We start from the raw sequence: 138,331 nt of genomic DNA, 5'->3' as shown, positions 1-138,331 counted from the left end.
AGAAATGAGGGAGAATTCCTGCTGTTCTGTATACTCACGGGAGATTGGTATTTGGGATTTTAGCCATTCTAATCTGTGTGCAGTATTATCTTGTTGCTTTCATTTGCAATTCTTTAATAACATATGAGGTTTAGCATCTTTTCTTTTTCACATGTTTATTTGCCAGCTGTACATCTTTGGGAGGTGTCTGTTCAGATCTTTTTGCCCATTGGGCGGCCCATTTTTTAAATCAAATTGCCTATTTTCATATTGTTGAGCTTCAACAGTTCTTTGTAAGTTTTTAACATGCATTCTTTATTAGATTTGTGTCTTGCCAGTATTTTTTTCAGTTGTGGCTTGTCCTCATTCTTTTAACGATGTCTTTCACAGAGCAGAAATTTTTCAATTTAATGGGAATCTCATTTGTCAATTTTTTTTTCTTTCACAAACACTACTTTCGCTGTTGTATTTAAAAAGTCATTGCCAAGTTCATGGTCTCCTAGATTTTTTTTCCCATACTATCTTCTAGTACTTTTATAGTTTTGCATTTTACATTTAGGTCTATTACCCATTTTGAGTTAATTTTTGTGAAACGTATAAGGTCTATTCTAGTCTCTCTCTTTCTTTGTAATATTTTTATTTATTTGTCAGAGAGAGAGAGCACAAGCAGGGGGAGCAGCAAGCAGAGGCAGGGAGAGAAGGAGGCTCCATACTGAGCAGGTAGCCTGATGCGGGACTTGATCCCAGGACCTTGGGATCACAACCGAAACCAAACTCAAAACAAACCAAAGATGTGCAGCCAACTGAGACACCCAGGCATCCCTATTCTAGTCTCTTTTTTTGTATGTCCTAGCACCATTTGTTGAAAAAACTATCTTTTCTCCATTGATTGCCTTTAGTCCCTTGCCAAAAATCAGTTGATTATATTTCTCTGTATCTATTTCTAGGCTTTCTATTTGGTTCCATTTATCTATTCATTTATTCTTTTTGCCCATCCTATACTATTTTTTTAAGATTTTATTTATTTCTTTGACAGAGATCACAAGTAGGCAGACAGGCAGGCAGAGAGGGGGGTGGGGAAGTAGTCTCCCTGCTGAGCAGAGAACCCAATGTGGCGCTCAATCCCAGGACCCTGAGATCATGACCTGAGCCGAAAGCAGAGGCTTTAACCCACTGAGCCACCCAGACTCCCCACCATCTTATACTATCTTAATTACAAAAGCTTTATAGTATGACTTGAAGCAGGTAGTGTGTCTTCTTCTGACTTTATCCTTCTCCTTCAATACTGAATTAGCTACTCTGAGTCTTTCTCTCTCTCTTTTTTAAGATTTTATTTATTTATATGAGAGAGCGAAAGCGAGAGAGATCACAGAAAGAGAGGAAAAGAGAGAAGCAGACTCCCAGCTAAGCTGAGAGCCCAACATGGGGCTTGATCCCGGGATTCCAGGATCATGACCTGAGCTGAAGGCAGACGCTTAACCAACTGAGCCATGCAGAAGCTCCCTCTTTTTTTTTTTTTTAAAGTAATTTCTACACCCAATGTAAGGCTCAAACTCACAACCCTGAGATCAAGAACCTCAAGCTCTTCCGATTGAGCCAGACAGGCACACCTTGGATCTTTTTTAACTTTCTATTGGTTTGTCAATATACACAAAACAACCTGCTGGGATTTTGGTCGGGATTGTGTCAAATCTATGGATAAGGTTGAGAAGAACTACTATTGAACAATATTGAGTGGAGGGTTTTGGGGTTTTGTTTTGTTTTGTTTTGTTTTGTTTTGTTTTTAAGATGAGGAGAAGCTCGAGCATATTTAAAAGTTCTGGGGAAGGAGCCAGTAGAGAAGAGATTGAAACCTCAAAAGGCAGAGAATCATCAATATGAGATTACTGAGAAGGCTGCAAGAAGTGGGGCTCTGGGGCACCTGGGTGGCTCAGTGGGTTAAAGCCTCTGCCTTCGGCTCAGGTCATGATCCCAGGGTTCTGGGATCGAGCCCCGCATCGGGCTCTCTGCTCAGCGGGGAGCCAGCTTCTCTTTCTCTCTCTCTCTGCCTGCCTCTCTGCCTACTTGTGATCTCTTTCTCTGTCAAATAAATAAACAAAATCTTAAAAAAAAAAGTGGGGTTCTGGGTGCATGTGGAGGAATTGGTAGGAGAAGGGACCTTTGTCCATTATAAAGGAGGACAGGGAGTGAGGACATGTGTAAATGCAGGTGTATTTGTAAATTTGGTGGTGGTTGGTTCTTGGTAAAGATGGATGCCAAGTCAGCTGTTGAGAGCAAGAGGATGAGATAGGACTTGGAAGTTTGAATGGAGGAAGTATGAGCAGTCATCACACAGAAGGAAAGAATATATTCACCAGAGGGATGGGGCAGGATCACCAGGTAGTGTTGAAGGCTCTCTTGGTGACCATAAACTTGAAACCAGGCAGACCTGTGAGACCACCCAGTGTACTCAGACACCCAGTTGTGTGCACAGAGAAGGAAATTGTTCATCCATCCGGGATCAGGCTGCTTCCACAAAGGTGAGATTAAAGGTCAGGGGCACAGAGGATTTTATAATAGCAACAAGAGAGTGATGAAAAGTAGTGGTGGGCTGTCAGATCTAAGAGGGACAGGGAAGTGAAAATGGAAGGAGCTAATGGCTGAAAATCAAGTGGAGAGGCAGGGGACTGGCGGCTGGAGGGAAGACCAGGTGCAGTGGGCGTGGTTGAGCAAGAACAGGAGGTTGTAGTCAAAGAGTTTCCATCTCTGTAAAGTCAGGACATGGGAGTTGCAGTGATAATCAAACATGACAGAACGTGTGCTCTGTAAACAGTGAAACACCCATGTTTGTTTGTTTTTTCACTAGATGTAAACTTGAAGACAGGAACCATGTCTCAGACATTCCTCCTGCTAGCCTAGCACTTCATGTCGAATCCATGGTAATGAATCTGAGTGTTAGAAAGAGGAGCCAGTGAGCTGATTTCCCTTGAAGATTGAGGCTCGGCCAGAATTTTGGACTTTCCAGTCCTGAAAACAGCTGATCCTTCCACATTCTTGTAGGCAGACCAGCTGACGTCTGACAATGAGGTTATATATAGATCAGACTGTTCTGATAAAGGCAGGGCAGCTTGTATTGAATACAGTAGTCCCCTCTTATCCGTGGTCTCATTTGCTGTGGTTTCAGTTACCACTGGCCAACCACAGGCTGGAAATAGATGATCCTTCCTCTCATGCAGCCTGAGAAGGTAGCCTAACACCGTATCACAGCGCCTACCTCATTGACTTTGTGTTATCTCATCACAGAGGCATTTTGTTATCTCACAGTATCGCAAGAAGTGTGAGAAGAGTACAAAAAGATGTGTTGTGTGTGTGTGTACATGTGAGACCACATCACATAACTTACAGCATGTTGTTATCATTGCTCTATTATTTTATTATCAGTTGTTATTAACCTCTGTGCTTAATTTATGAATTAAACTTTATTATAGGTCTCTCTATATAGGAAAACACATAGTATATATAGGTTCAGTACTATCTGTGTTCTTAGGTATCCCCCACAGATAAGGGGGGCGGACTACTGTATATATTTATAAACTCTCAATAAAATATTAAAAAGCAATTATTTTAAGACATTGGGGAATTACCTAAAGGGCAGAAAATGAAAGAGATTTAGTGCTTTAAAAAAAAAGAAAAGAAAAACATACTGATTGAGAGCCATATTACCTGGCTTTTATAGGTTTTCATGATGTACATGGGGGAGGGGTGGATAGAGCCAAAGAAGAAACTGGCACTCTTGCTAATGTGTCCAAGTTTGGTATTGTCAGCTCAGCTGGAAACTGAAGGGTATTCTCAGAAAAGAAGGAACAAGAGGAGAGCCCCCAAATCAGCGAACTCCTTCAAATCCTTAACTGACTCCTGAACTATGGAGCAATACTCCAAGGAGCCAATCACAAGAATGTCCATTCCTCATCAGGCATGGTTTAATAACCCAGCATTGGGGTGCCTAGGTGGTTAATCGGTTAACCGTCTGACTCTTCATTTTGGTTCCAGTCATGATCTCAGGGTCCTGGGATTGATCCCTGCATCAGGCTCTGCACTCAGTGGGGAGTCTGCTTAAGGATTCTCTTCCACTCCCTCTGCCCCTCCCCTGGCTCTCTCTCTCACTCTCAAATAAATAAACAAAATCTCTTAAAAAGTGTAACTGAAAGTGGATAAAATACCCAATACCTAAATGCAAAAGATAAAGCTATAAAACTCTTAGAAGGAATATGGGTATAATCTGTTTTACCCCAATTAGGCAATGGTTTTGGTTTTTTTTTTTTAATATGACAATAAAAGCACAAGCAACAAAGGAAAAAAGCATAAATTGGACTTGATCAAAATTAAAATTTTTTGTACTTCAAAGGATACCATCAAGAAAGTGAAAAGACAATGCACAGAATGGGAGAATGTATTTGAAAATCATACATCTGATGAGGAACTTGTACCTAAAATATATAAAGAATTCCTATGACACAAGTATTAAAAAGGACAAACAACCCAATTCAAAAATGGGTAAAGAACTGGGGTGCCTGACTGGTTCAGATGGTGGAGCATGTGACTCTCAGGGTTGTGAGTTTGAGCCCCATGTTGGAATGTAGAGATTACTCTTAAAAAAACTTTTTTTTTAACGGGTAAAGGACTTGAATAGATACTTCTCCAAAGAAGATGTATAAATGGCTAACAAGCCATGGAAAGGTGTTCAACATCATTAGAGCTTAGAGAAATGCATGTAAAAACCACAATGAGATACCACTGACTAAGATGATTACAATTTTAAAAAGACAGATAGTAACTAGTGTTGGTGACAATGTCGAGAAACTAGAAACTTCATACGCTGCTAGTGACAATGTCAAATGCTGCAGTCACTTTGGAAAATAGTCTAGAGGCTCTTAAAGAGGTTAAACATAAAATTACCACATGACCGGGGCACCTGGGTGGCTCAGTGGGTTAAAGCCTCTGCTTTCAGCTCAGGTCATGATCCCAGGGTCCTGGGATCGAGCCCCACATCAGGCTCTCTGCAAGCAGAGAGCCTGCTTCCTTGTCTCTCTCTCTGCCTGCCTTTCTTGCCTACTTGTAATCTCTGTCTGTCAAATAAATAAATAAAATCTTAAAAAAAAAATTACCACGTGACCCAACAATCCTGCTCCTAGGTATACACCTGAAAGAAATAAAGACATGTCCACACACAAAACAGCTGTACAATTGTACACAAATGTTGATGACACCATTACGCATAACAGCTCAAAACATGAAACAATGTAAATGTCCATCAACTGAGAAATAGGTCAATAAAATGTGGTATATCTATGCAATGAAGTATTACTCAGTGACAGAAAGGAAGTACAACATGGGTAAAGCAAGAAAACATGATGCTAAGTCAAAGAAATCAATCACAGAGGACTATATATTGTAAGATTTCATCTATATGAAATGTTGGGAATAAGTAAATCCATAGAAATAGGAAGTAGATTGGCTATTGTTTAGGGCCGGAAGGGTTTGAGGGAAAATGAGTGCTGATGGCTCAGGAGTGTGGACATTCTTTTTGGGGAAATAATGAAAATGTTCTAAAACTGACAGTGGTGATGGGTGCATATTCTTCAGGAATGACAAGAAGGGCACTGGGTGGCTCAGTCAGTTAAGTGTCCAACTCTCGCTTTGGCCTCAGATCCAATCTCAAGGTCGTGAGATTGATCTCTATGTGAGGTCCATGCTCAGTGTGGAGTCTACTTGGGATTTTCTCTCTCCTCTGCCCCTCCCATTTCTGCTCTCTCTCTCTGAAATAAATAAATAAATCTTTAAAAAAAAATTTACATGGTATAGTAATGGGATATTATTTGGCAAAGAAAAGGAATGAAGTACAAATATATGGTACAACATAGATAAACCTCAGAAGCATTACATTAAGTGAAAGAAGCCAATCATAAAAGAGCACATATCATATGATTCCACTTATAGGAAATATGCACAATAGGCAAACCCATAGAAACAGAAAGTAGGTTAATGGTGGCCTAGGGCTGCCTTAATGAGGGAAATAGGGAGTGACTGCTAATGGCCACATGGTTTCTTTTGGGGCTGATGAAAGTGCTCTAAAATTGTAGGGATGGCTGCATAATTCTGCGAATACTCTAAACACTATCGACTTGTACACTTCAAATAGGTGAACTGTATGACTGTATGATTCAGATATAACTGAATTATATCTCAAAACTGGTTAAAAAAAAAAAAAGACTGAGCCAAAAGCACACATTTCTACATCAGCTGCAGCCAAGGGAGGACTCGGAGTTCAGAACCTGCAAAGGGGTTGGGGTGACTGCCTTTGGAGTGTGGGGGGATGACATAGGGTAGGATGTCTGCTCATCCTCTCCCCTTTTGAGCACTACAGAATAGAGGCAACACCATGGTAGTAACATGAACAGAGGAGAGCCCACTCACAGACCCACACATATGACTCAAGCCCAAGGGTTGGCAATGGCCACGTTAATATCCCAGGGCTCTGAGGTGTCCAACTTGAGAGACACCCCGAACCAGTGTATCAACACCATTCTGGTGGCAGGGATCTGCCAGGTCTGGTCCCGAGGCACCCTGCCAGTCTCACTGGTCCAAGGCACTGGAGGGAGACTTACAACTCCAAAGCACAAGGGCCCCTGAGGTGTGGGAACCTGGACAGTCTTTCTTCTGTCTAAGGGCAGTACTGCAGAGGGCACATACAAAAATCAAATAAGATGGTGAACTTAAACCCAACCATATTGACAAGTGCATTAAATGTAAATGGATTAAACACTCTATGTAAAAGATTATCAGACTGGATTCTTAAAAACCAAGGCCCAATTGTATGCTTTTTATAAGAGACACACTCAAAATAGAGGCAGATGGGTTAACAATAAAGGATGGAAAGTATATATATACCATGTACACAATAAATTTAAGACAGCTAGTTGTTGTTGTTTTTTTAACATTTTTATGTATTTATTTGACAGAGAAAGAGAGGGCACACAAGCAGGGGGAGCAGCAAGCAGGAGAAGAGAATCAGACTTCCCACTGAGCAGGAAGCCTGATAGGGTTTGATACCAGGACCCTGGGATTATGACGTAAGCTGATGGCAAATGCTTAACCAACTGAGACACTCAGATGCTCCAGGTAGTTTCAATATACGTATTACAGAGATTTTTTTAAAGCTCATTTTATAATGATAAAAAAGTCAATTCACTAAAAAGAATTACTTATGAACAATTAAGAATTAATAAAGCTAAGTGCATAATAATCTTAAAACAGAACTTTAAAATAAATGAAACAAAAAATATTACATGAAGAAATAGACAATAATAGTTGAAGATTTAAAAATTCTTCTCTTGGGGCACCTGGGTGACTCAGTCTTTAAGATTCTGCCTTCGGCTCAGGTAATGATCCCAGGGTCCTGGAATCCAGCCCCACATCAGGCTCCCTGCTCAGTGAGGAGCCTGCTTCTCTTTCTCCCTCTGCTCCACCCCCTGTTCCTGCTCTCTCTTTCTCTCTCTCTCTCTCTCTCTCTCTCTCTCTCTGCGTTAAATAAATAAATAAATAAAATCCTTAAAAAATAAAAAAATAATAGAAATTCCTCTCTCAGTAACTGATAGACCACATAGACAAAAAAAAAAAAAAAGAAAGAAAGAAAAAGAAAATCAGGAAAGATGTAGAAGACTTGAATGGTAGCAATGGATCTAACCTAACATAAATTCATAGCATACTCCACCCAACAACAGCAAAATATGCATTCTTTTCAAGTGCACATAGAACCTTCACTAAAATATATCATAGGCTGGTCTTTAAGAAAATCTCACCCATTTGAAAGGACTGAATTTAAAAGATTATGTTTCAAGGCACCTGGGTGGCTCAGTCAGTTAAGAGTATAACTCGTGATTTCAGCTCAGGTCATGATCTCATGGGTTGTGGGATCAAGCAGGGTGTCTGCTTGAGATTCTCTCTCTCCCTCTCCCTCTGCACTTCCTGCCCAGCCTCCACGCTCTCTCTCTCTAAAGTAAATAAATAAATCTTTAAAAGAAATAAAAATAAAAGATTATGTTCTCTGACTTAACAGAATTAAATTAGAAGTAATATCAAAAAATCCCCCCAATAATTGAAAGTTGAGTGAAACACTTCTAAATAATCCAAAGGTATTATGAGATACCATTATACACTTACCAGTGTGTAGCATTGTGGAGGTTTTTTTTTTAATGCTTTCTGTGGGTTTTCTCATTCACATATTTATTCCACAATCAAAATAAGTCATAAATTAAAGCCATAACATTTTTAAAAGGTAAAGGAGAATTTGTGTCACTGCTGCATTAATAAAATGCAAAGCTAATGAAAGATCTTGGCTAAAATTTTAAAAGCTGACAACCACAGATCATAGTACATAGGCAGAACTGGAATGCTCCTGAATTGCTAGTGCAAGTCTGAAATATTGAAGCTACTTAGGATAACTCTTTGGAGTTTCTTTTTTTTGTTAAGATTTTATTTATTTACTTGACAGAGAGAGGGAACACAAGCAGGGGAAATAAGAGAGGGAGAAGCGGGCTCTCTGCTGAGCTGGGAGCCCAATGCAGGGCCCCTCTTTGGGAGTTTCTTAGAAGGCTAACTATATACCTATCTATGACCAAGAAATTCCACTCCTAAATATATGTTTAAGAAAAATACCATATATCTGGGCGCCTGGGTGGCTCAGTGGGTTAAAGCCTCTGCCTTCAGCTCAGGTCATGATCCCAGGGTCCTAGAATCAGAGCCCCACATTGGGCTCTCTGCTCAGCAGGGAGTCTGCTTCCTCCTCTCTGCCTGTCTCTCCACCTACTTGTGATCTCTGTCTGTCAAATAAATAAATAAATAAATCTTTTTAAAAAAAAGAAAAAGAAAAATACCATATATTCAAAACACTTTTATTAGAATATTCACAGCAGTTTCAACACTGGAAACAACCCACATTTTCACCAAGAAGTGAGTGGATAAGCAAATTGTCATGTATTCACGTGATGGAATACACTCAACAGTAAAAAGAAACTACAGATACAGGCAGCAACACAGATAAGTCTCAGAAACATTATGTTGGGCAGGGGTACCTGGGAGGCTCAATGGGTTAAAGCCTCTGCCTTCAGCTCAGGTCATGATCTCAGGGTCCTGGGATTGAGGCCCACATCGGGTTCTCTGCTCAGTGGGGAGCTTGTTTCCTCTTCTCTCTCTCTCTCTACCTGCCTCTCTGCTTACTTGTTATCTCTCTCTGTCAAATAAATAAAATCTTTAAAAATTTTTTTTAATTAAAAAGAACATTAAGTTGGGCAAAAGAAGCTAGACAAAAACAATGATTCCATTTATAACACATTCTAGAACAGGTAGAACTAATCTGTGATGATAAAAATTAGAACGACCGTTGTATTTGGTGGGGTGGGGGAGACATCCGTTGGAAATGGGGACACAGGAACCTCCCAGAGTGATGGAAATATTCCATAGCTCAATTAGAATGGTGTAACATGTGCAGATGCAATTGTCCAGATTCATCAAAAACCTAATATCATGTGTTGTATTGCACATAAATTACACTTCGAAGCAAATGCCAGCTTCTTTAAAGCAAAAAAATCAAGCTCTTTTCAGGTGCCTCTGCACCCTGCCCCACTGCATGTCTTCTCAGAAAATGCTACCAGAGATGAAGAATGTACAATCAATCATCTATTGTTGGGGCATTAAGAGTTAGAGATCCTACTGTTAAATCAATTAAACAGCCAGAAGTGGTTGGATTTAGCTTCCATAGCCTAAGATGCTAGGGGGGTGGTCCAATACCTCATAGTGGGAGGCAGTTTTTGAAGAGGAAGGTATTCCAGAAAGCACCACCAACTGTTGCAGACTTGGGAAGTGGTGAGAAGATTGGATAAGGTTTGGGGCACATGGGTGGCTCAGTTGGTGGAGCGTCTACCTTCCTCTCAGGTCATGATCCCAGAGTCCTGAGATCAGTCCTGCAACAGGTTCCCTGCTTGGTGGGGAGTCTGCTTCTCCCTCTCCCTCTGCTTCCCCTGCCACCTCCACTCATGTTCATTCTCACTCGGTCTCAAATAAATAAATAAAATCTTAAGAAAAAAAAGAAAGATTAGATAAGGTCTGGCTTTGGAAAGAGAACTCCTAGCTGGGTAAGAACTTGGAGGGAGGTGGTACAAAGGACAAGGGGGATATGTTTCGGTGGGCAAGATCTCCACTGGGATGGACTCAAGAAAGGAGGAGCAGGATTCTCAGTGGATCTGGGTTTAGATGGAACATGGACCAAAGCAAGAGTGACTGGGCCTTCATGGCAATCACAGGCTTAGTGAGAGTCTCTGAGGAGTCCTCAGCCTCTGCAGCCCCCCCTCCCACATCCAGGCCCTCCCCTGGCACCTGCAGCTCCAACCCAGCACCTTGGCACTGAACCCGACATCTCCAAGGTCAGGAGCTGGCCTGAGAACTGAGTCTCTGCCCTATTTTCTAATCTCTAACTCTGCCTCACATCCAAAACAAAACCTCTGATTGGTGTGTGTCCTGAAAACCAGAATCACAGCTCCAGACTGTTCTTTCTAGTCCTGGCCCTGATCCAGAGCCAGTAACAATGGTGATAGTGATAGCCTAGTAGTGTTGTTGCAATAAGACTAGTAAGTAGAGTAACCGTGGTAATTAATGCTGCAGTGGTTACTATAATAGCATTGGTAGCTAACATTTAATGATGCTTAACTATATGCCAAGCCCCGTGCTGAATGTTTAAATGCTTTATCTTATTTAATCCTAACAGATGCCCCCAGCTTATCAGAGAGGAGATAGAAACTCTTTGCACAATACTCTTGTTGTTGTTGCATAAATAAGACCTACTCATTATAGGAAAAATTGGAAGATGCAGGTGAGCAAAAACATAGAAAATAAAAGTCACCCATCATCACATTCCTTTCAGTTAATCACTATTGTGCCCTACTACGTATATGTTCTTCAATATCTTTATAAAAACAGTATTTTGCAGTATGTAGTTTAATCGACTCATTTCATTAAATAATGTATTGAACCTTTCCCCTTTTGATAAATAAATATACTTTTAAAACACCATTTTACGGGCACCTGGGTGGCATAGTCGGTTTAGTCTGACTCTTGATTTCGGCTCAGGTCATGATCTCAGGGTCCTGGGATCAAGTCCTGCACCTGGCTCTGTGCTCAGTGTGGAGTCTGCTTGAGATTCTCTTCTCCATCTGCCCCTCCCCGCACCTACTCTCCCTCTATAACCCTCTCTAAAATAAATAAATAAAATCCTTTAAAAAAATAAAATGTCTTTTTAATACCTACTTTATATTCCATCAATTTTGATAAAATACACTTACCCAATCTCTTATTGTTGGACATTTAGATTATTTCCTTTTTTCCCCAATGTTTAGTGTTTTGCTTTGTTTTGTTTTTAAGTTACTTCTTTTGTTTGTAATGTTTTTTAATGTTTTAGTTTTTTAAATGTTTTAATGTTACAGAAATTGGTTAACAGACTGTCCTTATAGCTTTGAATACACCTTCGTTTACTTCCTTTGGACTGGTTCCTACCAGAGATGTTGCTGAGTTAGAGTGTGGGCATTATTAAGGCTTTGAAGTCAGGCAGCCCTGACCTTGAATCCTGCTCAGGTGGCCGGGCCCCTGGCCTGAGGCAAAGTGCTTCTGGGGACCGAGTTTGTGCCCTGTGCTCCTTCTCCTCCTGTTTGCTCCCTATCACAGTTCACTCTTCTTAGCCTCCATCTGTAGGTCTTGTGTTCAGCCCTGACTACAGACCCTGCCCCCCAGGCCTGTGCATTTTCCTCACTGTGTGCTCTCCGGCACCCGGGACAGAGCTCAGTGTCTCCTCAGACGCAATTTGGTGCCGCAGAAAGGTCATGGTCGGGAAGGAAGGTACCCAGGTCCCATTCCCAACATGACCACCACTAGCTCTGGTGACAGACAAAGCCCTTCCTCACCGGGCCTCACTCAGCTGTCGGGACTCATCACCTCCCACTCACTTTTGTGCTAGCAGCTCTGAGCTAACTCTCCTCAGGGCTGATAGTTCTCAGAACATACCTTATTCTTCTACAAGTCTCTGCCTTTGCCCACATCTCAGGGCTGGAGACCCACACAGTGCCTTTGTGCAAAATAGGGAAAGGTACCTCTTCCTCCCAGCAGAGTGCAGGCTGGATTTCATGCCCCACTCATCCCTTGGCCCCGTGCCATACTGTATTGACCAACCTGGATAGCATTTCTGAAGCGTGGAACAAACACAGCTAGCCCTCCTAGCAAACCTCCATTCATCTGTCAAGTTGCAAGCCCAAGTGCTACTTCCTCTGTAAAGTCATCTCACTAAAGCAGATATAACTGGTTTGTTTGCTAAGCTGCCTCTGCTTTTTGAAGAGCCTCCATTAAAATAATTAACTTTAATGAATTACTAAATACCTCTCTATCCCATTAGATTCTCAGTTTTTCCTCTTTTATTCCTCCTACAAGGTCCAGTTCCTGACACAGAGGAAGTGACTGCTAAGCTTGAACGATGAATAAATGAATGAGTGACCTTTTACCCCTCTGGTCCTCATGTTGCTTGTCCGAGAATAAAGGAATCTGAGTAACATGCCTGAAGTTTCTGCCAACTCCAAACTTTTCCTTCCCAGTATGCATTAAGTAAATATCTGTTGGGCAAATGAATAGCACAAATAGCACAAATAGCAAATGAATAGCACAAACCAAAAGAAAATCCCTTTAAAGATGTGCCTTAAGGGGCGCCTGGGTGGCTCAGTAGGTTAAGCCTCTGCCTTCGGCTCAGGTCATGATCCCAGGGTCCTGGGATCGAGACCTGTGTTGGGCTCTCTGCTCAGCAGGGAGCCTGCTTCCCCCTCTCTCTCTGCCTGCCTCTCTGCCTCTCTGCCTACTTGTAATTTCTGTCTGTCAAATAAATAAATAAAATCTTTTTTTTTTTTTTTAAAGATGTGGGGCGCCTGGGTGGCTCAGTGGGTTAAGCCGCTGCCTTCTGCTCAGGTCATGATCTCAGGGTCCTGGGATCGAGTCCCGCATCGGGCTCTCTGCTCGGCAGGGGGCCTGCTTCCTCCTCTCTCTCTCTGCCTGCCTCTCTGCCTGCTTGTAATCTTTCTCTGTCAAATAAATAAATAAAATCTTAAAAAAAAAAAAAAGATGTGCCTTAAAGGATCATGGATCAGTATGTTAAGTTTTATTCTAGAAGCAGGCCAGTGTGAGTTTCTGAATCTCTTAATTATTTTGCCTTGCCTCCGGAAGTCCTTCAGAGACATTTCAAACTGTCTGAAATAGAGTCTAAGGCTGCTTGAGGATACCTTTCCAAAGAATGACTTGCTTTCCGCCTTATCACGTGAGTCACCTATTTTTATTATTTGTCTTTCTCAGACACTTTCACAAAAGGAACATCTGTTTCTCAACACAAGGCAGCTCCTTATACATCTTGAAGCTAATGATGCTACTTCTCTCACAAGAAGAAGTTTTACCATGTCCTTTCTCCTTCTCCAGATGTCTCGTCTTTATGTGGACACTGCCAATCTCCTCAGAGGGACAGCTAACCTATGTGAGGGCATCAAGCCTCTGAAACACTAACAGAAGCAGGAATCTAGGGTAGGGGCTTTTACAAACTATAGGCATCCCTGGATCCCCGAAGAGTTCACTAACTCCCTGAAATTCTACTCACAATATTGTATACTTGTGCATTTTCCAGAGGAAAATCCACATCTTTCTTTGGAACCTCAGGGGAGCCCCTTGACGTGAAAAGAGCTAAGTAAGAGCCACTGGTCTACAGCCTGGGCTAAAATAAGCTGGAAAGTACAGGGGCTTTTAAGATCAGATAATGTTCTGGCACATTCTTTGGAGTTATATTAAAGACAGAATCCTCAACAGCTACAGACTGGAGTCTTTGGGACTAAGTCCCTCCCTAATATCAGTTGACTTCACTTGGGGGCTTCCCCAAATCCCTAGGACTCGCTGAAACCCAGCCTGCTCCTCAGACACAGAAAAGCTTTGAGAAGAGGTCAGGTGACTGGCACCTCTGCCCTTATGTTTTAGCAGTAATGGCCTTCCAGCCAGAAGATCGGTTTCCTGTGAGGGCATGGGACTCTCCGAAGCCCAGGATCATTACTCCACCACAAGGTGGCACCCAAAGCCCAGACAGACAGAAAAACAAACATCCTGCCTCTGCTCAAATCTGAGCATAGGACTCAAGAGCAGAGTCCCCCAGGCACTAAGCGATTAAATTCCTGGTTATACAACTGGTCCACAAAGTCTTTTCACCCATGCCCAGTGTCCCACAGAGGGCCTCACTGCTCTTTCTGAAAAGTTTGCATATGCTTGTTGATGGCTTCAGCCCTTTTCCTAGAGGTGGCCTTGAACCCTACATTCCTCCCTGGCTCTACCCTGGATGTGTAATATGAATTATGATGATCCTGATCCTGGGTATACATAGTGCACACACTTCTCTCCACGCCTTGGAGTCACTCCTGGGATTTTGCATGGTCCTTACCCAGTGTTCGGATTCCTCAGTATGATTTCCAGGTTGGGAGCACAATGACATAGGATGTCATTGGAACATCTCTATAGTCGTGACCCACTCAGACAAGAATAAGGAAAGGATCAACAGTCATTAGGCCAAAGGCAAGAGTTACCAAGAGTAGCTGCAGCTTGAGTGGGGATCCCAGACTGCCATGTGTTCTATAGTGAGGCTGCAATTTGGATACAGAAGGCAGGCTCAAATCTAAACCCATCAGAAGAGTATTAACTTAGATAAAATCAAAATATTAAATCTATAACCGGAGTTTAAAACACTTAAGGGAACTTAGCGCACTCCGTTAAGGAGACCCACTTAGACAGATGTTTGTGGGTACAGGTGGGGCATCCTAACCTCAAATCTCAGGCAAATAGACAACTTCAGCCTTCTTGAGATGGTAATTACAGATCATGATCATACACTGTCCACACGAGCTAGGAAAACTGCTCCCTGAAGCAGAGAGATGTCCTTTTAACTACAAGAAGGTTTGGAATTAACAGGGTGGCTTGGTACTACGTCAGCTTTGCGGAGATGAAGCCACAGTTTTCAAACAGTTCAAGGTTAAGATTGGCCACAAGAAAGATGTATGAGATTGGAAAGGGAGAAAGGCAGAATCAAGGCAGCAGCCATGATGCTGTTAAGGTCAGCTTGGGGTGCTAGGACAACTGCCCTTCCCCCACTCTTCATTTATTTACTCTTTCCCCTTCAGGAGCCAGACAATAACAAATAGGACATTCAAAAGCAACTGCATATATGGGGAAAACTAGAAAGTGACAATGTATGCCCAGGAAAGACCCAGAAAAGACCTGAGAAAACTTCTAAATTTATACTTCAGGCTGATATTCAGTGTGGAGAGAACAACGAAAACAAAACAAAACAAAACAAAAAAACAGGAAAAAAAAAAAAAGTCGCCTGGGTGGCTCAGTGGGTTAAAGCCTCTGCCTTCAGCTCAGGTCATGATCCCAGGGTCCTGGAATTGAGCCCCACATGGGCTTTCTGCTCAGCAGGAAGCCTGCTTCCCCCTCCCCCGCCCCCTCTCTCTGCCTACTTGTGATCTCTGTCTGTCAAATAAGTAAGTAAAATCTTAAAAAATAATAATAATAACCAAAAAAAATAACAATAACAAAACAAACAGACCCTAAGGAAGGGGTAAGATCTGATCTCCACAGTTACCACATTATTAGATTCAAATGTCCAGTGTTCAACAAAAAAATCACAAGGATGTAAGAAAATATACCCCATTCAAAGGAAATAAACACATCAACAGAAACTGTCCCTGAAACAATCCTAAGAGCACATACATTAGACAGAGACTTTAAAACAGTCTGTCTTAAAAATGATCAAAGAATTAAAGGAAGATGTGGAGAAAGGCAAGAAAATATGGTGTTGAGGGGCACCTGGGTGGCTCAGTCAGTTAAGCATCTGCCTTTGGCTCAGGTTCTGGGATTGAGCACCACATCAGGAGAAGCCTGCTTCTCCCTCTCCCTCTGCTCCTCCCCACTACTCATGGGCTTTCTCTGGTGCATGCTCTCTCTCTCTAATAAAATATATCTTAAAAAAAGAAAATATGGGACACCTGGGTGGTTCAGTTGGTTAAGAATCTGCCTTCAGCTCCAGTCATGATCCCAAAGTCCTGAGATTGATTCCCACATCAGGCTCCCTGCTCAACAGAAAGCCTGCTCTTCCCTCTGCCCCTCATCCTGATTGTGCTCTCTTGCTCTCTCTATCTTGCTCTCTCAAATAAATAAAATCTTAAAAAATAAAAGAAAATATGGTGTTGAATAAAATGGAAATGTCAACAAAGACATAGAAAACCTGGAAAGAAACCAAAAAGAAACTCTGGAACTGAAAAGTATAATAACTGAAATGAGAATTTCACTAGAGGGATTCAAGGCATATGTGAGCAGGCAGAAAAAAGAATCAGTGAACTTGAAGATAAAATGATGAAAATTATCAAGTCTGAGGAATAGGAAAAAAGAAATAAGAAAAGTAAACAGGGCCAATGGGACCCGTGGGACACCATCAAGAGGATCAACATATGCATTAAGGGGGTCCAGAAGGCTGAGGGGAGAGAGAAAGGGGCAGAGAAAATATTTGAAGAAATAATGGCTGAAAACTTCCCAAATTTGATGAAAGACATCAAAGAAGCTCAGCGAACTCCAAGTAAGATAAATTCAAAGAGAATCATACCAGGACACATATCATTAAACTTTCAAAGGGCAAAAAATGAAGAGAATCTTGAATGCAGCAAGAGAGAAGGGAATCATCCCATACAGGGGATGCTCAATGAAATTATTAGCAGATTTCTCATCAGAAACTTTGGAGGTCAGAAGGCAGTGGGCCAATACATTCCAAGAGCTAAAAGAAAAAAAAAATCGACTAAGAATACTATATTAAGCAAAACTATCCTTCAAACATGAGAGACAAATTAAGACATGCTTAGGTAAACAAAAGCTGAGGGGGTTCAAGATCACTAGACCTGCCCTTAAAGACAGGGAGTCCAGCAAGGTGAAATGAAAGGACACTAGACAGTAACTCAAAGCTGTATGGAAAATAAAGATCTCAATAAAGGTAAATACATGGCCAATTATAAAAGCTAGCATAATCATGAGAGTGGTTTGTAGCTTCACTTTTTGTTTTCTATATGATTTAAGAGATTAATATATTTAAAGAAAAAAATTATTAGTAGAAAAGCAGGTATCACTCTAACTTATGGTTTGTGACTCCAAATCTTGTTTTCTCCATAATATAAGAAAGTAATGCATGTAAAAGAATTATTAGTTTATGTTTTGGGGCACACAATGTATAAAATGTAATTCTGTGACATCAAAAATTAAAAGGGGATGGAGATGAACTATAAAAGAGCAGAGTGTTTGTGTATCATTTAAGCCAGTATAGGTTCAAATGAAAGTATTATAACTTCAGGATCTTAAATGTATGCCCCAAATGTCACTGTAGTATTTCATTATTTCCCTAAATATTTCACTACAAAGAATAAATTAAGTACAAAAGAAGATAGAAATGCATGAATTGAGGGACAAAAAAATCTACAACACATATAAAAAATATATAGCACAATGACAAAAGTACACCCTTCTTATCAGTAATTACTTTAAAAAGTAAATGGAGGGGCACCTGGGTGGCTCAGTTGGTTGGTTGAGCGACTGCCTTCTTTGGCTCAGGTCATGATCCCGGACTTCCAGGATCAAGCCCCACATCAGGCTCCCAGCTCCTTGGGGAGTGGGCTTCTCCCTCTCACCTTCTCCTCTCTCATGCTCTCTCCCTCTCATTCTCTCTCAAATAAATAAATAAAATCTTAAAAAAAAAAAAAAAGTAAATGGAGGGGCACCTGGGTGGCTCAGTGGGTTAAAGCCTCTGCCTTCGGCTCAGGTCATGATCCCAGGGTCCTGGGATTGAGCCCCACGTTGGGCTCTCTGCTCAGCAGGGGGCCTGCTTCCCTCTCTCTCTCTCTCTCTGCCTGCCTCTCTGCCTAGTTGTGATCTCTGTCAAATAAATAAATAAAATCGTTAAAAAAAAAAAAAGTAAATGGATTGGGTGCCTGGGTGGCTCAGTGGTTTAAGCCTCTGCCTTCGGCTCAGGTCGTGATCTCAGGGTCCTGAGATTGAGGCCCACATCGGGCTCTCTGCTCAGCGGAGAGCCTGCTTCCCCCACTCTTTCTTCCTGCCTCTCTGCCTACTTGTCACCTCTCTCTCTCTCAAATAAATAAAAATTTAAAAATCTTAAAAAAAATAAGTGGATTAAAGTCACTAAACACAAAACAGAGATTGGTAGAATGGCTAAAAACACATGATTCAACTCTATGCTGTCTAAAACAGAATCACTTGATATCCAAAGACAGAAACAGATAGAAAGTAAAAGAACAGAAAAAGAAATTCCATGCAAATAGTAACCAAAAGAGAGCTAGGATGGCTACACTAATATCAGACAAAACAGACTTTAAATCAAATAAGTTTACAAAAGATAAAGGACACTATATATTAATAAAAAGTTCAATACCACAAGAAAATGAAATAAATGCCTTGATGACTCAGTCAGTTGAACATCCAACTCTTGATCTCAGCTCAGGTCTCAATCTCAGGTCTCAATCTCTCTCTCTCTCTCTCTCTCTATATATATATATATATATATATATATATATAAGTAGGCTCCATGGAGCCTAATATGGGGCTTGAACCATATATATATATGGTTCAATATATATATGTTACTGGCAGAACTGAAGGGAGAAATAGATAGTTCTATGATGATAGCTGGAGATTTCAATATCCCACTCACAATAATGGGTAGAAAAAATAGACAGAAAAGTAAAGAAATAGAGGACTTACACAACACAATAAACCAACTAGAACTAACAGACATGTACAAAACACCCTTCCTAACAAAAGCAGCATACATATTCTCAAGTGTACATGGAACATTTTCCAGGATAGAACATATGTTAGGCTGAAGACTAAGTCTCAATTGATTTTAAAAGGTAAATATCATACTGGGGTGCCTGTGCGACCCACTCAGTTAAGCAACTGACTCCTGTTTTCAGCTCAAGTTGCGATCTCAAGGTCATGAGATCCAGCCCTATGTTGGGCTCCACACGAAGCATGGAGTCTGTTTAGGACTCTCTCTCTCTCTCCCTTTATCCCATTCCACCACTCACTCTCTCCCCCTCTAAAATAAATAAATAAATCTTAAGAAAAATGGTAGATATTATACAAATTATCTTCTCTGACTATAATAGGATGAAGTTAAAAATTAATTTAAAAAGGAAAACTGGAAAATTCACAAAATTATGGAAATTAAATAATACATTATTAAACAACAAATAGACCAAAGAAGAAATCACAAGGGCAATTAGAAAATACTTAGAGGGGCATCTGGGTGGCTCAGTTGGTTAACTGTCAACTCTTGGTTTCAGTTCAGGTCATGATCTCAGGGTCCTAGGATGGAGCCCCCACACAGGGCTCTGTGCTCATGCGGAATCTGCTTGAGGCTTACTCTCCCTCTGCCCCTGCCCCTGCTTGTTCTCTCTCTCTCTCTCTAAAATAAATATAGATCTTTTTTTGGTAAATTTTATTTTACTTTTTTTCAGTGTTCCAAAATTCATTGTTTATGTATCACACCCAGTGCTCCATGCAGCACATGCCCTCCATAAGAGACTGTAGACTCTAAGAAATATAAATCTTTTTAAAAAGGAAAATACTTAGAGACAAATGTGAATAAAAACACAACATACCAAACTTTTTTGTTGTTGTTTTTTGCTTTAACTATTTCTTTAGGGGAGGGAACATCACACTTCTAGAAATATTTTTAGAGTCTAAAGGTTTCTGGGTTTGGGGTTTTGGGTTTTTTTTTTTTTTTTAGACTTACATGTCATGAATTCATAGGGTATAGGCTCCAACTGCTCAGGCTCCTTTCCCTTGGTTCTCACAAAGTGTGATTCTCTGGGTGGAGCAGGCTAATACTTCAGTTAAACCCAAGTAACTTTCTCTTTGACTTCCTTCTTTTTCTGATCATTTTCCTTCACATGCTTCAGGAAGCTATCTTGGCTTTTAGAGTGCTTAATATGCTCAACTTGTACATTAATTTGCATGGCAAGAATCATACCCTTAATGTGTTTGTTTACAGCAATACCAATAGCATGCTAGGCAGTCCTGCAGATTCTTCTAGTTTCGCCATAGTAACATTTGTGGGGCAGTACTTTTGGAACACTGCCTATTTCCTTGATGTCTGTAATAGCACCTTTCTTGAAGATTCATATGTATGTGGCCAAAGGAACAACTCCATGTTTTCTAAATGGCCTAGAGAACAGATAGCGGTTGCCTCTCCTCTTTCCCTTTGTATTGGTCATTCTAGCAAACTACTGGAAGATGGTGGTTCTAGCCAAAAGGCTCACACCAAAACTCTTGGGATGCAATGAATGTGGTAATAAGGGGTAAATTCATAGCTGTAAATACTCACATTAAAAAGAAAATAAGAGGAACCGCTGGATGGCTCAATCAGTTAGGCAACTGCCTTCCACTCAGGTTGTGATGGGGTACTGGGACCAAGCCCCACTTGGCTTCCCTGCCCTCCAAGGAGCCTGCTTCTCCTTCTCCCTCTGCCTGCCACTCCCCCTGCTTGTGCTTGCTCTCTTTCTCTCTCTCTCTCAATCTCTCTCAAATAAATAAAATCTTTAAAAAAAAATAAGAAAAATCTCAAATCAACAACCTAATTTTACAACTTAAGTAACTAGAAAAAGAACAAAATAAACCCAAAGCTAGCAAAGGGGAGGAAATGACAAAGATTAGAGCAGAGATAAACTAAACAGAAAATAGAAAAATAATAGAGAAAATCAATGAAACCAAAACTTGCTTCTTCAAAAAGACCAAAAAAAAGCGGACAAACCTTTTAGTTAGATGGACTAAGAGAAAAAGAGAATAAACTCAGAAATGAATGTGGAGTATTTGTGGGCCTATTTGACCAAAATAAAAAAGAATTATAAGAGAATACTATGAACAATTATAACTAAAAAATTGGATTACCTAGATGAAAGAAACAAACCCTTAGAAACACAAAACCTACCAAAACTAAATCATGGAGAACTAGAATATCTGAAGAGGCCTATAACCAGTAAGAAAATTGAATCTCTAATCCAAAATGCCCCCCACACCAAAATCTCCCAACAAAGAAATGCCCTTGACCTGATGGCTTCACTGATGAATTTTACCAAACATTACAAAATAATACCAATCCTTCTCAAAATTTGTTTTAAAACACTTCTTAACTCATTCTATAAGGCCAAGATTACCCTGACACCAAAGCAGACAAAGACATTATAAGAAAAAATAACAAACAATATCCCTTATGAACATTGATGCAAAGAAATCCTCAACAAATAAAATTCGTCAGCGTATTAAAAGGATTATACACCATAACCTGGTGGGATTTATTCCTGAAATGCAAAGATCATGCAGCATATGAAAATCAATCAATGTAACATGCCATGTCAACAGAATAAAGGGAAAAAAACACATGATCATCCCAATTGATGCAGAAGAAGTGTTTGACAAAAATCAACACCATTTCATGATAAAAACCTCCAAAAACTAGGAATAGAAGGTAACTACCTGCACATAATAAAATCCATATATGAAAAACCCACACAAATAAAGTATTCAATGGTGAAAGACTGAAAGTTTTTCTTCCAAAATGAGGAATTACCTTAATAATGCCCACTTTTACCACTTCTCTTCAACACAGTACTGGAAATTTTAGCCAGAGCAATTAGACAAGAGAAAGAAATAAAAGGCAGCCAGATTGGGAAAAAAAGATGTAAAATTTTCTCTCTGACATGATCTTATATGTAGACAACCCTAAAAATTACACACACATAAAACTGTTAGAACTAATGAATTCAGTAAAGTAGTAGGATATAAAGTCAACACATAAAAGTCACCTGCATTTATATACACAAACAATGAACAATCTGGAAAACAAAGTTCCAAATCAATTTCATATACAGTAGTTTCAAAAAAAAAATACTTAGGAATTAACTTAACCAAGGAGGTAAAAGAATTGTAGGATGAAAACTACAAAACATTGCTGAAAGAAATTATAGATATAAATAAATGAAAACACATTTCTATTTTTGGATTGGAAGACATAATATTGTTAAAATGTCAATACTACCCAAAGTGATCTACAGATTTGATGCAATCCCTATCAAAATCCCAGTATTTTTTGCAGAAATAGAAAAATCCATACTAAAATATATATGGAATCTCAAGAGACCCCAAATGGCAAAAACAATCTTAAAAAAGAACAAACTGGAGAACTAACACTTGCTGATTTCAAAACTTACTACAAAGCTACAGTTAATAAAATAGTGAGGTATCAATATGAACACAAACATACAGACCAATGGAACAGAATAGGTAGTCTGGAAATAAACGTGTGTGTGTGTGTGTGTGTGTGTGAGAGAGAGAGAGAGAGAGAGAGAGAGAAATGATTTTGACAAGGGTGTCAAGACTATTCAATGGGGAAAGAACAGTCTTTTCTACAAATGGTGCTGGGATAAATGGATGCAAAAGACATGCAAAAGAATAGTTATCTATTAACTTAAATGGGTAAATGACCTAAATGTAAGACCTAAAACATAAAACTTTTAGAAGAAAACACAGGAAGAAAGCTTCACAACATTGGCTTGGCAAGATTTCTTAGATATGACATCAAAGGCACAGGTAATAAAAGAAAAAATAAACACATTGAATTTCATACGGTCACAAAAAGACAAATACCATATGATTCCACTTACATGAGGTACTTAGAATGGTCAAAATCACAAATACAAAAAGGAGAATGGTGGTTGCCAGGGGTTGAAAGTTGGGGGAAGGGGAGATGGAGAGCTTTTTTTTTTTTTTTTTTTTTTTAAGGGATACAGCGTTTCAGTTTTACCAGATGAAAAATCTTATAAGAATAGATAATGGGGGGTCCTGAGGGGCTCGGTCAGTTGAGCATCTGCCTTCGGCTCAGGTCATGGTCCCAGGGTCCTGGGATCAAGCCCCGTGTCAGGCACCCTGCTTAGCAGAGAGCCTGCTTCTCCCTCTTCCTCTGCTGCCTCTCTTCCTACTTGTGTTTTCTCTATCTCTCTGAAATAAACAAAATCTTAGGGGGGAAAAAAGGTTGGATAATGGAGGGTAACAGTTGCACAACCATGTGAATGTCTTTGATACCACTGAACCGCATACTTAATGGTTAGGATGGTAAATTTTGTTAGGTGTACTTTACCACAATAAAAAACATGCTCCCCAAAAGAGAAGATCATTGTCTTTGTTTTTACTATATTATAAATAATCAAACAAAATCTATAGGCTGAAATTAAAGAAAAGCAATAAGTAGGATTTTCAAATTTATTAGATTCAGAATACAACAACAAAAGTTGAAATTTAAACTTAAAAAGATGAGAAAAATTAGATTTTGAAGCTGATTGCTTTAATAAACTAATATTTAAAATTCTTGTAACTATGAATAGCCTTTTGTGTGTGTGTGCCCCAAATATAAAAAGATACAAACTTGCATTAACCTACTTCTTATAACTGTCCCTAGCCAGCCTGTCTCATTTCTCTGGCGTAAAATGTAATGGGGTCTCCTCATTGTCCATGTTAAAGCTCCCATTGCTACCTCTGAACTCTAGTAAAGGAGAGATTTGTCCCAGATACTTTCCATATACCTCTCCTGAAGGATTTCTGTCCCCTTTCCCTTCCATTATGAGCTCTGTGACACTCAACCCCAAGAAAGAAAGGACCTTGAGGATCAGCTCATATTCCAAGGAACATTTACTAACACCTTCTGCATCAAGCCCTGTGTGGAGTGTGTCCCCACGTTACCACACTTAGCTGTTCACATCTACCCTGTGAAGTGAACGTCCGCACCTTCACGTTACAGTGGAAACAGACTCATAGTTTAAGTAACTGGCCCAGCTAGCAAGCGGTCAAGCAGAAAGATGGGCTTGGACATGACCTAGGCATCACAGATCTATCTTGTCTGGTCCTCTGCTTCTCAGGTTTTCACCATCTGGTTGATCCTCATACTCCCTCCCCAGAAGATTCCTCTGACCGCTTCCCCTGCCACAAGACTCCAGGACTCTGCCAGTGCCTGTCACCCTCATCATTCCTCTATGGCCAGAATGCTCACCAAAGGAGGGAAGATTCGGGCCCAATTTGCAGGTAAGAGAGAAGGTTACCACAATCCTTGCTCTTCAAGAATAACTGCAGTGGGGGCCCTAAAAACAATGAAGGAGAGAAGGGTCAGGAGAAGCAACTGTGAGAGAGCCCCTGCCACTGACCCACCCTCTTCCTCTCCCAGTCGAGGAAGCCTTCAGAACCAAAGGGGGTATGGGAAAGATGAGTCAGATATGTTTCCCTTTGCGTCACAGAATCTAACTCTCCATCTGTGACTTCAGATAAGTTCCAAATAACCCCCAAGCAGTGGCCCACAGGGTGTGATAGCAACACACCTACACCACAAGGTATCCCTTTCCAACTCTGTGGGAAAACAACTGCCTCTTTCAACAGTCAACACATTACCTGAACAATGAACAATTCAAAAATGAAACTAAGAAAACTATTTCATTTACAATAGTACAAAAGAGAATAAAATATTTAGGAATAAATTTAATGAAGAAAGGGTAAGACTTGTACATGGAAAACTACAAAATATTGAAAGATATTAAAGGAGACCTAAATAAATGGAAAGATATCCTATGTTTATGGATTGGAAGACTTACTATTATTAAGATGACAGTACTCTCCCAAATTCACATACAGGTGCAACACAATCCCAATCAGAATTCCAACTGCCTCGTTTTTCAGAAACAGACAAGCTAATTCTAAAATTCCTATGGAAATGCAAGAGACATAGAAGAGCCAAAATCATCTCGAAGAAGAAGAAAAAGTTGGAGGACTCACACTTCCTGATTTCAAAACTTAGTACAAAGCTACAGTAGTTAAAACAATGTGGTACTGACATAAAGATAGACATATAGATCAATGGAATAAATCCAAGAGTCCAGAAACCAACCCATGTATCTATAGTCAATGGTTTTTAACAAAGATGCCAAGGCCATTCAATGTGGAAAGAATAGTCTTTTCAACAAATGGTGCTGGAATGAAGCTGGACCCCTATCTCAAATCATACACAAAAATTAACTCAAAATCGATTAAAAAAATAATAAATGTAAGAGCTAAAATCATAAATATATTAAAAATAGATAAAAATCTGTGTGACCTTGGAATAGACAACAAATTTCATATGACACCAAAATCAAAAGAAAAAAAATGGCAACAAAAGATATTGGACTCCATCAAAATTTAAAACTTTTTTTTTTAAAGATTTTATTTATTTTATTTGACAGAGATTACAAGTAGGCAGAGAGGCAGGCAGAGAGAGAGAGGAGGAAGCAGGCTCCCCGCTGAGCAGAGAGCCCAACGCGGGGCTCAATCCCAGGACCCTGGGATCATGACCTGAGCCGAAGGCAGAGGCCTCAACCCACTGAGCCATCCAGGCGCCCCAAAATTTAAAACTTTTATGTATCAAGGATACTGTCAAGAAAGTAAAAAAAAACAACCCATAGAATGGAGAAAATATTTGCCAATCATATATCCGATAAGGGTCTAGTATCCAGAATATATATCCAGAATATATAAAGAACTCTTACAACTTGGGGTGGCTCAATCAGTTGAGCAGTTGAGTGATTGGGTGACTGACTCTTGGTTTCCACTCAGGTGAAGATCTCAGGGTCACTGTATCAAGTCCCAGCCCAGCCTCAGTCTCCGTGCTCAGCAGGGAGTCTGCTGGAGATTATAGCTCCCTTTGCCCCTCCCCCAACTGGCATGTAGGCTGTCTCTCGAATAAATAAATCAATCTTTTTTCTTAATATTTTATTTATTTATTTGACAGAGATGCAGCAAGACTGAGAACACAAGCAAGGGGAGTGGAAGAGGGAGAAGAAAGCTCCCCACCAAGCAGGGAGCGCAATGCGGGGTTCCATCCCAGGACTCCAGGACCATGACCTGAGCCAACAGCAGACACTTAACAACTGAGCCACCCAGGCGCCCCTAAATAAATAAACCTTAAAAAAATAAAGAACTCTTACAACTCAACCAAAAAAGACAAATAATCCAATTTAAACATGGACAAAGAAATAAATGTTTCTCAAAGAAGACATAAAAATGGCCAGTAGGCACATGAGAAAATGTTCAGCACCATTAGTCTTAGAGAAATGCATCTCAAAACCATAATGAGATACCCCTAACTAAGATGGTTATAATTTTTTAAAGGAATTTAACATGTGTTGGTAACTACGCAGTTCTCTGGGATATTCATGTACCATTGATAGGAATGTAAAACAGTTCAGTTGCTATGGAAAACAGTTTGTCAGTTCCTCAAGAAGTTAAATATAGAGTTACCATATGACCCAGCAATTCCTCTCATAGGTGTATACCCAACATATGTTCACACAAAACTTGACATGAATGTTGATAGCAGCATTATTCATAATAGTCCGAAAGAGGAAACAACCCAACCGCCCATCAACGGATAAATGGTGTATCCATCAGTGGATCATTCATCCATAAAAAGAAACAAAGTACTGATGACATAAGGTGCACATGGATAAACCTTGAAGATATTATGCTACAATGAAAGAAGCCAGATACAAATGGCCACTTATTATACGGCTCCATTTACCTGAAGTGTTCAGAATAGGCAGTAAGGGAGAGTGGAAGAGGGTAGAAAAGGGAGGGGGGCAGCGGCAAGGCGCCGAGGGCAGATGCGGAAGGAAAAAATGGGACTAAATGTAATGGGTGGGGTGTGAGGTTTCTTTTAGGAGAGGTGGGAATGTTCTCAAATTAGATAGTGGTGATATTTGCCCAACTTTGTGAAAATGCTGAAAACCACTGAATTGTACATTATAAAATGATTAACGTGTTCAATTTATTTCAACTTTAAAAGAGTCAATGTGCAGGGACATCTGGGTGGTTCAGTCAGTTAAGCATCTGCCCTCAGCTCAGGTCATGATCCCAGCCTGAGATCAAGTCCCACATCAGGCTCCTTGCTCAGCAAGGAGTCTGCTTCTCTCTCTGCCTGCTGCTCCCTGTACTTATGGGCACTCACTCGCTCTCTTGCTCTCTCTCTCTGACAAATAAATAAATAAAATCTTTAAAAAAAAAGAAAAAAGTCAACATGCACCAAGGAGCCCTTCAGTGTGGGCTCAGGACCTCTGTAGTCCTTAGGGAGGCTTGTGGTACTAAAGCAACAGAGTCTAAGGGTCAGCCATGTCCCAACTTCCATCTCCCAAATGAGCTCAGGGATACTCTGAGCAGGTCTGCAGTCTCCTAAGCAGGAATGACCTCCCTTGCTATTGGGAGGATTTTCTCAGCCCCTTAGGGCAGAAGGCAAACATCTGAAGGGATCCACGGGATTGGCAGAGGCCCTGCAGGTTGGGTCACAGAGGATTTGGGAGAGAAGAGCCAGAATTGGACTTTAGAACACTGGTGGTGACACGAGGATAAAGACGTCACAAAAGAGGAGATCCAAGTCACGAAGGATGGCGGAAGATGCTCAGCCTCACTGGCAATCAAAGGAACACACACTGGAACAACAATGAGACAGCATTTTCCCCCAATTAGATTGCAAAAATGGTTTGCTAATATGAAATCTGGCAGGATGTGAGGAAGTATGTGTCCTCATTCCACTGCTGGTGGGCGTGTGAGTTGGTAGAGCTCCTTTGGAGGGCAACTTGCCAGGATCTATTAAAGTGAACAGTATGCATACCCTATGACTCAGCGGTCCCAGTGTCCAGGATTTATTCTAAAGACACACTCCCACATGCACGGGGAGATATGAGATGTTTATGCGACACCATTTGTGATAATGAAATGTTGGGGGGCAGAAAACTGAAGTATTCATGAACAGGGGAAAGGCTAAAAAGCCTAGGTACATCCACTGTCTATTTAACAAAATGAGAAGTTCCAGAAATATAACATAAAATGATATCCAAGGTATGTTATTGGATTTAAAAAGCAGAGAGCAAATTCTAGAAGGATTTTTATCATTTATGAAAAAATGAAACAGGGGCGCCTGGGTGGCTCAGCCTCTCTGCCTAGAAATAAATAATCTTTTTTAAAAAATGAAACAAAACTTAAAACACAATTGTGCTGAGGTTCTTGAAGACTTCTGAGAGGCAGGCTGAAATGCCAGGCCAAGTAAGAACCCTTTCTTTAGCTGGACAAAGATGGACCTAAAAAAGTAATGCAAGAAGAACATGGAATTGCCAGGCTTGGGGATGTTTGACTTCCAAGAGATATAGTTTTTTAAGATTTTGTTTATTTATTTATGTGAGAGAGTGATTACAAGTTGAGGGAGGGGCAGAGAGGCAGAGGGAGAAGCAGGCAATGCAGGCTCCATCTCAGGAGCCTGGGATCATGACCAGAAGGGAAATGCCTAACCGACTAAGCCACCCGGGTGCCCCTAAGAGATAATTTTCTAAGGAATGGACAGAACAAATGCATGATTTGTTCTTTGGGCTTTATTTCTTGTTCTGTGTTAGGAGAATTACTATAGGCCTGTGTAATATTTCTTTTAGAGAACAGAGGTAACCTACCATGCTCCAGATGAGAAAGGAAAGGTTGAAATTAGGTGTCCTCATTGTCAGTGATCTCAGGTATAGAAGAAGGAGATAAGCCTTTGCCAGAGAGAAGTCATGATCTCATGCTGTACGTGAGGCTTTCACCCATCTCCCAGGCGGACAAGGAGTCTTCCCTCCTCTGACAAATTCAAGCAGAGGGTTCTCAGTAGAGGAGGGGTTGAGATCAGAGTAAGAAATAATTGATTATGGCTTAAGAATATTTTAAGTAGAAAATAAAAGGGACTTTTTAAAAAAAAAGGAGAGAAAAAAGATTTTGTTGGAAAGATCCACCTAATTCTTTGCTGATAGATGTCTGTAAGCAGAGGTTTTGCTCTTCCATTCTCTGCTGTATAAGAAGAACCTGGTTATCACCATACAGACTAACAAAGGAAAAGGATCGTCCCTCATTTTTGGCCATGAACATTCCTAAACTAATAACACATACACACGTATAAATTTATTTGTATGTTTTAAAAAAGTTCTGGAAGGGGCGCCTGGGTGGCTCTGTTGGTTAAGCGGCAGCCTTCACCTCAGGTCATGATCTCAACAGGGAGCCTGCTTCCTCTCTCTGCTCTGCTGTTCCCATGGCTTGTGACCTCTCACTCACAGTTCTCTCTTTCTCTCTCAAACAAATAAAATCTGAAAGAAAGAAAGAAAGAGAGGGAGGGAGGGAGGGGGAGGGAGAGAGGGAGAGAGGAAGGAAGGAAGGAAGGAAGGAAGGAAGGGAAAGTTCTGGAAGAATAGTCACTAATCTGAAACAGGGATTACCTCTGAGGAGGCAGGGAGAAGATAAGGGCTGCGGGAGAAGACTGATCAAGATGACTTTGAGTCTTATCTAGAATTGTTAAATTTTTTTTCCATGTTCACTTTCATTTTTTTTAAATAAAAAAGAAAGAGATAAATTTGGGGAAAACAATATTTAAAGATAATGTTATTTTTACATATTTACAACATAAAATCTTTTTTGCTCCCACTTAAATATTAATATACAACAAATTTTTAAACAACATAACAATATTTAGTAATAACATATTTCACAAAATCTTGCTTCAGCATACCCAAAACAGTTCTTAGAGGGAAATCTATAGCCCTAAATCAATACATTATAAAAGGAAAATTTAAATGAATGAACTAAGTGTCCAATTTAAGAAGTTGGAAAAGAGGGTGCCTGGCTGGCTCAGTTGGGAGAGCAAACAACTCTTGATGTTGGGGTTGTAAGTTTGAGCCCCACATTGGGTATGCAGATTATTTAAATAAATAAAACTTTTTTTAAAAAGGAAGTTAGAAGGGCAGAATAAACCCAAAGAAAGTAAAAGGAAGGAAATAATTTAAAAATTACACCAGAGAATAAAATGAAACAGACAAAGAAATAATAGAAAAACAGAATGAGATCAAAAAGTGGTTTTTTGAAGCAATTGATACTTACCTATATTTCTTGCAAATATATCAAGAAAAAATGAGGAAATTATAAATAAACAATATTAGGAATGAAAAAGAGAAAATAACTAGAGATCTAGTGGTGATTTAAACATTTACACCCATAAATCTGAAACAGGTTAAGTCATCTCCCAAAAAAATAAAACCTTCCAAACTGACTCTAGAAGAAACTGAAAACCTGAATTAAATCGCAATAAAAAGCCTACACTTAAAATACGCACACACACACACACACACACACACATTCCAACAAGACTTCAAGGAACAGATTATCCCTATTTTCTGTCATCTGTATATAAAAAAAACTATTACGGCTCAAGAAAAGTGGCCAAAGGAAACAAAAAAAAAAAAAAAAAAAAAAAAGAGGGTGGTGTCTAGAAACCTAAACCAAAGGAAAAGACAATTCTGAAGAAGGTGGAGGGAGAATTGTCGGATCCCACACAGCTCAGCAAAACTTCCTGGCTGAACACTCCTCACCCCTGAGGGGACAGGTACCTGCATTATACCCAGTCCCTGCCTTCCATGGTGCTGCAGTAATGACCATTACTAATAACTTTATGTGTGTCTTTAAGATGATTTGATCAATTTCTGATTCACTGATGTGTTGATTCCATGAGGGAAGAAACCACAAGCTTATTTTTTTTTCATCTTTGTAAATAATGCATTACTTAGCTGGTACCTGGCACAGACTGGACGGGCAACAGATTCTTGTTGAATGAGGAGTGGAATTTAGGAGGTCAATGTGGCCTTGGACCCCCTGCAATTTTAACCTTACAATTATGGATAGAGCCATTAAGGAATAAGACTGAGGGTAGACTACCTGATACTCAGTGAGTACCTTAAGTGCTAGACAATACTAGAAGCTGGTGTTGAGATCCTGAAAAGTTGTCAGAGTTTGGAAGAAATGCCCACAAATGCTCAGTCCCCTGGGAGATCCAGACAGAAATCCCACAAATGCAAATTAAGGAACTGGGAAGTGAGTTCACCCCACTGTCCTGCCCACTTGGTCTCTTAAAGACTCACTGGGAAGGAGGGAGGTAGGAAAGGAAGACTCACTTAAAGCAGGGAGGGGTAGGGGTAAGGGAGGTGTCACCAAAGAAAGTAGGAGTGGAAGGGGTGCCTGGCTGGCTCAGTTGGTTAAGTGTCTGGTTCAGCTCAGGTCCTGATCCCGGGGTCCTGGGATGGAGCCCCCATGGGTTCTGTGCTCACTGGGGAGTCTGCTTCTCCCTCTTGCTCTGCCTGCCGCTCCCTGGCTTACTCGCTCTCCCTCTCTCTCTCTGTCGAATGAATACGTAAAATCTTTAAAAAAAAAAAAAAAGTAGGAGTGAAGGATGAAGGAATGGAGTGGAGGGACAAAGAAGCCTAGGAAAACTAAGGGGTTTGGTTGATACGGATCAGGAATAGTGATTTCTGACATCTATATAATGTTAACAGAACTTCCTTTTAAGAAAAAATCTTGGAGAAAGCTTTGTTCCACTGAGTATTTTGACTGGTTATAGATTTATAAAGGGCCAAGACATGGGCGCCTGGGTGGCTCAGTTGTTAAACATCTGCCTTCCCTCAGGTCGTGATCCCAGGGTCCTGGGATGGAGCCCCACATCAGGCTCCTTGCTCCACAGGAAGCCTGTTTCTCCCTCTCCCACTCCCCCTGCTTGTGTTCCCTCGCTCGCTGTGTGTCTCTCTGTCAAATAAATAAATTAAGTCTTTAAAAATAAATAAATTAAATAAAAGGCCAAGACTGATTTGGGGATTAAGAGCTGAAGACAGATGGGCTATGTTGCCTGACAGAACACATCTGAAAGGCAGTCTGTACGTGGTGGGGGATGGTGTCAGCAAAATGGCTAGTGCCTTTACTGCCTTGTAAGGTAGCCAGACTACTGATAAATCTCTGCAGTGGGAAGGATCATTGAGAACAAGCACATCCAAAATGCAATTTTAATTTGTAACCCTATGATACATAAACCTTCAGCAAAATTTTCACCACACCAAACAGCCTTTTGTTTACAGTTGGTTTGGAGGAAAATTCTAGAAAGTTCTGTGTCCCAAATTTGGAACCTGTGGCAGGGCAGAGGTAAGGGATAAGCCAGGAGCACAGAGGCAGAAACAGGACTTTAGCCAAGTGGGAACGAGGGGTGACCACAACAGCAGACCCACTGGAATTGGGGCCAGGTGACAGTTCTGCCTCTTCCTCACTCTGTCCAGGACCTACCCTGCCTTGAAGGCGAGGAGTGTGTCACCTTAATAGCAAGGAGCAGGGTGGCCCCGGATGACCTGCTGGCTATGGTCATTGCTCCAGACAGAGAGGTTATTCAGGCCCTCAAAAATAATGAAAATCATCAAAAGAGAAGGGCTTCTGTGGACCGATCTCTGGAGACGCAAGCAGAGGAGGGAGCTGTTGAGAAGATGTGTCTCTGTGCCGGCAGGTATGGAGAGAAGCTGCACTCCAGGAGAGAATGTGGTAGTGGAAGATTCCCAGAGAGAGATCAGCAGGCTGCACTCGCAGGGCCTGTAGACAAGAGGAAGAAACTACCCAGGGAGCCAGTCTAGGACAGGCCAAGACTCACCAGAAATTGATGTAAACACAGAAGGCAGAAGATGAGGTCATTCCATTTGCCCAGAGGAAAGTGAGGTCCAGAAAGCTGGCTCTCCTTCTCCTGCCCAGGGTACTCCAGGAGAGCCAGGAAGATGCTGCTCCTGTCCTTTCCCCCATGGAGAGGAAATGATGGGCCATAGCACAGACCTCCAAAGCTTCCCTTGCATGGGTGAGCAGCTCACAGCCCGTCAAAGTTGTCAGTCCTCTCAGGGTCCTCCAGTTCCCCCTCCCACAACGTTCTCTCTAAAGGTCCCATCTCCTCATTGTTCTTGCGTGGTGTTATCCATCCCCACACCCCGCCTCACCATGCCTGCCCAGGGTTCAAGATTCACAGAGGAGGTCTACGGCCATACCACCCTGAACGCGCCCGATCTCGTCTGATCTCGGAAGCTAAGCAGGGTCGGGCCTGGTTAGTACTTGGATGGAAGATTCACAGAGGAGGTGTCCCTGGGTGGCTCAGTCAGTTAAACATCCAATCCTAAGGTGTTTTTGGTTTTTTTTTTTTTAAGATTTTATTTATTCATTTGACAGAGAGAGATCACAAGTAGGCAGGGAGGTAGGCAGAGAGAGAGGAGGTCGCAGGGTCCCTGCTAAGGAGAGCCTGATACTCAGCTCGATCCCAGGACCCTGGGATCATGACCCGAGCCGAAGGCAGAGGCTTAACCCACTGAGCCACCCAGGTGCCCTCAATCCTAAGGTTTTGGCTCAGGTCATGATCTCATGGGTGGTGGGATAGAGCTCCTCATGGGGAGTCTGCTTGAAGATTCTCTCCCTCTGCCTCTCTCCCCCACAATCTATTTATCTCTCTCTCTCTATCTATCTCAAATAAATAAATAAATCTTAAAAAAAAAGATTCATAGTGAAAATAGTGACCATCATTTGGGGATGGGGCTGGACCATTCGTGATAGCACAGTCCTCAGATGCCAAGCTTATCACTCTGAGGTGGAATTCAGGCGTGCTGTCAGACAGTGAAAAGGATGGTTGTGTAGAAGTAATTCTTCAGATCACACTCATTTGTGGCTTCCCACGGTGAGGACCCTCTTAAAGAGAAGAGGGGGCTGGAGAAAGACAAGAGGATGGAAAATATGAAGAGAAAGGAAACCAGAGTGAGAGAGAAAACAGAGCTAACAGGTGAGGTCACAGGAGTGTGACATTTTATGAGCACTCTGGAAACAATAGCAAAGCCCTTGAATGAAGAGTGGCCTGGAGAAATAAGCCATGTGTTCCCAGGACTCAGAGAGAGAAAAGTCCAGCAAGTTCCAATGTCCCCACATCAGCTTTCCCAGGAGAACAGCGGAAACAGGGGAGAGATGACCCAGGGAATCTAATCCCAAGCGCCAAGTCTGGGGGGTAGGATGAAGATGACAATGAGGTGCTCACTTCAGCAGCACATATTCTAAAATTGGAAGATGACAGTGAGGTGACAAGGGCAGGCTAGATGGACAGGAGTGACACGCATCCCACAGGCTGGCAGGAGGATGAAAAGAGGTCACACATGATCTCTTAGCAGAGTTCAACAGAGAGGAGAGCACAAGTTTAAGTCCCTTATTGACAACTCTGAACAATTCTGTAGCAAAGTCTTTTGGCCATAAAACCAGACCTCAGTGGATGCAAGGGTTAATTATGGTCATCATTCACCCCACTTAGTTTAAATAGTCAATTCTTTAAAAAAAAAAAAGGATTTTATTTACTTATTTGAGAGAGAGGAGAGAACATGAGCTGTGGGGAGGGGCACAGGCAGAGGGAGAGGGAGAAGCACACTCCCTGCTGAGCAGAGAACCCAATGCAGGGCTCAAGCCCAGGACCCTGAGATCAAGACCTGAGCCGAAGGCAGATGCTTAACCGACTGAGCCACCCAGGTGCCCCAGTATTCAATTTTTTTGCTGCAGAAATGTGCTTGATTGAGTGCTACTCTGGCCTCATGAGGACGCCTGGTAGGGTTAGTTACTCCCTAAAATCTGAAAAATTCTGCATTCTAAAACTTACCTGACCCCAACAGTTTCAGCTAAAAGTCTGTGGACCTATACTCGATTCAGGTTCCCCCTCCCTCTCTACACCGTTATTAGCTTGTAAGCTGTGAACAGGGGGCAACGAGGGCATCTTTGTGTCTGAGCGCGTGAACAGGAGAGGTGGTAACCGAGCGTCCAACATTCTGTAAAAGAGGCACGGGCAGGTTCCGATCTCAGCGGCCAGGAGATGCGGGCGTCTTGTGGGGGATGGAGGTCTCTGAAGAGCAGCAGGTCTTCTGCCAGCACTTGCCCTTTAATACTCTCCCTGGTACCCAGCACCCAGCACCCAGCACACGGAAAAGGGGGAGGGGGTGGAAGTCACGGCTCTGCGGAAAAAAACGAGCCACAACAGAGCTGCAGCTGCCATCAAAGGTCGGCTGCCACCTGAAGCCAGCCGCTCGAAGAGGGCCTGCAGCTGCTGCCCAGGAGGTACTGAGAGTAGGGCCCCAGCACCCCACTGGAGGGGCCAGCTCCACGGAGGCCAGGCATCAGCAACTGGAACGTAGAAAGGGCTCCTGGGCAAGAGCCATGGCCCAGGCACCTCCCTGCTGGCTGTGGATTCTAGGGACCCTGGCGGGGCTCTCAGCGACCCCAGCCCCCAAGCCCTGCCCGGAGAAGCACTACCTGGTCCAGGGAGAGCTGTGCTGCCAGATGTGCAAGCCAGGTGAGAGGGGAGGGCTCGCTGGGAGCTTGGGGGTAAGGGCAGCGGAGAGTGCGTCTGAGCTCAAAGAGAGGAATCCTGTACCAGCCTTGAGGACGGCAGAGAAGCGGCCTTCCTTGGGCCTTGACCCTGGACCTCTGCTTGCAGGGACTTTCCTCATGAAGGACTGTGACAAGCATGGTGAGTCTGCTCAGTGTGACCCGTGCATCCAGGGGGCCTCCTTCTCACCAGACCACCATTCCCGGCGCCACTGTGAGAGCTGTCGGCATTGTAACTCTGGTGAGATGGGCAAGCCTCTGGGGGCCAAGGTGGCAGAGGTGGGTGTGGGGAAGCAAGGAGGAGGGGGCCAGAGCTTGTCACTTTGAGGCTACTGCAAGGGGAGTCAATGTGGGAAAGTGGGGGGCCCTGAGCAGGACACGTACAGGTGTGAGAACTCTGGTGTTACAAGGAAGGGGTAAGCAGAATGTGGGGGGCGGCTGAGAATGGGTGTACCACTCAGATCACCACAAGAAAAAGGAGTAAGTGAGGAAAAGGAAGCAGAAGTGGCCCTAGGTTCCTACATTTCAGATGAGTGACCCCCCCATGGGTGAACTGGCTTGGTCTAGAAGCATGCATTTGTTTGGAACTTGGAGAACATCTTTCTTAGGATTTAATAATACCAGCCAGTGGGGAACATTCTTCTCCTTCTTCTCCTCCTTCTCCTTCTTCTTCTTCTCCTTCTTCTTTTTCTTCTTCTTCTTCTTCTTGGCATAAAAGTCAATTTAGGAAAAGGAATATGTATGCGGCCCATGTTTTTCTTGTTTGTTTTGTAATTTTATCTTTTTTAAATGAAGAAGTGTAATGTCTGCAGCTGTGTTATGAATTCTTATTATTCCTCCAGCTTAGCTAGAATTTCAGAAACTGTATGCCAGCCGGGATAGAGGCACAGACTTTAAAGTGGGCCCTTTGAACAAACATTCCCTCTCAGGACCCTTCTGAGGGCTCTGGAACTGAACCACTACCCTGCTTGTCTATAAAATATGCTTGGGCTCAGTAGGCCTCTTAGACTGTCATATTCAAAAATGAACTAAATAAAAGGTTTTGCCATTGCAAATCAGTCAAAAAACAATAGCTTACATACATAAGTATTCCTCAGTCCACTTAACTCAGAAATCTGTTACTGGATTTTTCTCTTCTTGGCAGCAACCCCAGCAGGGTTAGAATATTGTAGTCAGAGTCTCCCCACTCACTGTAGGCCCCGCCAGGGGGCCTTTTCCCAGCACTGAGCCAGCCTCCCCCTCCCGATGCTGGGCTCCAGACCAGGCAAGCCATGATACTTCTCTGTAAGACTCAGCCCATGGGCCTCCATAGCACCCACATAGCTGCAGGACACCAGGGGGAAGGTGGCCAGGGGGAGGCTGAATAAGCGTGGCCCCTCTGGACCTCAGTGTTCCCCTGAGTAAAATGGAGAAGCGCCAGACATCAGCCTGGAATTGGGGGCACAGGTTATACATGGTGAAGAGAACTCCCAAGTCTCTGGATACTCATCTCTGAAAACGATGGCACTCCCATGCAGAACCAAGCCCAGGCCTCTCTTTAACCCTTCTTCCCCTCAGGCAGATACCCTCCTGACCACCACCTCTGGCGTCTGAGGTGATCTTCCTCGCCTTTGCTTACCTCTTCACCTCTCCCCAGTCCCTGTCACCTCCCCCATCACTGTTCTCCTCCTGTGGACCCTTGTCCAGGCTGGCTCATGATTCCTGGTAAGCCACAAAGAAACGAAATTCTGGTAGCAGCTACTGGTCAGAATTCTGAAAGAAGTGGAATAAGGATGGGAAGAAGGAATCTGTGTCCCTCTCCCTTTCCTGGCAAAAGGCATCTGCTAAAGGAATTGTTAGAGCACTGGTCGTTGTCTTTGGCATCCTCCAAGCCTTCCTTTCTGCACCCCACTTGCCCCGTCAGGGCTCTTCTCCCTGGGTCCCCACGAGGGCACTGTCCCAGGGCCCCACCACGCTGGGCTCAAGCCTGCCCACATCCGGGTGCTGGTGCCTTCCCCAGAATCACTCTCCTATTTTTAACCCTAACCACCTGTGAGCACAAACCCACCCAGTGCCCCTCACATCCTCCTCCCCTAGTACAGTTTTTTGGCAATCAGTCTGCCCCTGACCTCTACACTTGAATAAAATTTACACTGTAAAGCCAAAGTATGTTACTAATCAAGTAACTTTCCAGTAAAGTTTAAAAACCCATCAGGGACCATAGCAGCACTATTGCTGATTGCTTAAAAACTGGAAAATACCCAAATGCCCGTTAACAGAATAGACACATGAATCACGGTATATTCATACAGTGAAATGCTATACCGCATGCGAACGAGTGGTCCGCAGTTACAATATGGATGAATTTCACAAGGGATTGAGGAAGAGGGTCAGACACAAGTGAGTACACATGCATGACTAGACAAATACAGTACAAAAATAAGCAAAGTGACTCGCGGCGTTAGGAAGTCAGGCTGGTGGCTATCTGTGGGTGGGAGGAGGTAGTGACTAGAAAGGGACACTGCTGCTCTTGTTCGTGGCTCCCATCTGAAGCCATTCTCAAGCTTTACACTTGTGACCTGTGTACGTCTTTGTCTGTCTCTTGTACTTCAACGAGAAGTTATCAAACTGCCAGGGAATAGGAGAGAAAATCCTGCAAGCTGTTTCTACTTTTTACAGTTGGCATTTTCTGAACCATGAGTAAAGGGAAAAAACCCAAGTGTTTCCCTTTAATGACACTAGTAATAAAGGCAGAGGCCCTGGGTGACAGGGAGAGAGGGGCAGCCTTTGCCTGATTGGGGCAGGAGTCCCTGCAGCTGGGCCTGGGATGGGAGCTTAGGACAGAACTTAGCAAGCACACCTGGCAGGTCTCTGAGGCCTGAGCTTCTTCCTTTTCTGTCCCCAGGTCTTCTCATTCGAAACTGCACCCTCACTGCAAATGCACAGTGTGCCTGCCCCAAGGGCTGGCAGTGCAGGGACAAGGAGTGTACAGAGTGTGACCCTCCTTCAAACCCTTTGCTGACACTGCCTCGACCGTCTTGGGCCCCGGACCCACACCCACACCCACAACCCACCCACTTACCTTACGCCAAAAGTAAGTTCCGGCCAATGCTTTGTCCAGCCAAGGGGATAAGGGATGCACCCCAAACATCACCCTCCCCACATCAGCTGCCTGGCCAGCTGGTCAGCCTTCCCATCTCCCTGGGCCTCTTAGGGCAGCTGTAAGGCCTTGGGCCTCCCAGGCTTGTGCCCTGGGAGGTTCCCTGCTGCTACCCACCCTGTCTCTTTCTGCAGGGATGCAGGAGGCCAGTACAGTTCCGCAGGTGCAGACGCTGGCTGACTTCAGGTGGCTGCCTGCCACAGCCCTCTCAACCCATTGGCCAGAATGGGGAGTCTTCTCCCCATTCTCTACCCCCCAGGGAGACTGCATACTGGAAAGGGAAGCCAGCCAGAAAGCTCCTAGGAGTAGGGGGAAGAAGGGGAAGAAGCAGAGTCTAGGGATTAGGAAAGAATTTAGTCAAATGGTAGCCGTGGGGGAGGGGTGAGAGAGAGATGGGAGGAGGGGTGACAGGTGGTCTGGGCTGAGGGGAGTCAAGGCTGAGGCCATCTCCAAAAACCCTTGCGTGGTCCTTGCCTATCACAGCCCAAAGGCCCCTGTGCAGCTCAGATTGCATCCGCGTCTTTGTCATTCTCTCTGGGATGTTTCTTGCTTTCACCGTGATGGGACCCCTGTTCTTCCATCAACAAAGAAAATGCAGACTAAGTAAGAGACAAAATACTGGTCTCCAGTCCTGTCCCTGCACCCTACCCTACCACCCCAGCCCCGCTGTCCATGCCTCGAACCTCACCAAAGGCTTGTTCAATGCATATTTACCAATCCTGGCTCCCCCCTCCTCTTCCTTTTCTCTCAGCTAGCAACCCCCTGACAGCCCTCCCCGAGCCTGAACCTCCTTGGCTTATCTCCACTCCATTCACCACGTCCCACCCCCAATGCCCCCCAAGGTTCATCCCATTCTCCTCCCGCAGACAAAGAAGAAAGCCCAGTGGTGCCGGCTGAGCCTTGCCCGTACAGCTGCCCCAGGGAGGAAGAGGGCGGCGCCATCCCCATTCAGGAAGATTACCGAAAACCAGAACCTGCTTCCTACTCCTGAGCTTGCGCACCAAGAAGGCTGGGTGGGCGGGTCATCACTACAATAATTCTCCGCCTCCATCCCACCCCAGCGGCCATCCGCCGGGGCACCGAGACCTGGCATACACACACCCCCACACCCCGACCCCCACCTGCGCCCCCAAGCCGGGGTTTCAGTACCATCCTGTCATCAGGACTCTTTCCTGTGCGCAGACTTGAGAAAGTGCCTTTTGGAGACTGGCACCGACAAGGACGCATGGGGGTGAGATGGAGGGTGGGAAGTGGGCCCCACCCCCACTCCAGTGTGTCCTGGCCCAGCCACCTTCACCCCTGCACTGCATTGGAAGGGTGGGGCCTTAGGTGGAGAACACACTTTCCCCTAGAACCACCACGTGCTCTATCACCAACCTAAAAATTTGACACAATAAAGTGACAGCCAACCACACACCGAAGCTCTCTCCGCGGGCTCAATCTCTCAAGTCTCTCTTTCTCTCAAATTCCAATCTCACGGTGCAGGCCACACCCAGCCTCCTCTCCCAGATCGGGGATCTGAGGGAGGAGCTCTCTCCAGGGCGGACTAGAGTTGGGGCCCCGCCCAAGTCGGGGAGTGGGGATCGCGAGTGGGTGTGGCACCCACAGAGAACGAAGAAAGTTCCCCCAGTAGCCCCTCAGTCTCGCCCTCTCCCCCCACCCCGCTTTTTTCAGCTCCACTTTCTTGGTTGGGGAGCCAAAAGCGTGCATGCAGTCAAGTCAGATCTTGAGATAACCTGAGGATTTGGCGGGGTGCCATGGCGGGGGAGAAAAAGGAGAACAAGGAACAGGACTCTGGCAGGAGCACCTGGTGGCTTCACTCTCAAGCAAAGTCAGCCGCGGTGACAGTCGAAGTGAAAGCGAAAGAGAAGTAGGCCAAGGACTGAAGAGAAAGCAACAGGCTGGCAAGGGTGGTTTGGAGAGGCCCCTCTTCTCCACCCGGGCGGTGCCTGCGGGAAGCCGTGAAGAGGGGCGGTGGGGGATTGGGGGGCTGGGGTACGAGGGGGGCGGGAGCGCTGCCCCCATGGGCACGGAGGAGAAATGGTGCCTGCTGCTGTGCTTGGCTCTGTCCCGGGTGGCGGCAGACCCAGGTGAGTGGGGAGCGCTGGCTGGGGGTGGGAGGGATGGGGGAGGGCACCAGGGAGCCACCACCGCGGTGTGATTCCGGAAGAGGAAAGAGTTGGGGGGAAGGGCCCGGGATGACCTCCTAAGCCCAACAGGAAAAGGCCCGCAAAGTAAGATACCAAAGGTGTTGGGGAGAGGGTAGAAGACTGTGGGAAAAGCCAAATGAAGAGAAGAGGGGCCTCCTGGGTGGATGTGGTGGGGGCCTACCGGAGAGGGCACTGTCTGGGAGCAGAACCTGAAGGGGAAGGGTTCCCCAGCTAGGAAATCCGAGCAGGAGGTGATCCCCGGAGATTTGCGGAGAGGAAGGCCACCGGTAATGGCAGAAAGCACAGCAGACCCAGTGGGCGGGCTGGGAAATCGAGAAGATGGTTGCCACTCAAGTGTCCAGTCTCCTCTTCCGGTGGCAACTTGGCTCATTTATTTGCTTTAGCTGAGAATTCCCTTGACTGAAGAGAGTATTTGGTGCCAGTTGTAGTAATAAACTCTTCCAAGTAAGGCAAATCCAGGATTTTAAATAATTCCTACCAAGTATGTACCTGGAGTTAGCAGGTGCTTCCCAGAAAGGCTGGTGTGGGGTGACAAAAGAGGGACACAGACACAGCTAGGACCCTGCAAGACTTTTACTCCTTCCTTGATGACTCCACAGCTGGGGTAGGTAAGCTGGCACAGAAGCAACTCTCTGGGAAGAGGGTGCTCACCCTGTCTTTAACCTGCAGCAGAAAGGCAGTTGCGGGCAGTGGATGTGGTCCTAGACTGCTTCCTGGTGGAGGAAGGTAGGCACCTTGGAGGTTTTGCCAGCAGTAGGAACATGGTGAAGGCCTTGCTCGTGCTGAGGCAGGTACCAGTGCTGGATGACGGCTCCCTAGAAGGCCTTACCGACTTCCAAGGGGACACGCTGGCTGAAGACAACCCACCTGTTACCTTCGAGGCCTCAGGTAAGAGCCCTGCACTCTGTGTCCTGATCTTTCTGGGCTCCCTCTGCTGAGACAGCCTGGTGCCTAAGTACACCCACTGCGCTGGCTTCCCATGGGCCAGGTGTCCTCCAACCAACCAGACCTCTGTGCTGCCCTTCTCCCCGCAGTGAACTTGGTACAGATTCCCCAGGCCGAGACCTTGCTCCACGCTGACTGCAATGGGAAGGAGGTGACTTGTGAGATCTCCCACTATTTTCTCCAGGCCACTGAGAACGCAGCTTGGTTCATCACCAACGTGCAGGTATCTGGAGGAGGACCTAGTGTCTCCATGGTGATGAAGACTCCCAGGGATGTGGAGAATGGGGCTGTCTTGCACCCCACACTGAACCTGCCCTTGAGCTCCCAGGGGATGATACAAACTGCAGGTGAGAAATTTAAAAGTAGCAATAAGAAAGGTTTTGGGTGTTGTTTTTTTTTCTCAGGTTGTCAGTTATTGCAGAATAGAAGGAGAAGGAACAAGCCCACCTTCATCTACATGAGTCATCTCAAGGTGTCCCCTAGCCTCAGTCCTTTCTCCCAAGACCCAAATAATTGGATTGGGATCATTTTCACCTCCCTAATCTGAGGAAGTGACATGTGATGCTCTATTCGCATATGCTGTCCCTAGCAGTCTTTTTTTTTTAAAGATTTTACTTTTTATTTGACAGAGGGAGAGTTCACAAGTAGGCAGAGAAGCAGGCAGAGAGAGTGAGGGAAGCAGGCTCCCTGCTGAGCAGAGAGTCCAATGTGGGGCTCGATCCCCGGACCCCAAGATCATGACCTGAACTGAAAGAAGAGGTTTAACCCACTGAGCCACCCAGGAACCCCTGTCCCTAGCAGTCTTATTAAGCCAAATACCAGTTGTATCCCAGCGAAAGCCAGCCTGGTCTTGTGCTTCAAGATGATTAAAGCAATGACAGGGATGCAAATTCATTCATTATCTCTTATCAGTAAAACCTGGTCCTTGCCCTCTCCCACCCACATCCCAGCAGGTACAGGATATTGAGAACATCACAATAGATTTCTCTAGAGTTCATCAAACCCAGTATTTGGCCTTGAAAAAGACCCAACCAAGTCTAGAGATTAGGGGGCTACCCTCTATCCTTAGAAAGCCCCAGAACACTTAAAGTTTTCTGTGGTGCAACCTAAATTTATCCTGCCACGTCAGAAAAGAGAGGTTCTCATGTCAGTGTCAACCATAGTCAGCTAGATATCACCCCTTTTATCTTAGGATATTTCAAACCTACAAAAAAGGTGAAAGAATAATGGGGAGTAAATTGGGTAATGAATACCCAATTATTAATATTTTGCCACATTCTCTCTCTTTATAAATGAGAGAATAGATAACTGCCAAACTAAGTAAGTTGCCCATATCTCAACACTTCACCCCAAAAGTTTCCATGCAGAGCATGTATTCCTTTAGAACACAAACTTTATAACCAAAAACAAGGATATTCTCCTTCATAATCACAAAACCGTCACCCCAACAGCAAACCAAGGTGGGGAGCAGTCTACAGTGGTGCAGGCAATCTGGGGGTACAGTGTGCAAAGAGTTCAGCATATTCTCACCATTATGCCATCACCATATTGGCAATCTTGAACACTATCAGTGATAAAATACTCCCTCTTTGCCAGAGCAGTCTGTTCCCATCACCCCCATCACTGCTTGGTACGCCACTGAGCATCAGACCTAAGAAACTGTAAAACTGATATAGTAGTCCTTTCAGTACAGAGTCCAAATTCAAACTTCTCCAGCTGCCCCAATAATGTTCTGCATAGCTTTCTGGTTTGATTTTGGGTTTGTTTATTTGTTTTTTTTTTTTAAGGCCAGGATTCAAACAATGATCGTGCATTGTGTTTAGTTGTCCTGTACCTTTAGCTTCCTTTCTTCTTTTTTTTTTTAATATTTTATTTATTTATCAGATAGAGAGTGAGAGTGAGCGAGCACAAACAAGGGAGCAGCAGGCAGAGGGAGAAGCAAGCTCCTTGACAAGCAGGGAGCCGGATGCGGGACTCGATCCCAGGATCCTGGGATCATGACCTGAGCAGAAGGCAGATGCTTAACTGACTGAGCCACCTAGGCGTCCCTCTTCTTTTTTTTTAAGATTTTATTTATTCACCTGACAGAGAGTGAACACAAGCAGGGGGAGCGGGAGAGGGAGGAAGAAGGCTCACTGATCAGCAGAGAGCCCAACATGGGGCCTGATCCCAGGACCCTGAGATCATGACCAGAGCCAAAGGCAGACGCTCAACCAACCAAGCCACCCAGGGCCCTAAGCTCTTAGCTTCCTTAAGTCTAGAACATTCTTCTCCCAGCACTGATATTTGGAGAGTCCAGGCCCACTGTCTCAAAGAGCATCCCACCATTTGGATGTGTCTGATTGTTCCTCATTAGATTCAGGTTTAGCACACTTGGCACAAATACTACCACTGTGTGCTTTTTAAATCTCTTGCTCCTGGGGCATCTGGGTGGCTCAGTGGGTTAAAGCCCCTGCCTTAGGCTCAGGTCATGATCTCAGGGTCCTAGGATGGAGCCTGGCTCTCTGCTCAGTGGGAAGCCTGCTTCTTCCTCTCTCTGCCTGCTTCTCTGCCTACTTGTGATCTCTGTCTGTCAAATTAATAAAGAAAATCTTTTAATAAATAAATAAATAAATCTCTTACTCCTATGTTGTCTTCACAGCATCCTTGCCTTAAGCAGATGGCCTTGGCAACCCTCAGTGACTTGCCCAAGGTCACAAAGCTAGTAAGTGGAAAGAGCAGGGTTCCAAAGCTTTTTCTGCTATTCCAGTGGCCTGACCTGAAGGTCAATGGTAACCCCTAATTTTGGCTATGGACTTGTCTGGTGAGAAGTCCATAGCTTTTGTTAGATTGTCTGGGGGTAAGTGACTCCAAAATAGTTAGGTTTACCATGTGTGCCAGGCTGCCTTTCCAGAGCACCATTTCTCTGTGGTTCCAACTAGTGGGAAATGAGCTCAACTGACCTCATTGTCCAGAGGAGGGGGCAGGGGCAGGCGTGTGCCCAGAGCTAGAAATCGAGTGGGCTGAAGGAGGAAGCAGCCCACAATCACCCTTCTTTTTCTCACTGCAGTGGAGCTCCAAGTGACAACACAGACCCCATCCCTGAATGTCCTGCTGGGGTCCTCAGCCTCCCTGCCCTGTGGCTTCTCCATGGCACCGGGCTTGGACCTGACCCGTGTGGAGTGGCGGCTGCACCATAAGGGCAACGGCGAGCTGATATACAGCTGGACCAGGGGGCGGCGGCAGGCCAAGCGCAAGGGCGCTGCGCTACAGCCTGAGCAGCTACTTGTGGCTGGGGACGCCTCCCTTGCCCTGCCTAGCCTCACCCTGAAGGACGAGGGGACCTACATTTGTCAGATCACCACCTCTCTGTACCAAGCTCAACAAATCATCCAGGTCCATGTCCAAGGTGAGGCCATACTTGGGTCTCCGAGGGAGAGTGGAAGGGATACGTACGCTATGGGAGCGTTTTCCAGGACAGAATCCAACACAAGGGCAAGTCCCCAAGAGGCAGATGGTCACATTGCCATGACCTAACTGCCATCACCATCCTAGAGGCACAGACCATTCCCTGTCAGACTCCAGGAGAATTCCACCAGGCAGTTTCCCAGCCCGGATCCCACCGCCCTATCCTGGCTGGCTGTCTCCCAAGTACCCCAGTCCTTGGGACCATATCCTGAGAAGGAGCAGCAGCAAACTGAGGAGGGGCCGTGGGCGCTGTCTGACTGGCAGGAGTACTTCATCACTGATGTCCTTGAAAACCAGCAGCCTATAGTGATGGGAAGAAGTCAACCTTTACTTGGTTTTACTACTATTTTTCAACTGCCTATGAAAGACGTGCTCCCTTCTGGCCTGCACCCAGGGTGGACTCCTTACACCCACCTTGGGCCCTCCACTGGGGGTTAATTCCATCAGCTCCCACAATCTACTTTCACTCCCAGCAGGAAGAGAAAGGAAGCTTTGGGAGATTAAGCCATCAGGTTGGGGCCCTCTGGCATCTTCTTCCTCATTCTTTCTTCCAGCTTCCCCCAAAGTACGACTCAGCTTGGAGAACAAAACTCTGCCAGCCACCCTCATCTGCAGCATCACTGGCTATTATCCTTTGGACATGACCGTGACGTGGAGCCGAGAGGAGCCAGGCGGAGCCCCGGTCCCAGTCTCTGGCGCCTCCTTCTCCAGCCTCCGGCAAAGCGCAGCGGGCACCTACAGCATTTCCTCCTTCCTGACCGTAGAACCTGGCCCTGCAGGCATCACTTACACCTGCCAGGTCGCCCACAGCTCCCTGAAGCAGCCCCTGGGGGCCAGCACCCAGATCCTCCCACCAGGTACTAGGACTGCCCTCCTTTCTCCTACCTCCATACTTGGGCTCATGGCTCTCCTGCCCCCAGCTCAGTTTCTGGCCTTGTTCTGCTTCCCACAGCACTTTGTTCAACCTCTGCCTCTTGGTTCCCAAAGTGGCAGCCCCCCATCCTAGCTGCCCCCACATCCCAAGACTCCACCAAACCCCAGGTTCCAGGGCCTCAGGCAGTATACTGAGAGCTGGAGACCAAGGGTTCCTGCCCTCAAGGAGTTAGTCAGTTTGTAGGGACTGACACCACGGACGCCAGCTGAGGGAGCTAGCTCAGTGGGGGAGACAACAGCCAAGATGGAAAGATCAGCATATGTGAAGGTCAGATTATAAACAGTCCCAAGAGAACTTGGGGAACTGCACAGCTAGAGCCAAGGGTGTGTGGGAAAAGGAAGAAGTGGCCCTGGAGCTTGAAAGTAATTACATCTAGGGCGCCTGGGTGGCTCAGTGGGTTAAGCCGCTGCCTTCGGCTCAGGTCATGATCTCAGGGTCCTGGGATCGAGCCCCGCATCAGGCTCTCTGCTCAGCAGGGAGCCTGCTTCCCTCTCTCTCTCTCTGCCTGCCTCTCCATCTACTTGTGATCTCTCTCTGTCAAATAAATAAATAAAATCTTTAAAAAAAAAAAAAAAAGAAAGTAATTACATCTATTGAGCATTTACATGAATCAAGCTCTGTACTAAGCAGTTAGCTATATGATCACATGTATTATCATGACTCTCATTTTACTGATGAGCAAACTAGCTCTTACAGATGTCAGGGAATTTGCCCAAGACCACCTACCTAGTAAAAAAGAAAATATGAAAAATGGGCACTAACTGCCCTCCAGCTTTAAACCCTCTACGCTATTAGAGGGCAGATCACAATGGGCTTTCAGGCTGCAATTTCATCCTAAAGTCACAGAATGTCATTGAGAGGTTTTCAACAAGAAATGCAAACACCCAGGAACCATTTGGTGGCTCACCAGACTGCAAGCTTCCCCATAACTGGGGTTTTGTCTCAGCTTACTTCGTTTCCCCAGCTAGTCGCAAAATTTCAGTTTACCTGTCAACAACTTATCTAACTTAAATCTCTCTAAATGTCCCAAGGTGGAAAGGGGTAGGAAAACACATGGACATCCCACAGCCTTCAACAAGTACGAATACTACAGTGTGCCCAGTTCCTAGGTGAAAGCAGAACACTTGCCAAGAGCTCCTTAACCAGGGATGGGGGTGCAAGCGCAGACATGCTCTCTCTCCCCTCCCTTTCTCTCCCTGTTTTGTCCCTCTTGCTGGGGCAGGTGTAGCCTCAAAAATTATTCCAACCTACTGATTCCTGCCTGTACTGTTTTCAACCTACAGAGCAGAAAACAGCCTTTGGAGTCCTTTTGGCCAGCAGCCTCTTCCTTCTTGCACTGCTGTTCCTGGGGCTTCAGAGACGGCAAGGTAAGTCCTGCCCTGCCCCTCCTTACCTGTAGATCAGCCGGCTCCAGCCACCTCCCCACCCAGCCCAGGGATGAAGCCCAAGTGTCCTGAGTTCCAGCCAGTCCCCATACCACAGACCCTGGCTTTTGGGGTTACCTCAATTGAAAACATCCTCCTTCCTTCTTGTTTTCTCCTAGCTACCTCACCAAGATCTGCCAAGACTCTGAGGCCCTCTGGATAACCACCCTCCTGCCTCAGAGCAAAAGGGAACAGTAGTCACATTGTCCCAGAAGGACTCCAGCCGAGTCTCAGAGCTCAAAAAGACCCCAAGAAAGGCATGAAGAAGGCACAGATCCTGGGGACCCTGGCTCTGTGTGGCTCTCTGCCTTCCTTCCTTGTGTCCCTGGGCTGAACACCAAGGGAGAAAACGTGAAGAGGTGAGAGGGTGGTAGAAAGCAGAATGTCTGGGTAGGAGGTTACAAAATGAGCCTATGGTAGAAAAGAAAAAGGGAAAACACTAAGAAAGGAGTAAGTGGGCAAGTCATGACTTCATGGTTCATGAGATGGAGACCTGCATGGGGCTCCATGCTCAGTGGGGGTCTGCTTGAAGGTTCTCTCCCTCTGCCCCTTCCCCCAACTCATGCTCTCATTCCCTCTCTAAAATAAATAAATCTTTTTTAAAAAAAGGAGTGAGTGGAGGGGCAGTGGGACAAAGGGGTGTGGCAGTTGGGCCACAACACACAAGCATTTGAACTCTGTCCAAATAAAAGCCTCTTGTGTCCTTAGAAACAAAGCTCTTCCACTTTCCTGTATTTCCCCACACCAGACCCAACTGAGCCCTGTCCTCAAGCCTTGCCACACCCACTGGCAGAGTGTTCAGGGTATGAAACGAAGACCCTCAGAAGCGGCCCAGGGGCGCCATGTCAGGTTGCTCTGTTTGGAACCCTGAGCCACAATTAAGGTCCTGCTCTTTTGGACAGAGCCTCCCTCATTCAACTGCCAGGGAGAGATTTCTCCTTCCATCCAACTCTAAGATGTGTCTGGTGAGGAGAGCGGAACTCAGCAGAAGAAAACTGGACGTGAGGCTGCTGGGGAACAGGGTGTGTCCACAGAGGCCTCACGTGGGCGCCCCCTCGGACAGGCTGGGCAGCACAAGGACATAGGAAGGAGGCAGAGGGGAGGAGTCAGAGAAAACCTGCAGTGGTTTCTGATGTGATATGTGAGATGCCCACTCGACTTCCTGTCACCACTTCCTCTCACTAGCACCTGGAAGAGTTGGTTCGCGCCAGGTACAGACGCAGAGCAGAGACCACTTCCTCTGCCAACACATGGATCTTTTATCTCGAGAGTGCCACACGGCACCTGTAAGCCAGCCTTCCGGCCTCACGCAACAACACACCGTAAAAAGGAAAAGAACCCCTCCCCCGCCCCTCCTCAGTTACTCCAACCCAAACAACAACCAAGTCAGTTTAGTGGTAGGAATTTATATATATATATTTTTTGCCTTTGTTCAGAATACATGAAATCGGTAAATATGTCACATGCCTTGAGTGGAAGTACAACAGTTATTATTCTGTACAAGTATGAGGTTGGGGGTAGGAAAAAAGACAGAAGTGATGACAGACACACAGTGGAAACCCCACATCGCCTCATGGCAAACCAAGGAAGAAGGGGATGTGGGAAGCTCGGCTTCATTTGACTGCAAAGTCCCAGGGTTTGGTTGCATATTTGCTCATGCACATGGGTGGTGGGAGGGAAGAGGGACAGCAAAGACACAGAAGAGGGTACAGGGTGGGGTGAGAAAGAAAGGAGAAGGCCAAACATCCCCAAAAGAACAAAGCCAACTACATCTGGTGAGCCTCAGAGGGACAGAAACCCAGGAAAGAATTCCTGTGACAGGGCTGGGTGGGCCAAGAGGGCGAATTTGCTCCAGGCTCAGGACACATCGAGGACAGTGGCAGTTCTTCTCCAGCGGTGACCCCCCTGCATTAGGCAAGGAGGAGCCCAGAGGAGATTGGAGACCTTCGAGGGGGCCGTTGGGAGGGTACACTGACTGCTTTCTTCCAGCTCTTCAGTCCTGCCCTGGGGCAGGACGAAGGGAATGTGGGAAACAGGGGCAAAAGGAGAGGAAGGATGGTTTTGTGCAATGAAATGCTGCTGCATGGAAAGGAAGCACCCAGACCCAGCCCGGCCTGGCCTGGTCTGGCCTGGCCTCAGCCTCTTCCTGCTTGTGGGCTGGAGGACGGGAGGAATAAGGGGTCATGGGTGTTCCCCCTTGCTGCTCCCAGCCTTCCTCCTTCCTTCATGCCTGGGTCTGTCCCACTCCATAAGCTATCCTGAAGCCCAGCTGTGGCCTCCCACCCTCAGGTTCCACTGTCTCCCCCATAAACCATGCAGAGAGGAAAGGGAAAGAGGCAAAGTGGAATTCAGAAGGGTACAGGTGGTTCAGAAGGGGAACACAGCACAGGAAGAACAGACAGGTGGCTCTAGATAAGAGGGCCCATAATGGCACAGCAGTGCACATGCGCACCTGTCCACAAACGGTCCCCCCTCCCACCCAAGACCGGTCGGGGGGGTATACTGGACTTCTCAGAATACTCAGAAATCTGCCAGCTTCAGGAAGGACCTCCAGCCTCATCCTTATCTTTGGAAGTACATGGGAAGGGTGTAGAGGAAAGCAGTCCTGGAGAGCCCAGGTATCCTCATTTCTAACACCTCACGCTTTATCAAGGGGAAGGGAGAAGTGGGACCCTCCCCAATGAGCTGGCAACAAGTGGCTTCTTCCAAGCTTGTTATTTTCAGATTAGGCCCTTGACTTGTTGTCTCTCTATAATTAATACTTGTTCTCTCCAACAATTAAAACTAACTCAGAATCCCCAGCTTTGGCTCTATGAAATTATTTGGTGCTCTCATAAATGATACAGAATCCTGCAGAAAATGTGGACGAGAGACAACCCCTTGTAGTTATGAGCTTAGAGGGCTGCTTCTAGGATGGGAATGAAGCTGGTCCTTTTGCAATTAAGATGCCTTCTGTAGGTCTCCAGAAAACAAAGCAAAAGGCTGTACAATCCCTGATGACAGAAAGTCTCGGACAGATCAGAAATAAATACAAAAACAGATTTGACTTTCCAAAAGGGCACTACCCCAGAACCAAGTTGGACTTCGGGCCCACCCCAGGCTCCTTTTCAGGTCTGGCCTAAGAGAAGAGCCCCTAGTGATCAGTGCAGTCCTGAGTGAGCTGCCCTTCTCCCTGCTGTTCTCAGCCCCCTCCCGCCAGTGACCTGGCCTTTCCTGGTGACACCATGGGAACCAACACCCTTCTCCTTCCCCAATCTGAACAGCTTCTTGGGCACGTCACCTGGGCTACACCCCTTCCTCTTCTCTTGGCCTCCAATTCTTTTTGGCTTTGGGGGAACTTGAGAGCACATAAGAAGGGGGTAGGGAGGTGCCAGCTGTGGCTCTTCAGGGAGTTACTTCGAGACTGTGCCACGAGCAGCAGTTCTAGTGTTGAGGGACACAGTGCAAATGAGAGCAACAGAAAAGGAGGAATGGGCGATGGAGAAGCCAGGACCGGATGGAGGAAGGTAGATGGGGACGTTCGTTGAGAGAGCAAACAGAGGGAGAGGGATGTGAGTTTGGATGGCAATGGAGAACAGGGAGGGGTGGCACATTCTCAAGTAAAAAAGTAGACTGGACACAGGAATCAGGAAGTCCCAGATGGAAAAGAAAAAGAGACAGGAGAAAACAAGAGGGCAAATTACATCAAGTTACTAGACATTCAGGCCTTTCAGTCACAGGTGTCCCAATCCCATGGTCTCCCTCTGACCCAAGCCAGTGACAAACAGCACAGCCCCACTTCCTCAGAATAGGAAGGACCATCTTCCCATGAGATCTTGCAGAGGGAAGGCTTGTCCATCAAGGAAGTCCCTTGTCTTTGCCCTTCCTCCCTCCCAAACCAGTTGACAATCCCACAGCAGTGATCTCCATACCTCAGTGAGAGCTGCCCCACTCCCCAGGCAGGCAGGCAGGCAGGGCTGGGAGAAGACTCCAGGACCTTCCCACCTCTTCACCCCACCAGCAATCTCAGCGATACTTACTTACAATAACTACCACGATGATGGCACAGATAGCTCCCAGCATGATCATCATCTGAGGAAACAGTGACATAAAAATGGGTCCTTGGATTTGGGGAAGAGGAAAGAGGATGTTCCCACTAGAGACGTGGGAAAAGAACTTCCTGCATCCTGGGGACAGTGGAAGAAACCACTCATCCCCCAGGAAATAGGCGGGCCCAACCCTCCAGTTCCCCATGAGACAACCACCCCTGCACCACAGCTGAGGCTTCCCAGAAACATCTGAGCATCTATGGCTCACTCCATCTCGCTTAGCTCCTTTTGCCTAAAGCTTTGGATCTCAGATACTGGATCTTTAGTCAGTTGGTTCATTTTCCATTGTGAAGTATTCACCTTATTCCTAAAAGCTGCAGGTATTTAAATATAGACCTATCCTAGCCACCGAGTTAATGTTGGCTGTGTGTGGGGAAGGATGAGGCAACATTTTCCCAGGCGTCTTTGAGGGAAAAGCAGCCCAACTGACCACTTCCCAACTCCTCAGGGTATGGCTGGCACCCAGTTAGTGGTTCTGAGCACTCTAGCCTACCCTGGTGGCCAATTCTGGGTACTGCATCTCAAGGAGGCTTTCCGATTTCCTCCCCTCAAGGTTCCTCAGTGCCCCAGGAGGTGAGGAAGGTAGAACTTGAGCATTTTCTTTTCTTCCGGGAGTTGAGGCCAGGAAGAGAAGGCAGAGAGGACAAGAAAACTCACCTTGCAGTCTTTCCACCAATACTTCCTCTTTAGCTTGGCAGCGCTGGTCTCAAATCGTGACGCTCCCACTTGCAAGGCGTCAGCTCGGTCATCTAGCTGTGACAGTATCTCATCTCTCTTCAGGACCTTGTCCACATTCACACGCATGATGTCCACCACCTGAAGGGGTGCAGAAACAAAGCTAGTAAGCTTCCCTGCTAGAGACGGGTGAAAAACAACAGAATCTCAAGTCTGGTCCTGTGTAACTCAGGGATGACTTGCTTCCAAGAGCTTTTAGGCACCCCTTTATTTTAAAAAAAAAAAAAAAAAAAAAAAAAGGTTCTAAACTTCCATCATCTGGAAACTCTCAGAGAAAAAGCTTTCCACTTACTTCCTCCACTTGTGCCTGGGTTTGCTGTAGTCGTCTGTTACTGGTCGTATTAGGAGGAGGGCCAGGGGGCCCCCCTCCTGGGGCAGTCCCTTCTGCCCCTTCAGTGGGAGGCTGAGCTGGAGCAGACCTGTGGAGGGGAAGGGGACCGAGTACACAAAGTAACTGAGACAAGAAAGGAATCACATGCTTTCTGGCCCCATATGACAAACGCTATGGTGATGAGGCTCCATGCAACCAGAAGGGATTCTAACTTCTTGGCAACACCAAGGAGGGAGATGCAGCATAGAGGAAGAAGCAAAAGATGAAAGATCCTGTAACAACATTTAGGAGGGGTTCAGGGACATTCAGGGTGGCATCAAGAGATCTTCTTTGGGGAAAAAAAAAAAAAAAAAGAGATCTTCTTTGGGGCTATCCTTTGCCCTAAATTCAAACATCCTCTGGCACAATGGCTACAGGGAAAAAGGTGCCAGCCTTGAACTAAATGGCACTTCCCTGACTGTGAGAAAGAAGCCTTTTGGGGCCCCTGGGTGGCTCAGTCATTGAGTGTCTTCCTTCGGCTCAGGTCATGATCCCAGGGTCCTAGGATTGAGTCCCTCATCAGGCTCCCTGCTCTGCAAGAAGCCTCCTTCTTCCTCTCTGACTCCCCCTGCTTGTATTCCCTCTCTCACTGTGTCTCTCTCTGTCAAATAAATACATAAAATCTTAAAAAAAAAAAAAAAAAGAAGAAGAAGAAAAGGGAAAAAAGAAGACTTTCACATGAAGTCAAACTGGAAAATTCCTATTCAGGTTAAGAGAAATTCATACAAAAAACTAACACTTACAGACCAAACAGCTCTTTTATGCAAACCCTAAAGAACACAAGCAAGTTGACAGACTCTGCTTAGGGGAATTGAGCTGCTGTTTCACACAATGATTAGTATATAGGAGCAGCTGTAAGGAAATCTTGGAGAATCACCAAAGGCAAGGCTTCTGTAGGTAGATTTAAGTCAGGACTGTTCACTTGCTTTGTTTTTGGCAGAGAAGATGGGTGTTTCACTTAGATAAACCTGGGGTGCCAGGCAATGGTCTTAGTTATGAAACTGTTCCAAGAGCACAGACAGGAATCAAGAATATGGGTAATGGTCTTTGACATACATGCATCATAGAGCGTGTCCCTTCCTTTTCTAGATTTGTCATCAAGTGTCAGGAAGCTCCCCTAGTTCTTCATGTCCCAAAGAGAAATCTTGGTTAGGGTCTTTCTTTCCCTTAGCCTTAGAAAGAATGAATCTAGTGGAGGTCTTCAAGATAAAATCCTTTCCATGTCCCAACACATGGAGACTAAATTCACCTTCTGAAGAATTCCCAGAAATCTAACCTAAGGCATGAGATTTTTCTCTCCCAAGAAAGAATATACCAACAGAGGGAGAGGCTCTCAAACTTGATGGAGAATAGAATCTCACAAAGCATACCTCACAGGAGCAGTCTAAGAGTAAATGCATTAAGAATTAAATCATCACAAAAAGGAAATGCCTGACTACTCACAACAGAACCGATACCCAGAAAATTCTTCCTAAGTGATTTTTTTTTTTTTTTGGACTAAAAAGATTAGAGAATAACTCTTCACAGAGGCTTTACTAGCAGACTATACCCAACTCAACCCCATTAAAGAAATCACTTTCTCATCTCCCTCTAAAGCACAAAGAAAGAAAAAAGATACAAAGTCATGGAAGGCAGAAGACTCTTGTGTTACTACTGAGCTAAGCAATCTAGTTCTCTGAAAAGTGGAAAACTCAGTGAGTAGGTAGCAGACAGTATTTGGTCTTGGAAGCAGTCCAGGATGGTCGCACCAATGACAATTTTAAGGTCAGAGACCTCGTGATGCCTTGCTTGTCACCATGCTTTCCCCATTTCCTTCAGCTCATCCCACATGTGTGCTGTTGGGAACCAGTACATCCCCCTCCTCCCCAGTGTGTGGGAGGAAAAAATGGAATTTTAGGGCTTGGCCAAAAGGCACAGAAAATCACATACAGTTAAAACCGCAGAAATCAGAACTGAGCTACTCTGGGAGGCCTGGGTATCTCAGTCGGTAGAGCATCAGACTTTTATCTGAGGGTCCAGGGTTCAAGTCCGGTTCAGGCGGTAATCAGTACTTTGGGGTGACTGGGTGGCTCAGTGGGTTAAAGCTTCTGCCTTCAACTCAGGTCATGGTCCCAGGGTCCTGGGATCGAGCCCTCCATCGGGCTCTCTGCTGAGCAGAGAGCCTGCTTCTCCCTCTCTGCCTGCCTCTCTGCTTACTTGCGATCTCTGTCTGTCAAATAAATAAATAAACTCTTCAAAAAAAAATGCAGAAATCAAATAGAGAAAAAGCAAAATGGTTATAAAGCATTTGAAGGGACAATTTCACTTACTATTTGTTGGGAGTTGGGAACACTCAGCAATAAAACATCCAGGGGTAGTCATAACTCATACGTCACATTAATAAATCTTTTCCCCTTTTTGTCACTAAGAGAAGCAACACAAATATATCTAAGAGAAGCCAGGACTCCAGACAATAATAAGAAAGAAAAGTCTCTATTAAATATATGGTGATCCTGAGAGGGATATACTTCATTCGTCTTGCCACAGTTCTCCCTCAGGATCTTGGGACGCTGGTTGTGTTGAAGATGGTCAGACACTAAATTGAATTGTTGGAGGAAGTCAGGGATCCTCAGTTCTATTTCTCTTCCAATTTGGCCTGGTCCGGATGACGGGAAAACACCTCCTATACAGGTGGCCTTGAGATGAATGGCTGCTTGGAACCACATGCCACGGCCCCCTGAGTCTTTCTGAGCTGCTCACCTGGCGCCAAAGAACTGTCGGATAAGTTCTGGATCCTTGCTCACTGCTAAGAGGGGGTGGGCGAATAGGGTAACACGGCACGGATGGGTCGAGGGGCATACATAAATCCAGAGATCGCAGAGCAACTCAAGTTACTAACTGGCGGGTGGACTCTTTACTGTTTCCAGAGGCCCTAAGTACAGATTCGATCAGACAACAAGAAAGGATCTTGAACCCCCCCCCCCCCAATGTCTCTCCATGCCCCACCTTCGTCCGGTCCCGGGCTTCACTGTTACCGAGACTTGAACAGGGCGCCCCGCAAGCCAGAGGAGAGAGTGCCATGAAAGTGGGACCCCCGCGCCCCTACCCGCGCCCGTGGGGTGCTGGCTGTGGCTGCTGCAGGAATGGGGTGCTGCCCTTCCTCCCTAGGGGCGGCCAGGTCTGGGGGCGGCGCGCGGTGGTGGTTCCCCGCGTCGCAAGCAGCTGCTGCAATGCGCCATTTTCCGTCCCGCAGAGTCCGGCCTGGGGGTGGGAGTTAGCAAGGAGGTGTCGAGCCCCCCACACCAGGGGCAACTCACATTTCTGTGGCTGTTGAGGGATCCATCTTGTCTCCTGAGGCTGCGGCCAGATACCTGGCCGGGGAAACGCTGCGGCTGAAGTCTACGGAGCCGCCAAACTCCGCCTCCACCTAAACACCACAGCTCCAGTTGCGGTACAACTTACCGCAGCTACCGCGCGGGTCCCACACTTTATTAGCGTCGGCCACGCCTCCCAGTAACATCGACAACGCCGCGGCCCAATCAACGCGCAGGACAGGCGTCAGTCCAGAAGCCAAGCCCGACTACGGCCGAGCCCCCGCAGCCCCAGCAAGTTGGCCAATCCCAGCTCTCCTCTCACAGCCCGACTCCGGGAAGGAGCGGTGGCCGAGGGGATCGTTCACTGACCACTACGACTATAGTTTTGCTTACCAGTCTAAGGGCTGAGTGGAAACAGGTTCCTGCTCTCTGGAAGGGTGGTGCCAATAGTTTGATTTAGGGCTCTTGGGCCCCTGCCAGCCAATCGCGGAGCCGTTCCTAAAGTCCGCCCACGGCCCCTAGCTCCAGCCAATCAGAGGCGCGGGCGGGCCCCACCAGGCTGTCGCCCAACCTGAGAGTGCTAGGTAAGAAGGCGGTACCGCGGGGCGCGCAGACCCTACCTTCCCACCCCCTCACAAACAGCTCAGAGGTGTAGAATTCATGGAGGCAGAGCCGCGGATCGCGTCACCCAGTTCCCCGCGCGGAGACTTCATTCATCTTTTTCCTTCAGCATAGCCAGCAAGCTCCTCACGCGGTGTCTCCTAAAACGAACAACCCGTGCACGCCCTCTCCCCCTCTCCCTCCCACGCAGGTCTTCACATCGACTCCGTCGCCCAAACCACCTGGAAACCACCCTAGATTTCCTTACCCGTTCACCGAGGTCGATTTTCATTCTTAGGATTCGCTCCCCTCGTATCACCGTCCTGCTCTCACTTTATTATTATTATTTTTTTTACAAAGATTTTATTTGAGAGAGAGAGAGCGCGCGAGTGAGTGCGCACGTGCAGGGGGAGCAGCAGGCAGAGTTGGAGAGAGAAGCAGGCTCCCTGCCGAGCAAGGAGCCTGATGCGGGACTCGATTCTGGAATTCTGGGATCATGACCTGAGCTGAAGGCAGCCGCTTAACCGACTGAGCCACCCGGGCGTCCCCCTGCTCTCACTTTAGACTATTACCCTTGCCTGGACCCACTGAGTTGTAAAACTGAACCGTTATTGTAGCTCCCGCTAAGGATAAAAAAGGTGGCAAATGAACTGATGCCACGCTTTCTTATAACTTTGATTTTTTATTTTATATTTATTCAAAGTGTAGACTTATATAGATACAGGTTTTTGTAATAGCTCACTCTAGTGCGTACATAATAAGGAAATTTAAAAAGAGTAACATGGTAACGGTATTCCCAAAACTTCATATTCAGAGCCTCACGCCTATGATTCCTTTTTTTTTTTTTTTTTTTAATACTCAGCCTTAGATGTCCATGATTGTTCACACAATGTAGTCCTCTGTGCATGCCATCAAGGGCTTTGGTGATGTAGCATTTCTTAAGAGTGTTCCTCTTCTGTCTCTAAAATTTTCTTCCAAGCCTCAGACACCCGTTTTGCACTTTTTGATTCTTCTGAGTAGGTGTGACAGTCTGGCTGATAGTTGTAATGAAATATCCCAATTTCCCAATTTAGATGTTAAAGTATAAACAAAATGCCTCCTAGAATCCAGGAAATGTATCTTTCTGATTCTAGTCTTGCCCTCCCTCATATACATCTTCTAAGAAACCACCAGGAAGATCTATCCAAATGTCACAATCCTTAAACTCTTAAACCCCACCCAGTCTCCCTTGAAGGGGCTCCTGGGTGGCTCAGTGGGTTAAGCTTTTGCCTTTGGCTCAGGTGGTCTGCTCAGGGTCCTGGGATGGAGCCCCACATACTCTGCACAGCAGGGAGCCTGCTTCCACTTCCTCCTCTCTCTCTGCCTGCCTCTCTGCCTACTTGTGATCTCTGTCTGTCAAATAAATAAATAAAATCTTAAAAAAAAAAAAGATATTTATTTATTTATTTGGCAGGGTGATAGAGAGTACAAGTACGCAGAGAGGCAGGCAGAGGGAGAGGAAGAAGCAGACTCTCTGCAGAGCAGGGAGCCCAATGTGGGGCTTGATCTCAGGACTCTGGGATCATGACCCGAGCCGAAGGCAGACCCTTAACCAATTGAGCCACCCAGGTGCCCCAAAATTAAGATGTTTTTAAACTTGTTGAAAAATAATTGTAGATTCACATAAGATGGCCTCCATCTCCCTTCACCTAGTTCCCCACAGTGGTAACAGTACAGTATTTAAACCAGGAAATTAACATTGGTACAATCCACAGAGTTTATTCATATTTCACCAGTCTTACTTACACGCATTTGTTTGTGTTTTTATGTAATATGTGTGTAGATTCCCGTAACCACCACAATCACCATATAGAACTATGACATTACAATCAGGCTCCCTTGTGCTATCCTTTTATAGCCATATCTACTCCCATCCCTAACGCTTATCAGCCACTAATTTGTTCTCCATCTTTATAACTTTATTTCAAGAATGTTACATAAATGGGATCATACAGTATGAGACCTTTTAAGATTGGCTTTTTTCCTATTTTTGCCTATGGATGTCCAATTGCTCCAGGACCACTTGTTGAAAAAGTACCCCTTCCTTCATGATGCCTTTGAAGTCCATCCAACTTATCTATCAATAGTTTTCTTGCTGAGTAGTATTCTGTGGAATGAGTGTGCCATAATTTAACTATCTACCTCACTAAAGGACAAGTGCAATTATTGGGTAGGAAAGTAATGACATGTTTAGTTTTAGAAGAATCTGCCAAACTGCTTTCCACAGTCACTTTATCAATTACCAGCAATGTATAGGGGACCCAGTTTCCCCCCATTTTCACCAACATTTGGTGTTGTCAGTAGTTTCTTTATTCTTGCCATTTTGGTAGGTCTGTAGTGATATATCATTGTAGTTTTAATTCTCATTTCTCTAGTAGATGATGATGTTGCACATGTTTTAATGTGTTTTTTGCCATCCATTTATCCTCCTTGGTGAAGGGTCTGTTCATGCCTTTTGCCCATTTTCTAATTGGGCTACCCCCTCCCTTTTTTTTTTTTTTTAAATAACTATTGAGTTTTGGAACTTCTTTATGTATTCTAGATAAAGTACTTTGTCTGATAAGTGCTTTCTCCAGGTCTGTCATTTGTCTTTTTATCCTCTTAAAGGGATCTTTTCATAGAGCAAAGGTTTTTGGTTCTGTTAGGATATAATTTATTAACTTCTCCTTCTATGGATTATCCTTTTGATGTAAAGTCTAAGAAGCTTTGCCTAGCCCTACACCCTGATGATTTTTTTCTTATTTTATTTTCTTTAAGTTGTATATTTCTATGTTTCACATGTAAGTCTGTGATCTATTTTGAGTTCATTGTTGTATAAGGTGTAAAGTTTAGGTCAGGGTTCATTTTATTGCCTATGGATGTCCACCTGGTCCAGGACGATTTGTTGAGAAAGCAAACCTTTCTCCATTGAATTGCTTTTGCACCTTTGTCAAAAACCAGTTTGGCAACAAAACCTAACAGCACACCTAAAGGAGCTGGAAAAGGAACAAAAAAGAACTTATCAAACTCAACACCCCCAAAATAAATAATCCAGTTAAGAAATAGGCCAAAGACATGAACAGACATCTCTCCAAAGAAGACGTATGAATGGCTAACAGGGGGCGCCTGGGTGGCTCAGTGGGTTAAGCCGCTGCCTTCAGCTCAGGTCATGATCCCAGAGTCCTGGGATCGAGTCCCCCATCGGGCTCTCCGCTCAGCAGGGAGCCTGCTTCCCTCTCTCTCTCTGCCTGCCTCTCCATCTACTTGTGATTTCTCTCTGTCAAATAAATAAATAAAATCTTTAAAAAAAAATAAAAAAAAATAAATGGCTAACAGATGCATGAAAAAATGCTCAACATCATTCATTATCAAAGAAATACAAATCAAAACCACAATGAGATACCACCTCACAATGATCAGAATAGCTAAAATTAACCACTCGGGGAAAAAACACAGACGTTGGGGAAGATGCAGAGAAAGGGGAAACCTCTGAAACCACTGTTGGGAATGCAAACTGGTGCAGCCTCTCTGGAAAACAGTATAGAGGTTCCTCAAGAAGTTAAAATAGAACTATCCTATAACCCAGCAATTGCACTAAGTATCCAAAGGATACAAAAATACTGATTCAAAGGGGCATGTGCACCACAATGTTTACAGCACTGCTATCAATAAGAACCAAATTATGGAAAGAGCCCAAATGATGATGTCTATCAACTGATGAATGGATAAATAAGTGGTGATACACACACACACACACACACACACACACACACACACAGAGGAATATTACTCAGCCATCAAAAAGAATGAAATCCTGCTGTTTGCAACAATATGGATGGAACTAGAGTATATTATTTTATGTGAAATAAGTCAGAGAGAGAAAAATACCATTTGATTTCACTCATATGTGGAATTTAAGAAACAAAACAGAAGAACATAGGGGAAGAGAAGGAAAAATAAAATAAGACAAAAACAGAGGGAGGAAAACAGTAAGAGACTCTGAACTATAGAGAACAAATTGAGGGTTGCTGGAAGGAAGGTGAGGGGGAATGGGCTAAATGGGCGATGGGCATTAAGGAATGCACTTGTTGGGCATCAGCTGCTTCTTTCAGCTCAGGTCACGATATCAGGGTCCAGGGATTGAGCCCCACATGAGACTCCCTGCTCAACGGGAAGTCTGCTTCTCCCTTTCCCTCTGCCCCCACCCCTGGTTCATGATCTCTCTCCTCTCCTTACTCTAATAAATAAATAAAATATTTTTAAAAAATAAGAGGAGGGCATTTAGGATGAGCACTGAATATTATATGTAAGTAAGGAATCAGTGAATTTTACTCCTGAAACCAATACTGCATTATATGTTAACCAACTTGAATTTAAATAAAAACTTGAGGGGAGCCTGGGTGGCTCAACGGGTTAAGTGTCTGCCTTCAGCTCAGGTCATGATCTCTGGGGGTCTGCAGTAGAGCCCTGCATCAGGCTCCATGCTCAGCTGGGAGTCTGTTTCTCTGTCTTCTTCTCCCTCAGTCCTTCCCCCGCAACTCATGCTTGCAAATAAATAAATAAATAATTTTTTTTCAATTTTTTAAAATAAATAGGGCGCCCGGGTGGCTCAGTGGGCTAAGCCTCTGCCTTCGGCTCAGGTCGTGATCTTGGTGTCCTAGGATCCAGCCACATAGGGCTCTGCTCAGCAGGGAGCTGCTTCCCCCTTCTCTCTGCCTGCCTCTCTACTTGTGATCTCTCTCTCTCTGTCATATAAATAAAATCTTTAAAATTCTTTAAAATAAATAAAGACTTGGAAGAAAAACATAAAAAGGTATTATTATTATTTCCCTTTAAAAAATCAGTTTGGCATATTTGTGAAAGTCTAATTCTGGGTTCTCTATTCAGTTCCACTGATCTGTGCTTCTTTTTCCTTCTGCCAATAACACACTGCCTTAATTACTATAGGTACATAGTAAGCCTTAACATCATATAGAATTATTTCTACCACTTTACTGTTCTTTTTCAGATTGTTTTAGCTATTCTAGATTTTTTGCCTTAAAAGGTTATTTTTAAATGCTTTTATGAGCTGATAAGAAAATATAGATTGTGTGACCAAAACGTAAGTTAAAGCTGGTACTCAGAGAGATATGCTAAGCACTGTAAGCTAGTTTTGCCTTATGGACTTTGCTCAAAAGTTGAATTTAGGTATGTTGATGGCCTCACTGGATGCCACTGTGGCAGAGGAGACAGAGCTCAGGGCTTTTCTAGGGTTAGAAATCTAACAGAAGTTCCCCACCATAAAGTCAGAACCCCTATATTGTCATGGAAGAGTGGATTTAAAGTATACTCACACCCACACTGCCTTAGGGAACGCCATAGAAAATTGCTTGTCTGGAACCTAGGTGCCTAGTGGAGATCTTTTACCTTTTTTTTCTTTTAAGTACTAGCAAAGAATTTATAATGCCAAGCATCGCTTTTCTGCCAAATGTTTTGTTGATCTTAAAAACAAAATGGCAAGAATTTAAATTAGTTTTAGGTTAATAGTGCCACCAAGCACCAGGCGGGAAGCAATGCATTTCTCTCCAGATGAGCTCATCATCAATCCAGGCCCTGGGGAATTTCCACAGATACAGTTCCAAGAAATGCAAATGGTGATCAAAAATTGCAAACAAATAAGGAACAAGGTTCTAAGAGCAAGAGCCAGCAGAGATAGAAATAGGAAATAAGAAAGAGTTGGAAAATGAAGCCAAATTGTCCCATGTCTGACTAATACGAGTTCAAAAAAAGAGAAAACGGGATATGAGATAAAATGAGAAAACGGGATTATAAGAGAAATACAAGAAAATTTTCCTGAATTGAACAAATCCTTCTGGATTAAATAATGTGCTGTGTGCCCAACACAAAGTAAATAGAAGCATATCAAGACACATTTTTATGAAATCAGAATGTTAGGGAAAAAGAGAAGATCCTAAAAGAATTCAAAAAAGGGTGGAAAAGGGAACAGGAATCAGAATGGCATCTCAATACAGTATTAGAAGACAGAAGACAATGTGGCAGTGCCTTTAAAATTCTGAAGAAAAATTACCATTAATCTAGAATTCCATACCAACCAAACTATCAATATAGGATAATATAAAAATAAAATAAATAAATATCAAAAAGTAGAATATAGATTTCTTTCAGCATCAAATTCTTACCTCTCTTTTCAAGTAGGTTACTAGACTATGTGCTTTGGCAAACAAGAAAGAGAAAGGCCATAGATTTAGGGAGTGGAATGCTGGATCCACACACAAAACAGATGAAAGAAAATCCTTGGAATGGTAGCTGTGCCACAGACCCAGAAACAACATGTCCTAAATAAGAATATAGAAAAAACTGCAAGAAAGTCTCCAGAGAAAAAAACTGTTAAAGTATCTGACATGTTAAATATTTGAAAAATAATATGAACAAGTATTTTTGTAGGTCTGATGATACATATGGGAAAAAAATTAGAGCTAGATACATAGAAAATTATATAAAAGAAAAAAAGGCAATTATTAATTCAAGGAAAAATAAAAAGTTAAATAAGAAATAGAAGTTACTTCACATTTATGTCAATTGATTTTCAACAAGGGTGCCAAGACTATTTAACGGAGATGGAATAATCTTTTCAACAAATGTTGCTGATACAACTGGATGTCAACATGCAAAAGAATGGATTTGTATGCCTACCTCTCACCATACACAAACATTAAATCAAAATGTATCAAAAACTTATGTTATGCCTGAGTTTTCACATCTGAGAGATCATTGAGGAGACAACACAGATGTAATCACACGAGGGTTTATTTGACAAGCTTAAGCTTTGGCCCAAGTATACCCGACACAGTGGAGTAAGGACTTGGACCCCGAACCAGATTACAGCCAAAGTTTTTAAAGGCAGAGTAGGGGTGGACTCAGCGGTGGGTGAGGACAAAGGGGGTGTTCAGAAGGGCTATCAGGGTAAAGAAGACTGTCAGGATATTGGAGGCCTGGTTATTATCAAGCCAAGGCCATTTTTCCCTCTAATGAGGCACTAATATGAAGACAGTTGGGAGTTTCCTGGTGGAATGTCACATTCCTTCTATCAAGCATCCTTGTTAGTGAGATTTAGGTTTAGAAGAAATTTAATTTTCTTTGTTGTAAATCTCTAGGACATTTGTAAACTGAGGGAGACTCCTGTCTTGCAGGATTGTGATCTCTGCAAGTTAACTATTTGTTCACATAAACTACTGAGGGGAGGGGAGCGGGTGGAGAGGGGGTGCAAGGTGCCAGCTTTTGCTTTGTCAAGATGGCTGTACTTATGTCAGGGCTAGACTCGAAGTGGGTACAGTTTTGTTTTTCTTGGCCTCCGCACTTAAATGTAAGAGCTAAAACTATAAAAGTCTTAAAAAAAACCGTAGTTATATGTCTCAAAAGTAGATATGAAAATGTTCAGTAAGCACAAGAAAAATGCTTTACATCATCACCCATCAGGGAAATGCAAATCAAAGCCAAAGTGAGATACTGCTTTATGCCCACCAGGATAACTATAGTGGAAAAAAAACAAAAACAAAAACAGATAATACCAACTGTTGCCAAGCATGTGGAGAAATTAAACCCTTATACACTGCAGGTAGAGAGGCAAAATAATGCAGCCAATTTGGGAAATAGCTGGCAATTCCTCAAACAGTTAAACAGAGTTACCATGTGACCCAGAAATTCCGCTTCTAGGTATATACATAAGAGAAATGAAAATGCCCACACAGGGGTGCCTGGGTGGCTCAGTGGGTTGAGCCTCTGCCTTTGGCTCGTGTCATGATCTCAGGGTCCTGGGATCGAGCCCCACATCGGGCTCTCTGCTCAGTAGGGAGCCTGCTTCCCCCCACCTCTCTCTCTCTGCCTGCCTCTGTGCCTACTTATGATCTCTTGATCTCTCTCTGCCAAATAAATAAATAAAATCTTTTTTTTAAATGTCCACACAAAACCTTGTCATGAATGTTCATAGGTCACATTATTCAGAATAGCCAAAAAGTTAAACAAACAAACAAAAAAAAAATCCAAATGTCCACCCACTAATAAATGGATAAATATGGTATGGTATACCCATACAATGGAATGTTATTCAGCAATAAAAAGGAATGAAGTCCTGATACATTCTACAACATGAATGAACCTTGAAAGTACTATGCTAAGTTTAAAAAACCAGTCACAAAAGATTAAATATGGTGTGATTCCATTTAGATGAAATATCCCAAATAGGCAAGAATCTATAGGGACAGAAAGTGGGTTAATGGCTGTCTGGAGCTGGGAGGGAGGGGAATTGAGGATAGCAACTAAGGAATATAGGGTTTCATTTTGGAGCAATGATGAAAATGTTCAAAAATTAAATGCGATGATGGATGTACAACCCAGCAAATATACTAAAAGCCATTGAATTGGGAAAATTATATCTCAATAAGGATACAGAGTTTTTAAATAAGAAACACAAGTTATTCCACTGTACACTAAGTAGCAAGCAATATTGATGTGGTCCTGGTAATGTAGACCTACTGATTTAAGCCAAAATCCTGAGATAACTTTGATGAAGAGGAGTGGGGGTGGGGAGACCGTAAGGAGGGAGGGGATTGAGAAGTGTAAATCTAGATTCCTGACAAGATAACTTATAGAGGCCACTGGCTTCCTTTTCCAAAATCCAATCTGGAAAATTTGTTGAAGCTATAAGGAATCATGAATTTCAAGAACTAACAACAAAAGCAGAGGAATGTGGTATGTATACTAGTAGATATATATATATACCAGTGGGATATATATATATCTAGGAGACTGAAGACTCTTGTTAGGAGTTGAATCGTGTCCTTCAAAAAATTTTAAGTTAAAGTCCCAGGGCACCAGGCTGGCTCTGTTTTTGGAGCATGTGACTCTCACTCTTGGAGTTAGGAGTTTGAGCCCCATATTCAGTGTAGAGATTACTTAAAAATAAAATCTTTTAAACAATTTTTTGTTGTTGTTGAAGTCCTAACCCTCAGTACCTCAGAATGTGATCTTATTTGGAAATAGGATTGTTGCAGATGTAATTATTAGAGATGAGGTCATATTGAAGTAGAGTGGGCCCCACTCTGGTATGACTAGTATCTTTATAAAATGGGAAAATCTGGAGACACACACACAGGGAGAATGTCATTGTAACATGAAGGCAGAGATCAAGCTCATACATTTACAAAACAAGGAACACCAAAGATTGCCCGCAAACCAGCAGAAGCTAGGAGAGAATCATCAAATAGATTTTTCCCTCATAGCCCTGAGAAGAACCAATCCTGCTGACATCTTGATCTCAGACTGCTAAGCCTCTAGAAGTGTGGAACAGTAAATTACTGTTGTTTAAGCCACCAAAGTTGTAATATTTTGTTATGGCTGCCCCAGAAAACTAATATGTACAGCTATCTTGAAGTACCTTATGTTATATACCCCAAATCAGCAACAAACATACATATATTGTACATGTATGTTACACATGATTGTGTAATAGGTGGTGAGAATATCAAAAGGTACTTGAGGGTGTGTAAAGTTTGACCTGTTAAAATAAACACTGATAAGTTTAAGAAACCAACAGGATGAAATAAATGTTTCTTAGAATATAAATCACCCTAAAAACAAAAATAGAACATTATTTTTCTGAGAGACCACATGATCTTTACTTATCCATCAAAAGATGTTTCATTTTTTAAAATTTATTTTTCCTTTACCTCCCCTCCATAGCCATAGACTTTATAAATTGTTTGATAGGAGGCCTGTGTTGCTCAGTGGGTTGGGCCTCTGTCTTGGGTTCAGGTCTCCATCTCCTTATCTGGGTGCTGGGATTGAGCCCTGCCTCAGGCTCTCTGCTCAGCAGGGAGCCTGCTTCCCCCTCTCTCTGCCTGCCTCTCTGCCAGCTTGTTATCTCTCTGTCTCTGTCAAATAAATAAATAAAAGTCTTTTAAAAAATCAAATAAATTGTTTCATATAATTCTGTGTTTTTGCAAAATATGTTATTTTTTGTTCATGTACTTTTAATTACATACATGATGTTTTAAATCTCATTGCTTCGTTTTCTCACTTAGATTTAAGTTTTAAAGATTCCTGTTTTAGACAACAAAAATCATATAATTTGTAAATGACCACAATTTGATCTCTTTTCTTTCAGTCCTCATATCCATTCTCTCTTTTCCATCCTCCCTCGATTCCTTCCTTCCTTCCTCCCTCACATCCTTCCTCGTCACTCCCTCCCTCTCTTCCTTCCATGACACTGACTAGGACCTTCAGTACTAACTTAAAGTGCAGCAGTAATAGCAGGCATCCTTGTCTTGTTGCTGATTTTTTTTGGGGGGGGGTGTGGGATGAGAGGGCAGAGGTAGAGGGAGAGAATCTTTATTTTTTTTTTAAGATTTTATTTATTTATTTGACAGACAGAGATCACAAGCATGCAGAGAGGCAGGCAGAGAGAGAGGAGGAAGCAAGCTCCGCTCTGAGCAGAGAGCCTGATGTGGGGCTCGATCCCAGGACCCTGAGATCATGATCTGAGCTAAAGGCAGAGGATTTAACCCACTGAGCCACCCAGGCGCCCAGAGAGAGAGAATCTTAAGCAGGCTCCGTGTCCAGCATGGAGGCTGAGATGAGCCTCCATCTCACGACCCTGAGATCATGACCTAAGCCAAAATCAAGAGTCAGACACTTAACTGCTGAGCCACCCAGGTGCCCCTTGTTGCTGATCTTAAAGTGAATACTTGTCCATTAAATATTTGTTGCTGATCTCTGTATATAATCTTTGCCAAGTTAAGTTCTGTTTCTAGTTTACAGGCTTTTTAAAATATGAGTTGAATCTTTAAACTCCCTTTTCTGTATCAACTAAGATAATCATGGAGGGCTAAAGCTTCATCTTTCATAACAGGAGCTAATAAAGTCTAAAGCTGGTAAATCATAAAGAGCAGTAGGGCATATTATTTCAAGTTATGATAATAAATACCAGAATAATTCAAAGAAGTGAAAGCCCTTGGGTTAACTGGATGATGAACATTAGCGAGGGCACATGATGTAATGAGCACTGGGTATTATTTAACACTGATGAATCACTGAATTCTACCTCTGAAACTAATAATATACTATACATTAATTAATTGAATTTAAATTTTTAAAAAAGTGAAAGCATTTCATTTGAGAAAGGTAGTTTGGAGGGTAGATGGGTGAAGTAGGGGACTGATGTTTTTGTCCATTTCCCCCCCTCCCTTTTTAAGTAGGCTCCATGCAGGGCTTGAACTCACTACCTTGAGAATCAGACAAGAGTTGAGATCAAGTGTCAGACACATAACCAACTGAGCCATCCAGATGCCCCATTTTCCCTTCTTTTTGATTAACTATATGCATGTATTACCTTTATTTTAAAGATAAAGCTTAATTTAGGAATAAATCAAGTCTCCTACCCCATCTTAAAAATTGAGATATAATTCGTATCCCATATAATCCACTCATTTGGTATACAGTGATTTTAAGTGTATTCACAAGGTTGTGCAACCATTACTGCTAACTCCAGAACATTTTTATCATCCCAAAAAAGACCTTATACCTGTCAGCAGTCATCTCTCATTCATCATCCCTTACCCTGTCCCTTGGCAACAACTATTCTACTTTCTGTCTCTGTGGATTTGCCTATTCTGGACATTTCATATAGTCTTTTATGACTGCCTTCTTTGATCTCCCATAGTGTTTTCAGGGTTCATCCATGTTGTTGTATGTATCAATAACTCATTCTTTTTTATGGCTGAATGATACTCCATTGTGTGGATATACATTTTAAAAAAGATTTTATTTATCTGAGAGAGAGACAAGCAGAATGAGAGGCATAGGGAGAGAAAGAAGCAGACTCCTCGATGAGTGTGGGACCCAACATAGGGCTCCACCCCAGGATCTTGAGATCATGACCTGAGCTGAAGTCAGACTCCCAACCAACTGAGCCACCTACATATCCACCCCCCATTTTCTTTATTCATCAGTTGATAGAAATTTGGGTTCTTTCTTTTTTGGCTGTTTTGAATAACAATGCTATGAACATTTGTGTACCAGTTTTTGTATGAACATGTTTTCATTTCTGTTGTGTATATACCCAACAGGTGTGGAATTGCTGGGTCATATGCACCATTGAGCATTCTTCTTTTTCCTGCTTGAAACTCTCTACCACTTCTTCCACTTCTTTCTCCCCTTACTGAAACCCTGTCCTCTTCTAGGAAACCTCTCCTGATTAGGCCAAATACAATCTCTTATCTAGCTCATTGATCTCCATGTCAGAAGTTTCCAAACATGGCTAATGAAAATTACCTGAGGGATTTCAATCAGAATTATTGAAAACGAGAGGAGTAATACTTTGAATAAGTAAATAACTGGAAACAATCTAACTAGCTATCAAAATGGAACTACTAATACATTATGGTATAAATGTGAGGATATAAAACAATATCCAAGTTATACTAAGTAAATAAGAAAGGTACAGAATAGTAGTATGGAATGTTACTCTTCTCAAAGGACTTATATAGTTAATATAAGCTTGAACATGCACGCTGTATGTCCAAAGGACTAAAAAGAATCTTTTAAGAATGGTTGCCTCTGGGAAAAAAGAGTAGTCACCTCCGTGAAGGAGCACAAAAACAGTCTGTGAGAAACTTTTCACTTGATTACACTTCAGTAATTCTAAATTTTACATCATATATAGGATACATTTTTAAAATGTGTCTTAAAAAAACAACACATAGGGACGCCTGGGTGGCTGTTGGTTGAGCAGCTGCCTTCAGCTCAGGTCATGATCCCGGCGTCCTGGGATCGAGTCCCACATCGGGTTCCTTGCTTGGCAGGGAGCCTGCTTCTCCCTCTGCCTCTTCCTGCCACTCTGTCTGCCTGTGCTCACTCTCACTCCTCTCTCTCTGACAAATAAATAAAATCTTAAAAAAAAGAAAAAAAAACAACACATAGATGTGCAAGACTCAGCTCAACTCTACAGATCACAAATCTTTGGAGGCAGGGACCAGGCTTTTGAAATTGTGAAACTACCAAGATGATTCTGACGATCAGTCAGGCTTAGGATGTAAACCATTTATATGGTACTTAATGCCTCAGAATGAAGTGTACATGTGAGAATAAATCTTTTTTTTTTTTTAAGATTTTATTTATTTATTTGGCAGAGAGAGATTATAAGTAGGCAGAGAGGCAGGCAGAGAGAGAGAGGAGGAAGCAGGCTCCCTGCTGAGCAGAGAGCCCGATGTGGGACTCGATCCCAGGACCCTGAGATCATGACCTGAGCCGAAGGCAGCGGCTTAACCCACTGAGCCACCCAGGCGCCCCTGTGAGAATAAATCTTTATTCCCTAACTAGAAAAGCTATTTTCTATTTACAAAATATTTTACAAAAGCTATATTCTATTTACTATTTATTTTCTGTTTAATATTATCTATTACATTTTGTTCTTCCTATAGAAGAGGTACCCAATATTTTTGATGAGAATAATGCAGAAGCATAATCCCATCTGTTACATTCCCACCAGTGTGAAAGTGTTTTTAAAAACACATTTAAGGGACGCCTGGGTGGCGCAGTTGGTTGGACGACTGCCTCCGGCTCAGGGCGTGATCCTGGAGTCCCGGGATCGAGTCCCACATCGGGCTCCCAGCTCCATGGGGAGTCTGCTTCGCTCTCTGACCTTCTCCTCGCTCATGCTCTCTCTCACTGTCTCTCTCTCTCAAATAAATAAAATAAATCTTAAAAAAAAAAAAATTTATAAAAATAAAAAAATAAAAATACATTTAACATAACAGAATTATGAGGTAATCAAAAGTTACCATTTTCAGTACATGAAGGGCTAAATGTCAAAAAGTGCCAACAATAATTTTTTTTTTTAAAGATTTTATTTATTTATTTGACAGAGAGAGATCACAAGTAGACAGAGCGGCAGGCAGAGAGAGAGAGAGAGAGAGAGGGAAGCAGGCTCCCTGCTGAGCAGAGAGCCCGATGCGGGACTCGATCCCAGGACCCTGAGATCATGACCTGAGCCGAAGGCAGTGGCTTAACCCACCGAGCCACCCAGGCGCCCCCAACAATAATTTTTATTTTTGGGGGCGCCTGGGTGGCTCAGTGGGTTAAGCCTCTGCCTTTGGCTCAGGTCATGATCTCAGGGTCCTGGAATCGAGTCCCACATCGGGTTCTCTGCTCGGCGGGAAGCCTGCTTCCTCCTCTATCTCTCTCTCTCTCTGCTTGCCTCTCTGCCTACTTGTGATCTATCTCTGTCAAATAAATTTTAAAAATCTTTAAAAATAATAATAATAATTTTTATTTTTTAAAAGCTATAGGTATGGCTAGTCTGCAGAGGGCAGGTGGTTAAGTCCAAACCTAAGACTATAAGACTTATGGATGAGTCAGACTTCATAGTCTACATGAATGAGTAAAAGTTCAACTAGAGTAAAATAAAGTATGAGGATAACAGATTCCAAAGAAGCCCCATTTTATTACAGAGAGCATACAAATTCCTTTCCTTATAAGGAAAAGTACTGTTCCCCTTCTCTGTGTTACAGATGTGCCTCTTACACAGTTCCCAGGTTTCTCTTCTACCGATACTTTCCATGCCGATTAAAGTGTTTGTAGAGGTAACTGATGCGCTTATTAAGGTTGTGCAGGTCATCAAGGAACATCCTGTTTCCAACCATTCTCTTCTTTCGGATACAACGTTGTAATTCGTTCCCCTTCCAGCCTCGAAGCCATCTGGGGCCCTTGATCAGTTCTTTGGGGTGCCTTTCAAAGTCTCCTGTGTAATATGAGAGAGGGTATTAGTTCCAAGACAAGAGGGAAGCCAGCCTCCACCCACTAAGCCTTCAGCACAGAGTTGCCATTTCCCTGACCTACACCTATAGACAAGACACATTCCACCATATGATCAAGAGCATAGCGCTGGGCGCCTGGGTGGCTCAGTGGGTTAATAAGCCTCTGCCTTCCGCTCAGGTCATGGTCTCAGGGTCCTGGCATCCAGCCCCCCATCGCATAGCACTCTCTGCTCAGCAGGGAGCCTGCTCCCCACGCCACCTTCACCCCGCCACTCTCTCTCTCTCTGCCTGCCTCTCTGTCTGCTTGTGATCTCTCTGTCAAATAAATAAGTGAAATCTTAATTAAAAAAAAAAAATGGGGCGCCTGGGTGGCTCAGTGGTTAAGCCGCTGCCTTCGGCTCAGGTCATGATCTCAGAGTCCTGGGATCGAGTTCCGCATCAGGCTCTCTGCTCAGCAGGGAGCCTGCTTCCCTCTCTCTCTCTGCCTGCCTCTCTGCCTACTTGTGATCTCTGTCTGTCAAATAAATAAATAAAATCTTTAAAAAAAAAAAAAAAGGCACAGTCTCTGGAGCCAGTCTGTTCAGGTTGCTGGGGGTTCAAATTTTGCCATTTACTAGCTTTGGGAAAATCACACACTGTCTCTGTGCCTCAGGTTCCTTGCTGTAAAGTGAAAAAGTTATTCTAAGAAGTAACAGCACCGTACACAATGTAAATAGACACGCACGTGTCTACTCTTACTATTGAGCATGGTACCGTTCCTACACTGGTCCAAAAAAAGTCTTTAAGGTACAACTGCCATTCTGAGATTCTATGCCGCAGAGTCACGTCTTACCCAGAATCCCGATGTTGTCATACACCCCGAACATGGCCCTTTTCTCGTTCCAACGATCAACCACTTTGGGAGGAGGAAGGGTGAGCCTTACATGGAACATTCTAGGAATACCTAGGGATGGGGAAGAAACGGAATGAATATGAGCTGCTTACAAAACAAGCAGTTCTCGGGCATTTTTCTGTATGAGTCACTTACCCAGAGAGAAGCTTCTGCAGGCCAAGGGCACCCGGCCCCATAGGACCCTTCCTGCCCCCAAAGAGAGGCTCCCTGCCATTGCTCTCGTCTCTCCCCGACAACAGCGCAGCGTCGCACGTGGCCTTCAAAGAGATGACAGGGACCTTCCCCACTAGCGTCAGAGGGCACTAGACGGAGGGAGCCATCTTGGGCCTCACCCCGCCTCGGCCCCTCCTTCCCCAGCCATAGGCCCCGCCCTCCTGGTTCCGAAGTACAAACCTGGACAGTTTAAACTCCCGCCCCGCCCCTCCCCAGTGCTTCCGGTTCGCCCGCAGAAGTCTGGGAGCGTCAGAACCACGGAGCCGCTCGTCTCGTGGTTGCCTGGGAGACCCCCGAACCGAATTTCAAGAAAATTCTCCCTGTCCAGGGTCGTCCCTCAACTGTGAGGGAGATGAAGGTGCAGACCCTGGAACCCCGAGCTTCCTTTTTCTGTGCCTCACAGCAGTTTTGGGCTGTAGCTGTTTTTATTACCCCTTTTCTACTGGAGAGGAAATGTAAGGCTCAGAGAGTGAAGTGACCTGCTGGACGTCACACAGCGGAGGCGATGGCGGAACGTGGACTATTGCCTAAGCCTTCTAAACTCCCGGCTTGGACTTGCCTTCTGTCCTGGGGGGGATGACTGAGTGAGCCCTAGCCCAGGGACGCTACCAATTCCCGGTTAGAAGCGGAGGAGAACCTGGCAGCCGCCAGGCGAGGGGAACGGACGCTGGATCCAGACCCCGCCCCTCCGTCCGCAACGCGGTCCGGCTTCCCGCCTCCTGCGGAGTGATTGGCCGGTTTCTGCAGTGAGTGTTGCGATTGGCCTCCTAACGGCAGTTGAGATTTGAACTCCACGTTTGTGGCTTTGCCCGCGCGGCGCCTGGCTCTGAGGCGGGTTTTTGCCTCCTGCTACCGGGGATTGGCCGGTTTCTCTGCCCGCTCGAGAGCTGCGGTACCGATTGGTGCGTATTGTGCACTCCGTCTTTTTCCCTTCGTTTCGCCTCGCGACCTGAGTCGGAGGAGCGACGGCTGAGTTCTGAGGTGTGGTATTAATGGGCGGCGGGGAATGAGAGACTGGGCATGTTGGGCTCGGGGCAGTATGACGCGGTATTAGACCGGGTAGGAGAGGCGGGAAGTTCCGTGCGTATATCCTTGGGGTAAGATGTAGTAGAAACAGTACGTTTTACAGATCCGCTACGGAATATGGGCAAATCGCCTAGCTTTCTAAGCTTCAATTTCCTCATCTGTAAATTGGGCTATATTACTATGCATTCCTTGATATTAGTATTTGGAGAACTAGATCAGGTATGATGTATTCAAATAGCCCACCAAGTAGGTGACACATTGTAAACAAATATGTATTAAATGTTAATACTCCTATTCTGGGGCGAGGGCACCCACTAACCCATGCTGGCCCACTGTCCTGGCCTCGGGTGAGACGGTCTTTGTGTTAAACTTTGTCCATAACAACGGAAATAATAATGCTTGATGCATTGATACACCACTTTACAGCTCTGTAAACATTTTCATAGCCCTTGACTCATTTGATCCTCAGAGCAACTTTGTAAAATAATCAGAGATAAGTAACTCCATTTTGCAGATGCGGTTCACCGAGTTATGTGACATGACCAAGTGGCAGAGTCACAACTAGAATTAGATTCTAGTCCAGGGTTGATCTCACATCTTCTGAAGTAATGTTACCAGCTTGATAGAAGTTTGATATAAGCATCATATATTGAAGGGGCAGGAATAACAGAACCAGATAAAAAGACAGGTCTTAGATATAAACCCTAACCTATTTGCTGTTTGGGTTACAGCCCTGTGAGCCAGTGGGAGAAAGATGTCTCCCCAACTGTGTGAGTTCCGTCTGCCTCTATCCCCCGAGGAGTTGTTGAAAAGTGGAGGGGTGAATCAGTATGTTGTGCAAGAGATATTGTCCATCAGAAATCTTCCATCGCAGCTTAGAGGTAAGACCCCATGCTGCTACTGTGCCTAGCACTTCAAAACAACCATCCCACATGTAATTATATTGTCTGTCTGCTCCACTAAGCTCCATGTGACAAAGAACATGTCTTTCCTAGTCACTGTTTTTTCCTAGCATTGTTTGGGATGTATAATTACATGAAGAATGTACACATTGACTTCCTTTTCTCAATTATTCAATAAACAGTCTGGGTGTATGTGGCTACTCTTTGGACAAAAACTTATTTTTAATCTTTATCTCTTATCATACGCCAAAATTAAGTTTGGGTGGATTTAAAGGTTATAGGAGAAGGTAGCTTTCTCAGAATGAGTGGGACTTGATCTGACCTGTTTTAGGTAAAAAATTTTTAAAGTCTAGACCTCTTGTTTCCAAGAGTGTAGTAATGGGGGAAAACAAACACATACAGCTGCAACACCGAACAGTATATGTACAATGCAGTTATCCATTGAAGCCTAGAGCTGAACAAGGCGATTTATATGTTATCAGTGAGCCTATTAGCGAGTTATCAGGACCCTGGGATCTGACCTGAGCCAGAAGCCAACTGAGCCACCCAGGTGTCCCAGTGCATCATTTTTTAAATAGATAATCACTATTAGAGTTTTGTTGTTGTTGTTTTTATAACAGTTCCATTGCTTTTGGTGTCTAGAACCCTAACTATAAGTTATACAAGAACAAATTGTTTAATTTGTTGAACAGGTATTTACTGATGATGCACTGTGTGCCAGGCAGGCACTTTTCTGGGTACTGGAGATACAAGAGTGAACAAAACATACAAGTTGAAAAGTTCTTTCTCTCAATGTTCTCAACAAGGAATAAATAAGTATGGGATTTGTCAGATGGTTGAAAGTGCCAGGGAGAAATATAAGCAAGATAAACAAGACATGATGTGACACCAGGGGAATCGGTAGCTCAGTTGTTAAGCATCTGCTTTTGGTTAAGGTCATGATCCCAGGGTCCTGGGATCAAGTCCTGCATCAAGCTCCTTGCTTGATGGGGAGCCTGCGTCTCCCTCTCTCTCTGCTGCTTCCCCTGTTTGTACGCTCTCTCACTCTCTCTGTCAAATAAATAAATAAAATCTTAAAAAAAAAAAAAAAGGGTGTGGCAGAGTAGGAACTGCATTTTATGTTGGATGATCAGAGAAGGATTTCTGATAGGTGACATTCAAGCAGAGGCCTTAAAAGTGAAGAAGTAGGGGTGCCTGGGTGGCTCAGTGGGTTAAAGCCTCTGCCTTCGGCTCAGGTCATGATCTCAGGGTCCTGGGATTGGGCCCCGCATCGGGCTCTCTGCTCAGAGGGGAGCCTGCTTCCCTCCTCTCTCTCTGCCTGCCTCTCTGCCTATTTGTGATCTTTGTCTGTCAAATAAATAAATAAAATCTTTAAAAAAAAAAAAAAAAGTGAAGCAGTGAACTATGCCAATTCTCACAGGCATTCTAAGCAGAGACAAAAGCCAGTGCTGGGGATCTGAGGTGGGAAAATGGCAATCTGGTTGGAGTGGAATAAGCTAGGGCAAAAGAGGTCAGGTGAGAAGTGATCCAGATTCCTCTATAGTCATGCTCCTCCAAGTGTGGTCTTCAGACTCGCAACATTAGAATCATGATTTAGGAACTTATCAGAAATCCAAGCTCTAACTCAGAACTGCTGAATCAGAAAATCAATTTTTTTTTTTTTTTAAAGATTTTATTTATTTATTTGACAGAGCGAGATCACAAGCAGGCAGAGAGGCAGGCAGAGAGAGAGGAGGAAGCAGGCTCCCTGCTGAGCAGAGAGCCCGATGTGGGCCTCGATCCCAGGACCCTGAGATCATGACCTGAGCCGAAGGCAGCGGCTTAACCACTGAGCCACCCAGGCGCCCAGAAAATCAATTTTTTAAGATACCTACGTAATTCAGATGCACATTTAAGTTGGAGAAGTACTAATCTAGAGTCTTACAGGTCGTGTTAAGGATTTAGCTTCACTGTGAATGAGTTTGAAAGCCATTGGGTTTTGAGCAGAAGAGTGACATGGTCTGACATTTTAAAAATATCACTGTTGGGGGACGCCTGAGTCTCGGTTAAGCAGCTGCCTTCGGCTCGGGTCATGATCCCAGCGTCCTGGGATCACGTCCCACATCGGGCTCCTTGCTCAGCGGGGAGCCTGCTTCTCCCTCTGCCTCTGCCTGCCATTCTGTCTGCCTGTGCTTTCTCTCTCCCCCTCTCTCTCTCTGATAAATAAATAAAATCTTAAAAAAAAAAAAAAATCACTGTTGGAGTGCCTGGGTGGCTCAGTGGGTTAAAGCCTCTGCCTTTGACTCAGGTCATGATCTCAAGGTCCTGGGATCGAGCCCCTGCATTGGGCTCCCTGCTCAGCAGGGAGCCTGCTTCCCCCATCCCCCGCCTGCCTCTCTGCCTACTTTTGATCTCTGTCAAATAAATTAAGTAAATAAAAGTTTTTTAAAAGAATATCACTGTTGTTTTGAATAGAGAGTGTGAGTGGTAAGGGAAGAAGGGGGGAAACTGATTGCAAGACTAATACAGTAGTACCAGGTTGCTTGCCTGGGTGATAGCAGTGGAGGTGATTATAAAAAATTAGGTACTGGGGCGCCTGGGTGGCTCAGTGGGTTAAGCCGCTGCCTTCGGCTCAGGTCATGATCTCAGGGTCCTGGGATCGAGTCCTGCATCGGGCTCTCTGCTCAGCAGGGAGCCTGCTTCCTCCTCTCTCTCTCTCTCTGCCTGCCTCTCTGCCTACTTGTGATCTCTCTCTCTGTCAAGTAAATAAATAAAATCTTTAAAAAAAAAAAAATTAGGTACTGAACAGATGTTGAAAGTCGAGCAAACAAGACTATTAATGGATTGGCTTGAATTTATAGGGTTAGAAAAAGAAGAATCTAGCATGACAGGGCTTTTGGAAGAATGGCGATGCTATTTACTGAAATGGAGAAGAATATAAGAGGAACAGGTTTATTTACTTTTTTTAAAGATTCTTATTTATTTGAGAGACAGAGAGAACAAGTGGGAGGAGGAGCAGAGGGAGAAGCAGACTCCCTGCAGAGCAGGAAGCCTGATGTGGGACTGGATCCTAGGACCCTGGGATCATGACCTGAGCTGAAGGCAGATGCTTAACTGACTGAGGCACCCAGGCGCCTGAGAGGAGCAGGTTTAGTCTATTGGTTGTAGAGTTCTGGAGTTGGGGGGAGACATGCCATCTGCAGGTATATATTTGGGGTCTGATATTGAGCATGTAGAGGACATTTAAAGCAAGAAACTTGAATGTAGACAGAGATGAAAAGCAGCTTAAAAACATAAGATCTGAGACAGTCCAATATGTAGAAGCTGGGAAGATGAGAAGAAAGCAATAGGAGACACTAACAGCCAGTCATTGAGGGAGAAAGTGAACAGAGGTGCTACCTGGAGGCTAAATGATGAGACTATTTCAGAAAGAAAGGGAGAGCTTGGGACTTCTGGGTGGCTCAGTGGGTTAAAGCCTCTGCCTTTGGCTCAGGTCATGATCCCAGGGTCCTGGATCGAGCCCTGCATTGGGCTCTCTGCTTAACAGGGAGCTTGCTTCCCCCCCACACACACCCTCTGCCTGCCTCTCTGCCTGATGTGATCTCTGTCAAATAAATAAAATCTTTAAAAAAAAAAAAAAAGAAAAGAAAGAAAGAAAGGGAGAGCTTATCTGCAAATTAATGACTGGATTTTGCAATGTGGCTATTGCAGTGTTGGGGAAGGCGGTTTCAGAGGAGTGATGGGGCAAAAGCCTAAATGAAAGAGTTTTATGTGAAAATGGGAGGACAGTTTAGATAACTCTGGTTGTTTTGCTTTAATGTGGAACAGAGAAATGGAGTAGTAGTAGATGGGGAGATAGAATTGAGGGAGGATTTTTTGGTAAGATGGGTGGCATTACATGTGTGTGTGCTGAATGAAAGCACTCAGAGAAAGAAATGTTGATGATGCAGGAGGGGAAGAGGATGAGCGTTGGGGCAGTATCTGTAGTAGGTGACAGAGTGTGGGATCCGGTGCACAGTGGGAGGAGATGTTTTTATTAGAGCATGGGACAGTTTATCCGTAGCAGCAGAAGAAAAGACAGGGTACACGAGCACAGATGCAGATAGTGCAGGAAGATACAGATCTCAGGGCAACTGGAAATTCTCTTCTGTGTGATTCTGTTTTTTTCCTGAAATAGGAGTGAACCCTCTAACTGGAAGGGAGCTGGGAAAGAAGTTCTTGATCTTCTGAGCAGAGGAAAGATAGGAAATAATTGCCTAGAGGAAAGTGAGTAGGCCTGGGAATTTGTAATAGGCTTAGCAAGAAGTACTAAGGGTCCACTTGAGATTGATGGTCGTGAGTTTAAAGTGAGAATAGGCAGCATGATTGTGTATTTTTGTCAAGCCATTTTTATTTGTGTGGTTACACGAATGGAGTAAACAGTCAGTTGTATTTAATCCAGATTTGCCAAGGGAATAAACATGTTGTGAATTTTGGGGGCCCTGGGGCGGGGGGAGCATGAGCGAGGGGAGGAGCAGAGGGAAAAGCACACTCCCCACTGAGCAGGGAGCCTGACACAGGACTGGATCCCAGGACTTTGGGATCATGACCTGAGCCAAAAGCAGATGCTTAACCAACTGATAGCTCACCCAGGTGCCTGGTGTTGTGAATTTTAATAGAAAAAATTAGACCATAATGTCTAACAATAGGGGCACCTGGCTGAGTCAGTAGAGCATATGACTCTTGATCTCAGGGTCATGAGTTCAAGCCCCATGTTGGGCATGAAACCTACTTAAAAAAAAGAAAGAAAGAAACCACAATGCCTAACAATAGAAGAATAGTAAGTTAATTAAGATACATGCATTCAGTGGAATATTATGTGACCATTAAAAATTATTTACAAAGGTTTTATGATATGCTTATTGTAATATTAAATTTTAAAAAGCAGAACAGAGAAATATGTGATATGGCCTCAAGCAGAAATACTGTGCATACAATATAGATAGATATGTGTGCTTAATATTGTTCTGATTTCTTCACGGGGATTATCTCAACCTTTACCATCCTGAAAAGCCCAGAAGTGTGATCTTCTATTACACGCAATTTAGAGAAGAGGAAACAGACTTAGTAAGCTAAGTAGCTTGGCGTGGTAAATGTTCAAGCCAAATGTAAACCTTGACTAGTCTAGATCAGATCTAGACTAGATCAGTGGCTAATGCTTCAAAGAATTAGAGATATATGGACCAAGAAAATCGCTGGTTGTAATGAAAAATGGGTAGTTGGGGGGCACCTGGGTGGCTCAGTGGGTTAAAGCCTCTGCCTTCAGCTCTGGTCATGATCCCAGGGTCCTGGGATCAAGCCCCGCATCGGGCTCTGCTCAGCAGGTAGCCTGCTTCCCTTCCTCTCTCTGCCTGCCTCTCTGCCTACTTGTGATCTCTGTCTGTCAAATAAATAAATAAAATCTTTAAAAAAAAAAAAAGAAAGAAAGAAAAAGAAAAATGGGTAGTTGGTAATCTTTGAGAAGAAGAGTTATTAGATTGGTAAATCTCAGAAACAGATTTCAGGAAATTGAAAGAGGAGACACAATTTAAAAGGGATATGATAGTAAGGTCAAATGAAAGGTATTGAGCATATTCGTTTTATTTATTTTAAAGGGAGGCCTGAGCCTGTTGTCAGGATAAGAGCATATCCTCAACAGGGTAAAAGCAAAGGTGAAAAAGAGGAGATAAATCTTTGGGGCAGTGAGACACATTACTTTTAGATGAGAGAAACTTTTTTGCCTGAGACTCAAGCAAAGAATGGGAAGATGTTGATAGAGGGGCTTGTTGACAGGGGAGCAGGATAAGTGAGAACCTGTGCTTTGGGTTTTGTTCTTTTTGATGAAGTGGAAAACCGTCATCTACTAAATTCAGGGAGGTGTAGGGTAAGAAGTATAAAGGAAGAGGAGAATGTGTTATGATTATAGAGCTAGGGAGGCTGTAAGAACTGGAGGAATAAGACAGATTATTTAAAAATTACAGGAAAAGAAAAAAATAATAAATAAATAAAAATTACAGAAAAGGGGCTTGTGGGTGGGTCAGATGGTTAAACATCACCTTCAGCTCAGGTCATGATTCCAGGGTCCTGGGATCAAGCCCCACATCAGGCTTCCTGCTCAGTGTGGAGTCTGCTTCTCCTTCTCCCTCTCCCTGCTTGTGCGCTATCCCTGTCAAATAAATAAAATCTTTAAAAAAAAAAAAATCACAGTGTATTTATATGTAGTTGGACGTCCTAACACTACAGTGAATCAGGTCAGTGACAGCACGATACTTAGAGTACAAGATTCTGGTTCTACTTTCAAGGCAAAACAATTTGGTATTGGAGAAAAGGTGAATTCTTTCTTCCCCTTCCTCAGAAAGAGCTTGGTGTACAACTTGGTTCAAAACCTAATTCCAGGGATGCCTGGGTGGCTCAGTTGGTTAAGCCGCTGCCTTCGGCTCTGGTCATGATCCCAAGGTCCTGGGATCGAGTCCCGCATCGGGCTCCTTGCTTGGCAGGGAGCCTGCTTCTCTTCCTGCCTCTGCCTGCCTCTCTGTCTGCCTGTGTGTACTCTCTCTCTCTATCTCTGGCAAATAAATAAAATCTTTAAAAAAAAAAATACCTAATTCCCATACTGCCTTGCCACTCTTACATGTTGTAAGACATAATACGACTCTACTCCCCTTGATACTGAAGTATTTATCTAGAAACAATACGATCAGGATGAAAAGAGCACTGGACCTGAGAATCAAAAGACCCTGTGTTTTCAAAATGTGGTAACAAGTGCCACTTTCCTAAGGGGCATGGGAGAAGAATGAGGCACCAACAAGTCACCTGTAAGAGAGAGGGAGCAGGGGAAGACAGCTGGAAGCCCTGTAGCTGGAGCAACTCCTCAGTCTGGCATTTATTAGATACAAGGTAACGACAAAGGAGAAGAAAAGAAGGTTATACAATAGCCATAGGCCTAGTAGGGAAACAAGAAGGAATGTGAGTCCTGTATTGGTTACAAGTCTTAGAGGTAAACAAGAAAAGGAGTAAGGTGCGTCTGGTCCAGCAGCCTGGATTTGTAGTTGAGCAGATGCACTTAAAGGGATTACCTTAACAGGAGGCTTTCTCTGACCTATGGGAGACTACTAAAAATGGAAGCAGGACAGCCTTCTGCCGTGAATAGGGCAGGGATTCCCAGCTGCTTGGCTTCCACTGACATGTATCATCCTCTCCACCAAAGGCCTGCTGCTAGTACAGGTTTTTCTCAGGGTCATCTTTAAGCATGCTTGCATGACCAGTACAACTCTTCATTAGTTATATTTTAAGCAGTATATTATTCTGAGGGACAATTACAAACAAGTATGTTACAAGTGTCTGACATAATCACATTACAAAGTAGGGAAGAAAAGAACTAACCTACATAACTGAAGACCAGTAGTAGTTTGACTATATACTCTGGAAAGAAGAACTTAACACAATTATTATAATCTAAGTTAATAAATTTTTTATAAGTGTTTAGGTTAGCAATTCTGAAATTCTTTTATATTTATACCAGGATTAAGGAAATATGTAAATGAACTCAAGTTCTTAATATATACACAAATAAAAATAGATATGGGGGATATGTATATACACACACATGCCTCCTATTCTCTGCTGAGAGGGCCTAAAAACTATGATACTCCAATAGCAGTAGGCCTAACTAGTGCCTCAAACTTGGTTCCTAGATGTCAGACTTCCATAAAAGAAACCAGGACTCTACTGAGAATGGTTGATTCCAAGACTGGGCCAGGGAAAGTACCAGATGAGCCTGAAACATCTTATAGTACAAGAAACTGGGAGAGTGAAAGTGAAGGGAGCATGTTGAAAGGACACAAGTCAAGTTGAAGGAACTCCCAGTGGTCAAATATGGGATAATCTGAGCAACAAAATAGATAGTAGGAGGAATGGATTAAAACAGAATAAAAGAAATATCCATGAGTCTACTCTGATTTGAATAAATAATTGAGGGGGAAGGGACAGCTCATCCTTCGAGTGGCATTCCAATTAGTAAGTGTAGAAGGAATGATGGAGAAAGAAAAATCAGCATACAGGGGCACCAGGCTGGCCCAGTTGGGAGAGCATACAACTCTTGATCTTGGGGTTGTGAGTTCAAACCCCATATTAGGTGTAGAGCTTACATAAAAATAAAATCTTTTAAAGAGAAAGAAAAAAGACAAATTACCATATAGTAAATACCTCAGTAATAATTATGGCTGGCAAGAATCATGGACCGATGCCTAAAATAGTGGGCAAAATGTGATGAGAGACAAGATATTTGCACAGTTTCAAAGTATCTCTCCACAAGATACTTAATTACTGCAAAGGGGGGAAAATAGTAACTACAGAGGAGATAACCTGGCAAACACTGCCAAGGGGTCAAAGTTAACATAGTAATAAGGGTTTGATATCATGTATTTCTTGGTAGAATGCATTGAAAGGACCCAACCTCGCTTTTGCATTCATCTTGCCAAAAATGCATAACCTCAGTCTAATCATGAGAAAATAGTAAACAATCCCAGACGGAGGGACATTCTATAGAATAACTGACTAGCATACTTCGAAAGTGTCAAGACTTTGAAAAACATGGGAGGAGACTGAGGAAACATGACCAATAAATGCTCTGTGGGATCCTGGGTGGGATTCTGGACCAGGAAAAGGACATAAATAGAACAACTGACAGAATTCACATAAGGTCTGTAGATTCATTAATAACATCGAGTTAAGGTTAATTTCTTAGTTTAGGATAGGTTCTTGTGCTGTGGTTATATAAGTTGTTAACACTATTAGAGTGAAAAGTATAAGAACTTTGTATGTTTTTTTGCCACTTTTGTAATTTCAAAATTAAAAAAAAAAAAAAGAGATCCTGAGTTTGTGTTCACTACTAACTACACTGAATGAGTCACACAACTGCATGGAGACTTAATTCCTTTTCCCCTAAAATAGGCATAATACCAAATGCTTTATTGAACTTAGAGATGTAATGAAACTCAAGTAAGGCTTTCATTATAAAACAGGACAAATGTAAGATTTACTATTATAATAGGTTACTTCGAAATGAACTATTTTCGTGATTCAGCCAATAAAAGTAATTAACTCAATTTTCTACTATGGGTGGAATTTACCAGAAAGACCTCTCCTGTCTGTATTAATTGGTTTCTTTCATCTTTATAGCATTTCAGGCTGCTTTCCGTGCTCAGGGGCCGCTGGCTATGCTGGAGCACTTTGATACCATCTACAGCATTCTACAGTAAGTATAACGCACATGGCTGGCTGGTAGTTTAAGAACTGTTGGCTATTGACCCTACATTTGCATGTTAGTTCTGAAATTCCAAATTACAGGTTCACTGGTAAAGGCTCTGGGTGCTGAAATCTCTACTAATGAGCATTGACCCCAACTTAACACTGCATTTATTCAGTTTACCAATTTCACAGATATTTTTAAGTATTAGATTCTTCAGGTTTGATCTGATCTAGAATGGGCTCTGCAGTTTCCTGTCTCACCCCCCACACTTTCTTTCCCTCATAGTCACTTTCGAAGTATAGATCCTGGCCTCAAGGAAGACACTCTGGAATTCCTGATAAAAGGTGTTTATGGGTCAGGGGGTAGGGGATGGAAGGTGTTTGTCACTGTTTGTTCGCTTACTGTTTCCTACATTTGATCAGCCATGTGATGATATCAAGGCTGTGGTGATTCAGTTGGTTTGGCTAAGCCCGGGGACCTTTGACCTATTAAGGTCTGTAATCTTGGTGGGCAATACAGAGTTGTGTGTGTTCGCTGTAAGGGCAGACCAACAAGAACTATTTCCTACTCTTGAACTACCCCTCTTTAATAGAGGCGGTTCTTCTAGTCACCAGAGAGAAACTGGGATGGTTGGAGTGAGAGAGTGGGGACAGGGCACGTTCAGGGCGTCGAGGTCAGGGGTCCCAAAGGACTTGGCTTGTGTTGTGACCACTGAGAGATGAAACACAGATCTTTGGTAATCTGATGGCTGCAATTCCTGGGTGTTTTGAAGTCAGGGTGTATGAGGAAAATGAATGAAGCTGACTCTTCTGTCCCTTGCAGTGGTGTCCCGTCATTCCCAGGAACTTCCCACTGTCCTGGATGATGAAGCTTTGAGTGTGTCAGTCAGGAGCGCCCACCTAAATGCTCTCAAAATGAACTGTTATGCTCTGATACGCCTCTTGGAATCCTTTGAGACCATGAGCAGCCAGACAAGCCTTATGGACTTGGACCTTGGGAAGGTAATTTGGAGTTTCTGGCCTGGAGAGATAGGATGGGGAGAGATAGGGGAACAATTCTGAGAGTCCTTTCTGTCCTTATTTAGAGTATATGAGGAAGTATTCAAAAGTATCATAGCATATCCTTCTCTGACAAGAAGCTCTTCTATATTTTGGAATTTGTTTATGTCTTCTGTGTTCGTTTCTACCTCGTCTCAGTACTGGGTAGTTTTGGGCACTCAGACTAGCAGATCATGACCCATTTTGTTTTCTTATTTTCCCTTAAATGTACATATGGTTCTTTTTTAGGGGAAGAAAGCCCGAGCCAAGACCGTCCATGGCTTTGACTGGGAAGAAGAGAGGCAGCCAGTTCTTCAGCTTCTAACACAGCTGCTCCAGCTGGACATTCGTCACCTGTGGAACCATTCAGTAATTGAAGAGGAGTTTGTCAGGTGGGTGGTTGAGATGGCTCCAGGTAATAGTAAGCTGTGAGGAGGGAAGACCTTGCTGCTAGATATGTCTTCTTTCTGAATATGTCATTTCATGCCTCGATTCTTTATAACACGTAGAAGTATACTTGTCACGCTGAGTTGTTAGGAAGTGGATGACAAATGTTAGGAACTGCCATGAATTTCTCATCTTTAATGCCCGTTTATTCATTGATCACAGTATTTACTGACCATCTTCTGGGTGCATGGCTGTATTATGACAGGCACTGGAAACAAAAGTTTCTGCCCTCTTAGAGTTTATTTATAGAGCAGAAGATGATTTTTAAAATAAGTAAAATATATGGTGTGTTTTATAGGTTATTACTGTGGAAACAAGAAAAGAGGGGATGGGGAGTTTGATGGAACAGAGCTGTGATCTTAAATCAGCTATTCAGGCAAGACCTCTTTGAGGTGGTGACATTTGAGCAAAGACCCAGAGGAGCCCATGTGAGCCATGAGAGGATCTGGAGGAATAACAAGGGCAAGGAAAGGAGCAATGGAACAGCAGGTACCAAGACCCCATGGAGGGCGTGTATCTGGTGTGTACAGGTGACAGCAGCAAGGCTGGAGATAGGGGATAGGACAGTGGGGCCGGTGAGAGGGACAGGCTGTGAAGTCCCACAGGCAGTGCAGGGGCAACTATGCAGCTCCTTGGCCCTTTGTGACTTTGGCATTTTCTCAGCGTGACGTGGGGCCCTGCTCAAAGGATTCCGAGCAGGGTGGCAAGGTGATCCGACTTGGGCTTTAACAGCATCATCACGCTCCGGTTGCTGTCATTACTATGAAGGGAAGGAAAGAAAGCAGGAGACCAGTTAGGGGGCTATTGCAGTGACTTGGGCAAGAGATGGTGGGAGTTTAGAGCCAGAAATGGCAATGGAGATGGGGAGAAGTGCATGGATTCTGTACCTGTTTCCTGAAGGTAGAGCTTACAGGATGAGCTGATGGATGTGTGTGAGGTCTGAGGGACAGTCAAGGATGACGCCCCCAGGGTTTGGGCCTAAGCTTTTGGAAGAACAGAATTGGTAGTCATTGAAATAATGGGGAAGGCTGTGCAGCGTGTTTTCAGGGGTGACAATTAGAAGTTCTGGTTTGCATATAAAGTTTGAGGTGCTTCTCAGACATCCAATCAATGTTGTCCAACTCTGATGTTGAATTCACAAATCTGGAGCATGGGAGAGAAGTCTGAGCTAAGATACCCATTCGGGAATACAGTGTATCTACATAAATGATATTTACGGCCCCAAGACTGAATGAGATTACTAAATCAGTAAGCATAGCTAGAGGAGAGCAGAAATCCTTATTGTACCTTGGGGAAGGGAGTCTGGCATCTGGCCAGATGAGAAGTGTGTTTCCAGGAGAATGGCATGGTCAGCTGCAACCAATGCAGCTAAAAGGTTGATCCAGATGAGGACTGGATTAACCATGACAAGTCTTTGATTACTTTCTCCTACCTTTTATAATATATTTGGGTTCTATGTAGGCATCATAACTGGTTGAAAGAGCACCTATCTAGAGTCAGCAGAGCAACATGGTGTAGAAGGTAATCCATAGAATGAAGAAAGGGGCTCCTGGGTGGCTCAGTCAGTTAAGCATCTGCCTTCAGCTGGGTTCATGATCTCAGGGTCCTGGGAACCAGCTCCACATCAGGCTCCCTGTTCAAGAGTTGGCTTCTCCCTCTACCTCTGACCCTTCCCTCTGCTCATGCTTGCTCTCTCACTCTTTCTCAAATAAATAAAATATATTTAAAAAATAGAATGAAGGGGCACCTAGGTGGCTCAGTGGGTTAAGCCTCTGCCTTCAGCTCAAGTCATGATCTCGGGGTCCTGGGATCGAGCCCAGAATCAGGCTCTCTGCTCAGCAGGGAATCTGCTTCCCCCACCTCCCCTCTCTGCCTGCCTCTCTGCCTACGTGTGATCTCTGTCTGTCAAATAAATAAAGTCTTTAAAAAAAAATACAATGAAGAAAGCTAGAATCAGCTAGCTTTGGGGACAGGAAAGGGAGAATGAATGAAGATGGGGCCCCAGTGGAATGGAATCCACACACCTGATTTCATCATCTCCCTCCCTTCCTTTCCCAGTTTGGTTACTGGCTGCTGCTACCGCCTCCTAGAAAACCCCACCATTAGTCACCAGAAGAACCGCCCCACCCGGGAAGCCATCACGCGCCTGCTCGGTGTCGCCTTGACACGTTATAACCATATGCTCAGTAAGTTAGCCCTCTGCTTTGCCCCACATTTCCCATTTTGCCTATAATTTCTCACATTTAGTACATCCACAGGTGCCACGGTGAAGATCATCCAGATGCTGCAGCACTTTGAACACCTGGCCCCTGTACTGGTGGCAGCTGTGAGCCTGTGGGCAACTGATTATGGAATGAAGAGCATAGTGGGGGAGATTGTAAGGTGACTCTTCTCTAATTTTATAATTCTCCTCTTTCTCAGGGGGAAGATACCAAAAGATCGGAAGTTCTCTGTGCACTGTAGCTTTCTTAGACATGAGATAGCAGTCTTACCTCCCCTTACTAAGAACTGAATTATCTTGTTGTGGCTGTGTTTGCTTCCCTGCATAGAGAGATCGGGCAGAAGTGTCCCCAGGAGCTGAGTCGGGACCCTGCAGGGGCAAAGGGCTTTGCAGCCTTCCTGACAGAACTAGCAGAACGCATCCCAGCCATCCTGATGTCCAGCATGTGTGTTTTGCTGGATCATCTGGATAGAGAGGTACGTGGTCCTCCAGGGATCAATTCTTCTGGGGATTTTAAGTCCATTGCTGAAAGACTGTTTCTTTTTTTTTTTAAAGATTTTATTTATTTATTTGTCAGAGACAGAGGGAGAGAAAGCGAGTGAGCACAGGCAAAGAGGCAGGCAGAGGCAGAGGGAGAAGCAGGCTCCCTGCCAAGCAAGGAGCCCGATGTGGGACTTGATCCCAGGACCCTGGGATCATGACCTGAGCTGAAGGCAGCTGCTTAACCAACTGAGCCACCCAGGCGTCCCTGAAAGACTGTTTCTTAGAACAAGAAGACAGCTTTCCCTTGAAGTCGGGTTATGTAAGCATACCTTGGTGGCAGTTTCTTCCCACAGAGAAGCAGATATAGTTATTTGACTAAAGAGCCACTGATTAATCCCCGTTTTATTTTATTTATTTATTTATTTATTTTAAAGATTTTATTTATTTATTTGACAGAGAGTGATTACAAGTAGGCAGAGAGGCAGGCAGAGAGAGAGAGAGAGGAGGAAGCAGGCTCCCTGCAGAGCAGAGAGCCCGATGCGGGACTCGATCCCAGGACCCCGAGATCATGACCTGAGCCGAAGGCAGTGGCTTAACCCACTGAGCCACCCAGGCGCCCTTATTTATTTTTTTTTTAAAGATTTTATTTGTTTATTTGACAGACAGAGATCACAAGTAGACAGAGAGGCAGGCAGAGAGAGAGAGAGGGAAGCAGGCTTCCTGCTGAGTAGAGAGCCCGATGCGGGACTCAATCCCAGGACCCTGAGATCATGACCTGAGCCCAAGGCAGCAGCTTAACCCACTGAGCCACCCAGGCACCCTAATCCCCGTTTTAGTATCATTTGGGTTTATCCAGGTCTGATGGAGGGGATGGCAGTTCCACACCTTAGATCTAGTGAGAATCACTTGGCTGTGATTTGGGGTCCCTTCCTCAGGACAAAGCCCCTTCCATTCTTCCTACCATCTAGCTTACACACACTCCAGACAGTGCCACCTCTCCATTCTTTCTGCCTAATTGCCTCTCAAACTGATGCAGGGCACTTCTAGGTGAACGTCAAGGACAAAAACAGTCTACCCAGTCATCTAATCTACTTTAACTTCTTGTACGAGACCCCATTCTCTGGCCCCTGGCCTGGCAAAACCCCAGTCCCTGTTCACCAGCTTCTGCAGTGGACTTGCTTGGCACCGTAGGGCTGATTTGTACTTCCCCGTGTCTCATTCTTTGTCAGTAACATGGGGGGTGGGCAGTGTTTTATTAGTAAGGACCAAAGGCTTTGAGTCCTCCAATGAAGGGTAGGAATGAATGGTTTTCAAATGTGTGTAGATGTGATGAGGCTTATGGTGAAAAATTATTGGGGGCTCTTGTTTATTTTGTCCCTGCTTTCTCCTCTGAGCACACACAGCCCCTTCCAGGGGCCTCAGGGGTGAATACATAAGCAGCTGACCAGAAAAATTCATAGTGAAGCAAGCTTACCCTTAACTTAAGGCCTTGCCACTTCTTTGTGCCTGGAGTTTGGGGAAAGGAGAGTTAGGACTGGAGTGCCATGCCTCAGACCAATTCTTTTTCCCTCTCTTAGAATTACATGATGCGCAATGCTGTGCTGGCAGCCATGGCAGAGATGGTCCTGCAGGTTCTGAATGGTGATCAGCTGGAAGAAGCAGCCCGAGACACCAGAGACCAGTTCTTAGACACCTTGCAAGCCCATGGCCATGACGTCAACTCCTTTGTGCGGAGCCGTGTCTTACAGCTCTTTACCCGAATTGTCCAGCAGAAGGTGACTATGTACAGGCCAAAGAACAAAGGAATCCAGTGTCCCACAGTAGAGTCTAGGATTCGGATTGTTACTGGCAGTGATAAAGGTCTTCCTCTACCAAGGACAAGAATGCCTGGCTCCATTTAAGGATTACATTGTATCTTAACCACTACAAAGAGAAACTGTTTTATATCCCATAAAAAAGTTTCTTTAGAATGGGTGGGGAGCTTAGTTAGAGGATACTTTAAGGTCAACTTGAGCAGAATGGATGATGTGGGATGTGAGCTTACCCTTCTCTCCCTGCCCCACGCAGGCTCTCCCCTTGACACGTTTCCAAGCAGTGGTGGCCCTAGCAGTGGGACGTCTGGCAGACAAGTCGGTGTTAGTATGTAAAAATGCCATTCAGCTGCTGGCCAGTTTTCTTGCCAATAATCCCTTTTCTTGCAAGGTAAGTAAGCTTGACCTACCCAAAAGAGAAGGAATTAAGTGGAAACAGGTATCAAATTCTGTGACTAGTGGCCCTGAAAACTCATTTGACCTTTGTAGCTTAGTGACACTGACCTTGCTGGACCACTGCAGAAAGAAACCCAGAAATTACAAGAGATGAGGGCCCAGAGACAAGCTGCAGCTGCTTGTAAGTAGTTCCTGCACAGGATTCCCCACCCTAGACATGCTGCTCCCTGCCATCAGAAGGTCCAAGGAAAGAGTCTAAGTGAGAGTTTCTCCTTCAGCTGCAGTGCTGGACCCAGAGGAGGAGTGGGAAGCCATGCTGCCAGAGTTGAAGGCTACTCTGCAGCAACTGCTAAAGCTTCCCCAGGAAGAAGAGATTCTTGAGGCTATTGCTAAAACAGAAACCAGTGAAGATGTAAAAGCACGCATCCACCAGTTGCTTGCCAGGGCTAGTTACAAGTATGTGAAAGATTCTTTAATGACCTTTTTATGTTTAGAAATAACTTGAGGAACAAGGTTTCTTTAAAATGAACTGTACTTAGGGTATGCTGCCACCAGGTGATGGTAGATGTTTTCATTGTAGTAATGTCCTGAACACCAGATTGATGCAAAAGGCATAGTCTGCAATATTTTTATTAACTTATAATGTATTATTAGGAATACAGGTCTATGACTCATCAGGTTTACACATTTCACAGTGCTCACCGTAGCTCATACCCTCCCCAATGTCCATCACCTGGCCACCCTCTCCCTAGTAACCCTCAGTTTGTTTCTTGAGATTAAGATTCTCTTAATGGTTTGTCTCCCTCCCGATCTCATCTTGTTTCATTTTTTCCCCTCCCTATTACTGCCCCCCGCCCTGCCTCTCAAATTCCTCATATCAGAGAAATCATGTGATAATTTTCTATCTCTGATTGACTTCTTTTGTTAAGCATGCTTTTGTACTTTTAGGAGTGTTTAAAGAAACTTTACAAACAACTAAATGTAAATGATATTATAATTAAATATACAAAAGCTCTCCATTTGAAGAAGAAAGCCTGTAATTCTAGCTCTATAATTTCAAGTTAGTTTTTTAAACTTCCTGGGCCTCAGTTTCCTTACTTGTAAAATAAGAGATTGATGAGGGGCACCTGGCTGGCTCAACTCTTGATCACGGTCATAAGTTCGGCATAAGTTCGAGCTCCACATTAGGCTTAGGCGTAGAGCTTACTTAAAATTTTTTTAAGATTTTATTTATTTATTTGACAGAGACATAGGGAGAGAGGGAACACAGCGGGGGAAGAGGGAGAAGCAGCCTTCCCACTGAGCAGGGAGCCTGATGCGGGGCTTGATCCCAGGACCCTGGGATCATGACCTGAGAAGGCAGATGCTTAACGACTGAGCCACCCAGGCGCCCCTTAAAAATAAAATCTTTAAAAAATAACTTAGTACATTCACATGGTACAAAATTTTAAATTACAAAAAGGGCATGTATTGTAAAGTCCCTTCCAAACCTATTTCCCAGCCACTTAGTTCTCCTTTTCAAGAAAAGCAACCTTCTGAGTTTATTGCTCATTATTCTAGAGATAACACAGACGTGTAATCAAACATATGTTCTTTTCTTCCCCTTCTAACACAGATGATCGAATTTCTACCCACTGATCTACCACCTGGCTTTTTTTTAATGGATCCATGTAGAGTAGTGTTTTTAATATTTATGCATAAATAGCTGCCTCATTATTTTTTTTTTTTACCTCTTTTTTTTTTTTTTAATTTATTTATTCGACAGAGAGAGAGAGATCACAAGTGGGCAGAAAGGCAGGTAGGTGGGGGAAGCAGGCTCCCTGCTGAGCAGAGAGCCTGATGCGGGGCTTGATCCCAGGACCCTGAGATCAAGACCTGAGCTGAAGGCAGAGGCTTTAACCCACTGAGCCACCCAGGTGCCCCTTGCCTCATTATTTCTTAAAGGCCACTCGGAATCCCATCGTATGGATGTACCATAAATTAATCAGTTGTTGAACACTTATCTTTTCCAAACTTTGACTTAGCAAAGTTTTTAACCAGATGTTAGGAGTAAGTCTGTGAACTTTAAAATTTGAAAAGCATCATTTGAGGTTTTTTGAAGACTGTGAAGTCTTGTCACTTCAGAAATGGGAAAAGTGTTTTGAGCTCTACTCTGAGTAGGTACTTCTCTACTTTGTAAGCATGAGAAGTGTTCCTTTTCTTTGGGGCAGTAGGTCTAGCTTCTTGATGGAACCATGAGGTAGTCTCCATGACAGAAGGTTGCAGTGACACTCTTGTGGGTTCCAAGTTGGTAACAGGTGGATGTTCCTCTAGGCAGGCCATTCTTCTCACTCGAGAAGCCCTGGGCCACTTCCAGGAGTCTGAATCTTTCAGTCACATGGACCCAGAGGACTCAGAAGAGGCCAGGTTCCTGAATCTCCTGGAGACTATTTTCAAAGGTAATTCCTTCTCCCTTTTCAGTTAGCAAATAAAACATTTCAGCTAGAATTTGTGGGCCATTGACTTTATCCCAGACGCTGACTGGGCCAGCAGAACCCAGTGCTAAAGGAATCCAGGAACGGCTGGCCATGGCTCTGCTCTGGAATGGAAGCAGCCCAAGGACCTCAGATTAATAGTCATACAGTGTGAAAGAGTGTTTCCAAACCACAGAGGACTTTAGAATCTTTATTGAGAAATACCAAGATAATTTAGAGTAGGTTCTAAATGTATACCTTCCCACTGAGGAAACACATCCAATAGCTGTTGGATTGTCCCATATGCCCTTGAGCAACAACCATCCCATAATTCTCTCTTAGGCCCAGCAGCTTCCACACAGGAGAATTCCCAGGGCCCCGCAGGGAACACGGGCCCAGAACAGACAGTCTGTGAAGACAAGCCCAGTGCGTCAGAGCCTGGGAAGGCCAGGGAACACGATGAGCTGGTGAAGCAGGAGATGCTGGTGCAGTATCTGCAGGATGCCTATAGCTTCTCTCTGAAGATTACCGAGGCCATCAGCATCATCAGCAAGATGATGTATGAGAATACGACAACGGGTAGGCCAGCCTCTCTCTCTGGAAGGACTGGGTCTTGGGGCTGGAAAAACCAGTCTCATCCATATTTTATTGATGATTGTCTCCTCCTTCAAAAATAAAGGGATTTCTTTTTTTTTTTTTTTTTTTTTTTGCTGCGTGCAGCCCCTTGGAGCATACACGTTAGCACATACAGTATTTCCCGGGAGGGCCGTCTGGGAGTTGACGTTCTCAAGGAGAATGAGGAAAGCTGCCACTTGAGCGTTGCACACTAAGAAAGCTTCTAGGGCTAAGTACTAAGGGAATTTTGCCAAGCGGCTGGGTGACATGTGTCTATCCTCTCAGTGGTACAGGAGGTGATTGAATTCTTTGTGATGGTGTTCCAATTTGGGGTACCTCAGGCCCTGCTCGGGGTGCGCCGCATGCTGCCTCTCGTCTGGTCTAAGGAGCCTGGCGTCCGGGAAGCTGTGCTTAATGCCTACCGCCAGCTCTACCTAAGCCCCAAGGGGGACTCCGCCAGGTCAGTGTGGTACCTTTGCCTTTGTGGATGTTTCTGAGGCCAACCTCTCATAGGACGGCTGCACTCCCCTAAAGAAATGGCAGGGAGCAGGGGCACAGTTCTAGAAGAGTTCTGAATCCATAGGCCTATAGATCTGGAATGGAGCTCAGGGTGGGAGTGGACTTCTAGTCAAGCCCATCCTCTGTGGTTACACAACGCTGTGTTTGGATAGCCCTAATAACCTGTTTGCCAGGTTCAGACTTAGCAGTTTTTAATGACCTCTATTCTTTGTTCTTCCCGCAGAGCCAAGGCCCAGGCTTTGATTCAGAATCTCTCTTTGCTGCTAGTAAATGCCTCAGTTGGGACCATCCAGTGTCTTGAGGAAATTGTAAGTTTCCTTACTTCTTTTTTTTCTTCCTTTCTTTCTTTTTAAGCAATTTATCTATTTAAGTGATCTCTACACCTAGCGTGGGGCTCAAACTCACAACCCCAAGACCAAGTATTGCACATTCCACAGCCAGCCAGGCGCCCCCTTACTTCTGCTTTCTTTATTCATTTAATAAGTATCAGTGGTTACTGTGTGTTTAGCAATATACTCAGCCCCACAAAGTATAAGATTGCGTTCAAGTTCCCAACTTAAAAGGAACCAACAGGGCGCCTGGGTGGCTCAGTGGGTTAAGCCGCTGCCTTCGACTCAGGTCATGATCTCAGGGTCCTGGGATCGAGTCCCGCATCAGGCTCTCTGCTCGGCAGGGAGCCTGCTTCCTCCTCTTTCTCTCTGCCTGCCTCTCTGCCTACTTGTAATCTCTCTCTGTCAAATAAATAAATAAAATCTTTAAAAAAAAAAAAAAAAAAAGGAACCAACAGTGTTTTGGGTAGCCAAAGGATGCAAAACATTTATAGAACGATGTAGCACATAGGTAGTTAGTGCCAGAAAAAGTGGCACAAGTAGTGTTTATAGCAGCAATGATAATATAATAACACGTCGTATATGCTAGGCGCTACTCAGCAGTTTGCTCGTACAAACTTGTGTGAGCCTCACACAACCCTATGGGGTGATGCTGTTCGTGCACATTTTACAGTGGGAAGTCTGAGGCACTGAGAGGTTAAGGGACTCGGCTAATTACAGCTGGTTCGTGGGAGAGACTCGGGCAATAAGATGTCTGGAAAATACACTCTTTTTTTTTTTAAAGATTTTATTTATGCATTTGAAAGAGAATGAGAGAGATAGCACCAGATGGGGAAGGGTTAGAGGGAGAAGAAGGCTCCCCACTGTGTGCAAGGAGTGTGATGTGGGGACTCGATCCTAGGACTCCAGGATCATGACCTGAGCCAAAGGCAGTTGCTTAGCCAACTGAGCCACACAGGTGCCCCAGGAAAACATACTCTTAACTTGTGTGTTACTCTGATAAGTCCCAAGAGGCAAAGAGAACAGTGTGGGGTAGGTGGTAGGACTTAAGCGGGGTCTTGAGAAGTATGATATAGAGAATTAGAGAAAGGAGGGAAGCACAGAGATGGAAAGTCAACAAAGTACAGAAAGTTCCAGAATGAATATCGTGTTCTGGCTGGAAATTGTTACCTAGAAAAGATAATAAAGTGGGAGTGTAGGTTGGAACCGAACTGTAAAGGTCCCTGAAGGCCTTTCACACGTCCTGGACTTTTTCCTTGTTTGTTGCCAGATCTGCTGTTTGGCAGATTAGCATTTGGACTGCGCAGCCTGAAGGTGGAGGTGGTGCTGACCACCGGCCTCCACTAGGTGGAGCATGATACTGGCCACCTTTCCCTCCTTGGGGGAGGTGGGGCCGGGTTGGGGGGGCGGGGGTGGCCCTGCTGGCAGTCCCTGGCCTGAAGGCTCATAGGCTAGCTCCTGGCCTGGAGCCCCTCCGGTGGGCAAAGCAGAGCTACTTCTACGGGGCGAGCAGAGTCATGGTGCGAAGGAGTAGGCGTTTGGGAACAGATTGGTGGAGAGGAGGCTGCTGTCAGTGTGCAGCGTTGGAACACTGGACTCAGGGTGGGAGGCAAAGCTATGGAACTGCACCTTTTTTTTATTTTTAAGATTTTATTTTTTATTGATTTATTTTACTTTATTTATTTTTAAGACTTTATTTATTTGAGAGGCACCTGGGTGACTCAGTGGGTTAAGCCTCTGCTTTCAGCTCAGGTCATGATCTCAGGGTCCTGGGATCAAGCCCCGCATTGGGCTCTCTGCTCAGCAGGGAGCCTGCTTCCCCTCTCTCTCTGCCGCTCTGCCTTCTTGTGATCTCTCTCTCTCTCTCTGTCAAATAAATAAAAATTAAGGGGAAAAAGATTTTATTTATTTGGGAGAGAGAGGAGAGAGAGCACACATGAGCATGGAGCAGGAGAGGGAGAGAGAGAAACAGACTCCCTGCTGAGCAGGAAGCCCAACGTAGGGCCGGATCCCAGGACCCCAAGATCATGACCCGAGCTGAAGGCAGATGCCCAACCAACTGACCCATCCAAGACTCCCAGAACTGCACTTAATAGAAGACAGGGTTTAAAGGAAGAATGGGGAGGGGGCACCTGGGTGGCTCAGTTCGTTGGGTATCTGCCTTCATTCAGCTTGGGTCATGATCCCACGACCCCAGAATTGAGTCCTCATCAGGCTTCCTGATCAGGGCTAAGCCTGCTTCTTCCTCTCCCTCACCCCCTGCTTGTGTGTGCACATGTGCATGCTCTCCCCCGCAACCACATAAATAAATTTTTTTTTTAAGATTATTTATTTATTTATTTGACAGAGAGAGAGACCACAAGTAGGCAGAGAGGCAGGCAGGGAGAAATGAAGGGAAGCAGGCCCCCCCGCCGAGCAGAGAGCCCGACGCGGGACTCGATCCCAGGACCCTGAGATCGTGACCCGAGCCGAAGGCGGTGGCCTAACCCACTGAGCCAGGGGTGCCTGGGTGGCTCAGTGGGTTAAAGCCTCTGCCTTCGGCTCGGGTCATGATCCCAAGGTCCTGGGATTGAGCCCCGAGTCCGGCTCTCGGCTCAGCGGGGAGACTGCTTCCTCTCTCTCTCTCTGCCTGCCTCTCTGCCTACTTGTGATCTCTGTCTGTCAAATAAATAAATGGAATCTTTAAAAAATAAAAAAATTAAAATTGAAAAAAAGGAAGAATAGGTAAGACTACATGGAAAAAAATTAGTTGACCATGAAGTTCTAAATATATGTGACTAAGAGTGCTCTGGGCAAAATGAGAAGGCAAGGAAGGATGAAGCCTTCTGTTTTGCTTATTGAGTTGTGGTAACAGTAATAAGACCTATGAGAAATCTCTCAAATGTGGTCAGAACCACGGATCCACACAGACCCAAACAAAGTCACTTTCAATACATCGTCTTAACAAACGTAGCTTTGAGGGCATGAGGCTGAAAAAGTGACAGAGTTGTAAGTACCTCCCAAACCCCGAGTTCATGCTCGAGCCTTCCTCCAGCTTCACCGTGCCTAAGTGCTGTTTTTACCCACCTCAGATTCTCCATGTTCTCGTCAGAGAAGTGGGCCGAGGACCAGGCGAATCATTATTTTCTGGACTGAGCCCTTTTTCTTTTCTCTTCAGCTCTGTGAGTTTGTGCAGAAGGATGAACTGAAGCCAGCAGTGACCCAGGTGCTGTGGGAGCAGGCAACCGAGAAGGCCCCCTGCTCTCCTCTGGAGCGCTGCTGCTCTGTCATGCTTCTTGGGATGATGGCACGGTGAGGCTTGGGTCCCCACAGGCAGTAGGGATAAGAGGGCAGGGGAGGGAGGGCTTTGAGAAAGTTCCCTTCAGTACCGGCAGTCAGGCCCAGCAGCTGTATGTGTGAGCTGGTTACCTCAATGGAAAGTAAAAATAAAAGAGTGCAAGTACCAGCCCCCAAACCCCCCCCCCCGCCTGCAGAATTGATGAGATCATTATAGCAAGAGGCTCTGACACGGCTGAATCTCTTTATATAATGAATCTCATTATAGCCGTGTCAGAGCCTCTTCTGTAGTGCTCCAGGGCTCTCAGAAAGCCTTGCACCAAATCTGTTACCTACCCCACCTGGCACTGTCCCCTACAGAGTGCTGTTTCTGACTAGCTTTAACTCAGTGGCTTCATTCCCCTAGAGGAAAACCAGAAATTGTGGGAAGCAACTTAGACACACTGGTGAGCATAGGGCTAGACGAGAAGGTTCCACAGGACTACAGACTGGCCCAGCAGGTGTGCCATGCCATTGCCAACCTCTCTGACAGGAGAAAGGTATGTGGGGTCTCCAAACCCAGGAGAATAGGGATCCTCTTATCCACTTGCAATACATACCCATGTTTTGCCTTTGCTGTTCTCCACAGCCTTCTCTGAGCAAACGTCACCCCCCCTTCCGACTGCCTCAGGAACACAGGCTCTTCGAGCGACTACGGGAGGTGATCATAAAGGGTGAGCTGTCACAAGGGCCTGGGGCAGAATCGAGTCCCTTGTCTACACTGGGTAACTTCTCCCTTCTCCACTTCAGGCTTTATCTACCCAGACCCACTCTGGATCCCATTCAAGGAGGAAGCAGTGACCCTCATTTACCAGCTGGCAGAGGGCCCCGAGGTGATCTGTGCCCAGATATTGCAGGGCTGTGCGAAACAGGCCCTGGAGAAGCTGCAAGAGAAGAGTAGCACCCAGGAGGGCCCCAGTAAGTGGGCAGAGGGTCCCCAATGGGCAGCAGCCAGATTCTGCTGCTTTCCTTGTCGGGCCAGAAGCCTTTGCCAACACAGCTTCCTGCCACAGCCCCTGACCTCTCTCATACTATACTCTGTCACTTTTGTCACCCAGATCCGGCCTGTGAGCAAGGGGAAGAGCTTTCAGAGCTGGGTTTAAGGGCCCTATGAGACGTGCTTTGTCTTTTTCTCATTGCTTTCCTTCTCCCCTCCTCCAGAGAACACCCCCATGCTCCCCACTTCCCTGCTGATGAACCTGCTCTCCTTGGCGGGCGACGTGGCCCTGCAGCAGCTGGTGCATTTGGAGCAGGCAGTGAGTGGAGAGCTCTGTCGGCGTCGGCTTCTCCGAGAGGAGCAGGAACAGAAGACGAAGGATCCCAAGGAGAAGGTGAATGAAGAGCCTGGGCATATGGGTTTGTGTCCCATGCGTTGCCCAGATTTGTTTCATGGCCTGCGTCATTCGCATAGTCACATTGCCTCCTGGGGATCCCTGCTTTTCTACCCCTAAATAAAATGAGAAAGATGCTCTGCTCCTTGCTGCTGTTACTCTGGGAGACATTAGTGAGAACAAAGACAGAGCAGTCCGTTCACCGTCACCCAGGAAGGGAGGCTTTAAGGAAACACGGCACTGAGTTAGGGACCTCAGCCGGCAGCACAGGCTGCCCCCACAGAGGCTCTCCTTGTGAGGACAAGCACACCCCCGCCCTCCCCTTTCCCATCAGCCTTGGTCACTGGGCCTGCCACCTGATGGGAACTTTGTATTCTCCACTAGAGGCAGTGATGTCTTGCAAACCAATGAGACACAGAGCCTTGTAGCTGTAGAATAAGGTCTGACCTCTGTGACCTTGAACCACTGTCCACATGACCCATTTGTTGACTGTTTACAGGAAATGACATGTTTCTCTGAGGGATGGGTTCAGAGGTGGAGGAATATGCTTTGGCAACTTGAATATAAATGCCATTTGTTCCGTTTTGAATTTGCCAATTCAGATTTGGCAACATGAAAACAAAATACAAAGACCTAGTTCTTTTCCTATTGAATTCAGGAGTCCTCCCTCTGCACAGACGCATTTGAAAGGTGTAGGAGTGAGTGGTTGTGCAGAGCTTGCCTTTCCCCAGATGCGTTCCTGCAAAATGAAAGATAGTCTGGGTGAGGGGATGGGGGTGCCCGGGTGGCTCAGTGGGTTAAGCCTCTGCCTTCAGCTCAGGTCCTGGGATCAAGCCCCACATCGGGCTCTCTGCTCAGTAGGGAGCCTGCTTCCTCCTCTCTCTCTGCCTGCCTCTCTGCCTACTTGTGATCTCTGTCAAATAAATAAAATCTTTTAAAAAAAGAAAAGAAAGAAAGATAGCCTGGGATGAAGATAGATGCTGCCCCGCATGGGCCGTGATGCCTGGTTTCTCCCCTCAGCACACTGGCTCTGAGACCGCCCTGGAGGAGGAGATGGGACTGGCGGGCGCTGCTGCTGACGACACGGAGGCAGAGCTCATCCGTGGCATCTGCGAGAAGGAGCTGCTAGATGGTAAGACTGGCCGAGGGGCCTGCTCCCCAGCCGAGATAGCCTGTCCCAAACCGAGAGTGTCCTTCTGACAGGCACACAGGTACTGGCTGCCTTCATTCCACTTCTGCTCAAAGTCTGCAACAACCCTGGCGTCTATAGCAGCCCAGAGCTCTCCGCTGCAGCTTCACTTGCCCTGGGCAAGTTCTGCATGATCAGGTAGGCCCTGGGGAAGGAAGCGCCTGCTCTGAGAGGATGGGGATCGACAGGCTCCCTGATGGTCCTCTCCTGGCCCCCTAGTGCCACTTTCTGTGACTCCCAGCTTCGTCTGCTGTTCACCATGCTGGAAAAGTCCTCACTCCCCATTGTCCGCTCTAACCTCATGATTGCTACTGGGGATCTGGCCATCCGCTTCCCCAATCTGGTGGACCCCTGGACACCTCATCTGTATGCTCGGTAAGAGAGCCCTCATGACACTTTCTCTCTCTCTCTTTTTTTTAAAGATTTTATTTATTTGACAGAGGGAGAGAACAAAGCAGGGGGTGTCACAGGCAGAGGGAGAAGAAACAGGCTTCCCACTGAGCAGGGAGTCTGTTGCAGGGCTTGATCCCAGCCAGGACCCCCAGATCATGATCTAGCCAAGGCAGACGCTTAACTGACTGAGCCACCCAGGCTCTCCCCTCATGAGACTTTAGCAGGCCTTGCCAGCTCCCAGAGGCTGCAGTGTGACCAGTATTAGAATCTTTAAAACTGTATTTGTCTGGTCTTCAGCATTACCCTGAACATCTGCTTGATACCTGACCTGTACAAGCCTTAGCTAAATATGGCCCAAAAGGGATTAGTGCCTCTGTTCAAAGCCTTGGCTACAAGCTTGGCCTCTTTCCCCAGTCCCAGTTTTCTAACTTCTTTTAGAATGTCACATTAAGAAGGTGTAATAGAGGGGCGCCTGGGTGGCTCAGTTGTCTGGGTCTCTGCCTTCGGCTCAGGTCATGATCTCAGGGTCCTGGGATCGAGTCCCACATTGAGCTCCCTGCTCAGTGGGGAGTCTGCTTCCCCTTCTCTCTGTCTCCCTCCCTGCCTACTTACGATCTCTGTCTGTCAAATAAATAAAATCTCTTAAAAAGGGGGGTGGTAATAATACAGTGATACCTGGCTGTCTCAGTCAGTAGAGCATAAGGCTCTTGATCTTGGGGTCATGAGTGTGAGCCCCATAGAAGGGGAGAATTTACGTTTTTAAAAAAAAAAAAAAGAAGTAGGGGCAATTCTTGCTGAGGGCCCTTCCTGCCAGTGTTGGTCCCAGTGAGTTAGGATTTCCTTCCTAGGCTCCGGGACCCAGCTCAGCAGGTGCGGAAAACAGCAGGGCTGGTGATGACCCACCTGATTCTAAAGGACATGGTGAAGGTGAAGGGGCAGGTGAGCGAGATGGCCGTGCTGCTCATCGACCCCGCACCTCAGATTGCTGCCCTGGCCAAGAACTTCTTCAATGAGCTTTCTCACAAGGTGAGAGGCAGCCAGACAGCAGAGAGCTCACTGCTGAAGAAGCGGGCACACCACTGTCCCTATAACGTGACTCTCTCTCTCCCAGGGCAATGCGATCTATAACCTCCTTCCAGATATCATCAGCCGCCTGTCAGACCCTGAGGGAGGGGTGGAGGAAGAGCCTTTCCACACCATCATGAAGTACGTTTGCCTGGGCCTGGGAGCACATTTTTCCTGTAGCTCATCCTTAGGAATCAGACAGACCTGTGTTTGCACTTTGGCTCTGCTACTTTTTAGCTGCGTGGCCTTCAGCAATAACTTAACCTCTTTGCATCTGCTCCTCCTCTAGCAAATGAGGCCTGGGATGCTGGCCCCTTAGTTCTGGATCGAGTTTCTAACGTGGTAGGCACATAGGCATCCTCACCACAGGACAGCTGCTTTTGTTACGAATTTCCATTCTCGGTGAACATTTCTCCAGGGGTGGGGTGGACCTTTCTCTGAGGGCACAGGAAGAGGGCAGGAGGAACTGTGAGGCAGGCATGGGCCACGGCCGAAGGGATTCTCTCCCCGGCCAGGAGGGCAACAAAGGGCTGGTGCACGGGGAGGGATGGCTGTCCCTGGGAAATCACACGTCCAAATCTCCTGCTCCTTAGGCAGCTGCTCTCCTACATCACCAAGGACAAACAGACTGAGAGCCTGGTGGAGAAGCTGTGTCAGCGCTTCCGCACGGCCCGGTAGGCTGCTGTCCCCTGGGGTAGCCCCGAGGCCGTGGGAGCCTACTGAGGAAGGATGGGCCTTTACCTCTCTATCCCGCGACTGCCCCCTGCCGTCTGCAGGACCGAGCGGCAGTACCGGGACCTGGCCTACTGTGTGTCACAGCTGCCCCTCACAGAGCGAGGCCTCCGCAAGATGCTGGACAACTTTGACTGCTTTGGGGATAAACTGTCGGATGAGTCCATCTTCAGTGCTTTCTTGTCGGTTGTGGGAAAGCTGCGGCGTGGGGCCAAGCCCGAGGGCAAGGTGAGCCTGGCTGCCGGGCTGGTCCTCTGCACACTGCCGGGCCCGCCTCACCTGCCCTGGGCTGCCCTGCAGCCAATTCTGCAGCACCACCTGAGCCCAGCTCTTTCGTTTCTGCCTCCTGTTTCTTTGTCTCTCTCTCTCTTTTGAAATGGACTTCATTTTTTACAGCAGTTTTAGGTTCAAAGCAAAATTGAGTGAGAGGTATAGAACTCCTCCATATGCCCCCTACCCCCACCCACACGCACCACCTCCTCCAAGATCAACATCCCCCACCAAAGTGGCACATCTGCTACAATCGATGAACCTCTGTTGACACATCATTATCACCCAAAGTCCATAGTTTATCTTAAGGGTCACTCTCAGTGTGCATTCTGTGGGTTTGGACAAGAGTAATGTCCTGTGTCCATCATTCTAGTATCCTACAGTGCAGTTTTGCTGTCTAAGAAGTCCTCAGGGCTCTCCCACTCACTCTGTCCCCCCAACCCCCGGCAACCACTGATTTGTTTTACTTTTCCACAGTTGTGCCTTTTCCAGAACGTCCTATACTTGTAGTCACGCACTGTGAACCCCTGTCAGCTTAGGTTCTCTCTGTGATCTGCATTTCAGTTTTCACCGTGTGTTTTCATGACTTGTTTTTCATCATAGAAGTAACTGTGTTTCCAGGCCTGCTCTTCATGTCTTCTTCCCTTCCAGGCTATAATAGATGAATTTGAACAGAAGCTTCGGGTCTGCCACACCAGAGGGTTAGATGCAGTGGAAGACCTTGAGCTTGGCCAAGGGGGCAGCCAGAGGGCCCCATCAGCCAAGAAACCATCCACTGGTATGTGAGGCTGCCGCACGGGTGGAGGGATCCAGCCCTCCTCTGAGAGCTTCCTTTTTGCGGACTCTGTCTCTGCCTTTTCTAGTCTCTAAGCGGCACCAGCATCTGGCTTCTGCAGCCTCATCAGACGGTGACTTTGTCACCCCGGAGCCCCGCCGTACCACCCAACGGCATCCAGACACCCGACAGCGAGTTTCAAAAAAGAAACCCAGAATCGTCTTCTCGAGTGATGAGTCCAGTGAGGAAGGTACGATGCTCCCTCCTGGCCTTGGCCCAGAGGGAGCGTAACTTGGGGGGTGAGGCTGGTTCTGATGGGGTCCTGCTGTATAGATTTGTCTCGACCGTCTCACCCCGAGGTGTCTTCCCCTTGTGCCCTTTGGGTTTTGTTTCTTCTGCGTGGTCTGGAGCCATCCCACTTGTTCCCTGAGATCTACTTTTCACCATCTTTGTGACTCAGCTTTTTCTTATTCCTCCAATCCTCTGAGTAGAGCTTTCAGCAGAGATGACAGAAGATGAGACACCCAAGAAGACCACACCCATCCGCCGAGCACCTCCTCGAAGGCACAGGACCTAAGAGGTCACCTTGCCTGTTCCTATCCCTGCTGGGAAGCGTGTCTTGCTGGGTGACCTAGAAGTCCGTTGCTCTTGTAAAATACTTGTTTGCCTGTCTTCTTGTCTTTTTTAATATTTAATGGTCTTTATAATGTAAAGCATTTTTCTTAAACTAGCCCAACTGAACTGAATTGAGCTGCTTTCACCGGATTGTATGTCTCCCAGTCTCATTTCCTAGTGAATAAATATTTTTATATACTTTTAGATTTTCCTAGGCTTGTCTGTTTCATCTTTCATGTTAGTCCAGATGCAAGAGGCAAGGAGAGGATTATCAATTCAGAAAGAGGAGCCCGAAATCCTGGGGCCTATCTCAAGATCTGATAAACTCCATGCTACCCTGGTGCCTCATCTTCCCCTTCTTGACCTCCCCACACTGCACAAGTGACAGGATTGCTGCACGGTGGTGAAGCACGCAGAGTTTAGTCTCCAGGTAGACAGGCTCCACTTGGGGACAGTTTTGCCCTCCAGGGGCCATTTGGCAATGCCTAGAGATTTTTTTGTCATCACAACCTAGATGGGAGGGATGCTCCCTATCAGCATCTAGTGGGGAGAGACCAAGGCTTTTGCTAAATACCGCACAGTGAGAAGACAGACCCCACAACAGAATGATTCAGCCCAAAGTGTCAGTGGTTCCAAGGTAGAGAACCCTTCTCTAGACCCTGGGCTGGTCTGCGTGCTCCCCTCCCCCATTTGTGCTCCCTGAGCCTGTCACTGGGACAGGGGACTGACCTGGTCTCAGGGTTGATGGAAGGTCAGCTCCCCCCCACCATCTGTGCACACTGCCTACCAAGGCATCACTTTACTGTTCTAGGGTCTGTGGGAAGTCAGCCACATGCGGACACTGCTTTAGTTTGCCCACACCCTCAGCTCCCCAGGTCTGCTCTGCTGAGTCACCTGGACCATTAGGCAGTGAGCGTGCTCTCATGACAGCACTGGTGTCTTTGCTGCCATGACAACAGCAGGCTGCATCCGTAATGCTCCATGGGCACCGAGCTCCCTTTTTGGCAGAAGACAGTAATGAAAAAGGACATGTGTGCAGCAAAAGGGAAGATGGGACCTCAGAGGCTGAGAGGCGGGAAGGCTGAGGAACTTCTCCAGGCTCTTAGGTAGTGGTAGTGGCAGGGGAACCGCAGAGGAAAAGGCCCGGGAGGGGTCAGCCTGCCTCCTGCCGGGCTCTGCCCAGCCCCCACCGCCCCCTCCCCGGGCCTTGGCTCCTGGCCTCCTTGGTAGTGTGGGAGCATCGAATCCAGGGAAAGGGTTAATGGTGCTGGCTGAGCTAGGACAGAATAGAAGGGTTAGCAGCTGAGTCCCTACCCCAGGCCCCACCAGACCACCTGTGGTGCTTCCTACCTCCTATCACCATTAGGTGCTTTCTGGCCCTGCTCTTGGGGTTCGTGAAAAGACTGGGAACCAACCATGCACATGGCTGCCAGACAGACACAGACTTGGCTCTGGGGCCCCAAGGAGGGAGGGCAATCCTGGAAGGGTAAGGACTGCGGGGAGGGGGGGGGCCGGTTGCAGTCGGGGTGCAGGGGAGCGTGCTCACTGCCTTTTAAGCAAAGGTTATCACCAGGCGGGGCTAAACTTAGCCACAGGCTCTTCAGCTAGAAAAGGGGGCTGGTCTCAGGTTACGCTGGGCCAGCAAAGAGGCCCCTGGATCCCCAGCCCCCAGCACTTGCTGATGGGCCTTGTCCCTTCCACCCCAATCCCCTCTAAACCCTCAAGCGTTCTGAACGCAGCCTTTCTTCCGTCCAAAGCTGGCAAACCCCAGCGCAGCTGGGGCCCCAGACTGGGGAAGGAGAAGGGATCCCTCCCTCGATCTCGCGTGGGTCTGAGGGCCGGTTCCCACCTCGTGCCCAAGACGTCCCAAATTTCTCCCTCTTCTGGACTCCTCACCCTTCCCCCAACATCCCGGGGCGCGGGGCTGGGTAGGGGCGTCCCTGGCTCTGGGGCTGGCCGGCACGTCCCAGGATGGGGAGGGACTTCCGCCCTCACGTCCCGCTCTCCGGCCGGGGCTGGAAGCGGTGAAAGGGGCACTCTTTCCTGGCTCTGGCTGCACAGCACTCAGGTCTCCCAGGAGCGACTTTGTGGGAGGCCTCCGGCCTCGCGTCCTCCCCCTGCGGCCCAGCCCCGCCTCGGGGAGAGGAGGTGGTGCACACAGGGCCTGGTTTGTCCGCCCCAATTACCAGCCCTCCCGGCTGCCCGAGCTTGCAGGACAGCGTGACCTTCAGCGCAGAAACCGCCCCCACTCCTCAGCCATCTCCCGAGCCCTAGTTCTTCTCCAGGACCCCACTACCCAGTGCCAGTCCAGGCCCCCGGCCCAAGAGCCAGGGCCCGAGAAGGGGGCGGTGGGGGCTGGGCAGAGCCCGGCAGGAGGCGGGCTGACCCCTCCCGGGCCTTTTCCTCTGCGGTTCCCTCGCCACTACCGAAGAGCCTGGAGAAGTTCCTCAGCCTTCCCGCCTCTCAGCCTCTGAAAGAAAGGGGAGGGGGGGTGGCCGCGCACAACCGCGAGTGGTCCCGGCTTCGGCTCCAATTCCCAATCCCACCAGCTCCCAAAGCCCTCCCGTTCCATCTGTGAAGCAACTTTAACGGCTCTGGCTCCCGGAGGGCTTCCGTTGTCACCAGGAGCCTGATCCTGGGGTCCACAGTCTCCTGCATGCCCACGAGTGCCATTGGCAATCACCTCCTCCACTGAGCTGGTCTCTGTCCCCTCCCCCACTCCGTCCCTAGCCCATACGCTATGTGCGTGCACACTGGAAGAAGCAGGCGGGTCCAAAAATTTGGGCCCGGCTACTCCCGCCTTTACGGGTGCACGTAGCTCAGGCCTCCGCGCCCTTGGGCCGCGACTGGACGAGCCGGCGAGAGGCGGGGCCCGCGCCCCCACGCCCCGCCCAGGCGCTATAAATTTGGACTGCAGCCTGTTCGGATGCTCTCTGCTCTTCCCCGTTCGACAGACAGCCGCATCTTCAGGTGCAGTGCCAGGTAAAGCTCGGCAAAGCCAGACAGAGAGGGACTTCGAGAGAACGGGGCACGGCCCCGAAGGGGGCCAGGGGCGCTCGCGGACCCGGGCGGGGCTGCGCGGCCGCTTGTCGGGCGTGCCCGGCCGGACCTCCGCATTGCAGGGGCGGGAGGACGGACGTGCCCAGGCGCGGGCGGGGAATGGAGGCCGGGGGGGGGGGGTGGGGGGAGGGGAGGGCAGTGGCCGGACTGCAGCCCCCGCCCGCCCCGACTTTCTAATGCTCGCCTTTCTCTCCCCGCAGCCGCGTGCCCGAGCCACGATGGTGAAGGTCGGAGTGAACGGGTGAGTTCGGGGATGGGGCAGGGTGCGGCCCCGAGCGAGCGGGTTGAGGACGTGGGTGCGGTGGTCCTACCCCCCCCACCACCACACCGCAAGGAGAACTCAAGGTCGGCGCTCCGACCTGGCGGAGGCGGGCCTCGTGGCCCCCACCCCATTCCCGGCCGTGGCGGCTCCTGCAGTGCCACCCCTGCGGGTTCGAGCGGTCCGCCGCTATCCCGGCTTAAGAGCCATCCCCTAATCCCCCAGTCCCGGCTTTCTTTGCTTTCGCGCCCTGCGGGGTCACGTGCCGGGGAGGCGCCCCTCCCCCACCAGCCTCTTCCCTCCCCACCCCCCACCACGCCCGCGCGGCCCCGGGCTCCCGGGGCTCGCTTAGCTGGGTGCGCAGCCCGTCGGGAGGGCTCGTTTGCGGTAACCTTGCCGCCATGTTGCAACGGGGAAGGAAGTGAAGGAACCACCGTTAGGAAACCTCCCGTAGCTCCTCACTGTTCCTCCTTCCTCGCCTATGACTAAACCTCCGAGGCCTGCCCCGCTGGGGTGGAGTCGCCTCTGTCCCGTCGGCCAGGTGAGGCAAGGCTTCCCGCAGCCTCGTTCTCGAAAGAGCCTGACTTGAGAACCTGATCACACCCCTTAAGCTGCCAACCAAATTTCCCTCGGGGATGCTCTTCCTAGATGATCCTCTGATGAATCAGAAACGTGGGTTCGGGGGAGTCCTGTCTTGTTATTTTTTTTTTCTTTCTCAGGAGAGGTGTGGTAGCTGCAGCTTAGTGCCATGTCGGGGGAGCTGAGTCATGGGTAGATAGAAATTTTCCACCACAAAATGGCTCCTGTGGCAGCAGCCCCTTACATCTCACTGGCTCTCTTCGAAGCTCTTTTCTTCCTTTGATGCCTAGAGCTGACCCAGCCCTAAAAGGCAAGGCTATAAAGGTCACTGGGAGGATTAGGTGTCGGTGAGCCTTGGGAATCCTGCCCTTCTCCCTATTCCATCTTCCAGAAATCAGATCCCCACTCCACTCTAATCTAGGGTTAAATATAGCTGCCTGACCTTTCTGCAGTTCGGTCCTGGGTTTCTGCTCTCTTCTCGCCGCCCACCACCACCACACACGCAACACCTGTTGCTTCTGCTCCTAATTTCTAGAAGAGGGCTTGCAAGGACAGACATGTTAGCAAACTGGACTCCTGAGATTAGGGGGTTGGGAAGTACCCTTTTTTCCCCTCCTCGTTCCTTTTTGGAGGAAGGGATGGGCTTTCCTTGTCCAGTTAATTTCTGACCTTTACTCTTGCCCTTTGAGCTTGGTGATGCTAAGTGTGCAAGTCTTTGCTGCCCAGAGGGTGTTTCCTGAAGCTGGGCCAGACCAGTGCAAGCATTGTCAGGGCACAGATAGTGGGGGTGATAAGTGCCACGTGCCCAGACTGTGGGAGTGGCCAGACCATGCCCTGAGCTGCTGTTTCTCCTGGTGGGACTGGTAGACACTGGGAGTTGGGCAAGCGTTTGAACCTAATCACCTCTTGGGAAGGTTTCACTTACTGGCCATGCTGTCCTGGCAGGGTTGCGCAGGATAAAATTAGATTTCTTGGGACTAATAATGGCAGGGAAGTGCCATTTTCTCGCCCCTGGAAGGGGATGAGTTGGCCTCAGACTGTTTTCATGCCCAGGAGGCTTTTCTCTTCTGCCCCACTCATTCCTTCTTGCCCCTTGTCTTTCTCAGATTTGGCCGTATTGGGCGCCTGGTCACCAGGGCTGCTTTTAACTCTGGTAAAGTGGATATTGTCGCCATCAATGACCCTTTCATTGATCTCAACTACATGGTGAGTGCTGCCCCTGCAGCCGCGCTAGGGAGCAGAGCCCCACTGAAGCAGAGCCCCTCACTGCCCCCTCCCCCTATCCCTCCAGGTCTACATGTTCCAGTATGATTCTACCCACGGTAAATTCCACGGCACAGTCAAGGCTGAGAACGGGAAGCTTGTCATCAATGGGAAGTCCATCTCCATCTTCCAGGAGTAAGTGTGGAGGAGAAACAGGAAACGGGCTCTGAGGGAGGTACTAGGATGGGGTGACTACCTTGGGTACATGGTACGTCACGTCCCTAAATTTGGCGTCGTCTTACCTTATAGGCGAGATCCCGCCAACATCAAATGGGGTGATGCTGGTGCTGAGTATGTTGTGGAGTCCACTGGGGTCTTCACCACCATGGAGAAGGCTGGGGTGAGTGCCAAGGAGAGTAAGGGGGGGGGGAGGGTGTTGACCCTGGGCTCTGGTGTAGGTGTAGTGGGAAGAATGGGGACTGGGGGCTTAGACCAGGAAAGGAGGGCCTGGATTACAAGAACTTCTCCACTGCAGGCTCACTTGAAGGGCGGGGCCAAGAGGGTCATCATCTCTGCTCCTTCTGCTGATGCCCCCATGTTCGTGATGGGTGTGAACCATGAGAAGTATGACAACTCCCTCAAGATTGTCAGGTGAGCATGGCAGAGGGCAGAGGAGTGGAGAAGTGGTCTAGTAATTCTGTGTATCACAGGATGGATCTGCTTGGCCTTGACCTACCTCCCTCTTTTCAGCAATGCCTCCTGTACCACCAACTGCTTGGCTCCTCTGGCCAAGGTCATCCATGACAACTTCGGCATTGTGGAGGGACTCATGGTATGAATGATGGGGAAAGTGCCCCACGCCCATTGACTTCTCATCCTGGACTGCATATTTTTGCTTAGAACATGGTCCTGGGCTGGGGGCGGGGGCCACAGGGGTTTCAAGGTCAGGTGACTCTGTCCCTTAATTCTTCCCAAGGGTGGGTGACATGAGTACTGTGTAGGCCCTCACTCCTACCCCCCTCGTTTCCAGACCACCGTCCATGCCATCACTGCCACCCAGAAGACTGTGGACGGCCCCTCTGGGAAGCTGTGGCGTGACGGCCGAGGGGCTGCCCAGAACATCATCCCTGCTTCCACTGGTGCGGCCAAGGCTGTAGGCAAGGTCATCCCTGAGCTGAATGGGTAAGGTGCCTTGCTGCTTTTCTACCCTAGGGACTTGGTGGGAGGGGTGCAGTGCAGAGGAATAGTGCTGAGCCCGTTTCCCCTTGTCTGTAGGAAGCTCACTGGCATGGCCTTCCGTGTCCCCACCCCCAATGTGTCTGTTGTGGATCTGACCTGCCGCCTGGAGAAAGCTGTAAGTATGGGTTGGAAGAGGTGGCAGGCTAGGGATTGGGGGTGGTGGGGGGAGGAGAATAGCAAGATTGGAACTTGGATAAACATCTCATTTTTACCTTGTTAGGCCAAATACGATGACATCAAGAAGGTGGTGAAGCAGGCATCAGAGGGCCCCCTTAAGGGCATCCTGGGATATACTGAGGACCAGGTTGTCTCCTGCGACTTCAACAGTGACACCCACTCCTCTACCTTCGATGCTGGGGCTGGCATTGCTCTCAATGACCACTTTGTCAAGCTCATTTCCTGGTATGTGGGGCACCAGCGGCGGGCCGGGCTGGGGGTGGTGGTGGTAGGAGCAACACCTAGAAAAGTGACTAGAGTCTGGCGCCCTCTGGTGCCCAGTGTGGGGAAATAGCCTTTCACTCCTTGATCTTCCAGGTATGACAATGAATTTGGCTACAGCAACCGGGTGGTGGACCTTATGGTCCACATGGCCTCCAAGGAATAAGAGCCCCCTGAACCACCAGCCCCAGCCAGAGCAAGAGGAAGAAAGAGGCCCTCAGCTGCTGGGGAATCCCTGCCCCAACTTATCCCCTAAAACACTGAGAATCTCCCAACCTCCACTGTTTCCATCCCAGACCCCCTGAAGAAGGGGAGGGGCTTGGGGAGCCCTACCTTGTCATGTACCATCAATAAAGTATACTGTACCCAGCCAACTCCTTGGGTGTTTTAGCTTTTTCCAGTGTCTGGGATAAAGGGAGCTATGCTGAGGGCCAAAAGAAATCCATCTTGCTGACAGTACCCAGGGAAGGCCCAGCACACACCAACCAGGTGCGAACTCTGCCAGAGGTCTTAGGCCTAACAGGAGCATCCCTCCCAAAGGTATAAGCACTGCATTCACTTTCAAGGGCCATTGGTCTTGGCTTTGGCTCAGTATCCCTCCAAGGCCCATAGGTGCTACATGACTGGGATGTGATCCCTTTAGCAGACAGGTTGTTTTGTCACCAGATGACCTGGTGCCTCTGTCTGAAAGCTGTTCTGTTTGCAGCCAACTGAAGGGTAACCTTGGCACAGGAAGTCGGCTTTGGAATTGGGCTAGCAAGTCTCGTGGCCTTGATTGGTTACCAGGCCACTCTGGGGCAGAGCCCTAACGTGGAGGACAGCTGAGTGCCAGGGGGCAAACTCCACTCTGCCTCCCAGCTGTGAGGTCTGGCCTAAGTTTCTTGCTTTAATGTGCCCTAGTTACTCCCATCTGTAAAGTGATAGGCCAGTGCCCAGCCCCTCCAGGTCTTCTAGAAGGATTCTGTTCGGTCAGCTGTGTAAGCACTGTGTACTCGGTGATCAGGAAAATGAGGTGAACCTCCACCTCTAGGACTTAAGAGGGGGTGTGAAGGGGATTAGTGCTGTCCTGCAGGGGAGGCTTGGGGCAGAAGCACAGGCTACCCCATATAAGACTCAATTTACATACAACCTCCTAGGCCTTTACTTTCACCTGCTTGTGTGAGGGGAAGAAAAGCAGGGCGCAGCTCCCAGAACGGATTGTGTACCTACCGCCAGAAAGTGCTTAAAACAGGGACACAAAAGTGTTCAATAAATACTCTCCAGTTTGATTATTATTAAAGATTACATTCCAATGACCGCTCGGCAGTCAGGCTGACACCTCATTCACGTGTCCCTAGTTTCTAACAAGCTTTTCCAAGTCTGGGACATCTCAGCCTGTTGCTCTCAGTGGTGTGACCAACAGGGAGGCAGCACATCTTCAGCTGATACTGGAAGAGACTGAGACCCTGAATGCACACGCACGTGCTCACACAACTCACACACACGCATATGTAGCTTCACCTTTTTCTCTGCCATTCAGTGCTGACTGGGAAACGAGCAAGGGCTTCTGTCTCCCTCCATGATGCTGCACCAGTCAGCTCCAGAAGCCACCCAGCTCAGGGTGGGGGCACTGAGACCCCTGAAGGCAGGCACTGTCCTGGGGAAAGGATTGCAGCCAGGGCACTGCCATCCACAGGCAAATGGCCCTGAGCACTTGGAGAGAGGAGGGAGCGCGCCCTGCCCATTCTGTCCTTCCACCTGCAGGGTGGAGCGAGGCCCTCTCCCACACACAGCCTGGGTTCCACAAGCCATGCAATGTCCAGCCTCATCCACTTCATACCAGTGCCTGGGCCAGTTAGCACCAGTACAGAATCAGACCGTAAACGGGCTTGAGGCCACAGAACTGGAAGGAAGATCTGACAATCACATTCCTTACTCAGAGGAGAAAGTAAGGGGCCACGATCACTGGCAGCATTTTAGACATGAGAAAGTAGCAGACACCCACACATGAAGGCAGGAGATCCCCTGCTGTGGGGGGGAGTCACCTAGGACGGTCCAGCTAAGCCTTGCTCCAGACACTTTAGAACCCTGGAGACCAAGGTTAAAGGCAGGAAGCCCAAGGGAGGAGTGCCCCAGTCCCCAGGGGAGAGGCTTGGTGCAGTGGGACGGATAATATTCCCCTCTGTGAAACCCCCACCCCTCCCCTCCGTGAGTTCGCAGCAGGGTGGGGCCCTTGGGCTCCGAGCTGGAGGTAGGTCCCTATCTCATGGAGCTATCAGATGAGACATCACGATCGGAGTCCTCAGCCTCGCTTGGCGGCGGCGGGTCGCTAAGCGGGACCGCAGTGAAAGCAGGAGACTTTCTAGAAAAAAACACCAGCTGTCACCTTGGGGCAGGCAGGAATCCTGACGAGGCTGTCTAGCATTCCTCTCTCCCTTGGCCTTATTCTTGGGCAGGCTGGTGAACACCATCTCTGATGAGAACAGGTGGGCCACAGAGGTGAGGATGGAGGCAGGGTGAGAGAAGCGGGGAAGGGGAGGGAAAGCTCTTGCACCCCACCGTGATGGGGGATATGGTCCCTGTATTTATCTTGGGGACTCTGGGAGGCTCAGAGTTCAAAAATATCTCAGATCACAGGGGCACACCTAGGTGGCTCAGTCACTTAAGCATCTGACCTTGGTCAGGTCAGGATCCCTGGGTCCTGGGAGTCTGCTTCTCCCTCTCCTGCTGGCCCTCCCCCCACTCATGCTTTCTCTCTCTCTCTCTCAAATAAACAACATCGAAAAAAAAGATCTCATACCACAGTATGAGAGATGTTGCCTGAGTCCAACTGCACAGGCCAACTGCATAAAGCTTGCCCCAGCTTTATGTCCATCTATAGTATTTTGGGGACTTTTAAAAATTTACTTTTTTGTAGAGGCAGAACGTACACAGGGCCAAATGCACAAACTATGGCCCTGACTTTAGATACAAATCCGCCACCACACCTGTTCTGTTCCTCGGCAGTTCTGAGCTGCTTCTGACCAGGGAATCCCCGAGGCTGGTGGTACTAGGAGATCTGGGCCATCCAGCCATGAACAGACGCACACCCATCACCCCACTGCTGAGGGACAGAGGCCAGGGTGCCCCCCCCCAAGAGCCCCACATCCAGATGGGACTGACCCTCAGGCTGTTCAGGACCAACCCTCTGCATTCCCTCCCTGCACGGGCCCCTGGTGGAAGACATGGTGGAAGACCTCCAGGGCCGGTCCTCACCGGTCTCCCGACTGCGTGATGAGCCGGCGGCAGGTCTCCATCTGCACGTCCAGCCCCCGCTTCATGCTGCACATCTCCATGTACTCATGCAAGTGCCGGTTCATGTCATTCTTGGCCGTGGCCAGCTCCAGCTGAGGTGGGGAGGGGAAGGGCCCTGCAAGTCAGCAGGGCCCCGGCCTGCACCCCCAGGAGGTGAACATGCCAAGAACACTGCGGGGGGAGGGGAGGGGTTCCCAGGCACCCATGGGCAAGGCCTCAGATTTAAAAATCAGTCAGCCCAGCAGGAGGGGACCTCCTGTACTGTCACTGCATCTAGCTTTCCCGGGCATCTTTGCCTGCAGAGGAAGGCAGGGGTCTCTGCCACGGGCCTGCCTTCTTGCAACTGATCCTCCCTGATGACAGGAACCAAAGTGCGGGCAGGACAGAGAGCCCGGGGCAGCTGTCCATGCAGCCTGGCTCCCTCCCTGGGCTTCCTGCATGGCCCTGTGCACCACTGCACCCCGTCTGTCTCCCTCACTCATTCGGGTGCTTCTGGAAGGCCGGCCATGGCTTATTCATCTCTGCCTGCACAGGCCCAGCACCACGCTGGGTGACTTAGAGAACTTCATGACAAGCCTCGTGGCACAAAGGAGACCTGCCTGAGTGGCTCAAAGAGGGTCGATCCTCCCCAGAGGGCTCTCTGGGCTCTCATCTCTCCTGTGAGCCATTCGCAGCATTTCACTGAAAGGCTGTGGCCACACCCAGCGCCCCAATGGTTAGATGTACCCCGATTCAAGAAAGGTTCCATGGTGAAAATGTGGGCTCAGAGATCAAGGAAAAAATGGCCTCCCTGGCAAAGGTAGGGCTGAGAGGCAGGGCGAAGGCGGGAAAGATCTGGGCCAGAGACAATCTTGGCCTCTCTTTGTTTTGGGTACAAAGGATGGGGGGCCAAACAGAGAGGCTGAATAAAATTACTGGGCGGTGATCTGCTTGACTGCCCCAAAGCAAAGATAAAGGGTAGGAAACTCCCCGTGAATAATCCGAACTGGAAAGAGGAAACCACCCAGAACTAATCCCAACTGGACAGGGAGAGGATGGGAACTCAGAGAAGGAAGTAAAGGGGTCTCAGGGCCCGACAGACGAGATGGTGGCACCGGTGGGGCAGGAGCCCTAGTGGGCACAGCTCACACAACAGCCAGGGTTCCAGAGCCAGGCCATGAGGGCGGGTCATGCGACTGCTCAGTCAGGAAGACAATAGAGGTCACTCACCCGCTCTTGTGAGGGCTGGCCACTGCCACCACCCCAGCTTCTCCAGCTAAGGAGAGCGGGAGGGGAAGGGGCCAGCTGCCAGAGCCCGTCACCGGCGAGGACAAAAAAGACAGAAATGAAGTATATTCTACCCAAAGACAAGGCTAGGACCGCCACCAGTTGCCTCTACATATGTGTATGGGTCCCCTTCACACGTGAGGGAAGGGAGCCACCACAAGCCAGGAGGCACCCAAGAGCCTCCACTGAAACCCTCAGCCTTGCTGTGAGACTGGAGGGCAGGGGAGGGCTTCGGCTCAAGGGACTGGAAGGAGGCAGGATGGCAGGAATTCCCTCCCACCTTCCATGAGTCACCAGGGCCAGCAGCATACCCAAAGCCCCCTGTTAGCTCTCAACACCTCTCCTAAAGCCATCCTCCTGCAGGACAAGAGGGAGCCTGCCGGATGGGTGTCCTGAGTGGACAGAAAGTGGCCCTCCCCTTCCCCTCCTCCATGGGGAGCAGACACCTGGCTGCCGGCCTTTAAAACTCAGCCTGTCTGCCTGTGCAAGAAACAAAAGCAGGTTCAGCTTCAAGGAGCAGGACCGAGTGATGTGTGTTGGGAGAACGCGCAAGTAGGAAAATCACCGGTCGGTCCCTTCTCAAAATGCCAGCAGTGTGAGAGCAGCAAGGGCATAAATAGGCCACGGGGGCTTAAAAAGAGGACAAGAGTTTCAGAAGCCCAGGGGCCTCTTCCCCACGCCAGAGCACTCAGGGCTCCAGGAAGGGCCCTCTCCAGGAGTGGGAGGCTGCCGAAAACAACGTCCTGCCCCGCCGCCCTGCAGCTGCCACAAAGCCGCCCTTGGGCCCGCACACCTAGCTCCAGCTTAGAGCCCTACCTTCCCTTCCCCACCCGGGAAGGTTCCTCCAGGCTAGGGAAGGACCACAGAGGTTCCTTCGTCAGGTGAAGGGCTGAGCTGAAGAAACAGCAGAGTTCGAGTCCACTCAGTAGCCTCTGCTATGGCCCTGACAGTAGGAAAACTAATAAGCACTATAGCGCCAGGCAGGAAGCCTCCCAGGCTGACAGCCCCTGCCCTCAGCTCCTCGCGGGCCTCACTTCCTCCGATCTTCAGACAAGCCTGTGAGCAGGTAGGATCGAGAGCCCGCCCAACAAATGAAGAAACAGGCTCAGAGGGTGCAAGCAGCCCATGAGCAGTTGCAAGTGACAGGGCTGAGACTGGAACCCAAATCTGCCTGCCGCGCAGAACGAGGTCTTAAGGCCCCTCCCCCACAAGAGAAAGTGTCTGGGGTCCCCCCAATCCCCGGTCGCAGCTTCAGACACCCCAGCCTTACCTCTATCTGGTCAATGGTTTCCTGATATTCCTTCTCCCGGGTTTTAAACAGGGACTCCGTATCTTTAATCACCTTCTCCAAACTGTCTTCCTGCTGCTGGAGCAAAAAGGAAAGCAAGGACGGGGAGGCCAGTGGGGAGGGTGGGATGGGGGCATTGCACAGGGCCAAGGTGGGGAAGAGAGAGAGTCCTGTTAAAGGAAGCTGGAGACAGCCCAGAGAAAGGAAAAAGGACGAGGGGAGACGCAGGCAGAGGATGAAGGCCACAAAGGGGAAGCAGCAAGGAGTGCAGGGAGCAGAGGGGAGGGAGGGGACAGGCGGCCAGCTGGGGGTCTGGGCAGGACTGGCAGGGGCCCTGAGGCTGGGAGGGGCCGTTACCTCTCCCTGTGCCTCTGCGGCTGCCATGGCATAACCTGAGAAATCCTCCCAAAGCAGCAGGGTCTCCTCAGTCTCCTCCCAAGTCAGGCTGTCACAGTCGTCCTCAAAATCATACTCCCTCCTAGAGACAGGGAGCCCGCCGTCAAGGAGGGCAGGGGCTTTTCTTCGGGCAGCAGCAGGCGGCTGTCAGGGCGTTGGGCAGGGCAGGGGGTGGGGGGTGCCTCCGGCCTCGGGGCAGGGGTGCCGCTGAGGGGCGGGCCTGCAGGACTCGGGACTCACAGCTGGCTGAGCATGCGCTGCATCTCCTCGTTGATGCTGAGGGCTGTGCTCTCCTCCTCATCCCCATCGGGCTGGCGGGGCCCGTCACTCTCCGACAGGGAGGTGTCCTCCTCGATGGCAGCCTTGCGCTCCCGCTTCCGCCCCCCCATGGATGGGACCTTAATGGGAGACAAGTGCAGAGACTACAGAGACGAGGCCGGGTGCGTGAGGAGAAGGGCAGGTGGGCAGGTGGGCGCCGGCGGTGGTGGGGGAATGGGTGGGGGGAGGGAGAAGCGTGAATCAGCGGGAGGGCAGAGTGGACAGAGAGAGAAGACACAGTTACAACGACGGGAACAGACACCGGAGTTACCGAGAGACAGGCAGACACACACGGATGGGGGCAGGGCTGCAGACTGAGAAGGAAGGAAAAGGAGAAACAGAGAAAATAGGGCAGTAAGATCAGGAAAGAAATGGCCCGGGGCAACCACATCAGATGTGCAAAATGGCTACAGAGGATTTATTTTCTTAAAAAAAGAAAAAAGAAAAAAAAGTCCTTTCTAATGAAATGACCAAACTGAAAGGAAAGTTTGGGGCTGCAAGGAGGAGGTGTATACAAAGGAAAGCCTGAATCACACATCCAGATCTGGAAAGTCGGAGAAGGGGCAGAAATAAATGAAGCAAAGGGGGAAGAGCAAGGAGAACAGACACAGGAGTAAAAATCTGGGCCCAAAAGCCCAGTGGGTCAAAACTGAAGGCCAAAGGCCTAGGTGACTTAGAAACTGGGACTGGGACATTAAAAAGCTTGCATGAGAGCAAAACTAACCAGCTTCTTCTGTGGAGAAAGCAAGAGAAGATGAAAGGAAGAGAGGAGAGGAGGCGGACAGAGGAGAGAGAGGGGGAGGGGAGAGATGGCGTTAGAGATGGCTTCCGAACCTTCTCTTCAGAGGCTGTTCCTTGCCCCCCAGCCTAGTCCCACTGAGGGGCCCCGGTGCCAGGGTGAGGCCCCCAAGAAGGAGGGGCCGACGCTGACCCGGGGGGCAGGGGCAAGGGGGCAATGAGCGCCCCTCCCGTGAGGAGCTGAGGCACTGGGCAGGTGCCACAGGGGCCGGGGGCCTGGGAGCAGCCCTGCCCCCTCACCTGGAACATCTTGATCATGTCCTCGCAGTTGCGTTGCTGAGCCACGTCGCACAGTTTGGCGGTGATGTCGATGCGGCGACAGATGTCCATATCTACCTTCATGGCCTTTTCTTGAATCTTTGTGTCCAGCTCAGACAGGTTCTGCCCAGGGAATGCGGGGCGCGGTAAGACAAGGCCCAGTGAGAGCCTCATCCTTCATGTCACACACTGCTGCTGTGTGTCACTCTTCCTGGATGCCCTCCCCACAGCATTCCCACGCTGCGCAGGCCACGGGCCCCCTGGTCGGAGGGGGAACCCAGGAGTGCACGGCCCAGAACCTGCAGGGGCTCCCCCCAGGACTTATGCTCCCAGAGAGAGAGCCCACTGGGAGCTCCAAGAGTGGAGGAAGTAGTGCACGAAGAAGAATGGCTACCACTTATTCAGCCGAAGTCAGGGCCAGCACGCCTCTAAGTGCATTCTCATCTCTGGACTTGCCCTGCAAGGTACACGCCCTTATGACCCCATTCCGCAGAGAAGGGGGACAGAGCAGAGAAGTGACGGAATGCAGAAAGCCCCCCCTGCAGGCCAGTGGCAGAGTGGGGATCTGGGTCCTTAACTGCGGCTTAGGGCCTCCAGGAACGATGAAGGCCATACTGCCCCCTGCACAGGACACCGACACCGAAGCTTTGGTTCCTGCCTTTCCTCTTGAACAGGTATGGGGGTGGGGGAGCAGCGCGGCGTGGTGGGTGAGGGCTGTGGCCAGGAGAGCCACAGGCCCAGACCAGAAAGGCCTGCTCTGCCGGTGCCAGGCGCGAGGGGGCCGCACTCACGTTGCTCATGAGCCCCTTGAAGACCACAAGCTCAGCCTTCAGCTGCTCCACCTTCATGGCCAGCTCCTCCTGGCAGGCATCAGCCTCCTGGGCTTCCTGCAGTCAGGGAGAAAGCCCCATGAGTGAGCCATGCCGCCCGTGCGGGGGGCAGGTAAGGACACGGAAGGGCCAGGAGAGGACTGGGCCGGGGGCCAGTGACAGGATGAGGGGACACGGCAGGGTCGGCGGGGGAAGCCCTCACCTCCTGGAGCTCGTTCACTCGCTCCTGCAGCTGTACCCGCACAGTGTACTCCTCTTCCCACCTGGCAGACATGGGGGACAGGGAGGGAGCCTAGGTGCGGGGTCCTGCCCTGCCCCACCCCTGCAGCTCCCTGCGCACCCCCCACTGCCACTCCCACTTAGGGCTCTCTCTCTCTAGCTCTGCTGCCCTCGGTGTACAGGAGCCGTGGGCAGGACCAGCCGGCGGGCTGCAGCTGTCGGGTGGCTCCACACTTCCTGGCACGCCAGCTGTCTTCCTGGAACCTCCGGGCCCCGCCCCAGGAGTCGTACTTAAGAGCAACCACAGCGCCTGTCCCACTAGGGCTCTGGCTCAGCCAGCTGCCCAGCTGGCCTCCTCCCCTCTCGTGCCCGTGCCAGACCCCCAGGCCCGCCGGCCCAGCCCCCCACCTTTGGGGGCCCAGATCCGGTCTCCTGCCTCCTGCCCGCTCCAGCCCAGGGCTCCTCTAGCCTGCTGCCCTGATGCTTGTGGTGCCATTTCACTGGGGAGAAGCAGCTGCAGGACACACGCCACCGCAACAAGGCTGGTCAAGAGCCTGGTAGGAGACACTCAAAGTCTGTCCCCTGGCAAAGGTCCAGAAACTGCCCCCCCCAAAACCCGGAGCCCCTGCACGGGAGCCCTGGAGAGGAGACGGGCCTGGCCCTGACCCATGAAAGCAGTGGAAAGCAGGAGCCTGCAGGGTCCCAGGCACCTAAACACCGAGGGTGAGGGCAATCAGAGTAGGAAAAAGAGCCTCATTCATCCGCTGGGTGGGAACTAGCAGCGGCATCCCCTATGCTCCAGGATTCTGAAACTAGGAGCACAAGCAGCTAAGAGGACCCCCTTAGTACCCCCCTTGCTATGCAGGGCCAGGGCTTCCACTAGACGGGAGTCCACAGCAAGCCAGTGCACAGGTCATGGTGCAGCAGAGGCAGAAGGGCCGTGCTGGAATGGAATGCTGCAGGAGGACTCAAGACTCTGGGCCTGGGCTGGCAGAACTTCTCAGACCCCACTCAGACAGCCTATCACCTCCTGCCACTTCTTCCAGGCTCAGAAAGGAGGGCACGGTACCATGAGACACACTGCAGGATCAGAAAGGTGGCCAGAAGCCACAGAGAGAACGGCAAGAAAATGAAAGCCTGACGGAGCAGATTCTGCAGACGTGGGACTCTATCCTCCCTGCCCCACCTCCATCTCTCCCCCGCCTCGCCCTCTTCTCCCCACTGGGCTCTGCCCACAGCCTCTTCCCTCCAAGCCCTCCTGTTCCTCACTGGGCTCTGCACTGCAGTGTTCCTAATAATAACTCCCCAACGTCACCCACTGCCCCTCCCGCCTGGGCAAGGGAGAGGCAGCCGTTTCGGCCACTACCCGGCCAGCCTGCCATGCAGCCCAGCTTCCCGGACTCTTGGCTCTCTGCTCCCCACCCCCATCCCTGCTGCCCCCATGTCATTCCTCCTTTTGCTCTGGTATTCTCCCTCTGACGGTCGGGGCCGGTGAGGGGTCCCAGAAGCATCAAGTAAAATAGTTTCACAGTTCAGACATATTTATCTTTCCTGGGCCTGTGGTTTCTTCATTGACAACCTGAAGCCACGGGACGCAGTGCCGTCATACCCTGAGTCTGTAAGCCCCTGGAGGAAGCAAGCCTGGCAAGGGGACAGCGACCCTGGGCAAGATGCATCGGGAAGGGCAGAAAGCAGCAAATTCCGGTAGAAATTTAAGTAAGGAAGTTAGGGGCGGATTGAGATGAACAAAAATATTACAGAGTTTTAAAAGAATCTGAAAATAAATTGCCTGGAAGCTAACTAGAATTCTTTAAGGTTTATTTATTTATTTATTTATTTATTTTTAGTAATCTCTACACCCAACGTGGGACTCGAAATCACAACCCTGAGGTCAAAAGTCACATGCTCTCCTGACTGAGGCAGGCTGGCGCCCCTGGAAACTTACTAGAACTCTATTGTTTTGCAGCCAGACTTTCCCACAAACAGGTTCCTTCTGACCTCCATTCCAATCTGGTCTCACTTTCAAGGTTCCCTTGACAGGGGTAGAATTTGAGCAATTTCCATGTGCTCTACCTTCACTAAAGACCTCCCTCCTAAATAAATGGTACCCTCGAGCAAAGTGAGGAAGCAGGGGCCATTCCCACACTGGAAGCCAGAGGCCAGGATGAAGGATGAAGCGGTCCACCCAAGGTGGCGCACAGCAGGGGAGCTGAGAACAGAACTCAGGAAGCCTCAGCTCCTTCCCAGTTCAGTGCTCAGGCTATACCCATGCCTTCCGGGCCACAGACAGGAGCTACGGTGTTTTCAAGGGAACAGAACGAGGGCACAGGATCTGGGGTGGAAGAATGAGGAACCGCCAGTGTCACGTACCACACACCTCTAGCTGCGGGGCCCTCTGCACAGCAGCGTGCTGCAGAGCGATGAGCTCACCAGTCCCCAAGGAATAACTCTCTGCTGCCCTGGACAGCTGGACCAAGGACAAACACTCTTTCAGTTAAAGAAAAACAAATACCCGAGAACAGCAGCTGTTTCTATGGTTAGGCATTCCAGAACTGTCTGTGTTCGGCCACTGAGCGTTGTTAATTAACTCCTGCAGGGACAGGGGCTGGGGCAGGGACTGGGGCAGGCTGGTTCTGGGGGCAGGTGAATGATGGCTTTAGAACTGAGACTCCCAAAGCACTTATAACGTGGGCTACGTACAACGAAGGAAGCCAGCATGAAGAAAGACTCAGCGTCAGAAAGACTGCTTATCTGCAATCTGCTAGACTCTGGCTGGTTACAGCTCCCTGAAGGCTGCCCCCAGACCCAGGGGTAAGCTCCCGGAACATTCAGCCAAGCCCCAGAGGACACACCAGTATCGGCCACACAGGGCTGCCTGGGTAGTTCCCAAGCCTGCCCACAAGGGGTCAGAGTAGCCAATGAAGAGGTTAAACCTGATGGCTCCCAAAATAAAGCCTTCTCCAGACCTGTCATCTTCCTCCTCAACCACAGCATCCGTGGCAGAGGGCTGGCTGTGCTCGTGCTTCTTCCTAATGGCCCGGGTTCTCAGGCCTCTAAGGATATACAACCAGCATCAGCATCACGTCCCTTCTCCTGGGACCTGGCTGCCCTGCCAGTCCCCCGAAGAAAGCCAAATCCTCATCCTGGGTCAGCACCGGGCCTGCCCCCAGCTGCCTTATACTCACAGGGTGTGTCCAGATTCTCAACTTTTCCGCGCACTCGGTTCCTCTGCTGGCTTCGCTCACATTTCGTCATCCTTTGGCTCCTTGCACTTTCACAGATCTGCCGCACCCACCCCCCTGCAGCTTCCACAAGCCCTATGAGGACCAGCAGTCCCTTCCCCTTTCCCTAGGGAATTCCTTTCCCCTTATCTCTTTACTTTTCTTTTTCTGACTTACTCTAAGCAATGTTCCGAGGTCCCAGAGCCCTTCCTATGGAACTGGTGTAGGCACCCAGTTTCCATCAGCATCACCTTGGGAAACCCAGAGCAACCGCAGGATCGCCCACTGGGAGATGCAGCCCCCCGCCCTTCTAATTTCACTTAGACTCCCAAGTGAAAGCTATATCCTGATCTCTTACTTTTGACCGTATGTGGCATCTATCACAAAACTGCTCTGAGGGCTGCCCTGGAGAGGCTAAGTAGTACCCCAGATGTCTACCCAGAGGTAGACTGAGTCCCTTTCACACCGCACACAACCCCACGGTGAACCCAGTCATCCAAACACTGCAGCCTAGATGATGAGACAGAAAAGCCACAAGAAGAATATGTATGCCCCACAGTATGCAGCTCTGAGGATCCTTCTTCCGGTCACCAGTGCGACTTCTGCATTCCCTGTGGATTCCGGACTTCCTGTACCCAATGCCATCTGTCTACTTCCAAGCTCCTCCTAACGCAGCAGGAACTTTACTCTCATCTTACTCCTCCCTATCTCCTCTCCCGGACCCACACCTGGTCCCGGCCCCATGTGTGCCATGACACTGAGCCCCGTCCCCACCTTCCCGGTCCCCTACCTCCGCTTGTACTCGTCCCGCTCGCGCTTCACTTTAGCCAGGACGTTGTAGAGCGCGCGGATCTCGGGGGTGATGGTGTCGATCTGGACGCCCACCCCGTCGGGATGCACCCACGACAGGCCAGGCCCTTGCACCAGCGTGGGCTCCAGTCCCGGCCCCAGCCGGCGGGCGTGAGAGAAGGACCAGATGGTGCCGGGCATGAAGCGGGCAGACGAGGAGTAGGAGGTGGAGGTAGAGGTGGAGGGCGACGAGTGGCAGGCCGCGGAGGGCACGAGGGGGCTGGCTGGCGAGCGCGCGGGCGACCCCAGCACCCGCGCCGAAGGGGTGCAGACGGCGGCGGGCCGGGCGCTCAGGGGCAGCCCTAGGGGCCGGATGGGGCTGACGAAGCCGGTCTGCACGGCCTGGTCGCGGCGAGCCAGGCCCCGCCGGCCCTGCTTACCCTCCTCCAGCGCCTGCTGCAGCTGCTTCTCCAGCAGCCGGTTGCGGCGCTCCAGCTCGTGCACTTTGGCCAGGAAGCAGCGGAACCGGAGGTTCAGGGTCTTGAGCACGTTGATGTTGGAGCCCAGGTCGTTGCGGAGAGCCATGGCGGCGGGGGGCGCCGGGCCCGGGCCGGGCGGCGAGTAGGCAGCCGGGCCGGGCGGGGCGAGTGGCGCTGGGGACACGTCCCCTCCCCCGGCGAAGTGGTCGCCTCCCAGAGGGTCCCCCAGCGGCCCGGCCAGACCCTGCTGCTCCTGCTGTAGGAGAAAGAGGTTGGGGCCGAATAACGGATTCATGGCTGCGTCTTCTGCCGGGAGACAGAGACCGCTACAGAAGCAGGGATGGAGGGCGAGGGAGAAGAGCCAATAAGGCGCCAGAAGGACGCGAGGGGAACCAATCAGACGGCCCGACGGAAGGGGCAGAGGTCAGGGGGCGGGGCGGGGCAGAGAGGAAGCCAATTAAAGGTTCAGTTGGAGGCCGGCACCTGGACCTTTCCGGGTCTGAGGCTGAGCGGACCCCGTCCATGCTCCCAAACCAGGGTGACAGAAATATCCAGGTCCTTCAGTATTCCATGGGTTCTGGTGGCAGGATGCCCATCCTCCCTACACCGCTACTGCCCTCCTGTGGTCCCCAGAGTCCAAACACCCTAAGCTCCGACTCCAGGACTCTCCAAGACTCTCCGGCCCTGGACCCTGAGGAGACCAAGGGAGCCCAGGAGCCTGAAATGGATTTCTCAGGATACCACACTGCTTCCTCTCTTCAGAGGGGGCCCTATCCCACCCTCCCACCACTACTTTTAAAGCAGCAAAGTGAGAATCCAGTCCCCTCAAAAAACACACAGTGACCAGAGATTATAAAACGTGTATTAGATTTCATATGCACAGTGGGGATGCCAACCTCACAGAGGTAAAAAGTTCCAACCCAATGGAGTGCCTGGGTGGCTCAGTTGGTTAAAAAGTTCCAACCCAGTGCCAACAGCAGTGAGCCATCCCAGTCTAGTTTCAACCATTCATCTTAGACAACACTGGACAACTGCTGCCTCTGGACTGAGATTTCCTCCTCTTTGCTGGTGGGGGCCGGCTGGAACCAAGGAGGGACATGGTGGAAGTCTCAGGTCCCTTGGGGGTCCCATTCTGTTTCTGGAAGGCAGCTCTCTTGGAAGGCAACTGCTGCTTTACGTTCTCAGCCCCTTTGGTGTTTCGAAGGGGCGGATCACAGTCCTCAGGCTTGACAGTGGCCTGGGTCGTGGAAAGAGATAGCACAGGCACTTTGTTGCTGGTGCCCTTAAGAGGACCATTCTGCTTCCGGAAGGCAACTTTCTTGGAGGACAGCAGGGTAGCTGACTTTTGCTTTAGCTTCTTAGTCACCTTTGGTCCCTTCATCACTTCAGCTTCTGGAGCTGGCTGACTACTGTCCTGGACTTTGGAAGGAGCTTGGAACTTTGTGTCACAAGATACAGTGGACAATCCTGAGTCTGTACCTTTGGAGATGCCATTCTGCTTCTGGAAAGAGGCCTTCTTGGGAGGTTTCCGTTTCTGCAACTGCTGCTTTGCGTTCGCAGCCACTCTTGCTTTCTTGGCAGGCTGGCTGCTGCCCTCAGGCTTGGGGGTCACCTGACCTTTCACTTCAGGCAAGTCTAGGTTTGCAGGGGTAGAATCTCCAGAATTCCCTGGGTTAAAATTAAACATGTGGTTTAAGAAACTGGGCATCATCACTGAGATTTGATCATTAGTGGAAGAAGTAAGCTGAGGTCTAAAAGATAAGGAAACTGCCTGACTACTGTCAGCCAAGGGCGCCCTTGTAGGCGGGTAGCACCTCAAAGCAGACCACCTAGATTCCAATTACTTGGTATCACCTGGCCTTTACCCAAGTCACATTTGAACCTCATAATAAAGAGAAAGGGATTAAAAAAAAGAGGGAAAGAAGAAGAGATCATTATTCATCCTTGGGCAAGGTTTCCAGAGGAAGCTGTGTCCCCTTAAGGAGGGCAAGTCACAGGAGACTCAGGAGGTAAATCCTGAATAAACGTGAAGTGCTAGGCTTTGTCTTTTTAAATTAAAGACAGGATTTTTGGGGTGCCTGGGTGGTTCAGTGGGTAAGAGCCTCTGCCTTCGGCTCAGGTCATGATCTCAGGGTCCTGGGATCAAGCCCCACATCGGGCTCTCTGCTCCGCAGAGAGCCTGCTTCCCCCTCTCTCCGCCTGCCTCTCTGCCTACTTGTGATTGCTCTGTCAAATAAATAAATAAAATCTTAAAAAAAAAAAAAAGACAGGATTTTTTTGTTTTTCATGTGGATTTTGATGAGACGCAAGAAAATAAGAAATCACACACACCAACTAGAAATAGGCTAAGGCAGCACAAATGAGAAAGGACATTAAATACGAACTTTTAAAGTTAAGGTGGAAAAAAGAAGTTATAGCAAATTTTGTCACTTCTTAAGGTTTCTCTTAACGTTCAGATGTGACTCTAGTGAGGAATGTTATTTATAAAGAAAAGAATATGAGAGTGTCAGACTGGTTCAGTCTGGAGAGCATGTGACTCTTGATCTCAAGGTCATGAATTCAAGCCCCACATTGGGAGAGATGACTTGAAAAAACTTTAAAAAAAAGAAATCAACTCAGTAAGTCACAGTATGTATTCAGAGACTTGCCTCTCCCTCTTCCAACTAAACCTAGGGTTCTATCCCAGCATGCAGAACCACCAAGCCTGTTCCAGAAAACCCCACCCTTCCTGAGATCCAGGCCAGACTCAAGATGGCTGAGAAAAAGATTTGCAATTAGTGTGATGGGCTCAGAGAACTGCTGATGGTTCTGAGGAGTCTTGTGCCAACCTTGACAATGCTGGACCAGCAGAGGTCTATTACCAGGAAGGCAGCCCTTGGCCAAGCAGGAAAAACAAACCACAACTGCATTGGGAATGCATTTAGTGCTGAAAGACTGCAGCCACTTGGCAGAATCAAGCAAAAGGTCCCCATCTGCACAAGTACTTTCACATATACTCAGATGGGGTCCAGGCTCAGGAACGATTCTAATCAGGATGAAAGAAGCCTCTCATCCAAGCATGCAAAGGTGGGATAAGCGAGGCGCAAGTCCCTTCCTTCCCTGTAGTCATATGCCTCATGAAAGGTGGAAAGGGCAAAGGTGGTGATGAAGGGCAGAAAGAGCAGATCGCTTACCTGTTTGGGACTGGGGGACAGAATTAGAAAATTTCTTGAACTTAGCAATGAAGAAACCATCCATATTGTGGGTGTGAGGGTAAAACCGGCGGGTAGAACGCAAGGTGGGGTGGAAACGCCTTTCTCGAAAGCGAGTAAAACCCTCCTGGCCAAAGTCTAGACCCGTGGGCACCAACCGAACGTTCCTCTTTTTCAGGGCATAGTCTACTACCCACTCGTTCTCTTCCACCTGAATACGTGGGAGAGGCAGAAAGAGAAGGAAAAGCAGAGCTGGAGCTGAAGGGAGCTCTAAGGGGCAAACACCCCCCTAGCCCTGTCCCCTCAGCTCCACCACAACAGAGGCCTCACCATGATGGAGCAGGTGCAGTAGACCAGGTAGCCTCCCGTCTTGGACGTCGCATTGACAGAGTCAATGGCACTCAAGAGCAACTCCTTCTGAAGGTGAGCACAGCGCAAGATGTCCTTCTCATCCTGTCCCAAGGAGAGACCGATGCAAGGATGTCAAGATTTCAAAAAGACAGCCTCAGGAGAAGAGGTGAGCTATTAACTGCTCAGTGTGCTCCTCCACCTCCCCTTCCAGCTCCGGAAGGCCCAGCAGACCTCTCAGCTGTCCCCACCCCCACTCTGGGCCTCACCTCCCAACTCCTCACCTTGTTAGTCTTCACAGCTGGGTCTTTGGAGATGACCCCAGTGCCACTACAGGGAGCATCCAAAAGGACTCGGTCAAAGCCCCCCACCACCTGGGAGAAAAGGGTAGGCTGATTAGGTGTTTTTGGCAATCTGCACCGCACCATCACTTCCTAGGGGCAAGTCTAAACACTGCGAGGTCAGGAAGCAGGAAGACACACAGAGAGGGGGCCGCACCTTGGGGAACTGGCGCCCGTCGTAGTGGCTGATAATGGTGTTGGTGACTCCTAACCGGTGCAGATTACCCACGACACTCTTGAGCCGCTCGGCATTGGCATCATTGGCAAGAATCACACCTGTGTTCTTCATCAGCTGGGCTGAAGGCAGACAGGCACAGAGCTCACCAGCCAGCTCCTCTGCCTCATGTCTGCCAGCCACCTTCTAGCCCAAGAACCCACAGCTGAATTCTCACACCTCTTCGAGGCCATTTCACTCCCACTAAGCTGCCTCCTCACTGTCTACTGTACAGGTCTGTTGACCTGCACCTGCTGATGAGCATGCCTGCTGGTGGGGTTTTTTATTTGTTACTGAGCATCTTTTGGGTCCCACAGACTAACTTACTTCTTTGAAGCACAGCTGCTACCCCATTTTATAGATAGTAAGATCAGGGGCTTGTCCAAGGCCATATGGACAGTTAGTGGTACATGGGGCTGAAACCCAGGCCAACTCCACAGCCTGCACTCCTCACCACTCTGAGCTGCTCTGCACTGTTTTCCTGAGCACTTGAGAGTCAGCGACACCATTTACTTCCAGAAGCAGAGAGCCAGATGGCTCCTACCCCTGCCTGCCCACCTCATACCTATGTAGCTGGTCTTTCCTCCAGGGGCACAACACATGTCCAGGATCCGCTCGTGCTCCTGGGGCGCTAAGGCCATGACTGGCAGCATACTGGAGGCTCCCTGAAGCATATAGTGCCCAGCGAGGTACTCGGGGGTAGCACCTGTGGAGGACGACCCATCTGTGACATGCTGGGACAAGGACAGAGGCAGAAAGGCCACCGGGCAGAAAACACTTACCAATGGGCACAGAAGAATCATACACCACTAGTCCAGTCTTTGACCACTTGCCCAGGGGGTCCAGGTTAACTCCACGGTTAATCAGTGCCTGAACATAAGAAAGATTAAGATTTTAAAACCTCACAGGCTCCTATACCCAGAAAACAGGTGGGAATATGAAAATGTGGTTCTACTGAGGCCCGTGGCATCAAACTTCCAGAGCTTATAGGTACAACACAATCATCACAGACTCTTGGACCACAGCCTCACCCATACCATCCTCTGATGTCCTCTCCCTTTGCCCAGGCTCTAACCCAAGGTCTGAACTCAATCCCAATGGAGCAGACTACCAGCTCCCATCCTTCTGTTTCTTGTAACAGAACTCTGATTTTCCAATAGGCTCAGCCCCCTTACCATCCTATAATGTAACGTTGCTGGCTACAGCACATGAAAAATCAGAACCAGGTAGGTCAACGTCACACCCAGAAAAAAGACTATACACAGGCCACACCACTGGCCACAGAACAGCAGGCAGGGTCACCTGGGTGGCTCAGTGGGTTAAAGCCTCTGCCTTCAGCTCAGGTCATGATCTCAGATTCCTGGGATCGAGCCCCCCACTGGGCTCTCCGCTCCGCAGGGAGCCTGCTTCCCTTCCTCTCTCTCTGCCTACTTGTGATCTCTCTCTGTGTCAAATAAATAAATAAAATCTTAATAGAAAAAAGAACAGTAGGCAGTCTTTAACATGGAGTCCCTGAACCCTTGGAAACGATGAGTTGAAAATACTGTTTGTGCCCGTGCATCATGTCTTTTTCTGGGTGCAGAAATCATAGTTTCACCAGCTCCTCAATGATCTAAAAGGCAGACAACTCCCATTTTGTTCTGAGACAGCAGAAATTTTATCCTGAAACAGTGTCTCAACCCTATCACAGAGAGCACAGGCTGAAGAGACAAGTTTCCCACTTAACAGAGGTCATCCTGGGCCCCAAGCCAGATAAATCCAACATGATCCTAGGCCTTCCTGGGTCTGCCTCTGAATCATGCCTGTACCAAGAATACATTTATTAAGACCCAACTCCAGCCCTAATCCCCCCTCCCCACCCCGCCGTCAAAGTGAGAGAGGGGTGTCTCCAGGGTTAGAAGTCAACACCTCCCTGAGATAAACAAATCTCAAAATCCACCCCTCACCTGAGCAAGGTCTCGGCGCCGGGTTTTCAAGGTATTGGTCCTGAGGGTGATGGGCCGAGGTACCTCATTAGCTTCTAAGAACTCCACCAGCTGGGAAAGCAAAATGGCAGCAAGCAAGTCAGGCTGATCAAGGAGCTCAGCCGGATGACAAAAGAGTAAGGAGGCTGACTGTCTTCCTCACACAGTGTCAAATAAAGAAGGTAAGAAAAGAAAAGCAGAAAGGGCATTAGATTAGCAATTCAGTACCTCAGATAGAGGGAAGAGGTCCATGAGCTTGCCAAGCAGAAAGTCTCCATAGGAGTAATAAGTAGCTAGATCCTTCTGAAGCCGGTGCAGATACTCAGAACGAGACCGACCCTCCTCGCGCTGAGTCCCAAAATCACGCAGCACTCCTACTATATCCTGGATGCGCTTGTGAATTCGTTGCAAGTCTGGAGCCTGGGCATGTGGATGTGTTAAGGAACTGTTTCAAGATGTCCCAGGACCTGGAAATGGGCTCTCCCAAGCATCTGCTCCCTACCCTTCACCCTGCACTGGAAGGATATCCTGCTCCATCTCCCCAGCAGGGGGCAGCACAAAGGTCTCCTCCTCATCCACATTGATCTGTAAGCCCCCATCTGTCTCGTCATCCTTTTGGGGGCCTGACGCAGGAGACCCTTTCTCCTCTTCCTCCTCCTCCTCCTCAGTCTCCTCTTCACTCCACTGGCCCCTAAAAACAGGTTTAGAAAGAGTGATTCATAGATGAAAACAGACACTGGCTCCCCCCTCAATTTCTTCATCCTAGCTGCTGCCTGGTCTCCAACGTAAGAGTTTCCAAAACTTACCCAGCCACAGCTTCCTGGGCCTTTTGCTTCCGAGCAGCCCTCTCAATGGGCAGCAGCTAAAAAAAGAGACAAGGGGCTAGTAATGGAAAGCCTGCCCTTCCACCCTCCCAGGTAGAATTCTCTGTGTTTTATTGTTTCCTGAAGGCAAAAGTAACACCCTTAGAAAAAAGTATGGAACCTAAAGAAGCAAATTTTTTTTTTTTTTTTTTTTTTAAGATTTTATTTATTGGGACGCCTGGGTGGCTCAGTTGGTTAAGCAGCTGCCTTCGGCTCGGGTCATGATCCCGGCGTCCTGGGATCGAGTCCCACTTCGGGCTCCTTGCTCGGCGGGGAGCCTGCTTCTCTCTGCCTCTGCCTGCCTCTCTGTCTGCCTGTGCTTGCTCTCTCTCTCTCTCTAACAAATAAATAAATAAAATCTTAAAAAAAAAAAAAAAAAGATTTTATTTATTTATTTGTCAGAGAGAGAGGGAGAAAGAGCGAGCACAGGCGGACAGAATGGCAGGCAGAGACAGAGGGAGAAGCAGGCTCCCTGCCGAGCAAGGAGCCCGATGTGGGACTCGATCCCAGGACGCCGGGATCATGACCCGAGCCGAAGGCAGCTGCTTAACCAACTGAGCCACCCAGGCGTCCCTAAAGAAGCAAATTTAAGACTGGCAAAATACTGACCATTGTTGAAACTAAGTAACAGATTCAAGGCTTTCATAAAAACTTGTCCCCTGGCTGGCGCAACAAATCGACCAGGAAACGTGAGGGTAAGAGGATGGTGAGAAGAAATTAAGAGACAAAGAGATGGGGGCAGAAGGGACAATGAGGATGATGTCCAACAGTGCCGATTTTATTCCACATCTTACAAGCATTTATAAGGCAGACCACAATAGGAGGAATAATGTATCAGTATCTAGTCAGATGGCCACAAGTTTCTATAAGAAGTTTACATGAACTACAAGCAAACCACGTGATGCCAGGTAGTCTTGGCTAATGCTATTAGCAAGACAATCAACCAAGGACTGGGTTTGGGAGGTATAGGAACAACAAGGACCAACTAAGAACTCATGACCCTGACCATGCTGTTCCCTTCCTTAGGGAGAGCGTGTGGGAAGTCACGTAGGCGAGCGCACAACACATAGCACAGACCCTTCCTCAGTGTTACTCAACTTTCCCGTCCTTAACCCCTTGTCAAGGTGTCCGGACTTTATTTTTTTAATTTTTTTTAAATTTTTTGAAGATTTTATTTATTTATTTGACAGACATAGATCACAAGTAGGCAGAGAGGCAGGCAGAGAGAGAGGGGGGAGGAAGCAGGCTCCTTGCCAAGCAGAGAGCCCGATATGGGGCTCGATCCCAGGACCCTGGAATCATGACCTGAGCCAAAGGCAGAGGCTTTAACCCACTGAGCCACCCAGGCGCCCCAGGTGTCCGGACTTTAAAGGAGACACAAGTCTGGGCCTGGTTTGATCCACGATTCCAACCATGCTGTAGCCTCCAATAAAAACTCTTCTACTCTTGGGCACCTGGGTGGCTCAGTGGATTAAAGCCTCTGCCTTCGGCTTGGGTCATGATCCCAGAGTCCTGGGATGAGCCCCACATCGGACTCTCTGCTTGACAGGGAGCCTACTTCCCTTCCTCTCTCTCTGCCTGCCTCTCTGCCTACTTGTGATCTATGTCTGTCAAATAAATAAATAATCTTAAAAATAAATAAATAAATAAAATTATGATGTTTTTTCAAGTTTGTTTCCTGCCTTTTCTCATTCAAAGATTACCAGCATTTTCATAGACACCACGGCCAAATATTGACTTAGTGTGTAAAGGAATTATAATTTACTTGGGCGTATTTGTTACTTGGGCTGTTTCCAGAGTTTTGGGCATTATCGTCCACAAGGTGCCTGCAAATCTTATAAGAGCAATTCTGTGGAGAAAAGGCAGATTGGGAGAAAGGGTGAAAATGGGAACTTCCTTTTTATACATTACAACCTTGTATCACCTGAGGTTTTCGGTCTTTTTTTTTTTTTTAAGATCTTATTTACTGGTTTATCTGTCAGAGAAAGAGACTGCGTGTAAGCATGCACAAGCCAGGGGAGGGGCAGGCAGAGGGAGAAGCAAAACTCCCTACTGATCAAGGACCCGGATGTGGGACAGGACCCTGGAATCTTGACCCGGGCCAAAGGCAGATGCGTAACCAACTGAGCCACCCAGGTGTCCCTTGCCTGAGTTTTTCTAACATACTCATATGCTAATTGTATATTAATACTTAAAATAGCTTTTTTTTTTTTTTAAAGATTTTATTTATTTATCAGAGAGAGAGAGGGAGAAGAGAGCGAGCACAGGCAGACAGAATGGCAGGCAGAGGCAGAGGGAGAAGCAGGCTTCCTGCTGAGCAAGGAGCCCGATGTGGGACTCGATCCCAGGACGCTGGGATCATGACCTGAGCCGAAGGCAGCTGCTTAACCAACTGAGCCACCCAGGTGTCCCTAAAATAGCTTTTTTTAAAAAAGGTTTTATTTATTTATTTAACAGAGATCACAAGTAGGCAGAGAGGCAGGCAGAGAGAGAGGAGGAAGTAGGCTCCCCACTGAGCAGAGAACCAGATGCGGGGCTTAATCCCACGACCCCCGGCTGATGACCTGAGCCAAAGGCAGAGGTTTTAACCCACTGAGTCACCCAGGCGCCCCTAAAATAACTTTTTTTTTAAAAAGTAATCTCTACATGCAACGTGGGGCTCAAACTTACAACCCCAAGATCAAGAGTTGTGTGCTCTATCGTGTGCCAACCCGGTGCCCCTAACTTCTTATACCTCAGTAAATAAATCTCTGTCCACATTCTGGATTGTCTTCTGAAACAGAATTACTAGGTCAAAAGGAAGAAACTCTCTAAAGTTCTCAGACAGCAGATACTTCATTAAAAAACATGTGCACATTTCTATTCCCCGCAGCAGGGCACTCAAGTATCCACCTGACTAGGTCCTCACCAACACTGAGCGTCCTGGATTTCAAAATGCTCTCGCCCAGTTTTTCTACTCTTGCGTGTATACTAAGCCAACACAGGTGACAAGAAAACAGTGGCAGAAGACAAAAACCCCTTTTCTCTGCTCAGCTTATCCTTGACACTAAGGGATAATCTCAAGGACCTGGAAACACTAAACGGCAAGGATTCCTTCCTGAATACCCTGAGAGCTAAACCTCACCTCTTCACCTTCATCCTCGTCCTCCGAGTTGGAACCAGCACCATAGTCATCTATCATATCGGCATCACTGTCCTCAGAGCCCCAGAGGTCCCCTTGGTTCAGCACACCATCCTCTTCGGGTTCTTCCTCCTCCTCTTCCTCCTCACTGCTGAGGGTTGGTGCTGGACGCTTCCTGCCTTGAGTAGCATGAAGTAAGAACTGGGCTCCCTTCTTACCAGGTGTCTGGACAGCTCCTCCAGAGATTCCTAAGGGTTTGAAGAATTCTGGACTGATGGCAGCCACACACACACACTGATGCAGCCTGTACTTTCTACCTCAGAAATGTCCTCTGGCTGCTTCTTTCACTCCAGAAATGCTCAGCAAGCCCTTCCGTACCCAGGGCCCAGAAGATTCCTCATGTAGCACACATCTCCTATATTCACTGACCTTTGGGTAGTTTTCCAGGCAATGGTTTGGCCCCAGGGAATTTATGTGTCTCAAGGGCTTCAGCAGAGCCCAACCTCCTCTTGGCTGCCCTAAAAAAATGTAAGGAGTTAGGAAATGGAACATACCTCTAGGCTCTGCACAGAAATTAGAGAGTCCCCCCAAAGCCCCTCCCATCAGTATGAGCACATGTGACTACGTGACTAAAGATGAGCAATACCAATTTAATCTACGGAAGTCTGGACATAACACTCACCTTTTTCGAGCACGACTAGACAGCCTCTTAGAATTTTCATCCCCAGCTGTGTTTAAAAAAAAAAAAGAGCAAATAGTACGTCACAAGGAAAATGAAAAAGAACATTAGAAAAGTGGGGAAAGAATTAATATACTAATTAAAAGGAATAGATTATAACTTGCTCCACAGATCTTTACAAGGAGCTGAATGACAAGTGTAAAGGAAATGCTCACTAGGTGGTTGTTCATCAACCAAATCTGAACTGGGCCTCCCTCCAGACTTCATTTCAATAAACAGCAATACTATAATCCTGGTAACAACAGAGACTCAAAATTCATCTTTTCTCTCTGGCCTTGGACCTGGTGACCTGGTTGGCAGCAACATGGCTAAACCCACCAAGAAGGTCTGAATCGGTGATGGGTTGGTAAATATGGGATCCATTAGGATTCCTCCCTCAGGAAAATGGTGAAGACAAATTGAAATAACCCAGCATGCCAGATACACTTGCTCCTTCTGCAGCAAAACCAAAATGCAACGACTGAGCTATGGTGGGCACCTGGGTCACTCAGTTGGTTGGGCATCCGACTCTTGATTTTGGAGCAGGTAGTGATCTCAGGGTCATAGATTCTCTGTCCCTCTCTTTCTGTGCCCCCCTCTTGCATTCTAAAATAAATAAATAAAATCCTCAAAAAAAAAAAAAAAAAAAAAGATACCAACGCCTAATGAGCTATGGGTATTTTGCACTGTGGATCCTGCAAAAAGATGGGAGCCAGTGGTGCCCGGACCTACCCCACCACTTTTGCTGCAGCAGTCGACTCTGCCATCAGAAGACTGAAGGAATTCAAAGACCAGCAGAACTTCCACCATTTCAAACACTGCTAAGTCTATGATAAATGGATTTTCGTAACAAACAAAATTATTTTTTCTTCTGCTTTCCTCTGCTCTCAACTTAATCAGTAATCAACCACAGATTTTTACCTTTATAACTGCTGTTATCCATACATTATCCAAGAAATAAAAAGCTTATCAAATCTCAGCCCTGTCACTTACATGGCCAAGTTGCTTAACCTCTGAGCATTCATTTCCTTAACGTCTCTCTCACAGAGCACCAAGAGAATGAGGTGACACAATGGGTCCAACGGGTTCAGTATAATGCCTAACACTTTTTAAAAAAGATTTACATTTTAGAGTAAGAGTGTGCAAAGCAGGGGAAGGGTTAGAGGCAGAGAATCCTCAAGCAGACTTCCCCCAGAGTGCAGAGCCTAATACAGAGCTTGATCCCACAACCCTGAGATCATGACCTAAGTCCATATAAGGAGTCCAACATGTAACCCATGAGCCACCCAGGTGCCCAGTGCCCAGCACTTTCTAATATCTCAAAAACCTGCATCTTCTATCTAATTAATGCCCAAGACAAACTACCGGTCCACTCTTCTCTCCCACCCAGCCTTCCATGCAGTAGACTATTCAGCATATGGGAGCCAGATCTGTGTCTTTTCCTGCCCTCCTCCTCCACAATGCTGGTGATGGTGATTGGTCTGTTCCCTTCCCAAATTCCACTTACTAAAATGTCAGCCATTTTCCAAAACCAGATTAAAATATTTTTAAACTCCAGCACCTGGGTGACTCAGGTCATGATCCTGGGGTCCTGGGATGGAGCCCCACATCCGGTTCCCTGATCAGCTAGAAGCCTGCTTCTCCCTCTCCCTCTGCACCCCACCCCCGGGCTTGTGCTCTCTCGAATAAAAAAAAATTCAAACTGTGTAGATTCTCCACTAACCTCCTTCAGTGTTAAACTGCACCTTTCCGGGACGCCTGGGTGGCTCAGTGGGCTAAACCGCTGCCTTCGGCTCAGGTCATGATCCAAGGGTCCTGGGATCGAGTCCCGCATCGGGCTCCTTGCTCAGCGGGGAGCCTGCTTCTCTCTCTGCCTCTGCCTGCCTCTCTGCCTGCTTGTGTGTACTCGCTTGCTCTCTCTCTCTCTGGCAAATAAATAAAAAATCTTTAAAAAAAAATAAAATAAAATAAACTGCACCTTTCCTTGCATGGGTATTTGGGTCTCTGCTACATTATCCCTAATTTCTAAGTGCTGATGACAGTGAGTGTTTCATTCATACTTAAGTATTTTTTTTTAAGATTTTTATTTATTTATTTGACAGACAGAGATCACAAGTAGGCAGACACGTAGTGGGGGGGGAAGCAGGCTCCCCGCTGAGCAGAGAGCCTGATGTGGGGCTCAATCCCAGAACCCTGGGATCATGACTGAGCTGAAGGCAGAGGCTTAACCCACTGAGCCACTCAGGTGCCCCAATACTTAAATATCTTTGTAATTAAAAAAAAATTTTTTTAATTTTTTTGAGACAGAGTGAGCAGGTGTTGGGTGAGTATAGGGAGAATTTTTTTTTAAAAAAAAATTATTTATTTATTTATTTGACAGACAGAGTTCACAAGTAGGCAGAGAGGCAGGCAGAGAGAGAGAAGGAAGTAGGCTCCCTGCTGAGCAGAGAGCCCGATGGGGGACTCAATCCCAGGACCCCTGGGATCATGACCTGAGCCGAAGGCAGAGGCTTTAAACCCACTGAGGCACCCAGGTGCCCTAGAGGGAGAATCTTAAGCCGACTCCCCATGGAGTGGGAGTGAGAGAGGGACTCAATCTCAGGACCCTGAGGTCATGACCTGAGGTGAAATCAAAAAAGTGAGATGCTTAACCCACGGAACCATCCCGGTGCCTCCATTCATACTTACTTTCTAGTAACTCATACAGTATACTCTGGTTTCTCTTCAAATGTATAACCTTATAACTCATTCAAAGAAAATTCCACTCCAACACAGTAAAGTGTACAAAGAAACTAAAAACGGAGGAGCATGTGATACAGATGAAACAATGGTGCAAAACCTGGAGAACTGGGCGGGGGCTGGGAGGGCACGCCTAACCCTTACCTGCAGGTAAGAACCTTGCCAGTTCAGTCTCAGCGCCCTTCTGTTTCCGGGCCTTACGGCCCGGCCCGCGCTTCTCCTTCTTCGTAGGGTCCAACTTGCGCCCCATAGTACTGGACAAGAGAAAAACGGGAGAGGATAGAGTCGCGCGTGTGGGAAAGGGGAACGGACACCGCAGACTCAGCGTATTAGAATGGGAAAGAGAAGCGCTTCGAACCCCCACTCAGCACCCCCCGATGCCCATCATGGTATGACCAAAGCTCCACTCCACGCTCCAGCCGGCCTTTGGGTCCCACGCCATTTGCATTGCGTCTGCCTCCCAACGCCCCAGCCTGGATCTGTGCAGACACCCGTCCCCGACTTCTTCCACGCCCACCCAAAGCCTCGGCTCACCTGAAATAGGGTCCAGACACAAGACACCCGCTCAGTAAGCGGCGAAACACTCCACGTGCACGCCGAGGTTAGGGTCCGGACACCACACGCCGAGGAAACGTTTCACGCAGGCGCACAGAGGCGCGCTCGTCTCGTGCCCCGCCTCTTCCGGTCGCTTTTAAGCGGCCGCAAACCCGGAACGAACGCTCGCTTGGGACTCGGCGCTGGGCTGGCGACTGGGACGGTGGAGATAGGGGGGCGGACCGCTTCACTCATTCCCCCAGGGCGGAGAAAGCAACGACGACGGAACCGTTTCCAACTTCCCCGCCCGTCCCGGAAAGCGTTTGGGTTCTTGCCTCACTGCAGACTTCAGCGGGATAAACTGGTACCTAAGATCGAGGCCTTCCTCCTGACACGCTCCAACCTACATCGTCTCAAGATCATGGAATCCCAGGACATTCTTCTCCCAACCCTTTCATTAGGGAACCCGATTCTTCGACCCTACAGACCCCTGCGCAGCCCATCAAGTAAGTTCTCTGCCTAGCTTCCCATCCCTAGAGGCTGGAGGAAGACCTCCTGTGTCTTAATTTCACACAAGCTAACGAACAACTCCAGTCCTCCAAACCAGCACTAAGGCGGTGCTCAGCAGCTGTTAAAAACTTTTCCAACCACGTTACTAGTTCTATCTTCACAACCCTATGA

At 47.2% G+C, this 138,331-nt stretch overlaps 8 protein-coding genes, 1 non-coding gene and 1 pseudogene across 17 annotated transcripts; 5 read left to right on the top strand and 5 right to left on the bottom strand.

Moving 5' to 3' along the window:
* Positions 1–19,807: 19,807 nt before the first annotated feature.
* LOC122891935 lies at positions 19,808–20,402 on the bottom strand (annotated as a pseudogene).
* A 14,719-nt stretch (positions 20,403–35,121) lies between these two features.
* CD27 (CD27 molecule) lies at positions 35,122–39,727 on the top strand. Its single transcript, XM_044227295.1, has 5 exons — positions 35,122–35,419; positions 35,564–35,695; positions 38,339–38,527; positions 39,077–39,196; positions 39,460–39,727. Exons 1-5 carry the CDS (start codon positions 35,284–35,286, stop codon positions 39,582–39,584), a joined length of 702 nt encoding a protein of 233 aa, XP_044083230.1. The 5' UTR covers positions 35,122–35,283; the 3' UTR covers positions 39,585–39,727.
* Positions 39,728–40,151: 424 nt separating this feature from the next.
* Positions 40,152–48,225, top strand: TAPBPL (TAP binding protein like). Of its 2 annotated transcripts, none has more exons than XM_044227130.1 (7): positions 40,152–40,683; positions 41,437–41,652; positions 41,799–42,056; positions 44,759–45,097; positions 45,711–46,013; positions 47,374–47,457; positions 47,634–48,225. In XM_044227130.1, exons 1-7 carry the CDS (start codon positions 40,617–40,619, stop codon positions 47,675–47,677), a joined length of 1,311 nt encoding a protein of 436 aa, XP_044083065.1. In that variant the 5' UTR covers positions 40,152–40,616; the 3' UTR covers positions 47,678–48,225. The 2 variants fall into 2 exon arrangements, with proteins under 2 accessions (XP_044083065.1, XP_044083064.1); XM_044227129.1 differs by having other exon boundaries at positions 41,434–41,652.
* Positions 48,226–48,309: 84 nt separating this feature from the next.
* On the bottom strand, positions 48,310–56,455 carry VAMP1 (vesicle associated membrane protein 1). The gene is made up of 6 exons (XM_044227131.1): positions 56,394–56,455; positions 56,004–56,113; positions 52,630–52,756; positions 52,260–52,418; positions 51,534–51,585; positions 48,310–51,126 (listed from the first exon to the last, which is right to left on the bottom strand). The coding sequence occupies exons 2-6, from the start codon at positions 56,027–56,029 to the stop codon at positions 51,110–51,112; spliced, it is 381 nt and encodes a 126-aa protein (XP_044083066.1). The 5' UTR covers positions 56,030–56,113; positions 56,394–56,455; the 3' UTR covers positions 48,310–51,109.
* Positions 56,456–71,095: 14,640 nt separating this feature from the next.
* On the bottom strand, positions 71,096–72,680 carry MRPL51 (mitochondrial ribosomal protein L51). The gene is made up of 3 exons (XM_044229244.1): positions 72,456–72,680; positions 72,261–72,371; positions 71,096–71,412 (listed from the first exon to the last, which is right to left on the bottom strand). Exons 1-3 carry the CDS (start codon positions 72,532–72,534, stop codon positions 71,216–71,218), a joined length of 387 nt encoding a protein of 128 aa, XP_044085179.1. The 5' UTR covers positions 72,535–72,680; the 3' UTR covers positions 71,096–71,215.
* Positions 72,681–72,765: 85 nt separating this feature from the next.
* On the top strand, positions 72,766–103,908 carry NCAPD2 (non-SMC condensin I complex subunit D2). 2 transcript variants are annotated; one of them, XM_044229242.1, is made up of 32 exons: positions 72,766–73,435; positions 74,291–74,440; positions 83,639–83,714; positions 83,994–84,052; positions 84,531–84,709; positions 84,995–85,137; positions 87,251–87,378; positions 87,451–87,574; positions 87,742–87,889; positions 89,474–89,671; positions 89,964–90,098; positions 90,197–90,284; positions 90,382–90,559; positions 92,417–92,541; positions 92,899–93,135; positions 93,457–93,631; positions 93,914–93,998; positions 97,177–97,310; positions 97,702–97,834; positions 97,924–98,008; positions 98,085–98,252; positions 98,496–98,665; positions 99,686–99,797; positions 99,869–99,992; positions 100,074–100,229; positions 101,096–101,273; positions 101,359–101,453; positions 101,906–101,986; positions 102,089–102,272; positions 102,966–103,092; positions 103,178–103,339; positions 103,581–103,908. In XM_044229242.1, exons 2-32 carry the CDS (start codon positions 74,314–74,316, stop codon positions 103,664–103,666), a joined length of 4,200 nt encoding a protein of 1,399 aa, XP_044085177.1. In that variant the 5' UTR covers positions 72,766–73,435; positions 74,291–74,313; the 3' UTR covers positions 103,667–103,908. The 2 variants fall into 2 exon arrangements, with proteins under 2 accessions (XP_044085177.1, XP_044085176.1); XM_044229241.1 differs by having other exon boundaries at positions 72,766–73,514.
* Positions 84,130–84,458, top strand: LOC122892866. The gene has a single exon (XR_006381537.1). It is a non-coding gene; the product is annotated as a small nucleolar RNA U85 (small nucleolar RNA).
* A 2,678-nt stretch (positions 103,909–106,586) lies between the features above and the next one.
* Positions 106,587–110,856, top strand: GAPDH (glyceraldehyde-3-phosphate dehydrogenase). The gene is made up of 11 exons (XM_044227464.1): positions 106,587–106,686; positions 106,965–107,005; positions 108,709–108,808; positions 108,894–109,000; positions 109,115–109,205; positions 109,341–109,456; positions 109,556–109,637; positions 109,836–109,987; positions 110,081–110,159; positions 110,265–110,446; positions 110,579–110,856. Exons 2-11 carry the CDS (start codon positions 106,983–106,985, stop codon positions 110,646–110,648), a joined length of 1,002 nt encoding a protein of 333 aa, XP_044083399.1. The 5' UTR covers positions 106,587–106,686; positions 106,965–106,982; the 3' UTR covers positions 110,649–110,856.
* An 870-nt stretch (positions 110,857–111,726) lies between these two features.
* IFFO1 (intermediate filament family orphan 1) lies at positions 111,727–123,912 on the bottom strand. 7 transcript variants are annotated; one of them, XM_044227722.1, is made up of 10 exons: positions 123,140–123,912; positions 119,112–119,172; positions 118,871–118,966; positions 118,062–118,202; positions 117,748–117,756; positions 116,946–117,127; positions 116,667–116,787; positions 116,292–116,387; positions 113,717–113,847; positions 111,727–112,823 (listed from the first exon to the last, which is right to left on the bottom strand). In XM_044227722.1, the coding sequence occupies exons 1-10, from the start codon at positions 123,910–123,912 to the stop codon at positions 112,721–112,723; spliced, it is 1,713 nt and encodes a 570-aa protein (XP_044083657.1). In that variant the 3' UTR covers positions 111,727–112,720. The 7 variants fall into 7 exon arrangements, with proteins under 7 accessions (XP_044083657.1, XP_044083658.1, XP_044083659.1 ...); XM_044227723.1 differs by having other exon boundaries at positions 116,946–117,103; XM_044227724.1 differs by having other exon boundaries at positions 116,292–116,384; positions 116,946–117,103.
* A 549-nt stretch (positions 123,913–124,461) lies between these two features.
* Positions 124,462–137,788, bottom strand: NOP2 (NOP2 nucleolar protein). The gene is made up of 16 exons (XM_044227507.1): positions 137,651–137,788; positions 137,261–137,370; positions 134,342–134,387; positions 134,089–134,177; positions 133,663–133,907; positions 130,482–130,537; positions 130,203–130,366; positions 129,904–130,103; positions 129,658–129,747; positions 128,494–128,581; positions 128,277–128,417; positions 127,655–127,794; positions 127,441–127,530; positions 127,139–127,261; positions 126,791–127,019; positions 124,462–125,285 (listed from the first exon to the last, which is right to left on the bottom strand). The coding sequence occupies exons 2-16, from the start codon at positions 137,364–137,366 to the stop codon at positions 124,618–124,620; spliced, it is 2,475 nt and encodes an 824-aa protein (XP_044083442.1). The 5' UTR covers positions 137,367–137,370; positions 137,651–137,788; the 3' UTR covers positions 124,462–124,617.
* Between the last annotated feature and the right edge of the window lie 543 nt (positions 137,789–138,331).

This window comes from Neovison vison, chromosome 12, assembly GCF_020171115.1.
Source record: "Neovison vison isolate M4711 chromosome 12, ASM_NN_V1, whole genome shotgun sequence".
NCBI classification, from domain to species: domain Eukaryota; kingdom Metazoa; phylum Chordata; class Mammalia; order Carnivora; family Mustelidae; genus Neogale; species Neogale vison.
This window is presented reverse-complemented; position numbering and strand designations above follow the sequence as displayed.

Excerpts from the sequence above, each read along its gene's own strand:
- IFFO1 (XM_044227722.1), bottom strand. The coding sequence starts at position 123,912 with ATGAATCCGTTATTCGGCCCCAACCTCTTTCTCCTACAGCAGGAGCAG. Across the intron at positions 118,203-118,870 it reads TCAAGGGGCTCATGAGCAAC|AACCTGTCTGAGCTGGACAC; the intron begins GTGAGTGCGGCC and ends TTCCCTGGGCAG. Across the intron at positions 112,824-113,716 it reads ATCACGCAGTCGGGAGACCG|AAAGTCTCCTGCTTTCACTG; the intron begins GTGAGGACCGGC and ends GTTTTTTTCTAG.
- MRPL51 (XM_044229244.1), bottom strand. The coding sequence starts at position 72,534 with ATGGCAGGGAGCCTCTCTTTGGGGGCAGGAAGGGTCCTATGGGGCCGG. Across the intron at positions 72,372-72,455 it reads CTGCAGAAGCTTCTCTCTGG|GTATTCCTAGAATGTTCCAT; the intron begins GTAAGTGACTCA and ends CCCCATCCCTAG. Across the intron at positions 71,413-72,260 it reads TGACAACATCGGGATTCTGG|GAGACTTTGAAAGGCACCCC; the intron begins GTAAGACGTGAC and ends CATATTACACAG.
- VAMP1 (XM_044227131.1), bottom strand. The coding sequence starts at position 56,029 with ATGGATCCCTCAACAGCCACAGAAAT. Across the intron at positions 52,757-56,003 it reads CCCTCAACAGCCACAGAAAT|GTCTGCTCCAGCTCAGCCTC; the intron begins GTGAGTTGCCCC and ends TCCCCTCCACAG. Across the intron at positions 52,419-52,629 it reads CCCAGGCACAAGTGGAGGAA|GTGGTGGACATCATGCGTGT; the intron begins GTAAGTGGAAAG and ends GCACCCCTTCAG.
- NOP2 (XM_044227507.1), bottom strand. The coding sequence starts at position 137,366 with ATGGGGCGCAAGTTGGACCCTACGAAGAAGGAGAAGCGCGGGCCGGGC. Across the intron at positions 134,388-137,260 it reads GGCAAGGTTCTTACCTGCAG|CTGGGGATGAAAATTCTAAG; the intron begins GTAAGGGTTAGG and ends TTTTAAACACAG. Across the intron at positions 128,418-128,493 it reads TGATTCTTCTGTGCCCATTG|GTGCTACCCCCGAGTACCTC; the intron begins GTAAGTGTTTTC and ends CGTCCTCCACAG.
- GAPDH (XM_044227464.1), top strand. The coding sequence starts at position 106,983 with ATGGTGAAGGTCGGAGTGAACGG. Across the intron at positions 109,638-109,835 it reads GCATTGTGGAGGGACTCATG|ACCACCGTCCATGCCATCAC; the intron begins GTATGAATGATG and ends CCTCGTTTCCAG. Across the intron at positions 110,160-110,264 it reads CCTGCCGCCTGGAGAAAGCT|GCCAAATACGATGACATCAA; the intron begins GTAAGTATGGGT and ends TTACCTTGTTAG.
- TAPBPL (XM_044227129.1), top strand. The coding sequence starts at position 40,617 with ATGGGCACGGAGGAGAAATGGTGCCTGCTGCTGTGCTTGGCTCTGTCC. Across the intron at positions 40,684-41,433 it reads CCGGGTGGCGGCAGACCCAG|CAGAAAGGCAGTTGCGGGCA; the intron begins GTGAGTGGGGAG and ends TTTAACCTGCAG. Across the intron at positions 46,014-47,373 it reads CACCCAGATCCTCCCACCAG|AGCAGAAAACAGCCTTTGGA; the intron begins GTACTAGGACTG and ends TTCAACCTACAG.
- NCAPD2 (XM_044229242.1), top strand. The coding sequence starts at position 74,314 with ATGTCTCCCCAACTGTGTGAGTTCCGTCTGCCTCTATCCCCCGAGGAG. Across the intron at positions 84,710-84,994 it reads TGGACTTGGACCTTGGGAAG|GGGAAGAAAGCCCGAGCCAA; the intron begins GTAATTTGGAGT and ends GTTCTTTTTTAG. Across the intron at positions 101,454-101,905 it reads CCTTTCCACACCATCATGAA|GCAGCTGCTCTCCTACATCA; the intron begins GTACGTTTGCCT and ends CCTGCTCCTTAG.
- CD27 (XM_044227295.1), top strand. The coding sequence starts at position 35,284 with ATGGCCCAGGCACCTCCCTGCTGGCTGTGGATTCTAGGGACCCTGGCG. Across the intron at positions 38,528-39,076 it reads CCACTTACCTTACGCCAAAA|CCCAAAGGCCCCTGTGCAGC; the intron begins GTAAGTTCCGGC and ends TGCCTATCACAG. Across the intron at positions 39,197-39,459 it reads ACAAAGAAAATGCAGACTAA|ACAAAGAAGAAAGCCCAGTG; the intron begins GTAAGAGACAAA and ends CTCCTCCCGCAG.